We start from the raw sequence: 144,179 nt of genomic DNA, 5'->3' as shown, positions 1-144,179 counted from the left end.
TAAAATAGCAATGAAGGCAGCAAATACAAAATTTAGTTATCAAGAATTGCTGTCATTTATTCTATTGGGTTGACCAAAAAATTCATTCTGGATTTTCCGTACCATTTTCTGGAAAAACCCAAATGAGTGTTTTGGCTAACCCAATACTTCAGTGGTTTAGTACTGTGGCTTCATTTCTCCACGGATCTTCACAAATACTCTGCAAGATAATTATCCCAGCTTCCAAAACTATGACAAGCATCTATCCAAAAGCACACATGTACTGGGGGCATGGTAGTTGAAGGTTTTATGAATCCTGCAGGCTTCTATACATAGCCAACACAGCTAGGTGGGACACCAAGTGGCTGTTTGGGGCAGCAACGTGGTATGCACACTCTTTCCCCAACCTCTCACATTGGCAGCCGTGTTGAGAAAGAGTTAGCTATTTTGGCCTCGTCTGAGAACACTAGTGCTATCTGCTGCTGCTGCTGCTGCTAAGTCGCTTCAGTAGTGTCCGACTCTGTGCGACCCCATAGACACGCTCCTACCAGGCTCCTCCGTCCCTGGGATTCTCCAGGCAAGACTACTGGAGTGGGGTGAGTGCTACCTGGGTGCACCCTATATTCTGTCCTTAAAAAGGTGTCAGTGACAGTGGGTAAAAAAGTTGGAAAAAGACTGAGTGACTAACACACACACACACACGAAGTACCCCAAACAATACACATGCACTTTTCTACTTTACAATATATTTTGATATTTTTCATTCTTTTTCATTAAAAAAAATAACAACTATCTATCAAATTAATATCTTGTCCTGGTGAGTATGGGGTAATGATCAGCAATTTGAAAAAATCAGGTAACAAAAGAGAAAGTAATCTCTCTGTACTCAAAGAAAATGGGAAGATAAGAGATAGGAGTAAAGGAGGAAAGCATTCTCATTTCCCCCATCCAATCTAGGGGATAATCTCTTGTGGGCATGGCCAACTCCCACATGTACTCATAGGACTGAAAGTGAAAGTGACTCAGTCGTGTCTGACTCTTTGTGACCCCAGGGACTATACAGTTCATGGAATTCTCCAGACTAGCATACTGGAGTGGGTAGCCTTTCCCTTCTCCAGGGGATCTTCCCAACCCAGGGATCCAACCCAGGTCTCCCACGTTGCAGGCGGATTGTTTACCAGCTGAGCCACAAGGGAAGCCCAATCAAAGCCCTGGGGGTGGCATAACAGGTGAGCCATAACTCAACTTGACTATTTATATGTTGCCACTGGATAAAATCTATGAGGTGGCACTGAATTTTGTATCTGTACCCACACAGCAACTTTCCACCCATTTTCATGGAGCCTAGTGAAAAACAACAGATCAGTTGAAAGAAAAATAAATCCCAATTCCTCTTCACATACAAGTGTGAAGGAATTCCCAATCTTACCATAAGAGTCGCTGTGATTTTTTTTTTCATTGTTACATAGGCTCATTGACAAGTAAAAGAATTCTTAAGATCATTTCATATACAAATGTCAGAAATTGTTAATATAACAATGTTGTAAATGTCATTAAGTCTTTTTCCCCCCATTAAGTCATAGGATGTATTCTTCAAAACTGATGAACGAAGGAACTGTAGGTCTACAGGTAGGAGACACATCGCTGCATCTCTGTTGCCAGTGTATGCTGGGTATAGCATTTTCTCATTAAACTGTCATGATATTAATTGATGAAATTTTGGAACAGCAAAACATGTGAAGTTGAATGGTGCATTGAAACAATTTTTGATAATTCCAGTAAAGTGTTCATTTCTACGAATCATACCAACTAAGCATATTTTATCCAGGTTATCTTTGCTTTTTATGTAAAACTATCACTTAAACGTTTCCTAAGGGGAAAAATGCAGAACTGTTCTTTTTAAAAATGAATATGTTTATGTTTCATACAAATGTCAATTTCTTTAAATAAAGACTTTGAGAGTGTGTTTGCCATGACACCTTATCTTTTTGAAGAATTATAGTTACAAGTCTAAAGTAGTATTAAAGTAGTAAAGTATGTTACAAACAATAGTCTTTTTTCATCTTCCTGAAGAAACACCTGAGACTATCTGGTTGAATGCAACCATAAATACAATACTATAAGCTTTTCTTATCTAATAATCTTTTTCTAAAATGAGACAATGTATTTGAAATAAAGAGGGCTTTTTTTGGGGTGGAGGGAGCTTCTAGAAAAGATAAGGTATTGTTGTAAAGTTTTAATTTTACTCTTTTTACTAGAAAAAAATGATTGCGGTTTAATAGTTATTTTAATTTTGCTAAGCTTACTGTGTGCTCATAATGAAGTGAGCAACAAAAATTAGAGAGGAAAGGCACAATTTTAAAATACATTACTTACAGGAATTTCAGTAGAAGAAAAACAAGTGATTAAAAAATATCTATATCAGTTTTCAGAACTTGGAGAACACCGAGCAGCCAACTCACCACCAGGAACATGGAAATGAAAAACATGATCCTCTCTTTGTGATTCGACTGTAGGATAAACTCAAAGGTCTGGACATTACCTAAAATAACAGAACTTTCCAGATGGGAGGACTTGAGTGTTTCCCAATGAGATGCCTCCAAATGGTGTCTGGAGACCTGAAAGCCTGGAATTGGGGGCTAGAGGAACATTGTTAGTGCCTGCTGAAGCACTATCCACAAAAAACCCCTCAGCAGCCTGTAAGTTCCTTGGTCCCAGCCATTTGATTTGTAGGTTTGATCCCCTTTCTCGATTCTGTACTCCAAAAGCCCCCTTCTGATTCAGATTTGTTTTTCCACTTTAGGACTATCTCTAGAAAAAAGAGTACATTGGTTCTATAAGTACAACTGTTTCAGTGCATGTGAAAATTAAATTTCACTTAATAATTGAATAAGTAGCTCTCCTGTTGCTATGTCAGTCTTGAGTGTTCATTCATAGGAGCCTGACACTGAGAGAAAGAGAGCTCTAAATCTCTACAAAATTTCACCAAAGCCCAGTGGGTCTTTTGAGATCTTTCCAGACTGATTTCTTGCTCAGAGGCTGCATGAAATTTTGTTTTTTAATGGTTATACTATTCAGTATAACACATAGTAACTCTAAATTTCCCACTTCTAAAATGAAGATAATAATTCCTCAATGTCTGTATTGTCTTGCTAGTAGTTTGCTTAGCAAACACTATTAGACCACCCAGATCCTCTGCCCTCAAATGCTTGGCTAGAAGAGCCTGGAATATAACAGTGAATATTCTAGATAATTGCTTTCCTAACTTCCTTTGAAATTATACAAATAGAAAGGAAGTGATCCAAATAAATGTAAAGACGAATTAGCCTTAGCAGTTGTGGTAAGCAAAATTCTATATGCCCCACCTAGAATCCCTGCCCTGTGTATACACACCCACATAATCCCCTGGACTATAAATATGATGAATTTTACTCCTGTGATGAAGCTACATTAGATGACAGAGTTGACATGGAGAAAGAACTTGTCTTTGTGGGCCTTTTCTAAACGCAGGAGCACTTTAAGTCTAGAGCTAGCAGTCAGAGACCAGGAGAGTCAGAGATTTGAAATAGCAGAGGTACTCTCCCACTGCTCTTGAAGAAGTAACTGCCAAGTTTGGGAGAGAATGACATGGCAGGAATTGGTAGGCTGCCTCTAGAAGCTGAGAATGGCCCTTTGGTCAACATCAGCAAGAACTAGATTCTTGATTCTAGATTCTAGAACTAGCCAACAACCTGAATGAACTTGAAGTGGATTTTTCCCCAGAGAACTCCAGACAAGAACTCAGCCCAGCCAATATCTTGCTTTCAGCCAGATGGACCCAGATGCTGTTGCAAATATCTAACCCATTGAAATGATGAGATAACGAATTGGGGTTGTTTTTAGCTTCTAACTTTATAGTACCTTGTTATACAGCAATAAAGACTAATTCAGGGGACTTGCCTGGTGGTCCAGTGGTTAAGACTTCATGCTTCCATTACAGGGGGCACAAGTTCAATCCTTGGTCCTACATGCCCTGAGGTGTGGCCGAAAAACAAAAACAAAAAAACTAACAAGGGAGTCATGCCATATAATTACTAGATTCAAAACAACTAGAGTTTTCAAATAAGAAAAATCCAGGAAATACTTCAAGATTAGGACAAATTAAAACATTAAAGTATAGTTTTATTTCACTAACAAACATAGGTAAAAAGCTCTTAAATAAAATACGTAGCTGGTTCATCTTGCCTATATATATATTTTTTTCAAGTCATGATCAACTACAGTTATTTTTTAAGGCATAATAAATCACCTCCAAAATAACTAGTTAAAAAAAAAAAAACAAACTCATATTTTTCTTTGGACTTTGAGGATAAGAAATTTGGGGAGGACTAAGTAAAGCAACTCATGCCCTCAGCTTCCTTTGATTGCAATTTGATGTTGGCTAAGACTGCAGTCTTTTCCTTTGCCTAATAGTTCAAGGGGGTGAACTTTAACTTTGTCATGAGGAATTAAAAGAATTTAATTTTTTTTAAAATCTGACCAGTCTTTAAAGGCTGGTCAGAAATCCTATTTGATGTCAAAGTTGAGAAATGACTTTATTGTTCTGGTTTCTACTGCCTCTCCCTTGGAAAAAATGCCCACTGTTGTTTCAGTAGGTTGGAATCCACAGAGCATTGCAATCTATAATTTAACCTGATATGAAAATTTCACATCTACTTTTTATTACTACCATTACATGAAATATATGCCATGTACTTGTTACAATCTTAGCTATGAAGATTAATGAGATAATATTTCTGCCCTAGAGGAGTTCCTAGCCTCAAAGCAGAGAGCTGTATAAAGACCTAACCAGGATTTTACATAATTAGTTCTATAATAATGGTATGAGCAAGCATTATGGCATTATGAAGAAAGCCCAACTGTAAATACTGAGTAATAGTTATATCTTAGGCAACATGATTGTACTCCTGCTAAAATAGGGCTGTTTCATTGGTGAAAGATAATGTGATTGAGAGAAAGTACTGTGATTCATGTATATTGTAACCCAGGGACAGAAACTGTCAACATTCTTTATAAGAAAGGAAAATCATTTCTTGCCGATTCAAGACATTTGACTTAGGGCCACGGGAGGAAAACCAAACCATTTTTGGCCTTTCTTGTTTCTTGTTTGCTTGTTTGTTTGTTCCTTTTCTTGGTTATGTTTTGGTTTTGATAATGAAAGGTTGCTTCCTAAAGCTCCCTTTTCCATCTTTTCAAGATTAAAAATGCATGCAATTTTGTCTTCAAAAGTTAAATGCTTCTCCTTTTAAATTTTAAAGTTTTCTTCGACCTTTTATTTGTGATTACCTACTTGTTGTGAGACATTGATAACATGCTATGGGATCTATTAAGATGGAAAAAATTCATTTCTGGTCTCTTGAGGCTTATATTCTGGTAGAAGAGACTATGGTACAAAAATAATACAATACCTGGTAAAATAAATGCCACCAAAATGTTATGGAAAATGAGGGGAGTGTGCCTGGAGTCTTGATCTTCCTATTGACTGGTTTTGGGTGTGCTTTTAACCTCCAAAACAGGACAGTGAAATCAGGTTGAGGTGTTTCGTAAGGTTGTAGCTTCATTGTTAGGGTTTTACAGCTGGAAGTAACTCTCTCAAAGTCTAGTTCTTTGCCTCTGGTCACATGGTTCAGCCACAAGATTCTGACACAATGTTTCGTAATGTTTACTGCTAAACCTCAAAACCAGGGACTGCAAATCCACAGCCTGTTGCTAAATTTGGCTCACAGTATGTCTTCATGTTATTATTTTTAGCAATATCAGTATTTCAAAATAATTTCTTGGAATTACTTTTGGCAAGGGTATGCCTTCTTTAAACATATATGGATGTGTATTATATAATATTTATATATATATGTATAAAACACACTTGTATATGCGCCATATACTACATGAAATGCAGTACTTGAAGTTTTTAGATCCCATTAAGTTGTGTTTAGCTCCTGGGTCTTTGAACTTACAGCTCCCATTTCTTGGGACAAACATTCCCATCTTTTCTTTTTCTAAACCAAGTATTATTTATACCAAGATTTAGCTAAGGAACCACCCACCTAGAAAGTTCAACCAGTTTGATTTTGTCATAGCTTCTACTTGTAAGTTCTGCATCCTGAATTTATCTCTAACAAAAACACTTTATATTGTAATCATTCATTTACTTTCAAACAATTTGAGGGCAGGAATTGTCTGTTCATCTTGGACTCTCTAGTACTATGCAATATCTCTGGCATACAGAAAGATTTCAATAGATCTTTATTGACAAAATGTTTTGTTAAGTGGTATAGAGATGTCAGAAATGGCATGAGAATTCAATATTTATTTGTACTTTCTTAGAAACATACTCTAGCATAAGCACATTCTTTGGATATAATTTAACATTTTATGCTTTTTTTGTCTTTAATTCTATTTTATGATCTTCTAGGGAAAATAATTATACATCTTAAATTACAGAGTCAAAATGATATTGAAAAAGGGGGATTATATAAAGAAATTTTACTATCTTAAAAAAATAGTTTTGAAAGTAGGACTTAAGTAAAGTTGGATCTAGGCCAAAGGGCAGTAAAGTATATAAGAAAGCAGAATAAAGAAGTCAGTGAAATTTATAGTTAAACCTAAGTAACAGCTGACAGCATAGTTACAAAGTTTCAGGAAATTGTTAAGTAGTGATGCCCAGAAGAACAAAGGAGAGACACAGAGTTTTCCAATTTTCAGCAAACCTTGGGACTTGGCAATGATGAAGAGGGAGGGAAGAAGATAAATATTTTCAAAATCTTGTGTGTATTATGGTGGACCATTGATAGTGACTGATAGAAAATGTGATGATTAAAATGCATGAGTTAAATTTTAAGTGTAAGTTTTCTGCTTTTATATAGGATGTAGAAAGCTATAAGGGACCATCATTCCCACCACGAAGATGAGAAGAAGCTGGATAACCAACAAAAGTCGTAGCTTTGCTGTTTGAGCCCATCTGAGAGCTAAGATCACAAGGCAATCTAATGATGTGAAAGAAACTCACCTTCCTCCTAGGAAAGAAGAGGTATATGGTTAACTCACAACTTGGTGACTAAACAACAGCAACAACAATGATTAACTCCATCTTTTGCAGGGGAGAGAGAGGAGGAAGGAGCTCCCATAAACATAGGTAAGAAGAAAAGAAACTTTTAATGAATATTTAAAAGCCTCAATGTGGGCTGCGTGGCAATCTCAATGACTGGAACCCAGTCACAAAGGGAGTCTGTGTCAGCTCTTTTCCATGGGCCTTTGCTGAATGTTTGTGAAAAGATTAAAGCAAGCGCCCCCAACATCCAGGCCATGAGCCAGTACAGGTTTGTGGCCTGTTAACAACCAGGTCACATAGGAAGAGGTGAGTGGTGAGCTAATGAGCAAAGCTTCATCTATATTTACAGCTGTTCTCCATTGCTTTCCCATCACCCCGAGATGTAATCATCTAGTTGCAGGAAAACAAGCTCAGGGAGCTCACTGATTCTGCATTATGGTGAGTTGTATAATTATTTCATTATATATCACAATGTAATAATAATAGAAATAAAGTGTACAATAAATATAAGATGCTTGAATCATCCTGAAACCACCCTCCAGCTGTACCAGTCTGTGGAAGAGTTGTCTTCCACAAGATCAGTCCCTGGTGCTAAAAAGAAGGGGACCAGTGGATTAAAGACAGCAAGAGGGCTGAGGTAGGTCCTTTACAGGTATCCTGACCATTAGACATAGTAGGAGACAGAAGTTGTCTTCCCAGAGAGCTGGGACGGTGTTAGGGAACTTAAAATAGAGGAAGTCTTGTTCAGACTTCAGAAACAGGAGAGCAGGCCTCTGACCTGCCTGGATACTGCCTGAATTCCATGCCTGCTGGCAAGCACAGCAAGTCAGAAAGGGAGTAAGTCTTGGAATTTTTGAGCCCCCGGAGATCTGGCCTACCCTCCCAACCCACCCCACCCCCCCAACCCACCCCACCCCCCCACCCCACCCCACCCCCCCACCCCTAGGTTTAACAAAATCCTATGACTCAGGCGAAGCAAACAGCATTGTAGAAAGGTTAAAGGAAAACCAGAGCTGCATTTTTGCATATGAACTACTGATGATGATTTCAGTTTGTGGCCTGGGATGATAAACAGGAGCCCCCAAACCACAATTTGAAGTCGCACCTGTTGGGAAGACTCACCATCAGTGATCCTATCCCAGGTGGGACTCCAGATTGCTATTAATGAGGGAGTTCCTCGTGCTGTTTAAGTCTGGATGTTGATCAGCCCAATTTGGTTATGTATGTGCCGTTACTGTACTCTATTGTTTCTATTCCTTTTCTTTTAATGATTGTGTACTGAAATTGTCAAATAATATTCTATAAAAGTTGAAATTGTTTAAGTGTGTATAAGTAGTGATTTCTTTTGTTGTTGAATCATTTACACCTAAAACAAAAATAAACTTACAGCAAAACAAAGGGACATCCCTTACCTCTTCTTGAGGACCAAATATGTGGAGCCTGCTGAAGTCAGGTGCAAGACATGGGTACAGAAAGAAACCCTATAGTCACTCTATTGTTCAGTCTTGTCTGACTCTTTGCAACCGCATGGATAATAGCCTTCCAGGCTCCTCTGTCCATGGAATTTTTCAGGCAAGAATACTGAAGTGGGTTGCCATTCCCTTCTCCAGGGGATCTTCCCATCCCAGGGTTCAAACCCAGGTCTCTTGCACTGCATGCAGATCCTTTACTGTCTAAGACACCAGGGAAGTCCCATGCTAAATTCAAGGTAGTGGCTTCTATGAGTCTAAGGAGCTCTGGAAAGCTGATGGAGACCCATGTCTCTATCAGCTGGATAGAGACATGGGTTGTCTTATGTAGTTTTATGTAGTTTCAAAGGTAGAGAGTGGGATGTAGTTTTATGTAGTTTCAAGGGTAGAGAATGGGCACGAGAGAACTGAGATAAACCTTCCAGGGACTCAGATCCCCCATCTCTGCTAAAAAGAGGGCTCTGATCCAGCACAAATAATTTGAAACCTGTTGCAAATAGAGTCTAATGAAAACAACAGCAAAGCTTAGCAGCCTGAAAGAGATGAAGTCCCCTTTTCTAGGAATAAATATTGTTTACTCAGTCTCTACTGTTTATTTACTCACGATGTCCAGTGTTCTACTGAAGAAAAAGAATTGAGACATGCAAAAAAGCAAGAATTAATGACCAATTATCAAAAAGTATTTTTTGGGGGCTCCAAAATCACTGCAATGGTGACTGCAGCCATGAAATTAAAAGACGCTTACTCCTTGGAAGGAAAGTTATGACCAACCTAGACAGCATATTCAAAAGCAGAGACATTACTTTGCCAACAAAGGTCCATCTAGTCAAGGCAATGGTTTTTCCAGTGGTCATGTATGAATGTGAGAGTTGGACTGTGAAGAAAGCTGAGCGCCGAAGAATTGATGCTTTTGAACTGTGGTGTTGGAGAAGACTCTTGAGAGTCCCTTGGACTGCAAGGAGATCCAACCAGTCCATTCTGAAGGAGATCAGCCCTGGAATTTCTTTGGAAGGAATGATGCTAAAGCTGAAACTCCAGTACTTTGGCCATCTCATGCGAAGAGTTGACTCATTGGAAAAGACTGATGCTGGGAGGGATTGGGGGCAGGAGGAGAAGGGGACGACAGAGGATGAGATGGCTGGATGGCATCACTGACTCAATGGATGTGAGTCTGAGTGAACTCTGGGAGTTGGTGATGGACAGGGAGGCTTGGTGTGCTGCAATTCATGGGGTCGCAAAGAGTTGGACATGACTGAGTGACTGAATTGAACTGAACTGAATAGTCACTGGAACCAGGACCAGAGATGATCCAAATATTGAGGTTATCAGACAGGGATGTTAAAATGTAAGTGAAAAATAGTAGTAGAGAGAGATGGCTAACCTGTGGTGGACTGATGGTGTATTCATTTCCTATTTTTGCTGTAACAAATTACCACAAATTTAATGGCTTAAAAAACAGAAATTCATTATCTTCAAGTTCTGAAGGTCAGAACATTGAAATGGGGTTTATGGGTTAAAATTGGATATCAGCAGGGCTGCCTTTGATCTAGGGGAGAATAGGTTTCCTTACTTTTTCCAGCTGCTAAAGGCTGCCTGCATCCCTTGGCTTATGGCCCCTTCCCACATCATCAAACCAGAATGACAACATTTTAAAAGGCTCTCTTTAATTCCAACACGAATTCCCCTGCCTCCCTCTTTCACTTCTTAGAACTTTGTGATTACAGTGAGACTACCTGGATAACCCAGGATAATCTCATCATCTCAAAGTCAGATGTTTGGCAGTCTTAATCCTAAATGAAATGTTAATTCCCCTTTGTCATATCACATAGCATTCACAGGTATTAGGAATTAGGACTCAGACATCTTTGGGGAGACATTATTCTCCTGACTATAGATAGAGAATTTTATCAGAGAGAGAGATTACAAAAGTCAAGTGGAAATGCTGAAAAACTAGAATAAAAAGATGAAGATATCTTTGGATGAGCTTATTGGCAGACAAACAACAGATTATATGCTGAATCATAAAGCATATATCAATAAATTTTAAAGTATTAAAATGATACACAATATGTTCACTGATATAATATTAAATTAGGAATTAAAAGCAATAACATTTCTACAAGAAAAAGTGGCAGCTATCTCATTGGGAGAAACATTCTACCTACCCCTACTATATTGTCTGAAGCAAAGCCACTGAAGTGTCTTGATTCAAGGAGATTCACTTAAATGCCTGGGCCTTGTTCACTTATGACTTGTCCAAGCTGAAATATGATTGTCTACTGGATTACAGCCACAGTCCAGCCTCATCCCAGCTATACATGACAAAAATAGTTTGCTCAGCTGAGGACTCAAGGCATTTCACATATCTTTGTCCAGTATGCCGCTCAATAAACCTTATTGTATTTTATTGACTCTTTGACTTTTGTTAGTGATTAGCTGTTTGATCTGCCATTTAGAAAACCTCAGGCAGCCGATTAAAGACAGATCTCTTCAGAGCCATAAACTATAGGAATAAAATCATGGTTAATAATGATACTGAGTCACACATGTAGCTGCCCATAGTAAGGGCCTGTTTCCTGATGAGACTACATGAAATTAAGGTACCAGTTGGGACTTTACTTAGATGCCACCATTGCTGCTGAATTCACCATTGTACCAGACAGAACAACATATGTGCCATCAGAGACTTGGCACAAAGCAAAGGACTCTTGGGTTTTGATTCAGAGGGCACCACTACCAGACCTGTATCTCCTACCATAAGTTGATCTGTTTGTCTTGCAGTGGAGAAGACTGCATCACACAGGGCATTGCCTCTGCTTTTCCCAGAAGATGATATGACATCTTTGAACCCTTTTAGGGCTATTGGTAGTGCCTCACTGTTCTTGACACTTTTCAGATGCTAGTTTTGTTCTTCCAGTTGGATCAGTCAATTCTAGCCACATTATTTTGTCCTTTCAATCTAATCTATGTCATGTTTTTTTATTTCTGGATCATTTGCAGTTGGGAGATAACATCTTTTATCACAAGGGCCACTCAATAAGGGTAATGATCAAGATAGTCAATGAACTTTCCATACTTCCCACCGTCCAGAGACATCTAGTACATTCGAGTATTGGAATGGCACCTCAAAAATAGTCTCCAACATATTTCTAACTCTACCTTTATCATCTCTTCCTTGTTCACAAACCTTAGTGTGGCTAGTTTGGTCCCCAGAAAGAGGTAGTTCTCTCTCAGTCACCTTTTGATGTGAAATGGGAACCCTAAGCCCTACCCAGCCAACTAGAAGACCACCCAGGAGGCACTGTCAACCTTCTTGACTTGTATAGGTCCCACAAAAGAGGTGGGAGTTCATGGAAACTGATTTTGAATATTTGGGATTCTGTTCTGAACATCCCCAAATATGATACTTCTTTTTATTCCTTATAGTAAATCAAGTGACACACACACACACACACACACAGAGTATATCATTGTGATGTTAAACCAATGAAAAGGGAATCTAAGAGATTCAACTCGATTCTGCTTTAGACACCTGGATTCACTTACTGAATTGACAGTGTTTTCTATCCTAAAGATAATGACCACTTGGTTGAGAGTACCGCTCGTTAAGCCCCCACCATGGCCCATGCAGAACTCATGGGGCACATAATGGGTTTCTATAAGGTTTATTAAAATACCCTTGTTCCTCTAGCACCCAACCTTCTCTATGGAAAATACGGGTGAGAGTAAGAGATGATTGGGGAGGGGGAAAAAAAAGTGAAATTATAGCTACCAGAATGGGACGTACCAATTTTGTAATGACTGGGGGAGAGTAACAGTCTCAGCACCTGGAGAAGGAATATTAGATAGATGCAGGGTGGTATGGAGGAAGGCAGGATATTAATAATGCTTCTGTTTTAGAACTACTCTTGGAACTTTCTTTATGAAGGAAAATGCCCTGCTCCAGCTCTACCAAACTACTGCAAATGCCTTGAATTGAACCAACTGCAGAGTCTACCAACCATTACCAGATAGTTCTGGCCATAATTTGATTGCTATTTCCCTTAACTGTATTATAAAGTATATTAGAAATAGCAGGGAATGATCCCAAGCCCTCTACTTTCCAAGAAAAACACTTGTCATCACATCTAGATCTCTTTCCACTAACTTTCTCAGTCACTTCTGTGGAGCAGACAGATGTTTCCCAGAAGGTGGTGTGGACAAACGGCACAGATTGAGCTGTCTTGAGTCCTTTCAAAAAAAAAAAAAAATTAGGAAGTGAGTCAACTATTTAAGCTGAAGTGGGAACCCTGGGACCCACCAGTCAACCAGAAGACCACATTGGCGGCACTGTCAACCTTCTTGACTTGTATGGGTCCCATTTGGATGGCCCTCAAACTTGAAAACAACCTTGTCTTTCTAGGTAATATATGTGCCCCTGAGATGATATTTTGTGTGTGGAAGCCAGACGTTAACTTGCCTCCCTCTTAAAAACTTGAAAATTTGTACCTCAGGATGCATGTAATTAAGGAAACACTACAAGTAGATCACATGTCTCAGATGGCTGTAGAGACCTCTCCAAAATGAGCCTATCTTTGGTTATTTGGGAGAGTTTCTCTAAGGGAAAGCTGTCTAGTTATTTATCCCTATGCTGAGAGTCATTCAATTCCAACTTATGTGATATTTGTCCTTGATTTTAACTGAAGTAATCAATGGCACCACTTTGGATCTGGAAGGGATTCAAGTTTGCCTCAACTCACTGGCCAGGGTTATGATGGATGGGTAGAATTACTTTACACCTCTTCCTTGCAGGCTAAGACAGAAGCTATGTAGTTGCTTATACATCAAGCCATATATGTGCCAAGTAGAAATATCAATACAGAAATGTAAAAAAACACTGGATTTTCAAGGTATGCTCTGATGGTTTATGGTATTTGTTCAGTTGGCTCAAACCATGGGAGGGAGAGCATGGTGGAGGTCAGTACTGTAGGCTGACCTTATCCTGGGGTTTGGAGTTCTATTGACAGTAACCTTATTAAATGTTGTACAAGACAAATAAATATATTTTGTTCTAACCTTCTTCTAGTCAGATTAATCAGAGTAACAAACAGGGTGTCATGCTCATAGGAAAATTTACCAGAAATCAATATGGCATAAAAATCAGGGGGTCATATGGTTGTGGATAATTCCCTATAGGTTGAGTGTTCCTGTGCGCTGTGTGACCAGAGACACTAACAATCTTAGTTCCAAATCATCTTTTCAAGGGATGTGTTTATTTGTTCTCTTCTATTTTTTAAAAATTTATTTTATTGAAGAATAATTGATTTACAATGTTGCTTGTTTCTACTATACAGCAAAGTGATTCTCACACACACACACACACACACACATATGCATATATTTGTGTGGGTATATATATATATATATATATATACACACACACAGACATTCTTTTTCATATTCTTTTCCATTTAATTTTAATTTTTTTGCAGAACCTCCATGCTGTGGCTTCTCCATAGTGGCTGCACCAATTTCCATTCCCACCAACAGTGTAGGCAGGTTCCCTTTTCTCCACATCCTCTTCAGCATCTGTTACTTGTAGACATTTTAATGCCGGCCATCCTGATGGCTGTCAGGTGGTACCTCATTGTAGCTTTAATTTGCATTTCTCTCATAACTAGTGATGATGAGTATCTTTTTCATGTGCCTGTTGGCTATCTGTATGTCTTCTTGGAGAAATGTCTGTTAGGGTCTTCTGCCCATTTTTTGTTTGGGTTGTCTGGGTTTTTGTTATTGAGTTATATGAGCTCTTGATATATTTTGGAAATTAAGCTCTTGTCAGTCACATCATTCGCAAATATTTTCTCCCAGTTTGTAGGCTATCTTTTGTTCATGGTTTCCTTTGCTTTGCAAAAGTTCTAAGCTTGATTAGGTCCCACTTGTTTATTTTTGCTTTTATTTCCCTTGTCTGGGGAGACTGATCTAGGAAAATATTGGTACAATTTGCGCCAGAGAAATGTTTTGTCTATGTCCTCTTCTAGGAGTTTTATGGAGTCACGTCTTATATTTAGGTCTTTAAGCCATTTTGAGTTTAATTTTGTGTGTGCTTTGAGGGTGTGTTCCAACATCATTGATTTACATGTGGCTACCCACCCTTCCTAGCACACTTGATGAAGAGATTGTCTTTTCTCCATTTTATATTCTTGCCTCCTTTGGCATAGTAGGTGTGTGTATTTTGTTTTAAGTACACTTTATATTTTGAAGAGGTTTAGGGGTATGGAAAAATTACACAGCAAGTACAGAAAGTTCCATATATTGCCTACCATCCCCCATTACTAGCCTACCATACATAGCTTCCCCTTTATCGACATTTACATTAGTGTGGTTACATTTGTTACAAGTGATGAACCAATATTGATGAGTTACTATTAACTAATTAAAGCCCTTAGTCTACATTACAGTTCACTTTTTTTTTTAAGATTCTTTTATTGGGACTTTTTTTTTTTAAGTGTTTATTGAATTTGTTACGGTATTGCTTCTGTTTTATGTGTTTTTGGTTTTTTTGGCCCTGGGGCATGTGGGATCTTAGCTCGCTGGCCAGGGATTGAACCTGCACGCTCAGCATTGTAAAGCACAGTCTTAACCACTGGACTGCCAGGGAAGTCCCTGAGTTTGCTATATTATACAATTCTGTGGGTTTAGACAAATGTCTAATGCCACATATCCATCATTCCAGTATCATAGAGAATGACTTCACTGCCTTAAAAATGTCCTGTGCTCCACCTTTTTGTTCCTCTCCCCTGTCCACTAAACCTCTGGCAACCTCTCTTCCTTTTGCTTTCTGTGTCCTTTTGCCTTTTCCAGAAGGTCATATATCTGGATTCATACAGCATATAACCTTTTCAGATTGATTTCTTTAGCAGTACACATTTGATGTTCCACTATGTCTTACAAATCTCAGTAGCACATTTCTTTTCATCATTAAATAATATTCCATTGTATGAATGTCCTGTGACTTATTTAATCATTCACCTATTGCAGGACATCTTCAGTTCAGTTCAGTTCAGTTCAGTCACTCAGTCATGTCCGACTCTTTGTGACCCCATGAATCGCAGCACCCCAGGCCTCCCTGTCCATCAACAACTCCCGGAGTTCACTCAGACTCACATCCATCGAGTCAGTGATGCCATCCAGCCATCTCATCCTCTGGCGTCCCCTTCTCCTCCTGCCCCCAATCCCTCCCAGCATCAGAGTCTTTTCCAATGAGTCAACTCTTCGCATGAGGTGGCAAAAGTACCGAAGTTTCAGCTTTAGCATCATTCCTTCCAAAGAAATCCCAGGGCTGATCTCCTTCAGAATGGACTGGTTGGATCTCCTTGCAGTCCAAGGGACTCTCAAGAGTCTTCTCCAACACCACAGTTCAAAAGCATCAATTCTTCGGCGCTCAGCCTTCTTCACAGTCCAACTCTCACATCCATACATGACCACAGGAAAAACCATAGCCTTGACTAGACGAACCTTTGTTGGCAAAGTAATGTCTCTGCTTTTGAATATGCTATCTAGGTTGGTCATAACTTTCCTTCCAAGGAGTAAGTGTCTTTTAATTTCATGGCTGCAGTCACCATCTGCAGTGATTTTGGAGCCCCAAAAAATAAAGTCTGACACTGTTTCCACTGTTGCCCCATCTATTTCCCATGAAGTGATGGGACCGGATGCCATGATCTTCGTTTTCTGAATGTTGAGCTTTAAGCCAACTTTTTCACTCCCCACTTTCACTTTCATCAGGAGGCTTTTTAGTTCCTTTTCCCTTGGTTGCTTCCAAATATTGGCAATTTTGAATACAACTGACATAAATGTTCATGTGTTGGTTTTTGTGTGGACATAAAGCTTTGGCCACCTGATGCGAAGAGCCAACTCATTGGAAAAGACTGATGCTGGGAAAAACTGAAGGCAAAAGGAGAAGAGGGCGGCAGAGGGTGGGATGGTTAGAGAGCATCGCTGACTCAATGGACATGAGTTTGAGCAAACTCCGGGACATAGGGAAGGACAAAGAAGACTTATGACTCAGCTACTGAAAAAGAACAACAACAAATTTTCAGTTCATTTGGATAAATACCTAAGAGTGCAATTTCTGGATCATATGTTTAGTTTTGTAAGAAACAGTCAAGTTGTCTTGCAAAGTGGTTGGACCATTCAGCAGCCCCACCAGTAATGAGTCAGAGCTCATGTTACTCCATGTCTTTACCAGCATTTGGTGTTGTCAGCATTTGGTCCTGTCACAAACCTACTGCATGCATAATACCCACTTCAGTCCCACCATATCTTCTCACAAGACTTGGAGGCAAGGGGAACTGATGCAAATATACAGATACTCAAGCTGCTTATTGTGCCCCAAGATACAGGGTCATTTATCTTTGACTCAGTAGTCTCTTGATGTATGCCAGAGTTCATGCCAAGCAAAATTTTGAGGTTTCAAAAGGGTAAAATCCCAGACTCTTTATAGTTCTTTTGTTACATCCACAAAGAAAAACTTATACGAGAATGTTTATTGTCGTTTAGTTCATAATAACAGACATTTGGAAATGAACAAAACATCCAACAATAGATCAATGAATAAACAATTTCTGGTATTCCATATTGGAGTGGGTAGCCTATCCCTTCTCCAGCAGTTCTTCCTGACCCAGGTATTGAACTGAGGTCACCTGCATTGCAGGCAGATTCTTTACCAACTGAGCTATCAGGGGAGCACCATACAATGGAATACTACTTAGCAAGATAAAGAAATGAATTGCTGATGCTCACAATAACATGGACAAAAATTTTTGGCATATGCTGACGAAAATAAGGCAGACATGAAACAGCACAGTCTGTATGCTTCCATTTACATGACGTTCTGGATTAGCATAACTAACTAATGGTTAAAGAAATGAGAACCATGCCTGTTTCTGAAAGACTGAGATTGATTGGGATAATACAAGAGGGAGATTTCTTAGGGGATGGCCATCTTGACAGGAATGTATCTTCAACAGTCAAGGTTTATGGCATTCATACATTTCCTTGTCCTGAATTTGCCTTTTCTAATGTAATATTTTAAAAGGGACAAATTGTCATTTGCAAAAAAGTGCATTTTCAAAACTGGTCAACCTGTACATGCAAGGTCTTTGTACCTCATTTATATGTAAATTATACTTTAATATATAACAAAAATATAGACACTCGATGAATAAAAATGTGATATGGAATTCCAAAACCAAAGAAAACTAATTTATCAAGTCAACAACATAACAAAAAGGAGCAAATAAAAGTAGAAAGCAAAAAATAGATAAATCAAAATATATCAATAATTGCATCTAATTCCTTTCAAAAGATAGAAGTTTCCAGATAAGTGACATAAAATAAATTTTAAAAACAAGAATTCAAATTCTGGTTGTTAGGACTTTGCAAAAAGGCACCCATAAAACAATATGAAACCAATAGTCTCAAGGCTAAAGAATGGATACACCCAACTAACTGAAATAAATTTTTTATGATACTATCAGGAAGCAAATATTCCCAGTCAGATGAAAGAAATTTAACGTGACAGCCTTATATATTGTTATAAAGGTACAACCTACCAGTACATCTCATGAATCTTTTATGCACCTAACCTCATAACTTTAAAATAAAGAAAAAACTATTAGAAATTTAAGTACCTGACAAAGGTATAATCCTAGTTGGATCCTTTAACACATCACTCTGAAAAATTGGCTGTTGACTGAGGAAAAAAATGTATTAATATGTGTAATCTGGCTAATTCTGTTAATAATATTGGACATTAAATCTAAAAAATTGTTTTCTATTATTGATTGAACAGTCACAATGTTTGGACCACAAATAAAATTGTAAACATTTCTCCATAAATCTTTACAGGGAAAGTAGCATTCTGCTGTACCATTGATAATATTAAAACAAGTGGTTATAGCCACTTTGTAAGGCAATTTGGCTGTATCGATCAAGATTTAAAACATGCATATATTTTGTCTCAAAGAACTTTGCTTTTAGGAATATATTCAACAAAATCACTCACATATGTGCACAAAGATATATAAATGAAGATACTCTACAAGACATCATTGTAATATCAATAAAAATCACAGTTAGGAAATTGGCTAAATTATGGTAAATCCAACCACAGAAAACTGAATTCATTAAAAAGATGTGTGTGTGTGTATATACATACATATATATATATATATGTATTTATAGCTGTGAGGTGATGAATGTTAATTTATTACAGTGATCATTTAACAATACATGTCATAATATATCAAATAATTATATTGTGCATCTTCAATTACTACAATGTTTATGTCAATATAACTCAATAAAACTTGGGAAAATAAATAAGTTATATATATGTATGTATACATTCAGAAGTAATGAGCAGAAATAAGCAAATGACCATGTAGAGTAGAATTATATATATGTATATATGCACATGTGTGTGCTCAGTCGCTTCTCGTGTCGGACTCTTTGCGAACTTAGGGACAGTAGCCTGCCAGGCTCCTCTGTCTATGGAATTTTCCAGGCAAGAATACTGGAGTGGGTTGCCATGCCCTCCTGCAGAGGATCTTCCAACCTAGGAATCAAACCCTCATCTCCTACATTGCAGGCAGATTCTTTACTGCTGAGCCACCAGAGAAGCCCTATATATATGTATATATATGTATTATAATATGATCCCACTCTGTGTGTCTTTAAATGCCTAGAATAATGGAAAGATACACCCCACAGTGTAGGCAAGGGTGACTTCTGAGGCAGAAAATGGGATTTGGATGTTAAAAGGTGAGGAAGTTTACTAAATGGGACTTACACATTTTCTTCTATATTTACCACCATCCCTGGTGGCTCAGATGGTAAAGCCTCTGCCTACAATGCGGGAGACCAGGGTTCAATCCCTGGGTTGGGAAGATCTCCTGGAGAAGGAAATTGCAACCCACTCCAGTATTCTTGCCTGGAAAATCCCTTGGACAGAAGAACCTGGTAGGCTATAGTCCATGGGGTCTCAAAGAGTTGAACACAACTGAGCGACTTCACTTTCACCTCGAGTATTTTTACAGCCAAATATTCATTTATTAAATATTCAACAAAATATAATTCTTTTTTTAAATTTTATTTTATTTTTAAACTTTACAATATTGTATTAGTTTTGCCAAATATCGAAATGAATCCGCCACAGGTATACCTGTGTTCCCCATCCTGAACCCTCCTCCCTCCTCCCTCCCCATACCCTCCCTCTGGGTCGTCCCAGTGCACCAGCCCCAAGCATCCAGTATCGTGCATTGAACCTGAACTGGTGACTCGTTTCATACATGATATTATACATGTTTCAATGCCATTCTCCCAAATCTCCCCACCCTCTCCCTCTCCCACAGAGTCCATAAGACTGATCTATACATCAGTGTCTCTTTTGCTGTCTCGTACACAGGGTTATTGTTACCATCTTTCTAAATTCCAGTCATTTCATTTTGATATATGGCAAAACCAATACAATATTGTAAAGTTAAATAAAATTAAATAAAATAAAAAAAAAATAAAGACAGCTTGACCCATGAGTTAAATGAAGAAAAATAAAATTTTATTTTTTAATTCACTTAAAATATGCTTTTTTTAAAGAACAAGATTCAATATGATTAACATCTACGCTAAATAAAATGTCTGTCATTATGGAACATTTGACAATAGCTTAATATAATGATTATCTGGTGTGCACTCAAGAAAAACTTGTTGAATGAACGAATAAGCCCTTAGAGACTGCATGCACAACGAGAATGACAATAATGTATGCTGTTATTAACTTGCACATAAAAGGAAATCTACAAGAGTTTTTATATGTGTTTCTCATCTCCATGGACTTCCCAAAACTTGTTTGTTATGGACTTTGGAACAAAATAGGAGATCAAAACAAATGGGAGATATTTCTTGATGTGAGCAGAAAAGTAAAATGGCCTATTTCTGAATTGAGCAGATATCGGCAGGGTAAATTTAAGACGCCACGAAGTCTTTGATACATGCTGTGCTTGGTAGTTTTTAAACTAAAGCATATTTGGGAGTAGTTTAGTCACTACATCATTTTCTTTTTTATATGGTATAGTTTATTTCTGTCTTTGTTATAGGTATATCTCATCTGTAAGTCTGTTTATTTCTGTCTTTGTTATAGGTATATCTCATCTGTAAGTCTGTGAATATGCTGAGAATCTGCCGCATGTATTAGATGGAATATTGGGCTAGATCAGAGGTTCCCCAATTTTTTTCAGTCATGGTGGTCTTAGTGTTTCAGTAATTTTTCTGTGTCACCCCTGGACTGAAAGAAGTAACTTACAGATCCTTTTGTAAGTCACTAGGTCCAAAAAAATAAATAAATAGCTATAATCTCACAACTTAATATCCATTTAAAAAAAATAAAAATCATTAGAAAAACTGACTGTGTCCCACTTGCTTTGCAGCAATCCTAGACTCTTGTATGCCCACCGAGGTGTAGAAATGTCTTATGTAGCGATGAAGGTATGAAAAGAAATCTCTCCTCCTGACTGAGGTGGAACTAACTAAGCAGAACCAACTTGGCACTTCTCTTTCAGCCTGAGCAATGGAGAACACACTGACCATGTTAAGATCTTCTTATGAAGTCAGTGGTTTCCAGCAACTCTACAAGATCAAGGAAATTCTGAAAAAGTCTTGAAAACTAAGGCATTTTATAACAAAATTTTCTGCTTTCAGAAAAGCAGAGCAGAATGTGGAGAGGGAGGGCATGAGAGAGAGAGAAAATCAACCTACATCAACACTACAGATACACATTCAGGAGTCAGAGAGAAAACTGGTTATACTGGCTTTTCGCATTTTTATCAGTTTGCAAATCATTTGTGATAGTCGTGCTCTGGCTGAACAGTTGAGAGTTTAAGAGTTTCAGCCAAATCATAATTACTAGGTAAGTTTCAGATCTGACTGCAAGAGAAGGTTATTAATCATGTTTGACAGTCTTGGCAGCTGTGAGACATACATTTACCAAAAGAACTGTTCCTATAAACTCTGACTTCACAGACTCTAGAAGGTGACCACAAAGTGCTGGCCCAGAGCCGGTCAGCAGCTCAGTAGCAGCTTCTGTTGATCCTGGAGGGCAGGAACTGTGAGATTATAGTGACGGGATCACCCCAAACAGAAGACAGGAGACACTTGTAGGACCGTGTGAAAGCACGTAAGCACAGAAACCTGGAAAACAATAGCAATGGACCAGGATAAACACGTGTTCTTGGCGTGAAGTCACTGGCATGAGAGCCCGGAAAAAGAGAGCAACTAGGCACCCAAAGGAAAAACAACAGTATCCCAAGAGAAATCTAAGACACTCTAAGATCTTAAAGAATTTATCTATGTATTTTATGTGCATTTTCCTCTACCTCTGCTTTCTCATTGGTCTTCTAAAGGGAGATTTTTCCCTCCCCCTCTCCCCACATCTACCATGGGACAACACAGAAGCAAAAATAACGGTACAACTCTGCATCTATCAAAACCAGCAAGCATAGCTGAGAAAAAGCAAAATTGAACTTTTGGAAATGAAAAAATACAGTCAGTGAAATGAAAGCTAAGTTTACAGAATAATACCTTAAGAGAGAATTAATGAAGCCAGAAGATATTAATTAAGAAATCATATAATTGGTACCCACAAAATGATGGAAAAGTACAAAAGAGAAATTAAGAGACATGGAAGAGAGAATGAATGAGTCGAACAATGTATCTAATCAAAGCTCTGAAAAAATACTACATTAAACAGAAGGGATATTTAAATAGGTAATGAATAATAAGAATTTCATGAGTCCTAATGAATTCATTTGAGGAATACCAACAAATCCCAAATAGAATATATTATCACTTGTAGGTACAAAAGCAGGAAAAGTGCAGAGCAACAAATCATATAGCGATTTTTTAGAAAAACAGAGAGAAGAGATGGATTATGAACAAAGGAATGGTGACTAGATTAATATTTGACTTCTCAACAGGAGCCAGAAGGCATTGGAATAAAATTTTCAAGATGCTGGAAGTTTCTTTCAACCTGGGATTATATGCAACAAAAGACACCTTTCAAAGAAAGCCAAATTAGACAATTTAATGTACTAACCACTCAACCACAACAAATTCTCACTGAAAGAACATCTGAAGGATATACTTCAAGAAGGAAAAAGATGCTAGGTAAAAGGTCTGAGATGTATTAAAAACTGGGGCCCAAAGGGAGGTAACTGGAGAGGGTTTCCAGGACACTTCACCAGTCCTGGCAATATTACTGTTTTGTTATATTGTTACTTTATTATTGTGTTATGTTGCTAACTCTATTATTATGCTGCACATGTTATTTTATGTACCAAGTGTTCGATAGTGTTAAAAATTGATGAAAAGCATCATATGGTCCCTCTAGGGGAAAAAAAAAAAAACAGTAGCATAAAAGAAGAGGAATATATTATCCTGAAAATTCAGGAAAATTAAACTTCTGGGAAAAGTGATTTATGAGAGGAAGCAAAAGAAACTTTTAGACAACTGTTCAGCTTGTCTAAACAGGATTCAAGAAGTTGTCATTCCTAAGAAATATGAATACGTGCCATATATAAAGAACACGCTGAGGAGACAAGTGGATGCTGTGCAAAAATAAGCTGGGAATAAAAGGGAGGTGGATGGAAAGATGACTGATAATACAAAGGCAATAGAGAATGGCCCTGTTAAAACACTGATGCAGAAAATTTTCATCAGTGCACTGAAGGCAAATTTCAAAGTTGTCTTAGAATAAGGAATAAAAAAGGCGAAGGAGATGATGAATAGAAGTAGACAACTAAAGAAAGTATAGTGATGAGGAGGAGGAAAGCAGATGGTAGGAACATTGACACCAGGCTTGCTGGGCACCTCCTATACTAGGCCGCGGGATCACAGGCATGTCAGAACCTTTCCTGAATGCTAACATCTGAGCTTAGCGTGATCTCCCTCTTCACACAAGAGGAGTTTGTGCTTAGTCGCTCAGTCATGTCTGACTTTTTGCAACCCAATGGACTAGCCCTCCAGGCTCCTCTGACCATGGGGATTCTCTAGGCAAGAATACTAGAGTGGGTTGCCATGCCCTCCTCCAGGGGAATCTTCCCAACCCAGGTCTCCCACAATGCAGGCGGATTCTTGACTATCTGAGCCACCAGAGAAGCCCACAGAAGAGGAGATTGGGCTTCAAAGAAGCTCTGTGCTAAAAATCACAGACTTGGAATTTGAACCTGGGTTTTTCTCATTCACATGTTTGAACCTTAATTTTTTTTTCAATATTATCAAAACACTTAAAATTTAAGTTAACTTGCTTTGAGAAGAGTTATTTTTTTACTCATGACAGATAAAACATCAGTGAGGCTAAGACACAGAAAACAGACTTGTGGTTGCCAAGGGAGAGAGGGGATGTGGGTGGGATGGAGCAGAAGTTTGGGATTAGTAGATACAAACTATTTAAAATAGAATGGATAAACAACAAAGTCCTACTGTATAGCACAGGGAACTATACTAAATATCTTCTAATAACCTCTAATGGAAAAGCATATAAAAATGAATATATATATATATATGTATAAGTCAATCACTTTGCTATACAGCAAAAATTAATATACTTCAATGAAAAAATTTTTTAAATCAATGAGGGTAAAACAATATTAAAAATTAATATTCCAAATAATATAGTACAGAAAAATTAAATATACACATACATAAATATATCCTATAGATTAAAAGAGAAAATGAGCAAGAACACCAGTATAATCTATGAGTGTGAATGCATATCTCTAAAACCAATTGAATAACTATTGAACTCAGCAGAATTGCAAAGAAATAAAAGTTGCAAGTATAGTTTAATCTTGATACATTTTACATATCATTTAAATATGTCAAAGGAGTAAATGTAACTTATCATTCACATAAACCAAAGTTCAATTACGAGGTAATATCTGCTGCTGCTGCTAAGTCACTTCAGTCGTGTCTGACTCTGTGCGACCCCATAGACGGCAGCCCACCATGGTTCCCCGTCCCTGGGAATCTCCAGGCAAGAACCCTGGAGTGGGTTGCCATTTCCTTCTCCAATGCAGGAAAGTGAAAAGTGAAAGTGAAGTAGCTCAGTTGTGTCGGACCCTCAGCGACCCCATGGACTGCAGCCTTCCAGGCTCCTCCATCCATGGGATTTTCCAGGCAAGAGTACTGGAGTAGGGTGCCATTGCCTTCTCCACCACAAGATAATATCAGTTGTACCCTAAAAATATTTAATAACTTTAAAATGCCTCTATCTATAGTAAAAGTTTTCCCTGGTGGCTCAGATGGTAAAGAATCCACCAGCAATGTGGGAGACCTGGGTTCGAGCCCTGGGTTGTGAAGATCCTATGGAGGAGGGCATGGCAACCCACTCCACGATTCTGGCCTGGAGAATTCCATAGACTGTAAAGTCCATGGGGTCACAAAGAGTCAGACACAACAGCGACTTTCACTTCACTTTCATCTATAATAAAATTACTTATTAAATAAGAATATACTTACTTCATTTGTATAACAAAGACTTTTTAAAAATATCAGGAAAATTATACGTAATGTTAAGATACTAAAATTATTCCCATAAAATAATGAAGCAAGTCACCTGTATTTATTTAAAATGATTCTGGAATTGTCACCAATTCAATAAGTATTGATATAAGTGTTAAGAAATATAGTTTTGGAAAGGGTACAGATTTATGATTATATGAAGATTATTAATTGTAAAAAAACTTTCTGATTCAACTAATTAGAATGTTTTGTATTTCTGCATATACAAAAATATTTTGTAGTTTTGCATATCTGAATATCTGTGCAGAGAAACGGGTACCTCTGTGCTCATGATAGATAAATTTCTGAAAAAAAAAAATCAGTGTTTTAAAGTTAAAGGCTTTAACTTTAGAGTTAGAGCTAGGATTCTGTGCTAAACATAACCAGAAGCATGCAAAATATGTGTGTTTAAAGCTGATTACTAAAATGTTAGGGCTTCCCAGGTGGCACTAGTGGTAAAAAACCTGCCTGCCAATGCAGGAGACATAAAAGATGTAGGTTAAGTCCCTGGGTTGGGAAGATCCCCTGGAGGACTGCATGACAACCCATTCCAGTGTTCTTAACTGGAGAATCCCTAGGACAGAGGAGCCTGACAGGCTACAGTCTCGAGGGTTCCAAAGAGTCGGACACGACTGAAGCGATTTAGCACACACAAGTGCATTATAAGACTGAAGCGATTTAGCACACACAAGTGCATTATAATGTTAATTATTAACATTGCAAAATTGCGATGTTTCTATGTCCAACTAAAGAATGATTAAAGCATTGTACTACTTCATTAAACTTGGGTTTTGAAAGATGTCAAATGACATGGAATGTAAACACGTTAGGTGCAAAAGGTATACATTATTTTTATACTCTGAAGAATATAATTCGAAAATAAAATTTTAAAAGACCCTCTATATACAGTATGATCATGTTAAAGGGAAAGAGTGGTGCTTTGCTTAACATTTCTTAGCTTTTAATGGTAAGATTACAGGTGATTTTATGTCCTTCTTTAGGTATTATGTATGTATTATGTGTTTCTATATTCAAGTCAAATAGGAGGTAGGCTGTGGGTGGAGAGAGGAGAAGGGAGCAAAGAGTGGGGATGGGAGGAGAAGGGAGAAGAGGAGAGAAAAATGAATCACTTCCAGACCTGCCTATATTTGATTCCATCATACCATCAGAAAGGAATAAAGTGTTAATGAGGGAAGGTCTCTGGGTGGTAGAAGCAGAGAAAAGGGAGGACCTGTTGGTGCTGTCGGTTCAGGCCCTCTCTAGGGAGAAGTGTCTTGATAAGATAGCATGGTTATTTCACTGGGCTATTGAGAATCGGGGTGCGTGATATTATAAAATCCTAAGATCCGAAGGCTATTAAGCATCAAATTATGGAACGGAAGTCTGTGCCTAGTCACTTGGTGGTGTCTGACTCTTTGTGACCCCATGGACTGACTATAGCCCAGCAGGCTCCTCTGCCCATGGGGATTCTCCAGGCAAGAACACTGGAGTGAGTTGCTATGCCCTCCTCCTGAGGATCTTCCCAACCCAAGGATTGAACCCAGGTCTCCCTCATTGCAGGCGAATTCTTACCAACTAAGCCACAACAAGGAGAAGGCAATGGCACCCCACTCCAGTACTTTTGCCTGGAAAATCCCATGGACAGAGGAGCCTGGTAGGCTGCAGTCCATGGGGTCGCTAGAGTCGGACACGACTGAGCGACTTCACTTTCACTTTTCAGTTTCATGCATTGGAGAAGGAAATGGCAACCCACTCCAGTGTTCTTGCCTGGAGAATCCCAGGGACGGGGAACCCTGGTGGGCTGCCGTCTATGGGGTTGCACAGAGTTGGACACGATTGAAGTGACTTAGCAGCAGCAGCAGCAGCAGCAGCAAGCCACAACAAAAGTCTGGACCATATTAAATTTGCTGAATTTATTATGATGGGGCTCCTGACAACCCAACAGCTGGCCTCTCCTTGGGACAGCCTGACCTCAACTTGTTGATGCAAATGAAAACTTTATCATGTAAATTATCTGGAGTTAATTTTCATACAGCTTGGAAAGTATGATATGCTTGTTTTGTAAATGAAACTGTAGATAAAAATGGACTTGTCCAGGATCATACAGAAATGACATGGTGAATCTGGTATTTGAACCCAGGTAGGTCTCTCTCTCTCCCCCTCCCTCTGCCCATGCTCCCTAGTGTAAACTTACACTCTGGCATGTGGAAGACACTCATCTCTAATCCACAAACTAGCAGCACAAGGCAGGGATTATTAAACAAACAACACCTGTGTTCTCTTCAATCTGTCCCAACTCTAAGACATTTATTTATCTGATTTTTGAGAGGCTAATCATTATGAAGCTGACCACCAGTCATTATGAGAGCAAACGTGAAATCCACAAACAAGTTTGCTCAAGTGCAAAGGAATATTTAATGTGAATTGAAGTTAATATGGAAAGCTCCTTGATGGGGAGCGCTCTTGAGGCAGCCTGTGAGAAAAGGTTTGGCTTACTGTGTCAAGTATTAACCAGAAAAAGAGCTATAGAAGCACACACTTGAAGGGATAGGAGTAGGAGGCAACAAAACCGGTGTGTTCTTTAGTTTTGTAATTGTACAAAACTATAAAGAGAGATGGAACTCAGTAGATCAGTTAATGGGAGACTTTTAAAAATACTCGCCTGAGAAGTTAGTATCTGCTTTTTACAGGCAATTACCTTAAGGTTCAGCTCTGATCGCTGTCCTGTATTATAAAAATGGTGTTTGACCTTTTTTTTTTTAACTTTGCACATCAAAATAACACTTTATCATCTACTTCTCTCTCTGTTAACTCAAAAAGATACCCAATAAAAATGAATATCTTATTGCTTATTTTGAGACATTTTGTTGCAACTCTGTTGTAGATGTGATTTTTTTCCTCCACATATAGAAGACTATTGAATTCAGACTATACAACAAGATCAGATGGCTCAGTGACAAAGCTGAAAGCTCCATAGGTTCCCGGAAAATAATGCTGTTTTCACAATTAATTTGAAGTAATATCACAAGATCATTTTATTTACTTATTTATTTTAATTGGCTAGTTTTCTTTTGCCTATTGTGGTTTTGGATTCAATCTTCAAGTGTATGTAAATCTGTGTGTGTTTTATTGAAACATAGTTGGAATTAAGGAAATGGAACTTTATATATTTCTCCAGCTATATGACCTTTGGCACATTAATCTCTTTGAAACCCAGTTTTACCATATGTAAACTGGAGCTAATAATCTCTACCTTGTTGACTTTAGTTTTAGGATTACAGTACCTAAGACCCTGAGCTCCCACAGCAGGAGGCTGGGATTCAACCCCTGGTCAGAGGACTAGAGCCTACATGCCACAACTAAAGATTCTGAGTGCTTCAACTAAGATGTAGCATAGCCAAATGCATAAACAAGTATTTTTTTTAATGATGCATATTAAGCTGCAAGGGTGTAGCTAACATAGGGTAGGTAGTGAGTAACACAGCAATTGTTAATCATTTATGGGCCAATACTCAACTAGCTTGCAGTATGTTAGAGGTGGAAGTGGAAGTTGCTCAGTCATTTCCAACTCTTTGAGACCCCACGGACTATGCAGTTGCTGGACTTCTCCGGGCCAGAATACTGGAGTGGGTAGCCTTTCCCTTCTCCAGGGGATCTTCCCAACCCAGGGATCAAACCCAGGTCTCCTACATTGCAGGCAGATTCTTTACCACCTAAGCCACAAAGGAAGCCCACGAATACTGGAGTGGGTAGCCTATCCCTTCTCCAGAGAATCTTCCTGACTCAGGAATCAAACTCAGGTCTCCTGCATTGCAGGTGGATTCTTTACCAACTAAGCTATCAGGGAAGTCCCAGAAGGTGCTTCTTCTATCAGAGAAGGTGAAGCTTTGCTAATAGAGATTGGTTCAAATATTGGATTTACCACTTAAATTCTGTGAGATCCTAGACAACTTTATCTTAGATTTTCAGTTTCTAAATGAATAGTGTCTACTTTGGCCAGGCAGATTTAAAACTAGATTAAACAGATTTAAAACTCACATTATAGAGCTTAAAATTCAATATTCTCTATATGATATCATGCTGACATCACAACATCTAATCTCAGTGAATGGACATCTGGGAGATAAATTTGTGTGACTAATGACAGTTGCTTAAATAGATCAGACTTTAAGCCTTCAATTACAGGTTTGCTTTTCTCTCCTCTTTTGAGTGCATGAGAATTAGCATACACCTGACGTCAAAATTCTCAGTAAACTATCATGGGGGGATAAAAGCTAGTCAATTGAAATGACATTGTGATATTACTTCAATTGTGGTTATGCCAACATACAAAAATCAACCACAACATATTGTAAAATTCTCAGTGGTAGCAATTAGGTCATGTATTTTCCTTTTGGAAAGGAAGAACTATACCTTATATAACTTCTATATAATCTGTGGCATGTAGTAGATTCTGAGTGCAGAGTTAGCAATAAATAAATGCTCATGAAAGACTGGTTTGATAACATTAGTGTTAGGTCTATCAAAGCTGATTTTGAATATTCAGATCTTAGATTTCGCACAGTAAACTTAGGTATGTTAGTCTCTCAGCTATGTCCGACTTTCTGCGACCCCATGGACTGTAGCCTGCTAGGCTCTTTTGTCTATGGGATTCTCCAGGCAAGAATACTGGAGTGGGTTCCCATTTCCTTCTCCAGAGGATCTTCCCCACCCAGGGATAGAACCCAGGTTTCCTACATTGTAGGCAGATTCTTTACCACTGAGCCACCAGGGAAGCACTTAGGTATAAATGCAAACCAATGTGGATTTTAAAGGGAAGATTTGTATCTGAGGGGTAAGACCAGCAAATGTAGCAGCAAGACTTCTAACACAATTTACATACCATCATTATTTATTCATGTAGAGATGAAAGTACCTTCAAATACTATGCCTAATTATTCCCAACACTTCTGTGTTCACTATGTTTGAGCATAAAAGTTGATTTTACAAACATAAGATTTTACTTTGCCTGCACTAGAACCTCATTTCTTATTCATGTTTCAAAAAGAACAAAAAATACCAAACCTTCCTTTTTGAAAGCCATTTTTCAAAGAAATGCTCATTCAATGTTTTTGTAAGTTTCTGCAATCAAATAGTAAGCTATGACATGGTTTCTTGGAATACATCTTATTTTCTGTGTGCTGTATCAGACAAGAATTCAAATAGGTATTATATTGCTGCTGCTGCTTAGATGCTAAGTCATGTCTGACTCTGCGATCCCGTGGACAGTAACCCTCCAGGCTCCTCTGTCCATGGGATTTTCCAGGTAAGGATACTGGAGTGGGTTTCCATTTCATTCTCCAGAGGATCTTCCAGACCCGGTGATCAAACCTGCGTCTCTTTGTGTCTCCTGCATTGGTAGGCAGATTCTTTACCACTGAGACACCTGGGAAGCCCAGGTATTATATTACACCTACCTAAATTTTACTTTGCTGTTTCAACTACATAAGAGGGGTTACTTCCATGATTTAATTAACACAGTGTTTATCGACAACACTTTCTTACACTGAACCAGGGCTGGTTTTTGATGAGTTCTTCTTAGGGACATTATGGAATGTAATCATCATGATTGTCTCTTTTAATTGAAGATCTATAGGTGAGGAATTTTAGTGATAGCCTTGTTGCTTCTTAAGGCATGTAGGGGAGGAAAGATAATTTTCCCTCAACCCTCCAGGTTCTTGGCTGAGACCCATAAGCAGCAGTTTAATAAAATGTACACCTCCTGTATACATGGGAGATACCCAAGAAAACCAGTAACTCTCTGAAATTGCCCAGCCACCACCTTAAATATCATCTCCAGTTAAAGACAAAAGAATGATGGTGTGGTGTGGTGTGGTATGGGGGGGTGCAGTTATGGGAGGTTACCAGGAAAAGCACAGTAAACAAGGGTATGATGCTTATACAGATTTAAGTCCCTGCCTTCTCCAGTCATAAGTGTTTCCAGAGAATTCTTTCTCATCCGCTTCTTGGTACAGAGATGAAGACATCCTTAAAAATCAAGCTTTCTCTTATAAATGTACATTTCTCTTAGAAAAGGATAACTACTTGGTTTTCAGAGCTTTCCCTATGTATGCTGTTTCTTATAAATAACCAGCTCAAGATAATCCCTATGCCTGAGGCATATTTGGGGGTGACAAATTCTCATGACCTTCAGGGATCTGTTCTGAACTCTGCCATTACTTGCATATTTCACAAAGTGTGAATCATCTTTCTGGTTTCTTTCTGCTTTTTTCTTTTGGGGGGCAGTGGCAGCATCTGGGATCTTAGTTCCTGGTTTGGAGGTCAAATGCAGGCCCCCTTAGCTAAAACGCTGAGTCCTAACCACTGGACTTCCAGGGAATTCCCTTTTTAAGATTTTGTACAACTAAAGCCATTCCTGGCAATAACTTTTCTTAGACTTCTTTAACCAGAGTGAGTTAGACTTCAGTTTAAATTTTAGATTCTCCAGTCAAATTGTATATGAGGACTTTTAAATTTTAACAAAAATAAATCAAGTTGTAAATGGCTATTAGCAGGTGAATAGTCAATTAAGTTATACAATTATTACAAATACTGGATGTTTATTGCCATAGAGGCATGTATATAGCTCCTAAACATTTAGAGCATCACACTAAAGTGTAAGTGAATCAAATGCAGAGCCTATCTGGTGGTGAAAATAGTTATTTGGCTGTTATGGCTCCTCTCCCTCAATTAGAATTGATAATGGAGTTTATTCTAGGAGAAAGTGATGTCTCTTCAATAGCACTTTTCAAATGCGTTTTCTGGAAAGCAAGTTCTGCTCATTAACTGGGGTTCTACTGCAAAATGGTGTTTTTAACCAATAAATTTGAGAAATAAGCTATTTCAGACTATTGCAAGAGTCCCCAGAAGCTTTAGTATACTGGTAGTCATTGTGGACCTTAAAAGGAGAAAAACAGTTTATAATTTGATGACATCCAATTATTTCACTTTGTTTCATTCATAGTACTTTTTGTCTGCTAAGAAATCTTTACCTACATCTAGATTGTAAAGCATTTTCTTTTATGCTTTCTTCTGGAAAGTTTATATATTTTTATCTTTTCCATTTTGGGCTATGAACCATTTGTGTTAATTTTCACAAATGATGTTGTTATTGCTGTTGTTCAGTCACCCAGTTGTGTCTGATATTTGCAACTCCATGGACTGCAGCACGCCAGACTTCCCTGCCTTTCACTATCTCCTGGAGTTTGTTCAAACTCATGTCCATTAAGTCGATGATGTCATTCAAGCATCTCATCCTCTTTCACCCCCTTTTCCTGCCCTCAATCTTTCTTAGCATCAGGGTCTTTTCCAGTGAGTTGGCTCTTTGAATCGGGTGGCCAAAGTATTGGAGCTTCAGCTTTAGCAACAGTCCTTCCAATGAATATTCAGGGTTCATTTCCTGTAGGAATGACTGGATTGATCTCCTTGCTGTCCAAGGGACTCTCAAGAGTTTTCTCCAGCACCATAGTTCGAAAGCATCAATTCTTCGGCACTCAGCTTTCTTTATAGTCTAACTCTCATATCTGTACGTGACAACTGGAAAAACCCTGGCTTTGACTAGATGGACCTTTGTCAGCAAAGTGATGTCTCTGCTTTTTAATATGCTGTCTATCTTCCAAGGAGCAAACATCTTTTAATTTCATGACTCCAGTACTGTCTGCAGTGATTTTGGAGCCAAGAAAATAAAGTCTGTCACTGTTTCCATTTTTTCCCCTTCTATTTGCTATGAAGTGATGTGACTGGATGCCATGATCTTAGTTTTTTGAATGTTGAGTTTTAAGCCAACTTTTTCACTCTCCTTTTTCACCTTCATCGAGAGGCTGTTTAGTTCCTCTTCACTTTCTGCTATTTCTGAGGTTGTTGATACTTCGCCCAGTAATCTTGACTTCAGCTTGTGATTCATCCAGCCTGGCATTTCCTATGATATTCTCTGCATATAAGTTAAATAACCAAGGTGACAATATACAGCCTTGACGTAATCCTTTCCCAGTTTGAAACCAGTCCATTGTTCCATTTCTGGATCTAACCGTTGCATCTTGACCTGCATACAAGTTTCTCAGGAGGCATGTAAGCTGGTCTGGTATTCCCATCTCATTAAGAATTTTCCACAGTTTGTTGTGATCCACACAGTAAAAGTCTTTAGCGTAGTCAATGAAGCAGATGTTTTTTCTGGAATTCTCTTGCTTTCTCTATCATCCAATGAATGTTGGCAATTTGATCTCTGGTTCCTCTGCCTTTTCTAAATCCAGGTTGTACATCTGGAAGTTTTTGGTGCATGTACTGCTGAAGCCTAGCTTGAAGGATTTTGAGCATTACTTTGCTAGCATGTGAAGTGAGTGTAATCATACAGTAGTTTGAACATTCTTTGGCATTGTACTTCTTTGGTATTGGGATGAAAACTGACCTTTTCCATTTCTGTGGCCACTGCTGAGTTTCCCACATTTGTTGGCATATTGAGTGCAGCATTTTAACAGCATCATATTTTAGGATTTGAAATAGCTCAGCTGGAATTCCATCAGCTTCACTAGCTTTGTTCATAGTGATGCTCCCTAAGGTCCACTTGACTTCAAACTCCAGGATATTGGGCTCTCAGTGCGTGACCACACCATCATAGTTTTCTAGGTCATTTAAGACCCCCCCGCCTTTTGTTTTTAATAGTTCTTCTGGGTATTCTTGCCACCTCTTATTAATCTCTTCTGCTTCTGTTAGGTCTTTACTGTTTATGACCTTTATTGTGCCCATCCTTGCATGAAATGTTCCCTTGATCTCCAATTTTCTTGGAGAGATCTCTAGTTTTTCCCATTCTATTGTTTTCCTCTATTTCTTTACATTGTTCATTTAAGAAGATCTTCTTATCTCTCCTTGCTGTTCTCTGGAACTCTGCATTCAGTTGGGTATATTTGTTTTTTCCCTCTTGCTTTTAACTTCTCTTCTTTGTGTATGTATTAAATGCATACATACACATGTATATGTACAATACATATGTATATGTGTACATATGTATTTATATATGGAGAAGGCAATGGGAATCCACTCCAGTACTCTTGCCTGGAAAATCCTATGGACAGAGGAGCCTGGTAGGCTGCAGTCCATGGGGTTGCTCAGAGTCGGACACGACTGAGCAACTTCACTTTCACTTTTCACTTTCATGCATTGGAGAAGGAAATGGCAACTCCTCCAGTGTTCTTGCTTGGAGAATCCCAGGATGGCGAAGCATGGTGGGCTGCCATCTACGGGTTGCACAGAGTCAGACACGACTGAAGTGACTTAGCAGCAGCAGCAGTATTTATATACATTCGTACACACATATCTATATGTTCTCAAAGTTTTGATTTTAGCAAGAATTTAAAACCAATAAATGACAGATGAAACTATTTTTTAACAAAAATAAACTCAAATATTTATGTAGGGCCTATTTGCTAGCCATATGATCAAAATCAAAATCAATGTCAGTTTAACTTGCTGATGTAGATATTACTGGTGTTGACTTTGGTTCACATCCTTTCATTAAAATTGTGACATATTGTAAAAAGTGCTTATTTAAATTAGAGGACTAACTCAAGTAATGTGTCTTTTCCATCCTCAGCAAGTATATGTGATGAAAATGAAATCCCTTTTTATAATTAGTCATTGAAATAAATGCCAAAAAACCCAGTTATATTGTGTACATTTATAGTACACTCTCATAAATCTAAGTAAGGTAATTAATGTATTTTGAACTAGATTGTGATTGATAAGATCAATCTTCAAAGACTGTTCAGAGTAGTATTATTAGCACATTAAATTTCTCTTGGTTCTATTTAAACCCCTTCTTACTAAATAACAAACATTTAAGATACTATATACTTTTAATCATATTAAGTATTATGTCATTATTTAATTATTTTAAATTCATTTACAGCTTGACACTAGGGGCCCTTTCTCCTTCTATGCCACAGGCATGCTTTGACTCTGCAGTCCAAACAAAATCACTATCTTTAATGGGCATCTGCCAGAAGGTATCAGCCACTGGTTCTTCTGTTTATGACCTGCAGCAGAGCTCTGCCAGCCTGTTGTCAGTGATTTTATTCAAATAATCTTTTTCATAAAGTAGTTGCAAATTTCACGGCAGTTTCATTACAGAAACACAAGGAGATCAGGAAGCAGAAGGGAACTGATGAGTTTCCTCCCTGGTGGCAGCTAAAATTACTCTAGAGCAAATAAAATATAACCGTCAGATACTGCCTGAGAGCAAAGGCTTCTTTTCTCAGAAGCTGTGGAGGGTGGGTCAGTTTAGAGGTGGCAGGGGTTAGGGGTAGACCCAAGCTAGTCCACCCAAGATCAGATCCTTGTGGGGGACTACCCAACTGCATGTGAATTGCAGGCAAATTGTGAAATTTCATGTGGCCTTGGTTTCTCCATTAGTAAAACGGAGATAATAGTTGTTCATATTTCATAGCATTATCATGAGGATTTAATGAGCTAATATTTGTCTTAGTAGGTACACTTCTAGGAACTACAGAAATAGAAGCTAGTATTGCTCTACCTCTGACAAAGCAGTAATTTAAGAAACTCTTAAAAACTTTCTTTAAGAGGAAGAATGTTGCTCTTTGTTGTCAGGACCACCAAAAAGACTGGAAGCAATCTCGAGGTAAGGTTTTAATCAAAATGGCACCTTGAGGGGTCCCAGTCTATGTTTTACATAGACCAGAAGGTCAGCTTTTTCTTGTTCTGTCATCTGCTCCTTAGGAGAACCATAAATAAGGTCACAGTCGTGGACTTTGAACACGAAGTCAGATGAGCTAACTTTCAACTGCTTCGATGTAGTCACCAAAGCTACAGAAAACATTCGTTAGCCATTTATTTTAAAGAAGACTAGCCAATTAGGTAATATTGTATTTTGAATGAAAAATCAGATGTTAAAATTTATTCCATTATTATTTTATTATTATTTTAATTCAAAGGAAGATTATTATCGTCACTTCTGTGAGATTTAGTTAATTTTTACTTCTTTCTACATGGTACTTTTATTAGTTACCTTTAGGCAATTTCATCAATCTTGGCCTTTGCTTTTAATTTATACAGTGGGATTTACTTGTTCATTGGTGTGAGCAATTTTTAATACCCTGCCAAACAGCCTGTGGCAACTGAAAATACAAGTTGCATACTTTAGATTTCTCTTTTTGAGGCACTGCAACAAAAACATGCTGAAAACCCAACCTCATTGAATTGCATGCATTTATATAACCAGTTCAAATATACATTTTTGTGTGTAATTGAGAAAACAAATTTGACCTACATGCTCAGGAGGCAAGTATGTAGTTGAGCAAAGTCTCTCCCATGGCCATCATCAGTTTCAATTTCAATTTGTCAATTTAAAAAATATTCACAACCTAACAGCTGAGAGTTATGGCTTTTTTCAATGGGAATTTTTAAACCTTTGAGCCTGGGAGACAGCATCTCAAGTGACCCTGAGAGAACTGTGCTGAAGAGGCAAGGGAAGAAGCCAGATTATATACAAGTTTTGCAACAAAGGGCAGGTAGTCTGAACGTCATATGATTGCTGTTAATTAAAGAAAACCAGATATCCCAAGTTAAGGAACTTAGAGCTTTCTATGTATGGGAAGATGCAAGAGTCTAAGCTCATGGAAATCATTCCTTTCCTTTGCATCTCAGCTATCTGGGGCCAGTTTCCAGTGTTTTTCACATCCTGAGCTTCCTTTCCTCAGGGCTCACCATAGGGAGTGGCTGTAGTCCCATGGCTGCTAGCTCGAAGGTATTCTTCTCCTTCCTGAGTGCCCTTAGGGTTCACCAGCTCGCACTGGAGGGTTGCAATCGCTGATGATTGTGACATCTTTGTTCACTGATGACGTCACATGTGTGTGTGCTCAGTTGTGTCCGACTCTTTACAACCCCATTGACTGTAGATGCCAGGTTTCTCGGTCTCTGGAATTTTCCAGGCAAGAATACTGGAGTAGGTTGCCATTTCCTACTCCAGGGGTCCTTCCTGACCCAGGGATCAACCTGCTTACCATGTGTCTCCTGCATTGGCAGGCAGATTCTTTACCACTGAGCCATAGGGCAGGAAATATTCCGTTCCTCAACTTTCTTGTCATTTGTGTATTTTATCTCCTGACTAAATGCTTCATATTTCATTCAGTCCATCTTGTTCTAGAGTTTATACATGTATTAGAAGCTCAATCAACATCCAGAGACCATTTATACTGATTGTATTTTACAGTTTGGCTACATGAAGAAAATTCCCATCAGTTTCACAGCACCATGAAAACTTCTCCAGTAGCTCAGAAAATTCATGACAGCCACGTATTAAAAGTGTGTTGTCAGACACTGATGTCTCTCAGCCCTGGGGTCAGCCAGAGCCACCAGGCTAGTGAGCTCCAGGTAAGAGTAACTTTTTTAAAGTGCTCTTAGGCAGCCAAGTGCAGCATGTAATGACCTGACCTCTGGTGGCGGTGATATTTACTTCTGCTAGTTGTTGCTGAGTGAAGCCAAAGAGGGGCCTTACTATCTGGACAACTGCTTCAGCCATCAGCTACAGATCACACAACATTTGTAGGGGGGCTGAAGGAGGTATGGGAGTTCATCTTGCAGGAGCCAAGAAAGACTGAAGCAGTTCAAGTCGATGAGCAGACACAGATCCACTTCTCTGTCATTAATTTCCATATTCACATATACACATGCTTTGCCTTTAGGGCTGCCTATTGTAACAGAAACCAATCCTGTACACACCTGATCTCAGGATGCATGTTTGTTCTGCAAATCAGAGTTTCAGTGTATCGTTAGTCCCCTGCATACAAAAATCTCGGAGTTGAATTCCGAGAGCACATTCCTTAAGTCCAACAAAGTTAGCCTAGGTGCCCAACTAACACAGTCAGTTATATAGTACTGTACCATAATAGGTTTATAACACTTTTCACTCAAATAGTACATAACACATGCAAAAAATAAACATTTTAAATCTTATAGTACAGAACCTTGAAAAGTACAGTACCATGTATCAGTACCAACTACATCACTGTTACTTTTACCTTGCTTCCGGAGATTCTGAGCTTGAAATATACTGAGCTACTATACTCTATACAGTGCTGTACAGTAAAGTGCACAAAAGCAGTCACTTGTAGACAATGCACATACATGACAATGTATGCCAGACAAATGAACTAACTCTTATGATTGGATGTGTGAATGCACATTTGCATCTTTGAAAGTTTACAACTTGAAAGTTTGTATGTAGGGGACTTAGCTTTGCCATGGACAAGTCTGATTGGATTTTAAATCACTGGCATTATCATAGGAAAAATCAGTATTACATTGTCTTAAAACAGAAAAGAATAATTGCTTTATTTCTTTAAATATAATTTCCAACTATGGTAAAATTTTGAATGGTTGTAAAAGAGTATTTACATTTTCATCTCATTTTGTTGACAGTGACTACCTAGAGCTCAAACTTTTCATAAAAAGTGAAGTGATTTTATATGGAACTTTAGGTACATTTAATATTTAAATCACTTCTAATATGTTTCTATTTTATTTTTAACATGTTTATGTGAGGCAAAAGAAAGTTAGTTAAATGCTTTACCAAGCTCTGGGGAGCCTTATTTTTCCTATGACATAACTCTGAAAAATTTGGGGAAGCACCCTTCCCTTAGGGATTTTCAGTGATTCACAACGTGTGCAAGATTCTCCAAAGTGCCTCCAAAAAACTGAAACCTCTTCTGCAGGCTTTAAGGCATTAGAATACCTTAGCCTCAAGGAACTTGGTTCTTTCAGCAGTAACACCCTACAATAACAACATTTCACACGGTCCTATTGTAATATGTCACACTGGACTATGCACTAGACTGGGAAAGTGGCCGGCAGACAGGCTCCCTTCAAGTTCATTCACCCTCCGTGCCAACTGCCTTGGACAAAGTAGTCGCCTAGATGTCTTCCTTCCACGGTTTCTTTAGTAGAACTTCAGCTTCCAGTCTACCTACGGGGAGGGTCAAGGTCTGAAGCGGCCGCCCATCCCGACCCAACACGTTTTCCCTCTCCTGCAGACGCCTTGGACCTGCGCCGCACCCAGGTCTCAGTCGCAGCTCAGACAGCCTAGCGTCCCATGGGCCCGTGGATGCGGCAGATGGACTTCGGGTCACCTTCTCGCTCCTTCCCTGCATGTGTCCCAAGAGGGAGGGATAGGCCAAGGCCACGGCCAGCGTCCCAGGAGGCGGGGCAGGAGCGCCTAGCCTGCCTTCCTCCCCTCTGCCCTCCAGGTTCTGCGCCCCCGGGCTTGGCACTGGAGGACACCTCCCAGGGGGCGTGGAGCCAAGACACCTGGGGCACCCGGCAAAGAGCTGCTGCCACCCACCCCTCCCCCAGCCTGCGCTGGGGGTGTTTATCTTGGCCGTTCCTCCTCGCTCTCTTCTCTTTCACTTTTCTTTTCGTTGGGGGTTGGGACTCCTTGGGTTCCAGGCGCCCAGGGAAACCCCAGCTGATTTGTTTGTGGCCGCAGAGGCCCGACGCCCGGGAGGGGAGCCGGGTGACCGCGCCCGCCCCGCTGCACTGCCTGCCGCCCCTGACCCTGCAGCCCGGAGTCGATGGAGGTACAGAGCTTGGCTTCTCCGCTTCGGGAGGGGAGGTGCTGGTGGCTGGAAAGGGCAAGGGAATTTTCCCCGAAAGCCTTCGTCTCGGTCCCCTCCCAGCACTGGCCGGACCCACCCGTCTCCCCGCCGACTAGCTGCCAGCCGGGCCGCCCCGCCCTCTTACGGGGGAAACACTTGACCGCGACTTCGGTTTTCGGTGGCGCTAGGCGCAGAGGTTTTTCCCCTTCTGACCCTTTATTCCTGTCGCGGGCTCTCCACGCCATCCTCCGCTTCCAGCCGAGCACAGACTGCTAGTCCACTTGCGGCTCCCGCGCGGGTCCCCCGCGGCCCCGCGGTGCGCTCCGCTCTTTCTGCGTCGCGGGGTGCTGTGCGCTCCACCTACTCCGCGCCGGGAGGCGGAGAGCAAGGGAAGCGCGCCTGGCCGAGCTGCGGGGTTCGGAGAAAGGGAAGTCCTACCGCACAGAGCACTGAGTTCTGCACCTCATCCAGCTCAGAAAGTTCAAGTAAGGTACTGCAGTTCCCCGCTTCTTCCCTCCCTCCTCCCAAACCTCCCGCCGACCGTTGCCAACTCGCCAACCGGTGCCAACTCCTGTGTGAGCTTGCACGTCTGACTCTGTGTTTGTCAGTCAAATTGCCCTCCTCTTTTTTGATCAGGACACTTATCTGCCTTGGAAGAGGAATTTATAGAATGGCTACCTTTTGACAGTCAGGCCTGGCTTTATATTATTTCCGGAAAATCCGTGCTAGAAACTTCAAAGAAATGCAGGAGACTTGTACTGCTGTGAACTGCTTATTCAAAGGGGCTTTAAATGAAAATGCAGTTAATTTTTCCAAGTGTTGTTGAGATGTTGCAAGCATATACAATGTATTTGAACGTAGCTTATAATGTATTGAATTTAACTTGATTTTCTATGCGTTTAAAAGTTTCTTAACGTCGAAGTATACGTAAAGCAGGGTTAATTTTTAAATGATGCTTAAAATAGGTTCTTAAATAGGGTGAATCAGAAGTTTCAAAACTGGAAGTAAAGTGGTTGTCACTAGCGATTCCCATTATGTTTTTAAAAACTACCGTCTGATGTTATGACACTGGTGATGGCATCTCCTTGTAACTGATAGGCATTCTCATTTTGTCAGTGTGTTTAAAGCGGCTTAGTTGACTTGACTGAATAAACAGATGAGATCTAGGTGGTTACAGCATCCTACTCTGCAGAGGTGGATGTTCTATGATAATGCATCAAGGTACAAGATACATTAAACTCCTGTCATTTTATTGGAAAGCAGTGCAGAGGGCATGATAGCTAAAGAGGGAGCAGGTACAAAGAGACAAACATAAAGATATAGAAAGGAAAGGACTGATGACAAAGCAATAGCCATTTTAGAGTTAAAAAAGTGTGAAAAAAATTAAAATTTTGCTTAATAAAGTTAAGAAGTCTAGAAGACTGTGAAGGTTTGTTCTGGTAGGCAGAAAAGGCACATCCTTGTATTTCTTCCTCGGTTTTCTCCTCTCAGAATTTTGATCATACCCAGAATGGCCTTTCCAGCAGGATTGTCTGCTCTAGGACAGGGTGACAGAGGGGTTAGGTTGGGTGCTGGCCTGGACTTCTGGTAGGCAGAATGTTCACCGTTCTCTGCTGATTTGGAATGGAAACTCCAGAACCTGATTTAAAGCTACAGTTTCTGGAATTAGGAATTTTCCTACAGCTTACTAGGTGGGTTTAAGAAAAACAATTTGATGCTTTTTGTTTTAATCCATGAAATTAATATGTAAATGTCAACAGCTGTATCTCAGGACATAATGTTTGTCAGTGAAATACATGTTTATAAATTTCTTTGGAGGAAGGGGGAAAGCAGTGGTCTAAAGTTTGATAATTGAAAAATTTAAATCCTAGAAGGGTCTCCATCTCAGTTTTTATCAAACCTGGACTTTGGGAAGGCTGTGAATAAAGGGACTTTTTCTGAGGAAAATAGCCATAACTCTAACGATCTTTTTAAATGGATCTTGAACACAAAACAGTTTGAAAAACATTAAAAACTTACAAAACTGCCCTTTCTTCCTGTCTCCCATTGAGTATACTAAGTTCTATTCATTATGTAACAGTTCTTTTGCAGGTTAGTTAGTGATAGTGAAGAGAGTGATAATGCAGAGAGTCCTATTTCAGGTCCACAACTTGAACTATCGGAAATAATATGAATCATAGCTAACACTTGATGACTTCTTATTATGTCCCAGACATTGTTCTAAATATGTGTGTAGTTTTTTTTTTTAATATCATAATAAACTTTTGTGGTAGTAGGGACTGGATTTTATAACTGGGGAAATTGAACCATAGAGTAATTAAATAACTTTCCCCAAGTCACAGAGTGAGAAAGTGGTCGAGATTTAAGAACACCAGTATTTATGAAGGCTATTATTTCCATAGAAATATTTCTCACAATTTGATAGTGACAGCCATAATTTCATTGCAAGGTAGTGTGAGATAATGATGGAACACTGGTTTTATAGTAACACTTATATGGTACTTTCATTCTAACATTATTAATTATATATTTAAAGATTACATTTAGGAGCAAATAGTAGTCACATCACATGGATGTCTATATGAGTTTGGTCCTTGAAGAAAATCTTTTTATGGTTCCTGAATGAAAACATTTGTCCATTTCACCTAGTTTTTGCTGATAGAGCTTGACAAATGGTAGGCAAATGTGGATTGATGTATGTCTGTATCTTGCATTCATCCAAGTGAAAGGCTGGGATTGAGGGAGTCTTCAGAAGACACATAACACAGGGGAGGTGGGTGTGGTCAACTGTATGGGAAGTCTCCTTTTCAGAAGATATTTATGGTCTGAGGGTTGGCAAGAAGCCAGCTTCTTTCTTTAGCTCAATATTAGCTCTTATATTTCTTGATCCAGTGATTACAGATTATTGTGTGAGACTATTGAGTTGAACATTGTTTATATGCTGGCTGGTATCCTATTTTATGGATTGGGTAGAAACATCCCATAGGAAAGTTGAGAGAACATTTGTGAGTTTTGCTAGTAGTATTTACTCCTAATTAATGGTGAATTTTATTAAAATAACTGCAGTCAACTTTGTATGTGTTACTATTTACTAACTTGCTGCATGTTGGGGAATGTTACCCTTTTTTTAAGTTATTCAGTATTAGAATCAGAAATAGGAAATAAAATGCTCTGACCTCAGCTCAGTCCAATGGTAGTATTTGTACACATTCTATATCTGGAGGTAGAGTATGTATACACATATATTTTCCAGTGTTTTATCCCACTGAAAATCTAATGGTGCACGGCAGGTCATTTTTTGGAAGAGCAGAGAACTGTATATGGACCACATGAAAATGAATTAAAAAAAGTCAGAATGCCGATTAGGTGGCCATGTTCTAAGTCGTGTCTTTTCCAAATGCTGAAGGAGAGTGACAGAAAGTGTTTGGTTAAGTAAAGGAACTGAAACTGAAAATGATCCCAGAAGAGGAAAATATGATGACTGTAAGGTTGGGGGTGGGGATTCTAATGATCTTTGTGACATACCAGCCCAGTGACATAGGCAATGAAACCTGCACCACTGAAGTCTCCTTACCGGCTCTTCTGCTCATATGCCTTCTGACACAACTTTGGGAGAGGAAGTACATTGGCCCTTGAATGACAGCAGTTTAAACTGTGAGATCTACTTATATGAGACTTTTTTGGACAGTAAATACCACAGTGCTAGGGTATCCATGGCTGGTTGACTCTGTGATGCAGAACTATGGACACTAAGGAACCGCGGTACCCAGGGCTTGCTGTAGGTTACAGCAGACTCTCCATAGAGCGGAGTGTTGGAGCCCCAACCCTGCATTATTCAAGCGTCATCTGTATCATTTGCACACTTTTAGCACTGACTGCTAACATTTTCAAATTATTTTCTAATTGAACATTTTAGTTAGATATTTAGCCATATATTTTTCCAACTTGTTTGCTCTCCTTACCCCTCCGCGAGCTTCCCAGATGGCACAGTGGTAAAGAATTCGCCTGCCAATGCAGGAGACATAGTTTCCATGGAAAACTGCATGGACAGAGGAGCCTTGCACCCTGCAATTCATGGAGCTGCAGAGTCAGATGCAATTAAGCACACACAGAAATACACCTCAGCACCAAAAAGAAGCATATACTTCGAGATTTCATTTTAAAATAAATATTAATATTTATATTGTGAAAATTATTATTTATGTTATTTTAAGCATAGTTATTAGTACACAACTAACCAAAATAACCCATTCACTTTTGATAAGTAATTATTGCTGCTGCTGCTGCCACTAAGTCGCTTCAGTCGTGTCCTACCCCCTGCAACCCATAGACGGCAGCCCACCAGGCTCCGCCGTCCCTGGGATTCTCCAGTCAAGAACACTGGAGTGGGTTGCCATGTCCTTCTCCAACGCATGAAAGTGAAAAATGAAAGTGAAGGCGCTTAGTCGTGTCCAACTCTTAGCGATCCCATGGACTGCAGCCCTCCAGGCTCCACTGCTTTGACTTAAAAAAGTGTCTCTAATAGCAATTTTCCCCCTTTCCCCTATGTTTGACACCCTGGACAGGCAAGGCACGAAGTAGGATTCTGAGTGGGGGCGAGGTCCACCTTTCTTTTGTAAAATGGGAAAAGCATCGTTATGAAAGAGGAAGAGGGAAAAGAGAACTTGCTAGAAATCTGCTTGCTTCAGGGTCATTTCAGGCATACCATTCATAAAAAGGGGCTCCTATGGAAGTAGTGGATCTGGAAATTCATTTCTTTAGAACTCTCTGTGGTCGTTCAGACCTTGGAAAGTCATGGAGGTTCCCTGACGAGCTCTGATCTAGTTCAGCCTTTTCCCCAACAGCCCCTTCCCATGGTTTCCGGACTGCCAGGGCTCACTGTGCTTCAAAGCAAGTGTGTGTGTGTGTCCACACACATGCGTGAGTGCGCCTTGTGGGGCAGACAATAAAAGAGGGAATCTGGCTGCAATAGAGTCTTCCCAATGATAGGACTGAAGAGTAGGTTCTAGTCAGGCTTAGGCAGCCTTTGTAGCTTCATTTCCAGTCACCTCTTCTGTGCTCCAGACACATTTGCCATACATATGCCTCATCACTCCTTGTCAGCCAAGTGTCCTGCTCACAAAGCCCACCCTCTCTAACTTTGGCTGCCCCTTTCTACTGCCCAGGAAAAATTATTCTTTTCCTCCTATGAATGTATTTGGTGCTGTCTACATTCCTCTATGGGCTTCCCAGGTGGCACTGGTATAAAGAACCTGCCTGCCAGTGCAACAGACATAAGAGATGCAGATTTACTCCATGGGTCAGGAAGATCCCCTAAAGGAGGGCATGGCAACCTACTCCAGTGTTCTTGCCTGGAGAATTCCATGGAAAGCAGAGCCTGGCAGGCTACAGGCTGTAGGGTCGCAAAGAGTTTAACATAATTGAAGCAACTTAGCAGGCACACGAACATTCCCCTGTAATAGCGTTTCTTTCTGTGAATTCATCTTATTATGTGTCTCTACACTTATATTCTGAGTAAAGACAGGACAGTGTGTCCCATGTCCCCAGCCAGGGGTTGGACACGTAGGTGACTTCTATTGACCTCAGTGATCATTGAACAGTTTAACAGCTGGGCAGAGGCAATGCAAAACAGGTAGGAAACAAGCAACTCAGCAAAACACTTTGCTGGAACATTATCATATAGGCAGTATTTTAGGAAAATTAGTGTAGGATAGGCTTTACTGAAGAAAAGAAAGAATTGGAGCTAAGGAAACCAGCCAGAAGTCCATTCAGGGATATGCTCTTGTTCCTATCATCTTCTCAAGGACCTGCCTGTGTCATTCTGCCTGCTAAGTCGCTTCAGTCACGTCCAACTCTTTGGGATCCTTTAGACTGTAGCTCGCCAGGTTCCTCTGTCTGTGGGATTCTCCAGACAAGAATGCTGGAGTGAGTTGCCATGTTCTTCTCCATGGGGTCTTCCCAACCCAGGTCTCCTGCATCTCCTGCATTGGCAGGCAGGTTCATTGTTACTAGTACCACCTGGGAAGCTGAGCTAATGCTAGCAATTCTTCTTTTTTTAAAATTTGTCATCAGTTTTTCTTCTGTCTCTAGTGAGTCTTTCCTTCACCATGCAGCTTTGCTATAATTTTTCCCATTAAAAAGGGAAACCAGAAAGACTCTCTTGATCTCATGTTTCTCTCCAGCTACCACCTGGTTTTTCTGTCCCCGTTTTATAGGACAACCTTGATAGAACAACTCTGGTCCGTATCCAGTGTATCTTTCTCATCCTCTCTTGACCCAGCGAGATGGTCATCCCCACCATCCTGTGAAAAATGCACTTGTCAAAGGTACCAGGAACCCACGAGAAATCCAGTAACCAGAGCTTGGTCTGCTTCCTAGGTGCCACATTAGCAGAACCGGAAGGTTCTTTGTATGGCTTCCAGGGAATCCCCCCTCCTCATTGTCCTTTTTCCTCACCAGCATCAAATTTAGTCTCCTTTGCCACCTCACCTTCTTAACCTCTGAATAAAGGCATCTGAGGGCTCAGTTCATGGCCTTTTCTCTGTCTATGCTCACTCCCTTGGTGATCTTGGTCTCTTGGCTTTCAATACCTTCCTAAATGATGACTCATCAGTGTATGTGTTAGTCATGACCCCTCTCTGAATTCCAGTTATACACAAAAGTCCCTTCACCACCCCCAATCAGATATCTAGTGCTCATCGGATTCTTGTGAAGTGAAAGTCACCCAGTTGTGTCCAACTATTTGGGACCCCATGGACTGTAGCCCGCCAGGCTCCTCTGTCCATGGGATTTCCCAGGCAAGAATACTGGAATAGGCTGCCGTGCCCTTCTCCAGGGGATCTTCCCCACCCAGGGACTGAACCCGAATCTCCTGCATTGCAGGCGGGTTCTTTGCTGTTTGAGCCACCAGATGGTAAAGACCTGGATTCCTGAATTTACCCCCAAAATTGCTACACCCATGACAAGTCCATTCTTGTAATTGCACAGATCACCAATCAACCTATTAACCGTGGAGTATTCCTTTCTTCCCCTTCACACCCTGCCATTTATTCTGCTGAATCACTTAGCTGTGCCTTCAAAACAGATCCCATGTCTGCTGAGTCCAGGTCACTATTATCCTGTCTCGAGATACAGTGGCAAGAATGGGTCCCTCTTTTGCAACGCTTGTCCCTCCCTTCGGCCCTGCCAAAGTTTCAGTTATCTGTTTTTACTTACGTTTTTCTTATCTACAAACAGATGAAAACCACTGCAGTATGTCGTGGCTTAAAAAAGCAATATCATGTTATTTGTCATGATTCCGAGATTTGGGCTACATGCAGCTCCTCTAAGGCTGCCGGGAGTGACGCACCCAGGAAGATTTCCTCATCTTCCTGCCACACACCCAGGTGGATCTAGCACCTGGTGTCTACAGTCTAGCACTGGACTGGCTATGAAATTAAAGGCACCTCCTTTCTTTCTTCCTTTTCCATAAGAAATAGTTCTTATTAGCGGTTGAGCATGCCATTTCTTTAGAGATTTTAGGGATCTAGAGACTTTCTCTGTCCTTCTTTTTGTTTAGCCGGTGGTGCTTTTATGGGGGGTACATTTTTCTTATAAACCTTGGAGGCTTCCCATTTGTCTATTAAGGATCGGTCCATTGGAAAAGACATACCCAGAAAACTCTTGAGACAGGCTGCAGCTGACCTTGACTGTGAGTCAGAATGCTGTAGGGAAAACCTTCAAGGTCTTAGGAAACTGCTTTTCCTCCTGGACAGGGTCTATGAGGTGCCACCTTAAATCTCTTCTAGGTCTTAATGAGACATCTTCCAGCCACATGCTTGATTTAATATTTAACCTCAGGGGACACTGTACTAATAGACCCTGGATTTGATCTTTGTCCTAAGACTGCTTCTTTGAGAATCTTGTGTTGCCTCGAGAGGCAAGAAGGACAGTAATTTTTGTTTTCCAACCTAACAAGTCCTAGTTTGAATGATTTCCTCTAAATACAACTTGAACATTTTAGTTCCTCTTTCTCTTCCTGTAATTAATCCTAGGTCACAGAGTAAAGCCGATTATCACATTCAGAAATTTTCTTAGCCAGGTCCACAAGTTTTTATTAGACACATTTTCTTTTGTTCATACTATTGCAGGCGGTTATGCAGCATGGAATCACCTTCTCTCCAGCTTCTAATAATGATTTCATCATACCCTTTTAGGCTCTAACAGTGAGTATCCTTGCTACATACTCCTCAGGTGTCTACTCCTCACCTGAGCTCATATCAATTTCAGTCAGTTATTAATTACTATGTATTTAACTACCCCCAAATTTAGTAGGGTAAGATAAGAATTATTTTATATGTTTGAAGCTCCAAGTGTAGAAATTTGGACAGGACCCCACGGCAATGGCTTGTCTCTATGTCAGAATGTCTGTGATCTCAGTTGTTATGACTCCAAAGGTCCAGGATTTTCTGAGATTGTACAAGAAATTGGGTCATGTGTGGGGCCTCGGTTCTGCCTGTTGCCTGGTTTCCTTTGTTCTTCTCCACTTCACTTTTTCTACGTGACTAGATTGGACTCATTCACAACATAGCGGTCTCAGGGTTGTCAGACTCCTCACGCAGTACCCAGCTTCTATAAAAGAGGAAGTGGAAACTGCCAAGGCTCGGAAAGCCTAGGTCTGAAATTCCCAGACTGTCCAGTTTGTCTCATTTTATCAGGAAAAGCAAGTCTGGAGGCCATCTCGATTCAAGAGGAGAGGGCATAGACTCAGCCTCCTGCTGGGCTGTATGTTATGCTTGTTCCTAGAAGGAAGATGTTGCTTAGTGGCCACTGTCTTGGAGATCATCTGCCACACGTTGTGATCCTGTTAAAGCCTTGCTCCGGTCATGCCACTCCTCTATTCAGAACTCTCCGTTGCCTTCTCATTTTACTTCAGTAAAAGCCAAATTCTATTATAGTAGTCAGTAAGGCCCTCAGTGATTTGTCCCTCTGTTACCTCATCTTCTCCTCCTCTTTTAGCTCAAGGCTTTGGTAACTCTGACAACCTTTCTTTTTAAAAATCATGTCTTTTCAATGGGAGGATAATTGCTTTACAACATTGTCTTGGTTTCTGCCATCTATCAACATGAATCAGCCATAAGTATGCATATGTCCCCTCCCTCTTGAACCTCATTCCCATCTCTCACCCCATCCCACCCCTCTAGTTTGTCACAGAGCCCCAGTTTGAGCTTCCTGAGTCTTACAGCAAGTGTGGTAATGTGTATGTTTCCACGCTACGCTCTCCATTCGTCCCACCCTCTCCTTCCCCTCCCGTGTCAACAAGTCCGTTTTCTATGCCTGTGTCTCCATTGCTGCCTTGCAAATAGGTTCATCGGTCCCATCTTTCTAGATTCCATATATATGCATTGATATATGGTATTTGTTTCCATTCATTGTGTGTACTGCGCTGTTCTTGTCTCCGGGTCTTTGAACTTGCTATTCTTCTGCCTAGAATGCTTCCTTTCAGGTGTGGCCCACTCCCTTACCTCATGCGGGGCTTGGCTCAAATACCCGCCTTGCTGGGAGGCTTTCCCTGACTGGTGTACTTCCTGTTGCATTTCCACATACACTCTCTCTCAGCTCAAACATTTCTCCAGACACCCATAACTACCCGACATACCACCAGGTTTCTGCTACCTTATCCAAAACACTTAGGGTCAGATGTCTTTGGAATTCAGATTTTTTTCAGCTTTTGGAAAGGTAATTGTGATAGACTGAGTTGTGTCTCTCCCTCTCCCCACCAAATCCACATATAGAAGTTCAGCCTCCAGTGTGACGACATTTGGAGACAGTGCTTTCAGGAGTAATTCAGGGTAAGTGAGGTCAAAAGAGCGGGGCCCTAATGGACTAGAACTGCTGTCTTTATAAGATGAGGAAGAGACCCTAGGAGTCCACATGTATAGAGGAAAGGGTGTGTTCAGACCTAGTGAGAAGGGGGCTGCCTACAAGCCAGGAAGCAAGACCTCACCAGAAACCAACCATTCCGGCACCTTGATCTTGTACTTCCAGCCTCCAGAACTATGAGAAAATAAATTTCTGTTGTGTGACCCACCCCATCTATGGTATTCTGCAATGGCAATCCTAGAAGAACAGACTAATATAGTGACATAATGCCTTTGCTATATATCATGTGACAACTATGGTACATAGTAAGCTTATTCAGGAAAGCTACTCAAAAGTGAAACAGATACAGATCTAAGTAGTTTTATGCCAGCCCATGTTTTGTTAACCAACAAATTAAGCAAAACTTTCAGTTCTTAGAGTCTTTTCAATGTAAGATTTTCAGATAAGGGATGATGTTTTATTCAGTCATGTTTGTTAATTCCCACCTTTCCCCATTTGTACATGAGCTACAGGAGAGCATTTTTATTATTTTGTTCATTGGCATATCCCCATCATCTGTTAGTGCCTGGCAAATGGTTGTGCCTCATAAATATTTGCTGAATGAATGCCAAAGAATACGATATGTTCAAAGTAATGGGGAATAAAACAAGAGCTATGTCAAGGAAGGTCTAATTTATTCATATGTTTTATTTGTTCATAGAATTTATTTGTAATAATTTTGAGTGCCTACTATGGGCCAGACACTCTTCGAAGCCCTTGACTGGCTTTGATTCAGTTGGAGGTTCAAAGTGCAGGGAGGATCCTGACGACTTTCAGATTTTAATCTTGGGAGTCAGGAAAAGTAAACCCTGTAGGAACCGATATGGATTGTGGCTAAAATGTGAGGGGAAGTCAGGGAAATGGATGAGTTTCATTTTGGAAACCTCAAGATTGAGGAAAAAGTGGAAAAGAAAGCCAAAAATGTCCGGTGACTCATTAGAAGTACTGCACTAAAGACTGGGTGGGCTATTAGTCCAAGAGATGTTGATTTATTAGTTCACTGTCAGGAATTACTGATTGAAGCCAATTGTGTGAGTATTTCTCCAGGAGGCAAATGTAAGTAGAGAAGACCAGAGGCCCATTACTGAGCTGGCCACTCCAGAAAAGGAAATGCTCAGAAAGGATTTTCAAGAAAGGGTTGGCCAATTTCCAGGTCTTCAAAAAAGAATGTTAGGCTTTTCACATCTTCTAACCCTTGCTTGCATATCATATCCACACTGTCTGCTTCTGTTGTGATGGATTCCATATCCCCCCATAGGCCTATTCTTACACACAAATCTTTTCTTTTTCTAATTGAAGTATAATTGACATGTAAATTCTATGAGTTTCAGGTGTCTGACATAATGATTTGACTTTTGTTTATATGGCAAAATGATCACCACCATAAGTTCAGTTAATGTCTGTCACCACAGAGAGTTATCATTTTTTCTTCTTATCATGAGAACTTTTAAGATTTATTCTCTTATCAACTTTCAGTTATGCACTATAATATTGTTACCCAGAGATTTCCCCAGTGGCTCAGTGATAAAGAATCTGCCTGCAGTGCAGGAGACACAGGAGACATGAGTTCTATCCCTGGGTAAGGAAGATCTCTTGGAGACGGACATGGCAAACCCACTCCAGTATTCCTGCCTGGAGAATGCCATGGACAGAGGAGCCTGGCGGGCTACAGTCTCATAGAGTTGCAAAAAGTTGGACACGATTGAAACAGACGAGCAGGGCACAATTGTCTTATAGTCACCATTCTGCACATTACAACCCCGTGACTTATATTCTAACTAAAAATTTATGCCTTTTGACACCCTGCACACATTTTGTCTCTACCTCTGGAAACCACCCATGTGTTCTATGAGTTACTTCTTCTAATGTAGTTCTCTTGACAAAACCTCAAGTTTACCTGCTCTCTGTACATGGATTCTAAGTCGCCTCAGTCATGTCCAACTCTTTGTGACTCTGTGAACTGCAGCTCGTCAGGCTCCTCTGTCTATAAAATTCTCCAGGCAAGAATGGGTTGCTTCAGGGGATCTTCCGGACGCAGGGATTAAGCCTGAGTCTTTTATGTCTCCTACATTGGCTTACCTCCTCTCTAGCCAACTGGAAACATTGATCACATCCTGTTTTGTGCTCTCTCCACTGATGGATGCTTCTCTAAGTATCTGCAGTATTTTCTATATTGACTCATGTTCTTATTACCCATCTCCTCAGATAAATGATACCGGTGGTGCAAAGGATGACAAGAATCATGATGGAGTTGGAAGGGCTAAAGTTTGGAAAACACTGTGTCCTCATGTGCCAGGCACTTGCCTGGTACATGGTAAAACTCGAATAATGTTATTATTGTTGTCAGTAATCTTTCACATATTGCTGAGGGGTCAGGTAATAATACTAGGTTCTGAGAAAAGGAGTTTGACTGGAAATAAATCATGAGTGATCACATAGCTCTTAGAATGTCCCAGCACATACTTTTATTGTCAGGATCAAGAAGGGAGATAGAATTTTCTGAGAGTCTAATTTGGGCCAAACTACAGATAGAATCTTTACGTTCATTTTTAGATAATACAGGTGAGCTTCTTAGATTAGTGTGATGGTTTTTAGAATTGACTGAAAAAAATAGGGTTGTTTAATATTTCTTTTTCCTGTTTTATTATCTGAGAGGATAATTTTAATCAATTACAAAGTAAATGCTTCACTAAGTGAAAGGAAGTAGAAGCAAGCCACACCCTATTTTCTAAATTCCTTCAAATAGAAATTCTTTGGTTTTCTTAATTCAACAATATTTGCTAAGTATTTTGGAAAAAAAAATTCAATAGTACAAAAAAGATGAGAAAGCTTTTGTAAAAATAGTAGTAGCATTAATACTTAATTTATTTGATGCTTCTTTCCCTGGGAGGCCAAGAGAACAAATGTGCAGTCATAGCAATACTATTTGTCACTTTAAAATTTGCAGTAATTCTAAAGTGACTTTTTTAAAATCTATATTTCATATTTTAAACTTTACTTCTAGAAATAAAGATTCTCGTTTTGTTTTGTGAAGGACCTCTAAAACTTCAGACATGTGGTTTTATGTTGGCATATTACATTTAATATTGATATAGTTCTCTTCTATACTTTGACCTCTCAATTTAAGACACATTCCTCAGCCTCTGTAGTTCATAAAGCATTGGCTTGTAGGGATGGTTTTGAATCAGGTAGGATAACAACAGACCAGAAACTCTCCCAAACAATAGCAGATATTTATGATTTATTGAATACCTTCTCTGTGCTTGGGTGTCTATCAAGTGCTGTGAGAAATAAACACATGAACCAAACATGATGACTTTTAGGAACTTGTTATCTAGTGGAGCAATGAATATTTGTATATGAAGAGCCAAGTTACCCAGGACACACTGTCCATTCTCTGAACAATCCATATTTTCTTTCATTGCTAAATGCACAGACATGCACATCCCTCATTGAGAATACTTCAACCAACATCTCTTCCTCACCTCTTTGTCCTGACTCACTTACCTGGTCCAGGTGTCTCATTTTGATTTTGTTTTCTCTGGGACTATTTCCCCTAAGACTCCAAGATTGGGTTAGGTATCTCCCATTCTTAATTTCATGTAATAAATATTTCAGAACAGTTGGCCTGCTCTATTTGTTGGGTGCCATAACCTCAGGATCAACCAACTGCAGATCGAAAATACTAAAAAAAAAAATCTAGAAGGTTCCATAAAGCAACTTGAATTTTTGGCTCATTGGCAACTATTTACATAACATTCATATTTAGTTAGGTATTACAAGTAATTTATAGATGGTTCAAAGGAGAAGGAAATGGCAACCCACTCTGGTGTCCTGGCCTGGAGAATCCCATGGACAGAGGAGCCTGGTGGTCTGCAGTCCATGGGCTTGCCAAGAGTCAGGCACACCTGAGCAACTAACACACTTCAAAGTATACAAGAAGATGTGTATAGGTTATAGGCCAATATGCCATCACTTTATATAAGACTAGTATCCATGGGGTTCCTTGGACTAGTCCCTGGTGTATACAGAAACAGGGCTGTGGTTAGCGTTTATTGTCAGCCACATGCGAAGCACTTCACTTGTGTAACCCTCCCAAGCTCCTTAAGGTGTTTACATCTTCACCACTTTTCCAGTGATGCAACTGAAGCCGCAAGAATTTAGGTGACTGGGCCAGGCTCCACAGTGAGATGGAATTAGACTTTTAACCCAGATCTCTCTCCAGAGCATGCACTGTTCACCTAGTTGGTGCTGCCTCAGTGTAAAAACTAATATGAGATATAAAGATTAAATGGGAGGAGATAAAATTATCATTGTTTATAAATGAAAGTTCTGAATATTAAGAAACTACTACAAGTAGTTGGCAAGTTCAGTAAGATTGCCAGGCAGAACAATGGAAAATCAATAGCATTTTTCAACACTAAATAGAATGTTAGCTAACATAACAAACAATAATCACAGAGCAGACTGACTGAAAACCACAGGCACAGGAAACTAATCAATCTGATCACATGGACCACAGCCTGTCTAACTCAGTGAAACCATGAGCCATGATGTGTAGGGCCACCCAAGATGGACTGGTCATTCTGGAGAGTTCTGACAAAACGTGGTCCACTGGAAAAGGGAATGGCAAACCACCTCAGTATTCTTGCCTTGAGAACCCCATGAACCATATGAAAAGGCAAAAAAGATAGGACATTGAAAGATGAACTCGCCAGGTCTGTAGGTGCCCAATATGCTACTGCAGATCAGTGGAGAAATAACTCCAGAAAGAATAAAGAGATGGATCCAAAGCAAAAACAACACTCAGTTGTGGATGTGACTGGTGATGGAAGTAAAGTCCAATGCTGTAAAGAACAACATTGCATAGGAACCTGGAATGTTAGGTTCATGAAGCAAGGCACATTGGAAGTGGTCAAACAGGAGATGGCAAGAGTGAACATCAACATTTTAGGAAATCAGCGAACTAAAATGGACTGGAATGGGTGAATTTAACTCAGATGACCATTATATCTACTACTGTGGGCAAGAATCCCTTAGAAGAAATGGAGTAGCCATCATAGTCAACAAAAGTCTGAAATGCAGTACTTGATGCAATCTCAAAAATGACAGATTGATCTCTGTTCATTTTCAAGGCAAACCATTCAATATCACAGTAATCCAAGTCTATGCCCCAACCAGTAATGCTGAAGAAGCTGAAGTTGAATGGCTCTATGAAGACCTACAAGATATTCTAGAACTAACACCAAAAAAAGGTGTCCTTTTCATTTTAGGGGACTGGAATGCAAAAGGAGGAAATCAAGAAATACCTGGCATAACAGGCAAATTTGGCCTTGGAGTACAGAATGAAGCAGGACAAAGGCTAATAGAGTTTTGCCAAGAGAATGCACTAGTCATAGCAAACACACTCTTCCAACAAAACAAGAGAAGACTCAACACATGGGCATCACCAGATGGTCAATACCAAAATTGGATTGATTATATTCTTTGCAGCCAAAGATGGAGAAGCTCTATACAGTCAGCAAAAACAAGACTGGGAGCTGACTGTGGCTCAGATCATGAACTCCTTATTGCTAAATTCAGACTTAAATTGAAGAAAGTAGGTAAAACCACTTGACCATACAGATATGACCTAAATAAGTCCCTTACGATTATAAGTGGAAGTGAGAAATAGATTCAAGGGATTAGATATGAGAGACGGAGTGCCTGAACAACTATGGGGGGAGGTTCATGACATTGTACAGGAGGCAGGGATCAAGACCATCCCCAAGAAAAAGAAATGCAAAAAGGCGAAATGGTTGTCTGAGGAGGCTTTACAAATAGCTATGAAAAGAAGAGAAGCAAAAGGCAAAGGAGAAAAGGAAAGATATACCCATTTGAATGCAGAGTTCAGTTCCAAAGAATAGCAAGGAGAAATAAGAAAGCCTTCCTCAGTGATCAATTCAATGCAAAGAAATAGAGGAAAACAATGGAATGGGAAAGTCTAGAGATCTCTTCAAGAAAATTAGAGATACCAAGGGAACATTTCATGCAAAGGTGGCCACCATAAAGGATAGAAATGGTAGGGACCTAACAGAAGCAGAAGATACTAAGATGAGGTGGCAAGAATACACAGAACTGTACAAAAAAGATCTTCATGACCCAGATAATCACGACGGTGTGATCACGAACCTAGAACCAGACATCCTGGAATGTGAAGTCAAGTGGGCCTTAGAAAGCATCTCTACGAACAAAGCTAGTGGAGGTGATGGAATTCCAGTTGAGCTATTCCAAATCCTGAAAGATGATGCTGTGAAAGTGCTGCACTTAATATGCCAGCAAATTTGGAAAACTCAGCAGTGGCCACAGGACTGGAAAAGGTCAGTTTTCATTCCAATCCCAAAGAAAGGCAATGCCAAAGAATGCTCAAACTACCACACAATTGCACTCGTCTCACACCCTAGCAAAGTAATGCTCAAAATTCTCCAAGCCAGACTTCAACAGTATGTAAACTGTGAACTTCCAGATGTTCAAGCTGTATTTAGAAAAAGCAGAGGAACCAGAGATGAAATTGCCAACATCTGTTGGATCATGGAAAAAGCAAGAGAGTTCTAGAAAAACATCTACTTCTGCTTTATTGACTATCCAAAAGCCTTTGACTGTGTGGATCACAACAAACTGTGAAAAATTCTGAAGGAGATAGAAATACCTGCCCACCTTACCTGCCTCCTGAGAAATCTGTATGCAGGTCAGGAAGCACCAGTTAGAATTGGACATGGAACAACAGATTGGTTCCAAATCTTGAAAGAGTATGTTAAGGCTATATATTGTCACCCTGCTTATTTAACTTATCTCCAGAGTACATCATGAGAAATGCTGGGCTGGATGAAGCACAAGCTGGAATCAAGATTGCCGGGAGAAATATCAATAACCTCAGATATGCAGATGACACCACTCTTATGGCAGAAAGTGAAGAATTAAAAGAGTCTCAAAAGTGAAAGAGGAGAGTGAAAAAGCTGGCTTAAGGCTCAACATTCAGAAAACTAAGGTCATGTCATCTGGTCCCATCCCTTCCTGGCAGCTAGATGGGGAAACAGTGGAAACAATGACAGACTTATTTTGGGCTCCAGAATCACCACAGAAGGTGACTGCAGCCATGAAATTAAAAGACTCTTGCTCCTCGGAAGAAAAACTGACCAAGCTAGCCAGCATATTAAAAAGCAGAGACATTACTTTGCCCACAAAGGTCCATCTAGTCAAAGCTATTGTTTTTCCAGTGGTCATATATGTATATGAGAGTTGGACTATAAAGAAAGCTGAGTGCTGAAGCATTGACGCTTTTGAACTGTGATGTTGAACTCTTGCAAGGAGATCCAACCAGTCCATCCTAAAGGTAATCGGTCCTGAATATTCATTGGAAGGACTGATGCTGAAGCTGAAACTCTAATACTTTGGCCACCTGATGCAAAGAACTGACTCATTGGTAAAGACCCTGATACGGGGAAACATTGAAGGCGGGAGGAGAAGGGGGACAGGATGAGATGGTTGGATGGCATCACTGACTCAATGGACTAGAGTTTGAGTAAACTCCGGGAGTTGGTGACAGACAGGGAGGCCTGGTGTGCTACCGTCCACGGGGTCACAAAGAGTTGGACATGATTGAGTGACTGAACTGAACTGAACTGAAATAAGCTATACAGTAGGTTCTCATTAGTTATCTATTTTATCTTAAATAGAGCTTGATAATATTCGATGGGGTCATCCAAATAAATACATGAATGGATTAATGATATCCACTAAAAAATCTCTAGTAAACATCACACATATAGAACTTTAAAAAGCATTTTCTTTACTTTTTAGAGATTTCAACGCAACTATTTTAATCAGCAACTGAAGACCAAAATAATAGTAACAACGCATTTTCATGGAGTACTCACTATGTGCTAAGTAGTATTTTAAGTGCTTTCTATGTTTTGCTTATTTAAATATTAATAGACTCTTAAGGGGCTTCCCAGGTGGTGCTTGTGGTAAAGAACCCACCTGCCAATGCAGGAGACATAAAAGATACAGGCTTGATCCCTGGGTCGGGATGATCCCCTGGAGAAGGACATGGCAACCAACTTGAGTCTTCTCTCCTGGGGAGTCCCAAGGACAGAGGAGCCTGGAGGGCTATACCGTCTGAGTCGGACACAGCTGAGACACTTTGGATGCACACACACACAGACTCTTCTTTACTTATCTTTGTTTCCTCTATCTTCTTGCTTCCTCCCAAAATTATTTCACAAACGATAAATGAAGGGTGAATTTTTCAGAGGTCTCATATGCCTGTGGATATAGTCATTTTGTCTGCACATTTAAATAATGGTTTCCCTGGATATTTGATTTTAGGTGCAAGGCTATTTTTCTTCAACAATGTGGGGACTCTATTATCTTCTTGCATCTGGTGTTTCTTTCAAGAAGCCTGATGTCTGTCTGACTTTTGTCTGCTTTCGCTGTAATGAATATTTCCAAGGTTTCTCCTTGGCCTGAATATTCTTGAATGCACTAAAATATTCCTGACTCCGAGTTTTTAATTTAACTTCTTTGCTACTCTATTATCGTCTTTATTTTGAGGTCTTATATTTGCAATTTTAGCAACATCTTGATTATTGTATTCTCATTTCTGTCCTTTTTTTTGGTTTGCAGACCACAAGTGGACAGAAGTTGAAATTTCTGCTTTCATCTTCCATGTCATTTGACTCTTCCTTCCTTTTCCTTATGTAATTGTTAGCCCCAAATGCCTCTGAGGACAATGCCTGATGTAACTGTGTAGCTCATTCTTCCACTCTACCGTGGTTTTCATCCTACATTCAAGCTATTTGGCTAATTCCTTACTTTATCACTTATTTTAAAAATATTTATTATACCCATTTATTTCTTCACAATTTCTTCCTCTTGACTCATGTTTCCAAAATCCTTCTTACTGCTCCAGTATTTATTATTTTAAAAAAATTGTTGCAGTATAGTTGATTTATAATGTTGTGTTAGTTTCAGCTGTACAGCCAAATGAATCAGTTATACATATATACATATATTCAATCTTTTTATATTATTTTCCCATTTGGGTCATTATAGAGTATTACCTAGAGTTCCTTGTACAAAACAGTGGGTTCTAATAGTTATTTATTTTATATATAGTAGTGTGTACAAAGCAACTATACCCCAATTAAAAAAAAAAGATGCATTCTGGGGGCAGGTGAGGGATAAATTGGGAGATTGAGATTGACAGGTACACGCTGCATGGTGCTTATTATTTTTTAAAATTCTTGTTTAAATTCTTGGTTCTTCCATTAGGCTTTCCCCATCTGGCATACATTTTTCTTTTCTTTTTTTTTTGGCATACATTTTTCCAGTTTTTGTCACTCTTTTATGGAATTCCTACTAATATTGTTCCATGCAAGATTATATTTCTTAAATTGATATCTTTGTTAGCTTAGTATTATCAGCTGAAAGACAAAGCCCTTGGCTCTTGATATGGTTCTCCAAATGCATTGGGTGGGGCACCCTTCAGGTTGAAGATACTCTGTTGCCGTTGTTGCTCAGTTGCTAAGTTATGTCCAACTCTTTGCGACACCCTGGACTGCAGCATGCCAGGCTTCCCTGTCCTTCACTGTCTCCTGGAGTTTACTCAGTTTCATGCCCATTGAATCAGTGATGCTATCTAACCATCTCATCCTCTGCTGCCCCTTTCTCCTTTTGCCTTCAATCTTTCCTAGCATCAGGGTCTTTTCTAATGAGTCGTCTCTTTGCATCAGGTGGCAAAGGTATTGGAGCTTCAGCTTCAGTATCAGTCCTTCCAATGAATATTCAGGGTTGATTTCCTTTTGGATGAACTGGTTGGATCTCCTTGCTGCCCAAGGAACTCTCAAGAGTTATCTCCAGCACCACAGTTCAGAAGCATCAATTCTTCTGAAGACTTTTTACTGGATTTAACAATTCCATGGCTCTGTGCTCTTCCGATGCCTTGTTTCCCAAGTATCCTTCGCAGTCTTTTGCTGTTGGTGCCCTGCTCTCTGGCAGTTATGATGGAAAGATCCGTGTTCTAATGATAAGAGCAACGTTCATAATGTTCTAATGATGAAAAGAATAGAAGGATGCTAATCTGCATGGAGTCCAGTAAGAGAAAAGATAGTGACCATCACCATTGTTTACATAAGTCCAAAGAGAGAGGTTTTATTTCTACAAAGATGGATGTTTGTGATCCAAGCACATGGTTGTGATACTTTTAATGCTGTTTGCTTAGAAGGCTATGTCCTATAGCTGAATGAAGATAATTTTCCATCCCGTAGCTATATTCTATAAAACTGTATTCTATAAAACTTTTTAGTTTCCTTTGCTCACTGAAGTTAATAGTGCAGCCTCTGTTATTTAGGGATAGCTGTGCTGCAAGAAGCAGCCTCCTACATTTACCTTTTTATAATCCTCTGTGATAACAAACAAAAAAGCTCTAAAAAAAAAAAAATCTAACATTTTAAACTACAAAAATGCAGCCATCTTGGGCATCTTGTACAAGTACACCCAGTAGAAAGGGTCAAACTCTTAAAGACTCTAACAAATATGTAATCCCATAGAAGGACTTGAGTATTTCAGTCCCATGGAGGCACACTGAATATTTGATGATGTCTATAGCTCCAGGAGTTGATGATGGACAGGGAAGCCTGGCATGCTGCAGTCCATGGGGTCACAAAGAGTTGGACACAACTGAACTGATAGCCTATTTTCTTGGAAGAAAAGCTGAGGAGCTTGGAAGAAGTAAAAAGCAGAGAAAAATGGAAAGCAAAGTTTAGAAAGAATAAAGGAATAGCAGTCTATTCATAGTAGTAGTTTTAGTAGCTATTAAATAAGAATATTTAATGATCTCATGTCTGTGTCTCTAATAAAATCATCTGTAACATTTTCTAGAGTTCATATATAAGTATTAATAATACTTATTAATAAATAATACTTTATTGTACTTAATAAATACAATATTTATTTTTCTCTTTCTGACTTACTTCACTCTGTATGATAGTCTCTAGGTCCGTCCACATCCCTGCAAATGATCCAGTTTTGTTCTTTTTCATGGCCGAGTAATATTCCATTGTATATATGTATCAAGGGGAAAAGGGGAGGGTAGGATGAATTGGGAGGTTGAGAATGATGTATATACACTACTTATACCATGTATAAGATAGATAACTAATAAGAACCTACTGTATAGCTCAGGAGACTCTACTCAATCCTTTGTGGTGACCTACATGGGCAGGAAATCCAAAAAAGAGAATATACATGTATATGTATGGCTGATTTGCTCTGTTTACAGTAGAAACTAATACAGCATTGTAAAGGAACTGTACTCCAATAAAAATTCATTCAAAAAAAGAACATTTAATGAGGCCAATGAAAGAAGAGGTAGAGAGTTAAAACTGCTTTAAGTCTCCTAACTGAGGGGCAGCCATTCTGTTGGCTGTTCCCAGATAAGGACACACAGCTCTAGTGGAGAAGAAGGAACCCACCAGTGCTGAAAAGGTCGGGAAGTTCCACCATCCAGTCCAGGGAAGAGAAGGCCAGCAGCCCCACAGACCACATGGAACTTAGGAATGTAAGCATGCTGCCAGTTAAATAAACTTAACTGATAGAAACATCCAGCCACCTAGTTTTGTAAGCACTACTGACTTGAGAAGTTGAATCTACTTGTCAGGAAGGAACCTACAAGCAATACCTTAGAAATAAGACCTTTGGGATCACTACACCAAATCTGTGGCCATGATGTTGATTCAGAGATTCAATGCTTAGGATAAATCATTTGACCCATTTCATAAAAAGCCCAGTATTTGGAATGGGAAATATAAGAGGCCTAATCAGCAAGAAATATAAAACCATAGGAGAATGGTAACCAGCTCTTGTGAACTGGAAACAGTTGCCGAGGAATTATTGGGCTAAAGTACATATGTGGTTAATAAAAGATCAAGTTTGACTTAGATTTTTATTTTCTTAATTTTAAGTGTTGTTTATGAGGATTGCGGTGATTCTCCTTTCTGCTTCTGTTAGGGATTGGTGAGAAGCAAGAGAAATGTTTGAATCCAGTTATTTGCCAGCGGGAGACGTGCTGTATAATTAAGCTGTCGTTTTCACTGATAGGTTATTATCAGCAGGTAATAAGAAATGCGCATCAGTATAAATTGTCACACAGCATTTCATGCCACAACAGATGAGGTATGTCTTCCACGGCAGCACCAAGCAATCATGTAGAGATTGGTGCCATTATGGCAGTTATAAATCACACCATACACTTTAATAGTTAAACAATTATCTGTAGTGGCAGTACTGGAAAATTGTTTAGTAATGATTGGCTGACTTTTATGATGAAGAATAATTTTGATATGGATCTTTTTCTATAAATACCTGAAGAAGGAAAAAGAACACTCATTTGAAACACGTACTTGAGAGCTTTTTGGTTTGGAGCTCATTTATCTTTAACTGCAAATATTTGAAGGATCAGAAAGTCGCCAAAATAGCTTTCCATATATAACTTTAGAGAGTTTAAAATTATTATGTATTTCATATTTTTATTCTAGGTAGATAAATACTGCATAATAGGACTAAGGATGCCCAAAATCAAGTCTATCTGATTTTCTCTTTGGAAAGCCATGAGTTAACAAGGGAATGTCTGGGCTTAAGGGATAAGAGGAAAATACTGCTTTGTTCTTGAAGGGCTAACGCTAAAGTCTTCTCTCCCATCTTTCTGTTTCCTTTTTCTTGATATTATTCCTTTGTTATTTTTCTTACTTATCTCTCTTCCCTCATCACAACTCTTATGTTCTTCAAAATTGAGCTCAGGGCTACCCACTATAAAAACTTCATTTGGCCTGACCCAGCTTTCTTTTGTCCTTTAATTCTATTGTCTTAGACTTTGCTCTCCTCATGGAAAAGTTTAATAGACTTCTTTGTGAGAATTTTTTTTTTCAAGAAGTATTATTATTTTTTAAATAAATTTATTCATTTTGATTGGAGGCTAATTACAATATTGTAGTGGCTTTGCCATACATTGACATGAATCAGCCACAGATCTACATGTGTTCCCCATCCTGAACCCCCCTCCTAGCTCCCTCCCTATCCCATCGCTCTGGGTCATCCCAGTGCACCAGCCCCGAGCACCCTGTCTCATGCATCGAACTTGGACTGGCGATCCGTTTCTTTGTGAGAAATTTAAAATCATATCAAGGGGTTTATGTGTTTCTAACTAGACCATTGCAGGCCAAAGTATCAAAATGTTTGTTCCCAGAATTTGGCCCCATGAAGAGCTTGCACCAGAATGTAAATGCACCACACCACTAACACATATTTAGTTCAACTGAATTTTTTTTTTTTTTAGCAAGACTTTTTTGAAGAAAGATTTAGTGCATGCTTCAGTTCAGTTCAGTTCAGTAGCTCAGTCGTGTCTGACTCTTTGTGACCCTATGAATCACAGCACTCCAGGCCTCCCTGTCCATCACCGACTCCCGGAGTTCACATAGACTCAGGTCCATCGAGTCGGTGATGCCATCCAGCCATCTCATCCTCTGTCGTCCCCTTCTTCTCCTGCCCCCAATCCCTCCCAGCATCAGAGTCTTTTCCAATGAGTCAACTCTTCGCATGAGGTGGCCAAAGTATTGGAGTTTCAGCTTTAGCATCAGTCCTTCCAATGAACACTCAGGACTGATCTCCTTTAGGATGGACTGGTTGGATCTCCTTGCAGTCCAAGGGACTCTCAAGCGTCTTCTCCAACACCACAATTCAAAAGCATCAAGTCTTCGGTGCTCAGCTTTCTTCACAGTCCAACTCTCACATCCATACATGACCACTGGAAAACCATAGCCTTGATTAGATGGACTTTTGTTGGCAAAGTAATATCTCTGTTTTTCAATATACTATCTAGGTTGGTCATAACTTTTCTTCCAAGGAGTAAGCATCTTTTAATTTTATGACTGCAATCACCATCTGCAGTGAATTTGGAGCCTCTCAAAAATAAAGTCTGACACTGTTTCCACTGTTTGCCCATCTATTTCCCATGAAGTGATGGGACCAGATGCCATGATCTTTGTTTTCTGAATGTTGAGCTTTAAGCCAACTTTTTCACTCTCTTCTTTCACTTTCATCAAGAGGCTTTTTAGTTCCTCTTCACTTTCTCCCATAGGGTGGTATCATCTGCATATCTGAGGTTATTGATATTTCTCCCGGCAATCTTGATTCCATCTTGTGCTTCTTCCAGCCCAGCGTTTCTCATGATGTACTCTGCATAGAAGTTAAATAAGCAGGGTGACAATATACAGCCTTGACGTACTCCTTTTCCTATTTGGAACCAGTCTGTTGTTCCATGTCCAGTTCTAACTGTTGCTTCCTCACCTGCATATAGGTTTCTCAAGAGGCAGGTCAGGTGGTCTGGTAAAACTGGTATTTGAATAGCACTGAGCTAGACTGTGAGAATGTTAAAGGCTACTCTGTGGGAGGGGTGGAAGAGCCTGTTTGGGAGGGACAAGATGACTGGCTCATGGTGAGGTGTAACATTCACAGTAGTGCTAGTCACTGAGAGGTAACACTTTACGTGTTCACTGTGTCCTGTGAAATCTGCATGAAAGAGCTCGTTTGAGCCTCACAATGACCCAATGACATAAGTTTTCTCATTTTCCCTATTCTCCAGATGAGGAAACTGAGGCTTTGAGAGATCAACTTTCCCTAAACTGTACTTCTAGTAAGTGCCTAAGTTGGAATTCAATCCATTAATGTCCAAAATCAATTTCTGTACTATACCTCAAACAGTGCTATCCAGAAGTTTCTGCAGTGATGAAAATGTTCTCTGTCTGCTGTGTCCAGTATGGTACCCACTAACCATGTGTGACTTTTTGAGCACTTGAAATGTGGCTGGCTCAACTATGGACGTGAATTTCTAGTTGCATTTCATTTTAATTAATTTACATTTATATGTAAATAGCCACATGTGGCTAGTGGTCATTGTATTGGACAGCGCTGCTTCAGATACTTTTAAGTGTTGCTGACTGTAGGCTTATAAGGGGAAAACCAAACCAGGAAAATACATTAAGAGAATGTGCTGGTCTTTCTCCATTTTTAGAATTTCCCTAGATCTCAAATTAAAAAAAAAAATTTTTTCAGGAAGGAAGGACTGCTTTAAATCTATTGCTATATAGATGCAGTAGGATTCAATTAAAAAACAAACAAATGATCTACCATCTCCTCTGGTCCAGGCACTCCATTGGGCTTTGGAAATTATGAATAAATAAATTAAATATGATTCATGTCTTCAAGGAGCTCCCAGTATAAGTAACTTTGTAGAGGATGTTATACATTTTCCAGAGTTTCTTCATATATGATTAGACAAAGTATTTAAATATCTGCTATCTAATATTTTGCAGTGTTTTGCTTTTAATTTGTAATAGTTTAATTGTTTGAAGAGGTCATCTATTTCCATGGTTTAAAATGAAAAGGTCAAAGTGCTTTTAATTTTCTTCTACAGAAACAGCTAGTGCTGTCATTTTCCAGAGTTTCTTCATATATGATTAGACAAAGTATTTAAATATCTGCTATCTAATATTTTGCAGTGTTTTGCTTTTAATTTGTAATAGTTTAATTGTTTGAAGAGGTCATCTATTTCCATGGTTTAAAATGAAAAGGTCAAAGTGCTTTTAATTTTCTTCTACAGAAACAACTAGTGCTATCATTTTCTAATGTATGCCTTTCCAAATATTTAATGCATGCAGAAGAAAATGTACACATATATTTAATCCTTCCCTTTTTTAAGAACAAGTACACACAGTCAGCTAACCTTGCTGTTTGGACTAAAAATATGTACTTCAGATACTTTTTCATTCTAGAACTTAAAGAATTTCTTATTTCTTTCTATAGATTCGTAATATTTCATCAAATATCATAATTTATATAAACATTCCTCTATTGTTTTCTTTATTGTTCCCCCATTGTTATTTCCCTTCTTTTGCCATTACAGGAGGGATTGACATGAGGAACTTTACCAATTATATTCTCATGTGAGCTAGAGTGAACTGCGTTCATGTTTCCCAGAGCATATTCCATAGAGTATGGATCTCAGAAGATGTTTGATGTAAGAAGAGCGTTCTGTGGTTAAATAACTTCTGGATATTCATTGAAGATTCACAGTGCACATTGTCAAATTAAAGGAGATTCTCCTCAATCTAAGCAGGGTTGATCCAAGTGTTTCTCAACCATACATTTTCTCAGCTAAGAGAGTATAATGTTTTTGTAGATTGGCTTCCCTGGGAAGCAGACTCTGAGACAGGAATGTACATGCAGGAGTCTCATGGGGTGTGTCTTCAGGAACACCCGATGGAAATGAGGGGGATGGAAGTAAGTGGGTAGAAGGACAAGTTGAACTGGGGTGCAGTTGGAGCAAAGACAGCCAGTCAATCCCATAAGGAGTTCTCTGAAGCTTGACGACCCTTTAGGAGTGCTCCAACTCCAGGGAAGGAGGCCAGGTCCCCAGAGAGGGGTCCATGGAGGGCATCTCTGCAGAGACTCAGTTCTGAGCTCTCAGCTAGTGTGACGACTGTCTCCATGTTCACGACAGTTCTGCTGAGCTTCTTTACATCTTTTATGGAAGGGCATAACAATCCTTAGATGGCTTTGCTGGTCAGAGGAAGACATTTCCTTTGGGAACCATTTATCCTCTTTGAAACACGGATGCCTGGATGGAAGTTGTTTGGAGTATCAAACACTCTTTGATTCTATTCCATTTCAGTGTGTACAAATTGAAGTCCAAAGTAAGAGACAAAAATGTTTCCCAAACATGCATTTGGCCACAGAGAGGCCAGTGATCTGGATCAGTCAGCCTTAACTGCAGTGTGGAGATGGAGGACATGCACTGTTAGGGCATTTTCAAGAGTGTGTTGCATTAGTTGAGGCAGGTTATTGGGGCAAATGGCAGCAGAACTGAGTTGAATTTGGTTTTTAAATATTTTGATTACCTCTTCTTAGGTATTTCCTGAAGAAGCTTGCCTCCTATTTTCTAGAAACATTATCCCTTGTTGCTAATAATTGGAACATTAGCCAACAGAGGACATGAAAGGCAGGGATCTATCTAGCTTTAAATCAGAGATGTAGGTGCTTTTATTCATCCTCTATTTTGAAGCTTAAAAGGGTGAACGTGCATGCGTGTGAAGTTGCTTCAGTTGTATCCAACTCTTTGCAACCCTGTGAACTGTAGCCTGCCAGGCTCCTCTGTCCATGGGATTCTCCAGGCAACAATACTAGAGTGGATTGCCATTTACTTCTTTAGGGGAATCTTCCCAACCCAGGGACCGAACCCACATCTCTTATGTCTCCTGCATTAGTAGGTGGGTCCTTTATCACTAGAGTTACCTGGGAAGCCCAGGAGGTAGCCAAAAGTCATAGCAGCTCTCAGGGTCCTTCCTTTTGAGGATCAGATGGGTCTGCGTGCTCATCCTGTGCCTTTCAGCATATTTGCTGATTTCATTCTCACACATTCTGTGGAATTCTCAGTTGTGGTGCCTATCCAGGAAGCTTATTTCTTGGTTGCAGAGGGAAAATGCCCAAGGAAGTGATCTCTCTTAGGTGTTCCTGATCAAGTTGATGCATGTTTATAGAGTGGATGGGAAAATATCCAAGAAAAATCTCAAAGAATAAATTCTGAGATAATAGAGTTCAGTTCAGTTCAGTTTAGTCACTCAGTCGTTTCCGACTCTCTGCGACCCCATGGACTGCAGCACACCAGGCCTCCCTGCCCATCGCCAACTCCTGGAGTCTACCCAAACTCATGTCCACTGAATTGGTGATGCCATCCCCTCTCATCCTCTGTCATCCCCTTCTCTGCCTGCCGTCAATCTTTCCCAGCATCAGGGTCTTTTCAAATGAGTCAGTTCTTTGCATCAGGTGGACAAAGTATTGGAGTTTCAGCTTCAGCATCAGTCCTTCTAATAAATACCCAGGACTGATCTCCTTTAGGATGGACTGGTTGGATCTCCTTGCAGTCCAAGGGACTCTCAAGAGTCTTCTCCAGCACCACAGTTCAAAAGCATCAACTCAGCCTTTTTTATAGTCCAACTCTCACATCCATACATGACCACTGGCAAAACCATAGCCTTGACTAGATGGACCTCTGTTGGCAAAGTAATGTCTCTGCTTTTGAATATGCTATCTAGGTTGGTCATAACTTTCCTTCCAAGTAGTAAGTGTCCTTTAATTTCATGGCTGCAATCACCATCTGCAGTGATTTTGGAGCCCCCCAAAATAAAGTCAGCCACTGTTTCCACTGTTTCCCCATCTATTTGCCATCAAGTGATGGGACCAGATGCCATGACCTTAGTTTTCTGAATGTTGAGCTTTAAGCCACATTTTTCACTCTCCTCTTTTACTTTCATCAAGAGGCTCTTTAGTTCTTCTTCATTTTCTGCCATAAGGGTGGTGTCATCTGCATATCTGAGGTTATTGATATTTCTCCTGGCAATTTTGATTCCAGCTTGTGCTTCATCCATCTCATGATGTAGTCTGCATAGAAGTTAAATAAGCAGGGTGACAATATACAGCCTTGACGTACTCCTTTTCCTATTTGGAACCAGTCTGTTGTTCCATGTCCAGTTCTAACTGTTGCTTCCTGACCTGCATACAGATAATACAAGTAGGAAGAAAAACCAGAACTAAGGAGTTGGCTGTTGTATGAACATGATGTAGAGGAGAAAGCAAAAAAAAAAAAAAAAAAAGAGAGAGAGAGAGACAGAGAAAGAGAGAGAAAGGTTTGTTAATGGCTGTGTCTTAAGATCAACTTTCAAGTTGAATAAACATTTTTCTCAAAAATCTTTTTTTCTTTCAACAAAAAGCTTCATAAGAATTCTTGTTATTCTTATTGTTATATAATAGTAATGGATTAGGTGAAAGATTGTTAAAAAGGGAATTTGAAAGGGAATAAACTTGAAAAGTGAATTCTAGAAAGTGGGAGAAATGATAGAATAGGAATTTGCCTTAAAGTGATCCAAAATGAGTTACTCTTTGTTGAACAGTCATTGCCTCTTCCTTTTTCCTTCATAACACGTGGTATCAAAGACCTAGGTATGCTGACTCTTCCGTGTTTCAGGTACAGCTTCTCTCATAATCCATTTGTAAGTATCCATTCACAAAATTGTCAGATCAGGTGGCATCTTGATCACTTCCAATTATTGAATTGTCTAATCCATTTAAAATTCCAGTCTCATCTCCAGATGATGTTCACTCAGCTCAAGTTAGGCCTCTGGAACCAGTTGAGGGAAGAGGGTGTGGTCAACATTTTCATGCCTTCTAACCTCCTTCTGGTTTTAACCACTGGAAGTTGAGGGCCAAAAGGGTGGTGAAGGACAGACATACCAGATGGCTCCTGATTTAACTAGGCTATACCCTGTTAGCTGTCGCTTCCCTTCCGAGCTAACAGGGACAGGTTATTGTTACGTTCTCTATGGAAGGTTCCAGAATTGGGCTTTTCCTGCCCTTTCAGATCCCTCCCCTGGGGGTACAGCACAAGATGAAGATGCCAGCTGATTGAGTTCCCTGGGGGAGGCCTCCCTTCCTGGCTTGCAGATGGCTGCCTTCTTGCTGTGTCCTCATGAGGTGTAGAGACAGAAGGAAACAAGTGCTCTAATACCACTTCTCATAACTCCATATTAATCCCATCATGAGGGTCCCACCCTTATAACCTCATTTAACCCTAGTCACCTTCCAAACCCCATCTTCAAATGCCGTTACAATGGGGGCTAGGGCCTCAACACAAGAATTTTGGTGAGACACAGCTCAGTTTATAACGCAGTGTCTCTTGTTGTGTATAGTCCCATAGAACTTCCTGTCATGTTGCTGACTGGTGATTCCAATCATTGCCTCTCACTTCCCATGCTAGTATTTTAGTCTTCTGTATATGGACCAGTCGTGGGATCTTGGAGCTGATGGTGTTGAAGTAGAAGTAGAGTAAGGGTTTGCCTGCCTCTGAATTCTCCCTGAAGTAGGTGTCTAGACATAGCTACAAAACTCTCTTTAGAATGCAGGGCAGCTTAATGCTTCTTTATCCCCAATATTTGGTTCTCATCACCAGTTCCAGGGCAAGAGTAAAAAAATCTTCCTTTTAAATAATGTCTGATTATTTCTTTTCCCAAATGAAGCAGCTATATTCAACATGGATGTGAGTTAAATTATGAGGAAGACTGAAGATTTCAGGGACAATTAATTTTAAAAACTTCCTATTGACTTCTGAAGCTTTCTCCATATGAGTCTTCCTGTCTTTTCCAGCATCATGAGATGCAGAAGTAATTATAAATTCAAGGAAGGGAAGATTATTCAGTACATAATTTTTAATCTCTTTATCCTGCCTTTGACTCCTACAGAATCCATTCCTACATATGGTCACATGGCTCTTCAAAATAATGTCTCATCATGTGCCATGTTGGTGATGTCACAGGAAGTCAAGAAGTCAATGTTAGCAGATAGCCAGCATATAGGAGGTCATGTAAGTAAGGTTTCAAGAATTACATCATGCAGTATAGACCCATTTATGTAATAATGTAATTAACAATAATGAAGATGTGGCAAACTAGCGGATATTATATATGTACCTGAGATTTTTAAGAAGTGAGCATCTTAGTAAAAACTAAAATGCCATTTGTCATAGAAGGTTGAAAGCATTTTCTGAGGACAGAGAACATTGCACATAACAGGTGGGCAAATTTTCTTCCGAAAAAAGCCAGACAGTAAATATTTTAGGCTTTTCAAGCCAAATTATGTCTCTTGCAACTACTCAACTCTTCCTCTATATACTGAAAGTATTGGGAAAGTATAGACATAGATGGGCATGGCTTTATCCTAACAAAACTTAACAAATGGCAAGTGAGATTTGGCCTGTGGGTCAGTTTGCCAACCCTTGGCATATTAGTTGAAGAAATTCTGCCTCTCACGTTTTGCTATTATTAAGTCAATTTTAAAGAAACTAGTGTTCTTAGAATTAGATAATAAAGGTAATACAGCGATCCAATCTCTGAATGATTTTACAAAGGTAAGGAGATCAGAGAATAATATAGATTAGAGTTCTAGAATGACTATTTGAAACTTTTGAAAAGTGAGAGCGATGTAAAATCAAGTAGTCTCAAGAACTAAACAAAATAAAGTCACAGAAATGGAAATCCAAGGAACTAGCTTCTTTTTGATAAAGTGAACACATGATTTAATTTTACTTTCAGTTATAACTCTGTTAGAAAAATTTCTGTATCATGTGTTTAGATCAGAATATGCAGTAGAGTAAATACAGGGGTTTATGAAAAGTGAAACCCTTTACAAGAATCCTAAGAGGGAAAAAAGTAATTCCTTTCTTATGCAATCATTTCTGGCATAATAAAATAATAAAGTAAATATAAATTGAAAGAAAAAGAATGAAGAAAATGTCATTTGTAATTACCTAAAAAGTAAGACATATCTTCTAACTTCATGTGTTTCTTTGAAACTGCTCTGTTTCCTAGAATCTTTATTAAGAATTCCCTAAACTTGAGAAACAACTTACTGATAATCTTAGAGATAAACACATTTTATGTGTTTATTTTATGTGTTGCTATCACTGAAGGCTCAAAGAAGACGTTGGAGAGTCCTTTGGATGTTGAGGAATAGAACTTGGGACATTGTTGTCACAGCAACATAGCTCTAAATTGTCACTGATTATGAAAATGAATAAACATGTTATTTTAAAAATTCTATTATGATCAATTCTGGGGCAAAAACCAGGGGAATTTCATTAAGTGAAATCATACTTGAAATATGCAAGAAATTAAGCAGGATATTCCCCTCAGTTGTTTTGAAGTCATAACAGAAGTACTTTCTGTTTATTGGAATTTTTTATTCCTAGTTTTTGAGCAGGTGGTTTCTTGAGTTTAGGGATTCTTAATAAAAATGCAGAGCAGCGTCCTTTGGGGTCCTTAAAAACAACCCTTTTGATGGTTTGTGGAGGCCTGCAATAGCTGTTCTTATCTGTGGAAGAGTGTCTCAAGATTTTTGTTTTGTTATCTTTCTGATTATCAAAGTAACATGTGCTCACTATCATAAGAGTGAAGAGTACAGAAAAGTATAAAGTGAGAGAAACATTGCCAGTAATGCAGTAACTAAGAGGCAGATTATTACATGATTCTTTCCAGGGCTATTTTTTTCTACATGGTTGATATAAAAAATATTGAAAATTTACCTTGTTTGTTTAACAGCAAACTGTGACATTTCCTTGTGATATTACATAAGTTGATATTATTTTTCATGTGTATATAATACTTCAATTTAAATATACCGTAACCTATTATAATGTCATTAACTTGTGGTTATTAAAAGAAAACTTCAGTAAGTATATTTTTTAATAAATCTGTGACCAGATTTTTGAAATTTTTATTAGGAAAATTCAAATGTTTAAAGTTATAAATGGTACTTCAGACATATTCCAAAAAATATGTACAGATTTATGTCTTCATCATCCCATTGTGAGTTTTGGTGACACTACATTCTCTTCAGTGCTGACATTTAACAATTTTAAAGCAATCTTTCCCGCTTCCATGATGAGCAGTGGATTGGACCAAATGTAATTCTCATCTTGGAAATCATGTATTAATAGAATGGGACTGGGGAAAGACTCACAAACTAAGTGTAAACAAAACACAGATAGTGAAAAAGCTGTAAAATCTAAAATGAAAAGCTGTAAAATCCAAACCTGTGGGCTGTAGACTAAAGCACCTGAGGCTGGTAGCATTTGCCAGGAAGTTTCCTTGAGGGACTGAGAGAAATGGAAGTACGGAGGGGGTCCTGTGATGACATTTGTCAGCAATCACCAATGGGAAAGAAAGAGCCCAGTTCTGTGTGGGTACTGAGCCTGAGCAAGGAGTCGTTGCCAGGGGAAACGGGGAAAGGTTCTTTGTCTCCGTGAGCGGACAGATCTCAGAAAGCACATTTTTCAAAAAGGAAGGAAATGCATTTGTACGAAGTGGCTGTGTCCTTCAGTGACAGGTGGGGTGGGTTACCAGCTCACATCCTGGATTTCCTGCATGGGGTTTCCTCCTGATGGAAATGTCGGCAAGTTAACAGGCTGTCTGGCTAATCTTTGCCCGTGGGTTGTAGGAGTTAGTAACACATTCTTGCAAATCTTGCCCCTTCCTCTGCCTGGGGGTGACTGCAAAGGTGCCCTTTGTGTAGCTCCGTGCACTTAAGAATGGCCAGCCTGCCTGGGCACTTCCTTCTAGGGGCTCGCCCCTGCCCTGCGGCTGCCCATTTTTACCTTCTCTTGCTTTCTTGGAAGTGCACCATTTACTAGAATCCTTTTTCTGTGCCTAATGATGACGTCATATCTTTTTTATTTGCTTGAATTCGTGAGTTCTTTAAGAAGTCTATTGTTTATTTTTCACACAGTTGAGAATTGAGGAAATAAACTAAGAGTTTATTATTGATTTCACAGCCAGAATTATATCCCATAATAAACACTGAATAATTTTAGTTCTTTAAATATAATGACTTGCTTTGTGGTCCAGCACATGGTCACCTTTGGCAAATATTCCAGAAGTAGAAGAGTGAATTTTTCCATTTTGAGGTATAATGCATCATACATGTCAGGTAGATCAAGCTTTTTTTTTTTCAAGCCTACTCTATCCTTGAATTTTGTTTCTCTGTTGTTCTGTTAGCTTTTGAGAGAGATATTTTAAAGTCACCCAGATGATGGTGAATTTGCCTTTTTCTCTTTTCTCTAGTTCTACTTAGCTTTGCTTTATAAACTTTAAAGCTATAATTTTTAGGAGGCTGCATTTTTTATCATGATATCCCCCTGGTGGATGGACCTTTTACAGGGTATGAAATGCCCGCCTATCTTTCTAGTAAGTGACTAGCCTTCAAGTCTGCTTTATCCAACATTAGTAGAGCTGCCCCAGCTTATTTTTTTCAGTCTTTGCATGATACATATTTTCCCCTCCATTTCACCCTGACATTGTCCTTATATTACAGGTGTGTGTCCTGTAACAAGAGGTAGCTGTTTTACATTTTTGTTTTTAACTTAATCTGGCAATCCTAGTCTTTTACATATTTAGTCCATTTTCATTTAATATAATTACTGATATAGTTGGATTCATATCTACCAGCCTACTATTTGTTTCCACTTGACTCATCTCTTTATGTAGTTTTATCCTTCCTTTCTTGACTTTATATAGATTAATGAATTTTTTGCTATCCTTATTTCCTCTACTAATTTATTAATTAATATTATTTCACTCTTTATTTTTCCCTTAAATATTAAATGTATCTTTAAAAATTGTACCTCAACATATTAATTGTTACCTAGATATTACAGTATGCATCATTTGTATATTACACCCTATCTAATGATTTTTTAAAAGAAGAGAGTACTTCAGTGTGATTTAAACCCTTCCAGAGGAATATAAACTCAGCTTGTTTTAGTGAAGGGAGATTATCATTGACACCTAAATATGCTCAAAATTTCACAAGAAGAAAACTATTTTCAATTTTATTTATGAATATCAATGAAAAACTTTTCAGAAAATTATTTGCAGCTCATTAAAGGAATTATGTATTCATGATGAAGTAAAGTTCATTCCAGGATGAAAGATTATGAAGTCGATTAAAATATTTCATCGTAATAGTTGATCTAAGGGAAAAATTATATGTTAATTTCAACTCATTTGATAAAATTTAGCAACCATTCTGGATGTTTTAAAAAAGAGAGCTATCTCAATAAAGAAAGAGTCAAACATTTTATTACCATGACAAAACAACAAACTGTATGTTCACACATATGTATACACAAACATAATGGCTAAATGCTAGAGGTACTTCTGTTATTTACGCTCAAAGAACAAACAAGATAATTGTGTTTACCTCTCTCCCTTGCTAGTGATGTTGTACCAGAGATATTAGTTAACACAACCAAAAAAGGCAAAGGAATTTGAGGTATGAAATTTTAAAAAGTGTAAGTAAAGCTGTTATTTGTAAATGACTTAATACTTAAAAAGAAAAATGGAATCTAGCTGAACATTTTCTATTGCTCAATTCCAGCATCTAAAAGAGAGAGAGCAAAAAGGTAAATACTTAAAAAGAAAAATGGAATCTAGCTGAACATTTTCTATTGCTCAATTCCAGCATCTAAAAGAGAGAGAGAAAAAAGGTAACTCTGACTCATTAAAAGAAATCCTTTGGTTCGCCAAAATACAAGCCAAAACAAAAGAAAAACTCTGGAGAAATTCTAAAGGAGAATGGTAAGCAGGGAAAAAATATTTGCCTCTCAAATGACCAGGAGTTTTCTCTCTTAAATATATTTTAGGAATTGTGGGAGTGTAAAGAAATACAAAGCACAGAACAGCATGTTAGTCCCTAACTTGTGTCCAACTCTTTGTGATCCCATGGACTGTAGCCCGCAAGGCTCCTCTGTCCATGGGATTCTCCAGGCAAGAATACTGGAGTGGGTTGCCATGCCCTCCTCCAGGGGATCTTCCTGACCTAGGGATCAAACCCAGGTCTCCCACACTGCAGGCAGATTCTTTACCAACTGAGCCAAGTAAGCAAAGATAAATGAACATTAAAAAATACAAATAGTGGGCTTCCCTGGTGGCTCCATGGTAAAGAATCTGCCTGCCAGTACAAGAGACACAGGTTCGATTCCTGGTTCAAGAAGATCCCACATACCACAGGACAGCTAAGCCCATGTGCCACAAATACTGAGCCTGTGCTCTAAAACCTACGTGCCGCAGCTACTGAAGCCTGAACACTGTAGAGACTGTGCTCTGCAACAAGAGAAGCTGCTGCAATGAGAGCCCCATTAACCAACTAGAGTAGACCCCACTCTCTGCAACTAGAGAAAAGCCCGTTCAACAACAAAGACCCATTACAGTCAAATAAATAATACAAATAGTGTTTTGATTCATAAAAAATATGTTCAACCTCATGTGAAGTGCTGCTTGTTATTTAAGTTTATTTGAGGAATGTGGAAATATAAGTATATATTACTAAATTTGCTTGCATTTCATAAGGAAACTTTTAAGTATTTGCAAGAACTAAAAATGTTTGCCTAAATCAAGGCAGGAAGGTGGAGGGAAAACAGGTGACCAGGGACAGGAATCAAGGTACAGTTTCTAAAATGAATATCTTTTCTTTTTGTTTTGTTTTTCAACTATGTACATTACTTTTATAAAAAATATAACAAACTGTAATTTTTTAATTACATAAGTTTCAGCTGTACAACGTTATAATTTGACATATGCATACATAGTGATCATTTCCTAATGTCAATAAAATGTAACTTTTTTCCCAGATTTGAAAAGTAAGAAATGCATTTGAGTCTAATTTGCTTTCTTGATTACTGTAGATACTGGATTCCATAAAGTGTTCATTTGTTGTTTGTATTTTTACTGCAATGATCTTTGTTATTTATATTTAGAGATATTTTTGTTTTTCTTACCAAATTTTATAATCCTTTAAAAATATAAGGAACAAGTACATTTTAGTATTTTTTTTCACTTTTCTTAACTGTTTACCCTTTCATTTGGTTTATTGCACGTTAACTTATAGAAATATTATTTTTATTTTGTCAACTCTATCAATTTTATTTTGTTGAATTTTTAAAAAATTGCTTTAAATCCTATCCCCAAATTAGGCTTTTATATATTTGTTTCACACCTATTAGGTCTGGTTCCTCTTTATTACTTTTCTACTTCAAAATTATTCTCACTGCTTTCACTAGTAGGTTTTTCTGAGATGAATGTAAAGATTGTAATGTCAATTTCATTTCCTACGAAATAATTTGGAAAAATATCTCTGTAACACATAGTGTTTCTATCCAGGAATAAAGTATACTTCTCAAATTATTTGTCTTTTTTGCTTTTTGGTTTAGCTTTATTGATTTTTATGTAGTTCTAATATAGTTTTTATCATATTTATCCTAATTGTACACTTCTGTCAATAATGTGAGTTATATAATTTCCTCTACATATTGCTAATGTATAGAATGATGAATATGAAAATTATGGTTATTCAGTTTTTATTTATCGTTTGTTTTGCTCCAAACCATCTTAAAGAACTTGCCGTTTCAGTCTGTGATACCTCAAGTACTGTATTTAGCTTTGTTGTATTAAATACTTGTTGAATTTATAAAAGTGATGGTCTTATTTTTTTGAGTAGTTGTAACTAGAATTTCTTATTTTTTATACTTTATTAATCAGAAATTCCAAAAAAAGTTCCAAAGAATAGCCACCAGGGTATCTTATTCTTAGTCCTGAATACAGTGGGGACACAGTGATTTGTTTGTAGGTTAGAAGTTGGTATTAGTTTAAAAAAGACTTGATTAGGTTAAGAAGTAACTATTCTATTCCTTTTATTAAGAATTACTTTTTTTTAGGAGAATGGATGCTGAATTTTGTGAACTGCATTGTGGGACACTATTAGAATTTGAAGCCCAGCTCTAGCACTTAGGAGCACTGTATCAAACGCAGGCTAGCTAATGCTACTCACAGCTTTATCATTTGTAAAATGGACACAGCAGTTGTTGTATGGTTTAATTCATACCCTATTTTCTCAGAACACCACTCTTACTAAGTCACTCACCTTCAAAAAAAAATGTATTTGCTTCTTCTAGTCAGCAAGATTAAGAAATAAGTTTGTCTTCTGCTTTTCAAGGCTCTGTTTATTCAGGAAGGAAGGGTGGAGTTGAGTTAGATACTAATTCTTGAGATGTTTAAGTTCTCATAAGGTGGAGCATGTTTATTTTTGTCTTGGTGTCCTAATGTGCATAATATTCAAGAAGTTGTCAAAATACTCTGACTAGTTAGTCATCTGCCCATGTGTATGGAGGGCTAGTCACAATGTATATAAGCATGAACCTCACTGCCAGTCTATTGCTATCTATTTTACTATTAGTAAGCTTACTTATTCATCTTCTGCATGTGTGCTTCAGTCCTGCCTGACTCTTTACTACCCTATGGACTGTAGCCCGCCAGGCTCTTCTATCCATGGGTTTCTTCAGACAAGAATACTGGAGTGGGTTGCAATCCCCTCCTCAGGGAATCTTCCTGACCCAGGGATGGAACTTGCGTCTCTTATGTCTCCTGCATTGGCAGTTGGGTTCTTTACCACTAACTATTGCCACCTGGGAAGCCCCATTTTATCTTTACCTTATCTTAATTCTAATTTTCTTATACAGGTGATTATTTTAATATTCTGTGGAAACCTCACCTGAAATCTTAACATTTTTTATGAGGCAGTGGAGATTTGTCTACTGTGAGTAGTAGTAAACTTATGTTACAGAACTATAATTTGTGCATTAAAATGTGCAGAAAGGAGGTATACCTTTTATTAATACATATTGTATAATTGTGGTTAAAACACTTTGTGGTTTTATTAAAACTTGTTAAATTATTGATTTTGTGATAGAGGTAATACTTAGTACTACATATGCCAGGAAATGTAGGCACATCCTTGTTAAGAAATATTTTCTTCGGAATGAAGGATCCTTTTTTTAAATTTAAACCATTTAAAAAATTTTGTTTGTTTGTTCATTTACTTTTGGCTACCCTGGGTCTCGGTTACTGCCCACAGGCTCTCTCTAGTTGCAGCGAGCAGGGGCTGCTCTCTAGTCGTGGTGGCCTCTCTTGCTGCGGGGCACCAGCTCTAGAGTGCTGGCTCAGTACTTGTGGCTCAGGGGCTTAGTTGCTCCATAGCATGTGGGTTCCCGGTCCAGCAGTTGAACCCATGTCCCCTGCATTGACCAGTGGATTCTTTACCACTCGACACCAGGGAAGTCCAATGGAGGACCTTTTGCAAGATAGCTCCTGCAGATCCTCTGAGCCTCGGTCTACCTATTCAGGCAATGCTTTTAAACTGTCTCTGCTTTAATTGGCTTATCTTCCTTTATGTCACCTCACCACTGCCTCTCCCATACAAGTATGGCTGTCTCCTTAGCTATCCTCACCATTCTTTTGTGGGTTTTGGCAGAAACTTCTGGATCTCTTCCAGTGAGGAGGCTTGGGTGTGTTAAATTCAGTCCTCTCTGCCTAGTTAACCCCCACCTTTATTTTTCTATCACATTTGGCTGCCTGTTTAGTGGGGGTACCCTTTTTGTTGATATCCATCAGGAATTCCAAAGCATGAGCCAGGACTAAGCCTTGTCACCAAATGTACTGTCAACCCACTCCACCAAGGGTACTGATCCCTCAGTGGAGAGTTTATCTCGCATCTGTCGTCTCCTACCTGTTTTCGCTTTCTCTCCGTCCTGGCTGAAGCATTCACTTGGATCACATCTTTCTGATCTTGAGAATTTTCTACCCGTCTCTTTCTACTTCTACTGTAAAAGAAACTCTATTTATACCCACTTTCATTTTCAAGGAGCCTCAGGAGAGCCAAGTGGTAGGAATTTTCCAAACAGGAGGTGACATTAGTTTAATTCTGAGAGGAGCAGGTGCAAGGAAGCAAGCCAGCCTTCCTGCTTTCCTGCCCTGGTGCTGACACTTACTAGCTGTGTAACTTTGGACCAGGAATCCCTGTTCCTCAGATTTCTTAACTTTAGAATGATGATTGTAACAATCCTTTCCTTACAAAGTTGTTGTAACAAAAAAATTGGTTCATACTATGTAACTGTAATAGCTTAGAACAGTAACTAAGTAGTCAGTACTTGATATTTGTTAGTAATTATTCTTTTATTATGATTTTAAATAATAGTTTAAAAATCCTTCTTTTATATATTCAAAGATGGAGAGCATAAGTAGAATACAATAAAGTGAGGAGTCTAACTGAAGGTAGGTAAGTGACTTCTTATTTGTGTGTGCTAAGTTGCTCAGTCTTGTCCGTCTCTTTGTGACCCATTGTACTGCAGCCCACCAAGCTCCTCTGTCCATGGGATTTTTCAGACAAGAATACTGGAGTGGGTTGCCATTTCCTCCTCCAGGGGATCTTCCCAACCAGTGACTGAACCTCATCTCCTGTGCCTCCTGCATTACAGGCATATTCTTTACCACTGAACCATCAGAGAAGCCCAAAGTACACAGATGGAGGAGGTGGGGGTTGAACCTGGGGCCTCGTACATGTAAAGCATGCAATATACCACTGAGCTACACCCCCTGCAACTTTTTATTGGCCGCCATTTAATTGGAAAATAAAGTTTAAAATGCAGGTGTCTGATTATGTAGGACTTTGAAAATGCTATATAATTTATTTATTATCTTTAAAGAAACTTTTCCTTTTATTAAAGAAACTCTTTAAGTCATTCAGACTTCTTTGTAAACTCCTCTTATGGCTGTACCTCTGTCCTATAAGATCTCAACTCCTGAATAGGTACTTTTACCTGGGGTTTATTTTCCTTTTTCTTTTTTCAGTTTTTTGTTTTTTATCAGTGGATAGCCAGTTAACAATGTTGATAGTTCAAGTGAACAGTAAAGGGACTCGGCCATACATATACATGTATCCACTCTCCCCACAAACCCCTCTCCCATCCAGGCTGCCACGGAACATTCAGCAGAGATCCATGTGCTATATAATAGGTCCTTCGTTGGTTATCTATTTTAAATATAGCAGTGTGTACATGACCATCCCAAGCTCCCTACCTATCTCTGCCCCTCAGCAACCATAAACTCGAATAATGCTGTATAATTTATACAGACAATAGTAAGCAATGGAAAACTTGATACAGTTTAAGTGATCTATGATGATAATAAAGTTGTTGTTTTAAATTAACCCATTAGAGGCACAGACAGCAGAATTAAAGAGTGAAACAGAGATTATAGTTGTGGGAATTCAGCCTTAAGGTGATGCAAGTTTCGACTAAGTTGTTGAAAATAGCAGTGGTGAAGCTCAAAAGCATAGAAATGGTTATTGGGGCTCAGAGGGAGGCTCTGGCAATAGGTGCTTCTGAGCCAGGGGTCATGGTTGAAGCAAGTTGAATGAAAAGTTAGCAGAAGGTGTTGTCTCAGCAGAAGTTTGAGAAAGTGATACCCTATTTGGGTGGAAATACCATTGATGGCGATCAAACTTTTTGTGTAAAGGGTCAAATATTTTAATTGTTGTGGGACAACTATTGTCTCTGTTATATAGTCTTCTTTTTTAAATTTTTTTTTTTTTTTACTAATTTTAAAATGTAGAACAGAAGCTTCAACCTGATTTTCCCCATCAAGCCATATTTCCCAAAACCCCTGCTATAATTTATTGTCAGAGAACAGAATGATGGCAGACATCATTCTGGGCTAGAAATCTAGATTTCCTAATCTTTAGCATATATATGTTTTGAAAAGTCATTACTGAAGTGGGTTGCCATGCCCTCCTCCAGGACATCTTCCCAACCCAGAGATCAAACCCACATCTCTTACATCTCCTGCATTGGCAGGCTGGTTCTTTACCCTTAGTGCCACCCGGGAACCCCAAAATTAATATAGACTTTTAAAAAAATTTTTAGAATTAACATAATAGTTTCTGAAAATTCTTAAGTTCATAATTCTAAAGAAATTAATTTAAAGTTTGGCTTACGTTTGGTTTATGAGACCATGATGGTAAATGATAGAACAAAACAGCACATAATTGTAGCTAGCTGCACTTGGCATCAAGGATTGGGGATTATTTATGTTTTAACCATGGGATTAAAGAGTGTTATGATCTTTTAAAACTGACCAAAATAAATGCATTATAAAAAGCATTTAATAAAACAACTTGAGTTCTTTAATTCTATCTAAATTAACCAAAATCAATGGCACAGCTTAAAGAAGCCTCTTAAACTAGCTAAAATTAATGAGTCCATTTATTCCCTCAATTCAAGTAGATCACAAGAGAATAATTATATTTTCCTGACTGAGTTTTATTGATCTTAAGTTTAACTAAGGAATTTTGCTTCTTACAACAGATTTCTAGAGAGATTCAATCTCATCCCATTAGAACCAAGACATTATTTTATTTGTTTTCTTTAGCGTGATACCTTATTTCAGATAAACTTTTGAAATTTACAAAGCATTGCTTTCTTATAGATGCAGAATTCGGATTATAGAAAGGAGTTTTAGATAAATTCAATATTGTGTTTAGTTTTAGGTACTAAGTTTTGAGAAAAACATTGATATATTAGGTTTTACTTACAAGGAGACAATCAGGAATAGAAGCTATCTATTACTAACTCAAGTGAAAAATAGCCAAAACACCTAACAAAGAAAGACTTTGGATGGGCTGTGCATTTAAAAATATTTATAAGAGCAGAGGAAGTAACGGGTTGATTTATTCATCCATTTATCCATCCATCCACCCAACCATCCATCCATCCAACCTTTTAAAAATTTCCTTCTTTATGTTTGTCATCTTGCATGTGCTTGAGATTCAAAGATGAGTAAGACATCCCCTACCTAAAGAAGATCACAGATTAGTGAGGATATTTAGTTTTGTGGGCACAGTTTTAGCTAAGTAAACTAGTCAGCCTTTGTTTTCTCTTCTTTACGTCTGGATATTAATAATAACTAGCTCATACGGTTATGGTTAGGGGAAAAATTAGGTTGTGAAAAGTACTGCAAAGTGCTGTAGAAAGTTAGATGGTTTAACATTATAGGCTGAGATTTATTGACTAGAGATTACTAACTCATATTTTCTAAATCTTACAATTTATAAATATGTATATGGTGAATCAGTTATCTATTGCTAGGTAACAAATTATCCAAAATTAGTGGACTTAAAGCCACAGTACTTTATTATTTCTTACAATTCTGCTTGTTGACTGGTCAGTTTCTCTGTTGGTCTTGTCTGGACTTACTCAAGATTCCTCACTCACATGTCTGGGTCCATGGGCTGGCTGTGATCTGAGTTTTTCTGTATATATGTTCATTTCATTTAGCAGTCTAGCTGGATTTTCTTTCATGACAGTGGAAGCATTCAAAGATAGAGAAAACAGAGAGGCATGGTTTCCTACAACCTAGCCCTGGAAATTCCTTTTTATTTTTGCCAATCTTCTCAAGCTCAGCAAGTTATAGAGATAGGTCCAGCCCAGGTTAATGGGACAGAAAAGAGATTCCATCCCTCCATGGAAGGAGAAGTGACATTACATTGCACAAAGGCACAGGGATGAAGGGATTGTTGTGGCCATCTTTGCAATATGATGAGTTTTCATTTCACCTTTGATAAAATCTTTCTATATACAGAGACTGACAGTTGTATTTTTTTATTTTGGTAATCATTACTAGTAAATAATTATATGAAATAAGATAAAGGAAGTATTGCAGCTTCTTCTGACTTATGCATTCATTATGAGTAAAGGTTATATCTGTATATGAGTAAAATCTACTAATTTGAATTTTACATCCCATTAGTTGATCTTCAGTGGTTTAACAATAGAAATAAGTCCTACCTTTTACTAGCTGTCATTTTTATTCCTTCATAACAAAAAGAGAAATATATTTTAATTCAATTTTCCTTTTATTTCAGTGTATAGTCAAGGCTTAGAGATAATAGAGTGGAGATGGGGAGCAATTTTGTTTTATTTTTTAATCTAATAGTTTTAATGGCTTCCCCCAATGACTCAGTGGGTAAAAGAATCTTCCTGCAATGGATGAGACTGGGTTTGATCCCTGGGTTGGGAAGGTCACCTGGAGATGGGAATGGTAACCCACTCCTGTATTCTAGCCTGAAAAATCCCGCTGGATAGAGGAATCTAGTGGGCTATAGCCTGAAGGGTCACAAAGAGTCAGACATGACTGAGCAACTGAGCAGAGCTGAGTAGTTTTCATGTCATTTCTGTTTTAATGTCATTTCCAGCTGTTTAGTCTCCTTGCTTTTTAAAATTTTTAATTGAGGGATAATTGCTTTGCAATGCTGTGTTGGTTTCTGCCATATATCAACATGCATCAGCTGTAGGTATGCATATTTCCCTCTCTGTTGAACCTCCCTCCCACCTCCCATCCCATCCTACCCCTCTTATGATCCTGTGTATTTTTGCATTGTCTTTTGTAATCTTTCCTTTTTCATTCCTAATTTTGTTGATTAGAGTCTTCTCCCTTTGTTGTTGTTGTTTTTTTTTTTTTGAGTTTGTCAATTTTGTTTATCTTCTTAAGGAACCAACTTTTAGCTTTATTGATCTTTGCTATTGTTTCTTTCATTTCTTTTTCAGTTATTTCTGCTCTTAACTTTATGATTTCTTTCCTTCTGGAGTTCTTTTGTTCTTCTTTTTTCCAGTTGCTTTAGGTGTAAGGTTAGGTTATCTATCTGATGTTTTTCTTGTTTCTTGAGGTTGGATTGTATTTTTATAAACTTCCTTCATAGAACTGATTTTGCTGCATCCCATAGGTTTTGAATCATTGTGTTTTCATTATCATTTGTTTCTAGAAATTTGTTTTATTTCCCATTTTATTTTTTCAGTAACCTGTTGGCTATTTAGAAATGCATTGGTTAATCTCAATATGTTTGTATTTTACATATATACATATATATATATATATATATATATATATATATTTCCCTATAATTGATATCTAGTCTCATAGTGTTGTGGTCAGAAAAGATGCTTGATTTGACTTCAGTTTTTCTTAAATTTACCAAGGCTTGATTTGTGACCCAAGATGTGATCTATCCTAGAGAATGTTCTGTGTGCACCTGAAAAGAAAATGTGTTCTTCTGCGTTTGGATGGAATGTCCTGAAGATATCAGTTAGATCTAATTAGGTGTAATATGTCATTTAAGGCTTGTGTTTCTTTATTTTCTGTTTTGATGATCTGTCCATTGGTGTAAGTGGGTGTTAAAGTTCCCTACTATTATTGTGTTACTGTCTCTTCCCCCTTTTGTGTCTGTTAGAGTTTGCCTTGTGTACTGAGGTGCTTGTATGTTTGGTTCATAAATGTTTACAATTGTTATGTCTTCTTCTTGTACTGATCCCTTGATCATTATGTAATATCCTTCCTTATCTCTTATAATATTCTTTATTTTAAGGTATATTTTGTCTAATATGAGAATTGCTACTTCGGCTTTCTTTTGATTTTCATTTGCATGGAATGTCTCTTTTCATCATCTCACTTTCAGTTTGTATGTGTCTCTAGGTCTGAAGTGGGTCTCTTGCAGACAGCATATATATAAGTCTTATTTTTGTATCCATTCGGGTAGTGTGTGTCTTTTGGTTAGAGCATTTAATCCATTTACACTTAAAGTAATTATTGATATATATGTTCATATTGGCAGGGAAAACAAATTATATTTATTGATTATAGTCTCTCATGATAGGGAATGTCTTTTATTTATCTTAAAGATGAACACAATTTCTTATCTTTTGACTTTTATATATTCTGCTACTTTTGGATAGAATGTTTTGTATATGTCTGTTAGGTCGGATGACTGACCTAACATGTAGTTTAAATCAAGGGTTTCCTTATTGATTTTTTGTCTGGATGATCTACCCATTGATATCATTGGGATGTTAAGTCCTTTGCTATTATTGTATTTTTTTTTTTTCCTTTTCTCCCCTTGGGTACATTAATATTTGCTTTATACATTTAGGTGCTCCTATGTTGGTGGATAAATATTTACAAATGTTTTATCATCTTGTCGAATTGCCCCTTGGTCACCGTGTAATGTCTTTTCCTTAACTCATGGCCATTTGTGTCATATATATGTAATATTTTGCTGTCATCCTGACAGTAGTCTCATAGATTCACTTTATTTTTAATCTTACTATATGGTTTATCGTCTTTCAAAGTATTCTAGTTTCTTTCTAACTTTATTACATGGTTTATCTTCCTTCAGAGTACTCTCATTTCTTATCCTATTCCTAATATTCCAACATAATTAATTTTCTGCTCTTTTCTCTGAAGCCACATTTCCACTTTCATAACTATGCGTTATTTTGACTAGTCAAACCATGTAAGCAAATTGAGCATTCACAAGGCGCTTAATCTTTCCTGTTTGGGTCCTAAAATTGAGAGAGTTTTGCTAAAGTTGACATTAGCCTTGCACAGGTTTCAGGTAATTCTTCAGTTGTTCTTTATTGTAATAGTGAACCAGAACCTAGAGCACTTGTGACTTTATTTATCAGGATTCTAATCTTGTTTAAATATATCTTTTTAAAAAAATTATTGTTATTTTCTATGCTCTAATGAATTGGAGCATGTATAGGATGAAAATACAAATGAGCCAAAATGATTTTCAAATGTACTTTGTGAATCATCTGATTAATTTAATGTGTTATCTCACATGACATTTCATTTTAATTACACCTGTTAAGTCTGTTTAAGGTATTGATGGTCTTGGCAGAAATAATAGCCAAAGAATTTTGCAGGGGATTTCAGAATGGTTGACTTCAAAAATGTGACAGTTATCTTTGAAATGTCATAAAATAAAATATTTAAAAGTACATTAATTGCTTCTTAATTTCTTATTGCATGCTAATTACTTTGCTAGGTTTATTGTGTGCATCATCTCTTTACTCCTCATTACAACTTCTTATGATTTATATTGTCATCTTTGGTAGTTTTCTATGCTGTGTAACAAATCATTACAAACTTATGGGCTTAAAATAACATCCATTAATTATATCACAGTTATGTCGAACAGAAGTCCATACAAGCTTGACTGGGTATTTTACTCAGGGTCTCACAAGATAGAAATCAAGGTGTTTTCCAGGCTGGGCTTTTATGTGGAGGCTTTGAAACTCCAAAAACATCCATTGCCAAGCATGTAAGTTAAATTTAATTATTCAGCATAATTCGTTGTGAGCATAATTCAATTCCCGTGGTTGTACGAGTGAGGTCCTTGTCTCCTTGCTGGCTGTCAGCAGGGTCTACATACTAGTCCTAAAAACCACCCGTATTCCTTCTTACATGACTCCCTTCATCATGAGACCAGCAAAGGCACTGTGTAGTCCTTCTCATGACTTGAATCTCTCTGGCATCCCTCTGTGCCACCATCCAGAAAAAGTTCTGAGCTCATGTGATTAAATTAGTTGTCCTCCTTGCCCACTTCCCCTCATATAATCTCCCTATTAAGGTCAACTGTGCTATATAACATCTCCATATAACAGGGGTAATACCTCATCATATGCACATTTTAAGGTAGGATTTGGTAGGGGGCCGGGGTGAGGTATGTAATTTTGCTTGTCATGCCCTGTTCCTCAAAATAGTAATTGACTGAGTTGGGCAAGCCTGGATTTGGTTGAACTACAGAACTTGGTCCCCATAGCACATTCATCAGAGGGCCCGATTTTATACACGGGGATTATGGGAACCAACATTATTGCTACATAGCCAGACTGTGTTGGTTCCACATACTGCTGTGAAAAACACTGCATTAGAGGGTGCCAGCACAAGCATTGCATGAGCACTGGTCCTATAGAGTAGGATATCCAGATGGTCAGGAGTAACATAAATTGGGTTTTGTTATGCTCTGGATATTTCTGTGATTTGCACTGAGCGTCTGTTTAATCCACCCTATTGTATTTCAAGCTGTGGTTTCTGCTTGCACCCTGTCTCCTCTCTGCTTATCTTATAAATGCACTTTAAAGACTTGATTAACTGAGTCAAACTCATTTCAGTTTCTTTTGGAAACAGAGTGCAATTGTAGTTTTTCTTTTTTATTCATATTCTTTTCAGAGGTAATTGAATTGAATGACTATAATTCCTTTAAGAGTGTGCTAAGGGAACTGCAAAAAATATAAAGTCAATGAAGAAAATTCCCACTCTTGAGGATACCAAGCTACCATTAACTAGAGACCACATGGAGTAGAATGTTTGATCTGGTGCACACACACACACATATACAGCACATAGTGTTATATTGAATATGTGATATATACTACTTAGGCTATTGAGTATAACTTTTTCTGAGAGTACTACTGATTTCTTTGTTGACTGCTTTTGAATCTTGTTTTTTCTCCCCATTAAGACAATGAGAGAATCTATTTTTCCCCCCATGATTTAGAGGTTGGATCCAGCTTCACAGTTGTGGGAACCAGCTCAGTTGTATTAGGAGCAGTATAGTTTATATGTGAAACAGTGTGCATTCTGGATTTCCATAATAATAATTATTTTAATAATTATTATTTACTCAGTAATTAAGTAATTTGGGACAAATCAGTAGACATGTCTGGACCTCATTGTCCCAACTATAAAATGAATAACCTACTTTGGCTAGTTTCCAAATTGCTAGAGATTTTTAATTTATTTTGGTTTGACTACCTAGACTTTGTTGGATCTCAGCAAAACATATGAAGAAAATTTACAGATGAATGTTTGTGACTATTTTGTAAAATTTATTTGGTCCCATTTGTTTATTTTTATTTCCATTTCTGTAGGAGTTGGGTGTGTGACTACTATAATAGTAAAATTGATTGGAAAGTGCATGGCGCCCGACATACTTAATCAAGTTATAGGATTGTTTTTCTTTCTTCACACAATGAAACTCTTTCTTAGCTTCCAGTTGTGCATGCTCTGCTCTTCTCAAGTGTTTCATTTTCTCTTTCTTTTATTTATTTATTTTTTGCCTTTTCTGCATTTCACCAGACATATCTTTTATACTGATTATTTGATTATTTGGTTACAAGCTATGCATAATTATTCTCACTTTAAAGAGACATTCATATTCCTGCTATCTAGGATAAATTACCAAAATATTGAGACACAGGCATCATAATAGCAGACCAGAGCCAGAATAGTTATCACATATTGTCTTAGCAAAATTGTTTTTGCCTTTCTTTGTGAAATATGTTGTATGAAATACTAATGTCATTCTGACAGGCTCTCTCCCAAATTGATGGCCCAAGTCATAGCATCCACAGGACATTTTAAACTGTTAAAGAAAATTAAGTGAACGGTTAAATTAGAAATGGGGTCTGAGCTATAACTTCCCTCCCTAGAGGGGAGAATATTATGAGCAACATGCATCTAGGGAATGATTTTTCTGGTAATAAAGTTTGGAAAATAGCAACCCAAACAGAGCAAAACCATTCATGCTGCCGTTCAGTATGTAGGGAACAAAAAGACTTCTCACAATGCAAGAACCTTTACTATGATATGTTTGCAGTGATGCCTTCGTGCAAGGGGAAACAGCTGTTTATCTGTTTTTCTTTTGGTTTTATTTTCTTTTTACTCTGCCATTCTGTCAGCGCATGTCTTCATAAAGCTGTAGGATTCTGATAGGAAAACTAGTGAGTCCATGTGCTTTGGAAGCCAATGTGTTGATTTTCTAGCTGGATAACAACATTTTATTATAGCTAGAGGGAGCGTGTGACTACAATCGCTAGAGGCAGGAAGCCTAACGCCACCCATATCATGTCCAGAGTGAGCTATCTCCTGTGTTTTATGTGCTTCTCTCTACTGAATGAATATTGTAGCACTGCTTTTGTTTTTTTTGTTCTTTGAGTATCAGAGACTTGTCAGATGGTTCTGTTTCTGTCAAATACTTGATGGAAAGTAAAGCTTCCTGCATGGAGATGGCTTTACAACTTGGCTATAAAGGAAATCTCATAAAAGTTGATTGGCAATTGTCTTTATGAATTCTTCCCTCTGTGTTATTAAAAAGTTCATAGCACAGCATTGTGTTTGCCCAGTGTATTTGGACACATCTTTCGTCTGACCACCTTCTTCTGACAGAACATCTGTCCCACCAGCCTTTCTTTGAGGGCTCAATCAGTTCAGTTCAGTTCATTTCAGTTCAGTTGCTCAGTTGTGTCCGACTCTTTGCAACCCCATGAATCGCAGCACGCCAGGCCTCCCTGTCCATCACCAACTCCCAGAGTTTACTCAAACTCACGTCCATTGAGTTGGTGATGCCATCCAGCCATCTCATCCCCTGCCGTCCCCTTCTCCTCCTGTCCCCAATCCCTCCTAGCATCAGAGTCTTTTCCAATGAGTCAATTTTTCGCATCAGGTGGCCAAAGTATTGGAGTTTCAGCTTTAGCATCATTCCTTCCAATGAACACTCAGCACTGATCTCCTTTAGAATGGACTGGTTTATCTCCTTGCAGTCCAAGGGACTGTCAAGAGTCTTCTCCAACACCACAGTTGAAAAGCATCAATTCTTCGGCGCTCAGCCTTCTTCACAGTCCAACTCTCACATCCATACATAACCACAGGAAAAGCCATAGCCTTGACTAGACGGACCTTTGTTGGCAAAGTAATGTCTCTGCTTTTCAATATTCTATCTAGGTTCGTCATAACTTTCCTTCCAAGGAGTAAGTGTCTTTTAATTTCATGGCTGCAGTCACCATCTGCAGGGATTTGGGAGCCCAAAATTATAAAGTCTGGCACTGTTTCTACTGTTTCCCATGAAGTGATGGGACCAGATGCCATGATCTTTGTTTTCTGAATGTTGAGCTTTAAGCCAACTTATTTACTCTCTTCTTTCACTTTCATCAAGAGGCTTTTTAGTTCCTCTTCACTTTCTGCCATAAGGGTGGTGTCATCTGCATATCTGAGGTTATTGATATTTCTCCCGGCAATCTTGATTCCAGCTTGTGCTTCTTCCAGCCCAGTGTTTCTCATGATGTACTCTGCATAGAAGTTAAATAAGTAGGGTGACAATATACAGCCTTGACATATTCCTTTTCCTATTTGGAACCAGTCTGTTTTTCCATGTCTACTTCTAACTGTTGCTTCCTGACCTGCATACAGATTTCTCAAGAGACAGATCAGGTGGTCTGGTATTCCCATCTCTTGAAGAATTTTCCACAGTTGATTGTGATCCACACAGTCAAAGGCTTTGGCATAGTCAATAAAGCAGAAATAGATGTTTTTTTGGAACTCTCTTGCTTTTTCTATGATCCAGCGGATGTTGGCAGTTTGATCTCTGGTTCCTCTGCCTTTTCTAAAACCAGCTTTAACATCTGGAAGTTCACGGTTCAATATTGCTGAAGCCTGGCTTGGAGAATTTTGAGTGTTGCTTTACTAGTGTGTGAGATGAGTGCAATTGTATGGTAGTTTGAACAGTCTTTGGCATTTCCTTTCTTTGGGATTGGAATGAAAACTGACCTTTTCCAGTCCTGTGGCCACTGCTGAGTTTTCCAAGTTTGCTGGTGTATTGAGTGTAGCACTTTCACAGCGTCATCTTCCAGGATTTGCAATAGCTCAACTGGAATTCCATCACCTCCACTAGCTTTGTTCATAGGGATGCTTTCTAAGGCCTACTTCACATTCCAGGATGTCTGGCTCTAGGTGAGTGATTACACCATCGTGATTATCTGGGTCGTGAAGATCTTTTTTGTACAGTTCTTCTGTGGATTCCTGCCACCTCTTCTTAATATCTTCTGCTTCTGTTAGGTCCATACCATTTCTGTCCTTTATCGAGCCCATCTTTGCATGAAATGTTCCCTTGGTATCTCTAATTTTCTTGAAGAGATCTCTAGTCTTTCCCATCCCGTTGTTTTCCTCTATTTCTTTGCATTGATTGCTGAGGAAATCTTTCTTATCTCTTCTTGCTATTCTTTGGAACTCTGCATTCAGATGCTTATATCTTTCCTTTTCTCCTTTGCTTTTTGCTTTTCTTCTTTTCACAGCTATTTGTAAGGCCTCCCCAGACAGCCATTTTACTTTTTTGCATTTCTTTTCCATGGAGATGGTCCTGACCCCTGTCTCCTATTCAATGTCACGAATCTATGTCCATAGTTCATCAGACACTCTATCCATCAGATCTAGTCCCTTAAATCTATTTCTCACTTCCACTGTATAATCATAAGGGATTTGATTTAGGTCATACCTGAAATAGTCTAGTGGTTTTCCCTACTTTCTTCAATTTAAGTCTGAATTTGGCAATAAGGAGTTCATGATCTGAGCCACAGTCAGCTCCCAGTCTTGTTTTTGCTGACTGAATAGAGGTTCTCCATCTTTGGCTGCAAAAAATGTAATCACTCTGATTTCACTGTTGACCATCTAGTGATATCCATGTGTAGAGTCTTCTCCTGTGTTGTTGGAAGAGGGTATTTGCTATGACCAGTGCGTTCTCTTGGCAAAACTCTATTAGCCTTTGCCCTGCTTCATTCCCTATTCCAAGGCCAAAATGCCTGTTACCACGGGTGTTTCTTGACTTCCTACTTTTGCATTCCAGTCCCCTATAATGAAAAGGACATATGTTTTGGGTATTAGTTCTAAAAGGTCTTGTAGGTCTTTATAGAACCATTCAACTTCAGCTGCTTCAGCAGTACTGGTTGGGGCATAGACTTGGATTACTGTGGTATTGAATGGTTTGCCTTGGAAATGAACAGAGATCATCCTGTCATTTTTGAGATTGCATCCAAGTACTGCATTTCGGACTCTTTTGTTGACCATGATGGCTACTCCATTTCTTCTAAGGGATTCCTGCCCACAGTAATACATATAATGGTCATCTGAGTTAAATTCACCCATTCCAGTCCATTTTAGTTTGCTGATTCCTAGAATGTCGACATTCACTCTTGCCATCTCCTGTTCGACCAGTTCCAATTTGCCTTGATTCATGGACCAGGTTCCTATGCAATATTACTCTTTACAGCATCGGACCTTGCTTCTATCACCAGCCACATCCACAACTGGGTATTGTTTTTGCTTTGGCTCCATCCCTTCATTCTTTCTGGAGTTATTTCTCCACTGATCTCCAGTACCATATTGGGCACCTACTGACCTGGGGAGTTCCTCTTTCAGTATCCTATTATTTTGCCTTTTCATACTGTTCATGGGGTTCTCAAGGCAAGAATACTGAAGTGGTTTGCCATTCCCTTCTCCAGTGGATCACATTCTGTCAGACCTCTCCACCATGACCCGCCTGTCTTGGGTGGCCCTACAGGGCATGGCTTAGTTTCATGGAGTTATATAAGGCTGTGGTCCGTGTGATCAGATTGGCTAGTTTTCTGTGATTATGGTTTCAGTGTGTCTGCCCTCTGATGCCCTCTCGCAATACCTACCGTCTTAACTTGGGTTTCTCTTACCTTGAACGTGGGGTATCTCGTCACGGCTGCTCCAGCAAAGCACAGCCACTGCTCCTTACCTTGGTTGAGGAGTATCTCCTCACAGCTGCCCCTCCTGACCTTGATGGTGGAGTAGCTCCTCTTGGCCCTCCTGCGCCCGCGCAGCCGCCGCTCCTTGGACGTGGGGTTGCCCCTCTGAGCCGTCGCCCCTGACCTCGGGCATGGGGTGGCTCCTCTTGGCCGCTGCCCCGACCTTGTGTGAGGGGTGGCTCCTCTCGGCCGCTGCCCCCGACCTTGTGTGAGGGGTGGCTCCTCTTGGCCGCCGCCCCCGACCTTGTGTGAGGGGTGGCTCCTCTCGGCCATGCTTCTGCGTGGTCCGTCATTGCCAGCTCGCTTCTAGTCTTGTTCAACTCACCCTTGCTGTGCATTAGAATCAAGCTTTTGGAGTGCTTTCCTTGGCTATTTGCACTGTCAAGGATCTAACATCATTTATGTTCAGTAATTCACCTCTTTTATTACTCTAGGCATAACTCCTAAGAAGTGCCTCAGACCAGGGAATCCTCGCTGAGCATTAATTAAACATCTTGGAGAGGTTTTTTTTTTTTTTTTTTTTTCCCATTGAAATGAGCATACTTTAATGCCAGTTTTTCCTTATGAAAATTTCTGATTCTCCGCTTACCCTTTGTGGTTACATCACCTGGCTACGTATCCTTACTGGCTGACATTTCTGGTACTCAGCTCAGCCTTAACACCCTCCCAATAATTCTGTGACTCTAAGTGGTCCACTTAGAGTTTTACCTTAATTAAGCCAAGCCTGAGAGAATGCCTGTTTCTCTCACTGTACATTTTCCTTCTTTCCCCAGAACACTGCTTGATTCTTGCTCAGAACTCTTACATGAGATGCACTGTGAAACACGGTGCCTTTCCTTCTTCTGTTTTCTTAAGAGTTGCCATGTCTAATTAACCCGAGTTAAAAGAAGACATTTTTTTAAAGGGTTACTAGAAGTCATAGTAATCTTTTCTTTGCCTGGAAACAGGTTGTCCAGCATCCCAATGGAATCTAACAATACAGATATTTCTTCAAATTCTCCTTTAAAAAAAAATCAAAGGGTAGGTGGCAGTCTAGAGGGTCTATTTCCTTGTACCTTAATGACCCGTGGTAGCCCAGATGTTGAAATGCTGTAAGTGGGGAAAGAATTTTCTTTCATCATCTTTTCTGCTAATGGTGTTTATTTGATGTAAATATTCAGTTCAAGCATGATAATGGGTGCCCGAAGGAATCGAAGTGAAAAAACAAGATCTTTAACATATTTTTCATTCCAGTATAATTTATGTTTTATGTGTTTCTGTTGGAAACTGAGAAAGCTCTTTTTTTTTTTTTTTTTTTCTGAAGGCAATTACTCTGCATGGCCTTTTACTCTATTATGGGGCTTTCTTTCCTTTCAGATAATAATCCACAGACTCTTCAGGAGCTCAAGTTAAGTCATTAGTTGCTTGATAAGCGATCATTAGTTCAGAGCTTAATCTCCATTGGTTGTACAAAACTCCCTGACATCAAGTGATCCATTTTGTTGCTTCTGAGGCCAAGAATTACTATTTTCTCTTGGCATCATGCAGATTGTGTATTTCAATAGAATTCACAAATTTACAGCTCATATTGAAGTAATTTATGCTGAAGACTAATTTCTCTATACAGTTGTTCAGTTTTTTTAAAACAATTTTTTCCACTGCTGCTTTCTGAATTTTTGTTCTTAACTCTTCTTAATTTTTTTTGGACATGCATCCAGAATGCAGAATCTTTGTTCCCCCAATGGGGATAGAACCCATGCACCCTGCCGTTGAAACACAGAATCTGAACCACCAGACCACCAGGAAAGTCCCCAATTTTTTTTTATTAAGAAAGAAAGAATGAAAGAGAAGTCACTCAGTCATGTCCGACTCTTTGCGACCCTGTGGACTGTACCCACCAGGCTCCTCCATCCATGGGCTTCTCCAGGCAAGAATACTGGAGTGGGTTGCCATTTCCTTCTCCAGGGGATCTTCCTGACCCAGGGATCAAACCTGGGTCTCCCACACTGCGGGCAAATGCTTTAACCTCTGAGCCACCAGGGAAGCCAACATTAGATATGTTAGATATATTTGAATGGTATGTTCTGCTACAGAGATGATTAATGTTAATATTTTGTTCTTTTAATGTATTTTTTCCTTCAGGGATAGTTTGTGACATACTGTGAGTGTTTTCTTTTTTCTGTATTTATTTCTTTAGTTTTATTTTTGGGCTGTACGGGGTCTTCGTTGCTCTCTGTGGGCTCTCTCTAGTGGTGGTGATCAGAGGCTACTCTCGTTTGTGTGTGTGGGCTTTTCATCACCGTGGCTTCTCTTGCTGTGGAACCCAGTCTCTGGGCACTTGGGCTCGGTAGTTGCGGCATGCAGGTTCTAGGACACAGGGTCAGTGGTTGTGGCACAGGGGCTTATTTGCTCCGTGGCATATAGAATCCTCCGGAACCAGGGATTGAACCCATGTACCCTGCATTGGCAGGGGGTTTCTTATCCACTGGGCTACCAGCGAAGTCCATTGTGAGTTTTTTTCTGAACACTTATTAATGTTAACAATAAAGACAGGTTCAACTATTATCTTTCTATGTAGGTGACTACAACCATAATATCCAGCTTTGTTCTCCTTCTCTATACTTTCTTCTTAAATTCAGATCCATAAGAAATGTTAACAACTAGGTGAACTTGACTTAGTGAAATATGAGTTTTCTGTCAAGTCTAACCTTGGAAAATATTGATAATTGAATTCCACAAAAATTTTGATTTTATCTAATTACAAGCTTTTCCCCATCAAACTTTTGATCCAAACCATTTAAGGTATAAGGTACTCGCTAGGATTTTCCATCAGAAGGTCAGTGTTATATAGCTCCCCATAGCTACAGCACCCTTACAGAATAAATAGTCACATCCAAAAATATATAAGGTTTATAGAAGCGGAGACTTTTATCAGATTCTATGAAATGGGAAATTTGTGTGTATGTGCACATGCTGTGCACACACACACACACACGCACATGGATAGACATACAATGGCAAGCCCACACTGGGAAGTTTCCCGGACAGTACATGGATAGACATACGATGGCAAGCCAACACTGGGACGTTCCCCGGACAGTTAAGGAATAGTGAGAGACACCGTGATGTCATAGATAAAAGGTAGGAACCTGGTATAAATTACTTAACAACTTATGGCTCACTTTTATCCTATCTATATATTAGGACAGCATTCTCAAGTTTGGGGCTTCCCTGGTCGCTCAGAGGTTAAAGCGTCTGCCTGCAATGTGGGAGACCTGGGTTCGATCCCTAGGTCGGGAAGATCCCCTGGAGAAGGAAATGGCAACCCACTCCAGTATTCTTGCCTGGAGAATCCCATGGACGGAGGAGCCTGGTGGGCTACAGCCCACAAGGTCGCAAAGAGTCGGACACGACTAAGCGACTTCACTTTCTCAAATTTACTTCCACTTTCAGTCATTGAAATAATATTTGTTTGCCAGTGGAAAAGATGGTGCTTAAGGGGAAGAATAAAGTTTTTGGCTGGAGAGCAGGTGGTACAAATTTTCTGGGAAAGAAAAAACATTGTTTACTTTTTACTTTTGTCAATAGTTAGAGTTCTAAAGAGGGCTATAACCAAATGTACTCTGAAGGGATTTATAAAGAGAGTGAATGAAGGCTGGCTTTAGTAGGCCAGTCAAAATGCAGAAACACCATGAATACTTGATAAATTGAATGATGTATATGTAATACATTATGTATATTACAAGAGACAACAGTCACAACCCAGATGGAAGTTCCTATTGGGCATATGTGCTGGAGAGGCTGGAGAATTTCATGTTGGGAGGATTTTATGCTAGTTATGACCCAGTCCTCTATTTACCCATCTAATAATTAACATGTGGGTTCAGCATGCCATCAACTACAAATTTCACTCTTAAATAATCAACAGTCTCTATTTTCCTGGAACAAAAGGATGATTGTTGATGACCAGGAAACAAAAGCTAATTTTTTAAAGTAGAAGAGCTATCACTCAGATTAAGGTTATAGTTTGTTTAATAAGTAAACACTTGGTTGAGTATCATACTAGTTGATGTTAAAAAATGATGAATGATTTTTTTCTCTTCAGTTATGGGTTTAATTACTGACTAAGTCTTGTAAAGTATAATTGTTAGGTAACTTCACTGTCTAAGAATCTGAAGTTGTATTCTGTTGTCCAGAACAAATATCTGATTCTTCACCTTGACTTGGAAGGTCATATGGAGTCTCACTCCAATTCACCTATTCAAATGTATTTCCTTTGACTTCCTTCATTACTTTCCAGTTGGTGACTCCTCTTAGGCTTTCTCATCCTTGGATGGAATAATTTATGCTGGGTCTATATTAGCTGGAATAGCCTCCTTCTTCCTATTCAAATCATATTCACTCTTCAATAATAACCTCAATTGCCGCCCCCCGCCCCGCGATCCAAAAATCTCCATTTGCGGCAGCCTTTATCCTGTCTTATTTATTATTCATTTATTCATGTATTCACAATCCACAAATACTTGAGTACTGCCTATGTTACAGGTACTCTCCTCACCTAAACATGAATTTTTATTGCATGTGTAGTTATATCCAAGTAGTTATACTGAGTTTGTAGTTTAATGTTTATTTTACTTCTGCTCTAAACCTGAACCCACAGTAACAATAATTATGTCTTTTTTTAAAAAAGGAAATCATGAAATAGTGTAAGATACAACCAGGCAAAGAATTACAAGGATGGTTCTGTGTCTTCTGTTGGCTACTTAGTTCTTGGGTAATTGAAATCAGTGGACATTTATTAAACTTCCATCATGTTAACTGCAATGTTAGGCACTGTAGGAGATAAACGAATGTATTTTATGTATGTGTTATGTATATGCATTAAAAAAATCACTTTGCAGGGCCAACAATCTAGAAAAAAGGTATTCTGAAACCTCTAGAGGATTTAATGTTTTAGCCTCACATGATTTCATCCAAATTTTTGGATATGTGTTTATATGCATTTTTCTGAGGAGAGAGTGCATAGCTTTTAGATGTTAAAGGTGTCATTGATCATTTAAAAAAAAAAAGATTAAAGAGCTCATGTTTTCAATTTGTATAAAACAAGCACCCAACTAAAGAAGAGAAGCCTTGGAAAAACAACAATACTCTAAGCTGGGTTTTGTCTGCATACACTCAGATTTCCTCTTTCGTGTGATAATGATTCTTAATATTTTCTATAGGGAGAATAGAAGGAAAAGTTATTATTTCCTGTGGCAGAGTAGATTGAAAAAAAAATTTTTTTTTGGTCGATGGTTTAGGAAGTATTCTTTACCATCAGAATGCATTACCAGAAGCAGTGCATTTTTAACCTTCTCCGGGGCTTCTTACTCAGGCAGTCCCTCTTGTTTGGAGCTAAGGCTCAGTGAAGTTCAGTTTTTGGGTTTCACTTGGCCTGATCTCAGACAGCCAGTGCCTCTCCAGTGGGTCCAGCCTGGCTACGTCCTCACTGCTCCTCTTGACTCATCATCCCCACCCTTGTGGGCAGGTTCAACTGTGAGAAGAGGGGGAAAACTCATTAGTTCAGTTCAGTCGCTCAGTCTTGTCTGACTCTTTGCTACCCCATGGACTACAGCACGCCAGGCCCCCCTGTCCATCACCAACTCCCAGAGTTTGTCCATTGAGTCGGTGATGCCATCCAACCATCTCATCCTCTGTCGTCTCCTTCTCCTCCTGCCTTCAATCTTTCCCAGCATCAGGGTCTTTTCCAATGAGTCGGTTCTTCCCATCAGGTGGCCAAAGTATTGGAGTTTCAGTTTCAGCATCAGTCCTTCCAATGAATATTCAGGACCGATTTCTTTAGGATGGACTGGTTGGATCTCCTTGCTGTCCAAGGGATTCTCAAGAGTCATCTCCAACACCACAGTTCAAAAGCATCAATTCTTCAGCGCTCAGCTTTCTTTATAGTCCAACTCTCACATCCACACATGACTCTGGAAAAACCATCGCTTTGACTAGATGGACTTTTGTTGGTAAAGTAATGTCTCTGCTTTTTAATATGCTGTCTAGGTTGTTCACAACTTTTCTTCCAAGGAGTAAGTTTCTTTGAATTTCATGGCTTCAGTCACCATCTGCAGTGATTTTGGAGCCCCCCAAAATAATAGAGTCTGTCACTACTTCCACTGTTTCCCCATCTATTTGCCATGAAGTGATGGGACCAGATGCCATAATCTTAGTTTTCTGAATGTTGAGTTTTAAGCCAGCCTTTTCACTTTCCTATTTCACTTTCATCAAGAGACTCTTTAGTTCCTCTTCACTTTCTGCCATAAGGGTGGTGTCATCTGCATATCTGAGGTTATAGATATTTCTCCCAGCAATCTTGATTCCAGCTTATGCTTCATCCAGCCCAGTGTTTCTCATGACATACTCTGTATATGATTAAATAAGCAGGGTGACAATACAGCCTTGATGTACTCCTTTCCTGGTTTGGAACCAGTCTGTTGTTCCATGTCCAGTTCTGACTGTTGCTTCATTAGCACATATCTAAATAGAGCATCTGGGTTTCCTAGGTGGTACTAGTGGTAAAGAACTCATCTACCAGTGCAGAAGACATAAGAGACATGGGTTTGATCCCTGGGTCTGGAAGATCCCCTGGAGGAGGGCATAGCAATGCACTTCAATATTCTTACCTGGAGAATCCCAAGAACAGAGGAGCCTGGCGGACTACGGTCTTTAGGGAGGCAAAGAGTCAGACATGACTGAAGGAACTTAGCACGCAATATACAAAAATAGAATATCTATATAAAGTAGCTGAAAGCCCTGAGGAATCAAGGCACCAGGCTTGGTATTCAGGTCCTTGAGAGTCATGGATAAGGTTTGGATTCCCCATGAGGTCTGCTGGGGTTAGGTTGTCATTGGAGTAAATGTAGATTGAGGGGCATGCTGGCAGCCTGCCTGCTGATAGGACCTGCTGTTAACCTGAGATGCCAACTAGGAGGTAGAATGTGACACAAGACTGGGGTCACCCTCCATGCCTCCACTACAGGCCTGGGGCTGTTGCTTCCTTGCCGTGTAAGATAGGAGCATTGGAACTTCAGAGCTACTAATTACATGATAAACCTACCTCATTCTAAGTGCTCAGAGAGTTAGAACTTAACCATTATTATTTAGTCTTTTGTCCCAAATAATGTTTCTGTCAGTCTCTGGGAATTTTGCAATGAGTGTCTTTTAAAAATCTTGTATATTACTTTAAATGTTCCAGAGTAATTCTCTTTCTCCACTTTGTGCCAAACAGGGTGGGATTCCAGATGATCTAACCTTTTACTAAAACAGATTTTTAAATGGCTTGTTCCAAGAAATATTTATGTTTGAAACTTCATGATCATATTAAGATCAAATCACATGGAGATAGAAGTGCTGGATTTCCTTCAGTCTTGAGAATCATCTGCAGTGGATGGCATGCTATGGCTGTATTTTCCTTAAGGAATGATGATTTTGCTCTCCCGATGGTTGGGAGTGCCACTTGCTGGAAACTCCTCTCTGGGAGAACCTCTTGTTGCCCAGGTCACGGCCACTCCTGGGGCATCATACATGCAGTGTTCTTTGCAGAGAGGGGAGTGTTACAAAAGCCCTGTTTTCTCCAAGATCGACAATGTCAAGGGCCATCCCAGCTTCAGTGCTCCACAGAGCCGAGAGAGACTGGGCCTTACTGGGCTTTCTCCTTCCCTATCCCATAGAGAGTGATCCCAAAGACCCTTCTCAATATACATCCTGCACAGAAATCTGTTTCAGAGTCTCCTTCCCAGAGAACTTGCCTTGAGATGCCGTCATTGTCTTTAAGAAGCACCTATCTTTTTACTATCAGCTTTTCTAGAGATGAGATTAGAGATCATTTATTAGATGGGACCCTACTTCAGAAATGTTTGAATTGAAAAAATGTGCTTTGTACATTCAAACAAATTGTGCTGAGTCCACAGGAGAGCTATAATTGCTGGCTGCGTGATCTTGTTTTTGATGCTCATTTGCTAAGTTGCGTCCAACTCTATTGTGACCCCATGGACTAGCCTGCAAGCCTCCTCTGTCCATGGAATTTCTCAGGTAAGAACACTGGAGTGGGTTGCCATTTCCTCCTCCAGGGAATCTTCTCTACCCAGAGACTGGACCTGCATCTCCTGCATTAGCAGGTGAGTTCTTTACCACTGAGCCACCAGGGAAGCCCAGGATCATGTTGTGGTTGTTCTTCAGTCGCTCAGTCATGTCCGATTTGTGACATGGGGTCTTTGTGACCCCATGGACTGCAGCATGCCAGGCTTCCCTGTCCATCACCGTCTCCCGGAGCTCGCTCAAACTCATGTCCATTGAGCCGGTGATGCTATCCAACCATTTTATCCTCTGTCATCCCCTTCTCCTCCTGCCTTAAATCTTTCCCAGCATCAGGGTCTTTTCTAATGAGTCAGCTCTACACATCAGGTGGCCAAAGTATTAGAGCTTCAGCTTCAGCATTAGTCCTTCCAATGAATATTCAAGATTGATTTCCTGTAAGATTGAGTTGTTGAATGTCCTTCCAGTCCAAGGGACTCTCAAGAGTCATCAGTTCTTTGGCACTCAACCTTATTTATGGTCCAACTCTCACATTCATACATGACTACTGGAAAAACCATAGCTTTGACTATATGGATCTTTGTTTGCAAAGTAATGTCTCTGCTTTTTTTTTTTTTTAATATTCTGTCTAGGTTGGTCATAGCTTTTCTTCCAAGGAGAAAGTGTCTTTTAATTTCACAGCTGCAGTCACCATCTGCAGTGATTTTGGAACCCAAATAAATAAAGTCTGTCACTGTTTCCATTGTCCCATGATCATGTTAGCTGTGACTAACCCCAAGCAATTAGAAGCCTTTCACCAAAGCTATCATCTGAAGAAAGTTTAAAGATTATTCCTCCCATTTTTCACTGCAGTTTTCTCTTTATATGCTCTCCTAGCTTGCTCTGAACTCATGGTCTTAAGCCCCTGCCTTATATCGTCAGCCCTGCCATGTCTTAAGATTCTAATTTGCATATTCATCTGTCTGCCAAACCATTATCTTTGCTATCCCACCGCCCTCCCAAACTTCAACACTGAGTGAATCATCTTCCCTTCCAGCCAACCCTGTCTTATGTCCAGTCTCAATTAGTAGCTCCACTACTCTGACATTCCAAACCCAAAACCTGTGAGTCATTCAAGCCTCTTCCTGCTTTTTCCCTCTACATATCAGACAGTCAATGCGACCTGCCAATTTTTTCTGGGAAATGTTACTCCAATAAGTAACACTGTTACTACTTTGGGATTTCTATTACTACTTCTCCAAACGTGAACTATGTACTGTAGCACATGAACTATCTATTATAATAATGTTTGATTTGTTTTGCTACCTTCAGTCTTGTTTCCTTTAAATATATTCTCTTCAGGGTGGTCAAGATATCTAAATCAAATGCAAGTTTTGATTGTGCCTTGCACTTCTGAGCCAGTGAGCAGTAAGTTCTATCAAGCAAGGTTTTCCATGACAACTCATTGATCATTGATCATACCATTTTCATAACACCATTGGGCTTCCCTGGTGGCTCAGCTGGTTAAGAATCCGCCTGCAATAGGGAGACCTGGGTTTGATCCCTGGGTTGGGAAGATCCCCTGGAGAAGGGAAAGGCTGCCCACTCCAGTATTCTGACCTGGAGAATTCCATGGGCTGTATAGTCCATGGGATCTCAAAGAGTTGCCTGAGCGACTTTCAATTATACCACTTTTATCCCCTTTCTCCAACTTGATGTGCTGGTAAAATTGAAGTGCTTGGAGTTTACCTGAATGCTTCATAGTATTTCTTGCCTCCATGCCTTCCCCCACTATTTCCCTCTGCTTGAAAGGCCCTTTTCCCCTTTCTAAGGTTGGCTAACTTTAATCACCCTTTAAGGTAATCAATTTTTGTCATCTCCTCTAGAATGCTTTCTCTACCTACAGACCTGGATATCCAAACTGGTTTAGCATTTACAGTATTGGGCTTCCCTAGTGGCTCAGTGCTAAAGAATCTGCTTGCCAATGCAAAAGACATGATTTTGACCCCTGGGTGGGGAAGATCCCCTGGAGAAGGAAATGGTAACCCACTTCAGTATTCTTGGTCTGGAGAATCCCATGGACAGAGGAGCCTGGTGGGCTACGGTTCATGGAGTTGCCAAAGAGTCAGACATGACTTAGTGACTAAACAACAGCAAGGAAAGTATGTTTGCTTTCTGTAATTTCTTCACAGACAGGGACTCTGGTTATTCACCTTTGTAATCCTAATGCCAAGCACACAGGGAATGCTCAGTAAATGTCTGGTGAACAGAACTGGAGAGTGAAGACAGCAGCTCTCTGTTTCCCTTTATATTTACTTATTTAAAGAGTCTGCTTGCAATACAGGAGGCCTGGGTTCTATCCCTGGGTTGGGAAGATCCCCTGAAGAGGGGAATGGCAACCCACTCCAGTATTCTTGCCCAGGAGATCCCATGGGCAGAGAATCCAGGCAGGCTACAGTCCTTGGAGTCACAAAGAGTCAGACACGACTGAGTGACTAACACACATTTTATTGCTTATTTAGTATATTATCAACATTCCCAGTATTCTTTTTGTGGTCTTTGTCTGGAATCCAGTTCTCGCTCTCTTCCTAACATCTTGAGAAAATCGGATACTTAACAGTTGTGGAATTTAATCTTTTCAAAACTGAACTCCTGACTTTTCTCTTACATCATCTCTCCCTGTCTCCCTCAGTTGAATAAACAGTAAACTGGCTCTTGCGATTTCAGGCCCAAATCTTTGACGTCATCCTTGACACTTCTCTTTCTTTTATAACTAACATCCAATTCAGCAGAAAATCCTGTATCTTCAAAATATGCATCCCCTCTCTCTCCATTACTGTCATCTTGGATTACTGTAGCAATATTCAAATCGTTTCCCCAAGCCCGTGCTTACCCAACCAAAGTCTTTCTCAGTATGGTAGCCAGAGTGTAGCTTTAACAATCTAAACCAGAACAGAATGGACAGTACTGCAACCTCAGCAGTTAGGAACAAAAAGAAATGAGGTGGATATTAAAGAAGACTTAAAAGACAAAGAAATATGAGAGTGAAAAAGGAAAGAACTTATTCCCATTAAAAATGGAATAGTGTTTACATTTAGCAGAAGGGAGGAGATTGTGTTTGAGTAGAGAAATGTAAAAGATTCCTTTCTCTGTTTGGAAAAACTGGCTTAAATGTACACAAGAATCTTTTGTTATTATTACAACCATTCTGTGACTCTAAAATTATTTCAAAATAAAAAACATTTTAATTGTAAAAAAAATAAATAAAATAAAAATCTAAACCAGTTTACCTGCTTCTTGTGCTCGATATGTTTCAAATAGATTTTCCGATGAAAGCTCAAGTACTTGCTCAGTCTTGCCACTGTCCCCTACTCTCATGTCCCCTCACTTCCTGAATTTCTGGCTGAATTAGAGTCTCTTTGGGTCCAATGGTTAAGACTCTGTGCTCCCACTGCAGGGGGGTAGGGGGACAGGTTCGATCCCTGGTCTGGGAATTAAAATCCCACATGCCATGCAGCAAGGTCAAAAGGATTAAAAATAGAGCCTCCTTGCCTTTCCCAGCAAGCTTTCCCCATACAAGGGTCTTTGTATTCCTTGTTGCCTCTGCCTGGAAAACTGTTTCCTCAAACACTGTCTCACTCTCTTCCTTTAGGACTTTGCTTCAATTTCAGTTCAGTTCAGTTCAGTCGTTCAGTCATGTCTGACACTTTGTGACCCATGAATCGCAGCATGCCAGGCCTCCCTGTCCATCACCAACTCCCGGAGTTCACTCAGACTCATGTCCATCGAGTCAGTGATGCCATCCAGCCATCTCATCCTCTGTCGTCCCCTTTTCCTCCTGCCCCCAATCCCTCCCAGCATCAGAGTCTTTTCCAATGAGTCAGCTCTTTGCATGAGGTGGCCAAAGTGCTGGCGTTTCAGCTTTAGCATCATTCCTTCCAAAGAAATCCCAGGGCTGATCTCCTTCAGAATGGACTGGTTGGATCTCCTTGCAGTCCAAGGGACTCTCAAGAGTCTTCTCCAACACCACAGTTCAAAAGCATCAATTCTTCGGCGCTCAGCCTTCTTCACAGTCCAACTCTCACATCCATAATGACCACTGGAAAAACCATAGCCTTGACTAGACTGACAAATGTCACCTTATTAGTGAGGTCTTTCTTGCCCATCTCTTGTAAAATAGAGGTTAACTTCGCAAGTACTGTCTTCATTGTTTTCCATGGTAGTTTGTTTTGTCAGTCATACATTTTTTTTTCGCTCCTTTAGTTGTGTCCCGACTTCTTGGGTTGTTTCTTTTTTCCCTTTTTTCCATGCTGCGTCCTTAGAATAATGACTGACACTTAGTAGGGGCTTAATATATTTTTGATGAATGTGTGAGTGAATGAAGGAACCAGGAATAAACTCCAGTTATGTTTCTGCTTACCATGTGTAATGTTGGGCAGATGATTTCACTTCTCTGAGTTTTACTCTCTTTCTTTGTGAACAGAGGCTGATAATAATGGTGCCTGCCATATTTTTCTCAAAGGTTGTTGATGAGATGCCAGTGTAATATTCATAGATGATGTTGTGAGTCCTTACTATGCCTTGTGCACAATATAAATTGTAATCTTCACAGTAATCTTCACAATGATCGTAAGAGGTATGTTCTATGATCATTTCCATTTTGATGATTTGGAGGGGAAAAAAAAAAAGAAGAACTAAGGCATATGCATGTCTTGAAGTCACCTAGAGAGTAAATGAGAGGATTCAAACCTGTATAGCTGTGACCACGTCAGTGTTGACCGGCAGCCCTGAGTATGTGTCTCCTCATTCAGGGCCTGTACTTTGTGAAAATGACCCTAGATAGGAATCTTACAGGTTTGTATTAGACATTGTTTTTCAGTTGGATCTTATTTTGATATTTTAAAAATCTTGTGCTGAATTTTCTCAAATTATTTTTTCCATCTACAAAGGCTACCGTATGACTTTTCTCTTTTTATCTGTTAATGTAGTGAATATACAACTAAGGGCTTCCCAGGTGGCGCCCTGGGAAAGAACCCGTGGTCAAGAACCAGTCTGCCAATGCAGGAGACATAAGAGACGCAGGTACACTGGAGAAGGGCATGGCAATCCATTCAAGTATTCTTTCCTGGAGAATCCCACAGAGAGGAGCCAGGCTGGCAACAGTCCACAGGGTTGCAAAAAGTCAGACATGACTGAAGCAACTTAGCACGCATGCATGCACACAAGTAAACTTCCTGATGCTGACCATCTTTTCAAGGACAAATTTAATTTTATTCTGTTAACACTCTACTTAGTAAAATTTAATATTTTGGAAATTAGTATTCATGTTCCTATAAGAGATTGCTACATGATTTTCTTTCCTAGGTTATCATTACATAGTTTTGATGTTAGATTTTGGTGCCCATGAATTAGAATAATACTGTAATTACCATAAGGATTTGTAAATTTCCTGAATTTTTGGTAAAAACCTTCATAAAGAATTCAGTCTTTTAATGCATGTCTGTGTTAGTCGCTCAGTAGTGTCCAACTCTGCAATCCCATTGACTGTGGCCCGCCAGGCTCCTCTGTCAATTGGATTCTGCAGGCAAGAACACCAGAGTGGGTTGCCATTTCCTTCTCAAGGGGATCTTCCCAACCCGGAGATTGAACCCGGGTTTCCTGCATTGCAGGTAGATTCCTTAGTAATCTGAGCCATCAGGAAGCCCCTTTTATTACATATATTTTGATTAATCTTTAATTAAGTTTTCCTTATTTTCATGAGTCCATTTTGATAACTTTCTTAGAAAATCAGTGTTCAAATAGATTTGCATGAACACATAATTTACAGAAATTATACTCTAATGACCTTTTTGTATTTTAATACATATATATGTAATCTGACATTTTGCTTTTTAGTTTTGATCAGGTTTATTTTTCAAAGCTATATCTCTTAGTTATACTAATTACCTTTTTCTACTTTATTACTCTTTTTATCTTTAGTAATACTTAATTCTCCTTTTAAAATGATTTTATAGATTCTTGAGATTAATAAATAGTAAAGTATTTCAATCTAGTTATTTTCTGTGAGAGTCTATAGAATTCTATATGTTATGCTTTTGCTATAATGTTTTTTTAATGACATGTAATTTTCAAATTGATTTTCTTTTATACCAGCTCTATTTAAAAGGGTAATTTACATTTTCAAGTGCATAATTCTTTTTATTTTCTATTTTTTATTGCTTTTTAATTCAACAGAATTGATCATATTTTAATTCAATATTATTCAATTCAGTCATCCAATATTATTGATATTATTGATTTGTAGTTATAGCATGTGGCATATAGAATCTGATTTCAGATTTTTGTGTAATTTTTTTTGAGACATTAGGTTTAGCACATTGATGCTTTAGGCGTATGTCATAAGCCACCTCTTAGGAATGTCCTATGTATTTATTTTCTATGTGCTATGTCTATGAGGTAGAATGTTTCATCTATCTATAGTTAATCTAATATACATACACACTACCTAAAACATTGTTCATTGTGTTTTAAAATTTACCACAGGCAGTGGTGTGCTAGAGCCAGCTCTAATTGGCTTGTGAGAGCCAATGGTTAAATATGCAGAAATTTTGTGAGCCAGATGTTAAGACACTGTGACTTGAAATCAGTATGGTGAGGAACTTACAACACAGAAATTGGCAGATGCTACAGGATGATGGTGGTGGTGGTGTTTTGAGAACTAGTTAACTCACATACCCAAACCACAGCCCTACTCATTTTTATGGTTAAATTTCTGAGCACAGTTCAAGATTTTTAAACGACTCCTTGTTTTTCTATTAGATTTTCCGTTATATAATTTGAAGCTATATTGTTATATATTTGAAACTATATTCTTAGAAGCATAAAGCTTCATATCCTCTTATAGATTGTAACTTTCATCCATATCCATTATCTTTGTATTGCTTAGAATTCTAATTGTATTTTTGTCTTGAATTCTAATTTTATGGTATTATTATTACTATACTCATATTTGCTTAGCATATCTTTTCTTGTACTTTCATTTTCAAGCTTTTGGTAACATTTTATTTTTGTTTCACTTTTTACAAATACCATATTAAAAAAACATTATCTGTTATCTTTCTGCCTCTCTATTTTTAAAACTCAATCCAAGTGTCTTTTAGTAATCAAATGTAGTTTTTAATCACATCTTTTCATGTATGGGTAATTGTGCTTGTATATTTAGATTTACTACTGCTACGTTACTTTTTATGTGTGAACTTATTGTGATTTCTTTGTTTAATTTTCTCCTTTTATGCTTACCATTACCTTCTGTTAGTTTGCTTAAGTTTTCTTTGCCTCATTTTACTTTATTTTATTTTTAAGCTTGAAAATTACGATATATCCAGGATTTTTTTTTTCTGTATTGAACTTTTGATTTCTGCAATTAATCATCATGAATGTGCTGCCTGTTCACCAAATAAAGTAATAATCTTAGCATGAGTTTTCCTCTTCTTTTCTCACAATATTTACCACATGGAATTTATCTGTGATTTTCCTTCCACACTGCTATCTGGAAAAGTACATATTAGGTCAGGAGTTGCCTGGTGTTAAGGTTGGGACTGGTATGACTGTAAAGGGGCATGGGAGAAATTTTGATGATTATAGCTGTTTTCTGTTGTTGTTGGAGCAATTTCATGGGTGTATACAGTTATCAAGACTCTGCATATCATATACCTAAAATGGGTATGTTTTATCACTTTGAAATTATATCAATAAAATTGATTTTAAAAGTATAGTGGGGGAATGTCAGAAAGAACCAGAAATCATTAGCAAGATGTAGAGAAGGCCCAATTAAAAATTGCATCTCAAAAAATTATAAGGGAACATTTTTTCCAACAATACTATGTAGCTTGGAATTGGACACTGGTAAAATAAAAGTATCAGAAAGGTGAACTGTGGAGAAAACTCAGTGGAGGAAGATTTCGATTCTCTTTAGGATAGTATTACGGTGGCCGACTGGGACACCTGCTGGATAGGGAAGCAAGTGCGGCTAAGAGTCTGATAGTTCTGAGTGTGTGTATGTGTGTTATGGGGGCAGTGTAATTGTAAAGAAGTGAAAAATAAAATCCAACAAACATGTGGTATGTGCTCGTTATGACCTAGTATGCTTTTTTGTTTTGGATTTCGGTAATGAACAAGATAAATAAGCTTTCTACCACAAGAATCTCACATTTTTGCAAAATTAAATGAATGAATGAGATTTATTAAAAAAACTTTAAAAAAAATGTGGTGGTTATTTATACCCAAGTGTGAATATGACATGTGTTGGGCTCCATGATTTCTTATATCCCATATTTTTCTTTTTCTTGGATAACTTTTTTTTTATTTTCCTAGAAAGTATTTTCACATTATTATTTCACAGACATTCAGTGGATTTTAAATTTTCTGAGGTCTGGTAGGAAGAATGTTCTTTATCCTCTTTCTCAAATACTAATGTCCTTCTGTACTATGGTTTCATCCTCACCACTTTTTGGAACAAAGTGCTTTTGGAAACTAAGCTAGAGGAATAGATCTTATTGACCATTTCTGGACAGTAGGTTAAGTATTAAAGTTGGGCTGCTCTGCAGAAGCTGTCTACTTATACCTGCCCTAGAGTTAGCCTTTCTCAAAAACATTTACCCAAAACATTTTTCAACAGCACTTACACCAAATGATAAAAAACGCGCATGAACATACTGCTGTGTAGAACTGTTATCAAAGAGTGGTAAGAGCATCGTTTGTATATGCCCTTTAGCTACATATATGCGTCATTGTCTGGAGAAGGAGATGGCTATCCATTCCAGTATTCTTGCCTGGAGACTTCCATGGGCAGTGGAGCCTGGCGGGCTACAGCCCATGGGGTCGCAGAGAGTCAGACACGACTGAACAACTACCATGTATACACACACACATGCATCATTGTTGTCTTTGATGATAAACTACCTTAGGTGTTTCTATATTCATTTTCTGTAATAGCGTCTGTCTAGTTAAGGCCTTTTGAGTTGTCATGGCAACTAAGGGGTCCAAAATTTATAACTACCATTGTCCTTGACAGTGTGATATTTAAATGGCTGTGATGTGTTTGGAAGCATTTCAGGACAGTTAAGCAATTTAAGTACTCCAAGAACTTCATGTTGTTTTATTTAAAATATATATGTATATTATTTTACAGGTCTTATATGAAATAGCATTTTTTAAATACTAAAAACATCTTACTTAATCATTTATTTTTGTTGTTTTGATAAACTGTTGTGATTCATAGGCCTTAAAAACATATTGTGTGGAGTCATGAAAATTAAATGCCAACTTCAAATCTTGTTTTAATTTTTATTTATTTATTTTATTTTAATTGGAGGCTAATTACTTTACAATATTGTGGTGGTTTTTGCCATATATTCACATGAATCAGCCGTGGGTGTACATGTGTTCCCCATCCTGACCCTCCCACCCACCTCCCTCCCCATCCCACCCCTCAGGGTCATCCCAGGGCACCAAATCTTGTTTTTAAATGGAAGTAATTTTTAAAAGTCACCGTAGTAACTCATGGTAAGATAGTTCACATTGGATTATTTTAGCCTTAATATTGAACACAGATTGTGTGTTTAAGAAATTTCTTATTTGAAAGTTTCATAATATTGGTGTCAGTTGAAATCAGCTTGAAAGAAGTTACTGAAAAAATGCCAGTACACTTAATGACAGGACAATTTAAGATGTTACAGATATCACTTCCTCAACTCTACTGAAATTGGGACTGCTTATGGAATCCATACGTGTCAGAGGCTGGCCTGTGGGTCAAATCCATCAACAGTCTATTTTGATAAGTAAAGTTGTACTGGATACACGCATTCATTCATGCATTGTATATGGCTGTTTTCACATTGTGTCAGCCTTATTAGATAGTTGAACAGAGACTACAAGATTTATAAAGCATGACGTTTACTATCTGACCCCTTACAGAGAATGTTTACTGACTCCTGCTATATACAATAGGGACAGTTTTGTTTACAATTTCCTCCCATTACTTTCACACCGTTATCAAATGACTCACTTTTCTCTGAGTACACAAGTCCTTGTCAGGCTCTTTTCTCCACCTAAAGTGTTGTTTTTCCTTTTGCTCATATCTAAAATCTATCTTCTCTTCAAGATATGATTCAATTGAAGTATTTAGTTCCAAAGTCTTGTCCAACTCTTTGTGACCCTATGGACTGTAACCCACTAGGCTCCTCTGTCCGTGGGACTTCCCAGGCAAGAATATTGGAGTGGGTTGCCATTTTCTTCTCCAGGGGATATTCCCCACCCAGGGATCAAACCCACATCTCCTGCTTGGCAAGCAGATTCTTTACCACTGAGCCATCAGGAAAGCCCCATGATTCCATTAACCCTTCCTTTATGAAGCTCCACAATTACAAAAAAAAAAAAAAAAAAGCAATATTACCTAGATACATGTCTCTTATACTCCCGTACTGCTGCTGCTGCTGCTAAGTCACTTCAGTCGTGTCCGACTCTGTGCGACCCCATAAACGGCAGCCCACCAGGCTCCCCCGTCCCTGGGATTCTCCAGGCAAGAACACTGGAGTGGGTTGCCATTTCCTTCTCCAATGCATGAAAGTGAAAAGTGAAAGTGAAGTTGCTCAGTCATGTCCGACTCTTAGCGACACCATGGACTGCGGCCCACCAGGCTCCTCCGTCCATGGGATTTGCCAGGCAAGAGTGCTGGAGTGGGGGTGCCATGGCCTTCTCTGATCACATAGTTGGTTCTCCCTGAAACCAGCCCACATTCTTGGGTGGAGTCCAAAAGTCACCTCATTATCATAATAAAAGATCTCATCACTCTCAAAGACTCCTTATCGCCCTCATCACTAGAAATTCCTAAGGTTTTAGGAGCTGTGGGCCAGAAATGAGAATGAAGACCAAATATATATTACAAATCACAATATCCCAGATATCATCCTCACTTGCCTATTCAAGAATATCACTCTGACAATCATTTCCCTCTCTTGTGTGTGTTAATTGCTCAGCTGTATCCAAGTCTTTGGGACTCTATATACTATAGCCTGCCAGGCTCCTCTGTTCATGGACTTCTCCAGGCAAGAATACTGGAGTGGATAGCCATTCCCTCCTCAGGGGATCTTCCTGACCCAGGGATTGAACGCGGGTCTCCTCCCTTGCAGGGAAATTCTTTACCATCTGAGCCACCAGGGAAGCCCTATTTAAGAATGTCCCTCTGACAACTGTCCCCCTCTCTTCCATAATCAGTTTCTACGGCAGCATACAAATGTGCTGTTATTTCCCTCACTTTCTACCATCTATTATCACCTTTTGGAGCAATATTCTTCAAAACATTGTCTGCACCAGCAATTTAGAATCCTTTCCCTTTCCCTGATGCCCATTTCATGTAGGCTTCTGCCTCTATTACTCCCTTTAAGTGCTCTTTTCAGTGTCACCCATGACCTTCATGTTGCTAAGCACACTGGTAAGCACTCAGTCTGTGTTTTCCTTGACCTGTCAGCACATCTGACAGGCTCTTCATTTCCTTTTCCTGAATGTACTTTTCTCACTTGACTTCTGGAACATCACCCTTCTTAAAGTTGCAACCTTGTCCTTCTTACCTGTTTTCTTTTTCCTGTATCATTTAGCCACTCTTTAATGAAATATATAATCCATTTACTTATATGTACTATATATAGTCCATCTTTCTTCCTGAAACCAAGGTGCTTCTGTGTTCACTGATTTGCTTTGTGAACAGGAATGCCTTGGTCATACCGAAACGTCCAGCAAGTAGTAAGTACTCAATAAATGCATACTAAATGGTTAAGGACAGCCATGTAATCTTACATTTTTTATATTCCACGTAAGCATTCAACCTTGGTCTGCCCTCGGTTTTAGTTTTTTTTGAGTGATTAGCTGAATATGTGTACCAAATAAACCAATACTTATAGCCCTTCTTTTCTTGCAGAGTCTATTTAAGTTTATTTTAAATGTGTGACTAGGCAGGTAAATAATTAAACAGAATAAAGCAAAAGAAAACAGCAGTACGCTAGATTGTTTTTCCTCACTGGGAAAAACTACTACTGGTATAGAATAGGGGCTTCCAAGGTGGTGGTGCTGCTGCTGCTGCTGCTAAGTCGCTCAGTCGTGTCTGACTCTGTGCAGCCCAGAGATGGCAGCCCACCAGGCTCCGCCGTCCCTGGGATCCTCCAGGCAAGAACACTGGAGTGGGTTGCTATTTCCTTCTCCAATCTAGCTGGTGCTAGTGGTAGAGAAACCACTTGCCAATGCAGGAGACTTAAGAAACATGGGTTCAGTCCCTGGGTTGGGAAGACCCCCTGGAGGGATGGCAACCCACTCTAGTATTCTTGCCTAGAGAATCCCACGGACAGAGGAGCCTGGCAGGCTATAGCCCGTAGGGTCACTAAGAGTCAGACACAACTGAAGCAACTTAGCACGCAGAATATTTACAATTGTTTTCACAAGTCACTCCAGAATTAAAGCTACTGGAGCCACCCCGTTGTGCGGATTGTCCACTTTTCACGATGTCTATCTCTTAGGCAGTGACATAGACAGTATTGCTGCCATAAGTTCAGGGAGTGCCCCGCAGTAAGACCCTGTCTCAGGAGTCCAAAAAAAATCAGCTTAAACTCTGATAGCTCTTTGAGAGTAGGGCTTGGATTTAGTCTTTTTTATTCTTGGATCTAAGTATACAGGTGAATGGACACTTCAAAGATGCTGATTGTTAGGGCCTTTCATGACCATATGCAAAGTGTGTGCCAGGATTAAACACTGCTGCCATAGTTCTCCACAAATATAACTTTATAAGGAAGTGGACAGTTTATTTCATCACTACGCTTCTAGTCTCAGAAAGTAATTAACTGATTTCAGCCTCTTTTATCTAACAGGTACTTTGTAGGGGTCAATGAGATGATGTTTGTGAAAGGACTTGAGTTCTGTTTCACATCACAACAGTTTCGAACATGTTTGTTTTTTTATTGAAGTACAGTTAATTTACAACATCTTGTTAATTTCTGCTTAGAGCAAAGTGATTCAGTTACACACACACACACACACGTATATAAATAAACATATGTGTTCTTTTTTATATTCTTTTGCATTATGGTTTATCTGAAGATATTGAATATAGTTCCCTGTGCTCTACAGTAGGACCTTGATGTTTACCCATTCTGTGTATACTATTTTGCATCTATTAATTCCAAACTCCCAGTCCATCCCTCTCTCACCTCCCTCTCCCTTGGCAACCACAAATGAAAGACCTGTTTGTACACTATCAGAGAGCAGTGACTTTTTATGATTCACATGGGATGGATCAGCTGCTTTCCATAGTAAGGACCTCCACTTCTCAACCAGAGTTTATTATTTCTTGCATCTCTCTTCTACCTGTGCAACCTGGATTGTGAGGTAGAATTTTGATAGCCACATGTATGACATTTATCTGAAGCAAGTCACTTAACCTCTCAGAACCTCAACTTCTTCACTGCAAAAGAAGAGTTATATCTCTCATATAAAGATATTGCCAGGATTGAATATGATAATGTATATGAAATAATTTTGTAGACTTAAAAGCACTTGGTAAACAATTCCTACTCTAATTAGTATTGCCATCATGAGTGTTAATTATATTAAATGTTAACACTGAGTCTTACTCAAAGAGAAAGTTACAGAGTATTTTACCTTTTTGGATCTTTACTCTCCTGGATTACACACACTCACATTCTTAGTAAAGTTATTGATCCACAGAAGTATGGAATGTCAAAACTTCCAAAGCTGTTATGAAAATCTGTCTGTCAGCCAGAAAACCAGGTCAGTTCTTTTACCAAATTAACAAAGCTGTAGAAATATCCTCAGTTAACACTGGTTTTTATTATCATTATTTGTTAGAAGTCTTTGAGGTCATTTCCTACTTATTCTACCATACTTGGCATGGAGCATTCTGACTAAAGCTGTTAGTTGTCCTTGACTTACACCAGCTGCTGGTAGGTGGGCAGGACAGTGAAAGTCTGACTGGTAAGATTTTAACATCCTGCATGTGTGGAGACTCACTGATGCAAAAGCCCAGGATTGAAATACTCAGTGCTTACTCAAGCAGCTTCATGAGGCCTCATTAACAATTGTATCACCCTTTGTACTGCTTGGTCCCAGCTCAGGAAATCCTGTTTCTTGAACAATGTGGAGTGGGGGGATCCTACAACTAAAAAGGAAGTAGGGAATTTAAAAGAGTTTGAATGAAATGGTGAAGATAATTTTAAAGTTTTGCAAATAATTTGGAGCAGTGAGATAACATAGACAAAGAGAATGATTAAGATGAGAGTAACAGGTTGCTTTAATTAAACTGATTAATGGGTGGCTTAGATTACGTGTAATAGGAAGATTAGACTTAATATTTTGTTGTGGAATAGATGGCATTTTTATTGGAAATATACTTACACTCTCTTTTTTAATACTTAGTTAAATTCTGGTTTTTCTTTTAAAGAGTTATACATCATATATTATAAGGTAATCATTTTTACATTTCAAAAACATATGAAAATAAAATAATTATTTCAGTCTACAAAACTTAATTGCAGTGAATACTTACGTTGAGAGACATGGCAGATTTTGGTTTTTGAAGGGGAAGTCAACAAATACACACTATTTTAGAATGATGGCCAAAATAGTTGTTTAAATTTTATATATTTTGGTTTTAATTTTTTTTAATAAAGTGGAATTGGATATGGGAATGTGTAATCTTCATATACTTAATCACTTTGAATTAAAGAAAACAGGGTTTTGTTACTTATGAAATTCTCAAATGATGTTTCAGTTAACAGTGATATAAAGACTGAAGACATCTATTCAATGTCTATAGAAGTAGCTACTTCTGTTGTAAATTATATTAATAGTCAGTAGTTTATATGCATTAAGGTATTTGGCTGTCAGCTTTTCATTAATATGTCTTTGGAATTCAGTCAATTCAAGAACCTAATATAGTGGAAAGGACTTGGGCTTTGTAATCAGACAAACCTGGTCTCAAATCATGGCTGTCTTGTACTTCCTGTGGGGCCTGGGCGGCTCACCCAAAAGTTGCTAATCCTCCGTCATAGGATTGTTCTGATGATTAAATGAGATACACATTTCTAAGTAACAGAGTGACTGAAAAAGTTGGTGCTCAATAACTGTTAATTCTCTTCCCTTTCTTTCCCCCTACTAGTCCACTTGTGTTTTTATTTTTTTATTTTTTTATTTTTTTTTCTTCTCCCACCCCATGTTACTCCTGCCCGGTGTCTCCACTTGTGTTTTTAATGGATCCTCTTTACTCTGGGTTGTATTGTAGGAAGTATTCTGGATGGATGGCTGCTGGAAACCCATTGCCATAGCCAGCTCTTCTTCGATACTGAAAGATTTACTCTGGCATTGAGTAATGAGAATTTTGGTAAGAAAAACTAGATGAAGATAGTATATGGACTTTTCTTAAAAGGTCATTTGTGTCTCAGATACTTCATAATAATTTATATGGTTCTTCTCTGGAGATTTTGGGATGTCACAGATGTCTGTTGACATATGGGTTATTCTTATTTTGAAAATAAATAAACTAGGTTTTTAAAGTCTATTAACACCGTGATGTGCTCTTCATGTTGTTTTTCACTTATCTCACTCTATTTTGTTCCTTAAATGTCTAATCAATAAGCTGTGTAGTCTTTGAAAACAAGGTCTAGCTGTTATTCATTCTTTCAGTGTGAATAACATGGAGCACAGATTCTTAGAAGTTAAGTCAACAGTGCTCTTTGGGGACTTCCCTGGTGGTTCAGTGGTTAAGACTCTGCCTTTCAATGCAGGGGGCTGTGGGTTTGATCCTTGGTTAGGGGGCTGAGATCCCATGGCCAAAAAATAGAAAAAGCATTGCTCTCTGAAACTATAAAGATTTTGATCACATGAAAGAGGCAGGCGGAAATATCAAAACTCCAGGAAGTTCTGAGATAAGTAATCTTCCTAAATCACCCAGAAAATGTATTATATATCAAGTCTTAAGATAGCATAGAGTATCTTTGGTTGGTTCCATTTCTATTCAGTTTGTCTCCAAATGATATTAATATGTAATTAATTTTCATATTGTTATGTGAAATTATGATATAACTAGCGTACCTATATTAGTAATTCATATAACTAACATGAAGTATGTTGGACAATTAAAAAGGAAGAAAGAAAAAAAGAAGAAAAAAGGAAATAAGGATGAGAAGGAAGTTAAGGATTATAGAAACAAATTATATTACCATATAGGTAAATTAGTAAATAACCATATTTTCTATGCATCATTATTATTGAAATGCATCTGGAGAAATATGTATTAAAAGAACTTTGCATGTAGGAGACAAAGTTGAAAGTAGGGGAGAAAGCAAAAAAGATACATTCTAATTTCATTAATTCCAATAAGGAATTCTGAAAGTTTGATATATTTATATTTTGGAACCTAAAAATATGATAAGGTATCATTTTGAATCTCATTTTTTCACTGAGAAGTTTAACCACTTTGTCTATGATTTTATTTTTCAGAAACCATATTTGAGAAGTACTTCCATCCAGTGCTACTTGTGTTTACTTCTGAACAGTCATTTTTTAACAGAGGCTGGCATTCATGTCTTCATTTTGGGGTAATTTTATTTTTCAGCATAGAATCATCATGTTAATAACCAGGATCATTGTTCTTCAATATCTTCTCTATTAAATTGGTTCATGTTCATTGCTTAAATCTTTAGGTTCTCAGTATGTGGGGTGTGATAGCAGATTATGGAGATTCAGAGGAGGTTTGGTAAACATCCTACAGAGAATTTCTATATTCTTATAAAATTCCAAATGAGTATTACATCCTGCAAATAAATTGGACTTCTTGGTATCTGACTAAACTTGGAAGGAAACTCTTTATTAACATCCTGTGTGATTTTGACACCAGTAAGAAAATAGATATTGAGGGCTTACCCATGTTACTTTTTTGTTTTATCTGCTGCTGCTGCTAAGTCACTTCAGTCGTGTCCGACTCTGTGCGACCCCATACATGGCAGCCCACCAGGCTCCCCTGTCCCTGGGATTCTCCAGGCAAGAACACTAGAGTGGGTTGCCATTTCCTTCTCCAATGCATGAAAGTGAAAAGTGAAAGTGAAGTTGCTCAGGCCTGTCTGACTCTCAGCGACCCCATGGACTGAAGCCTACCAGGCTCCTCCATCCATGGGATTTTCCAGGCAAGAGTACTGGAGTGGGGTGCCATCACCTTCTCTGTTTTATCTACCCCTGGCATTGACTCTTCCTATCCTTTGAGCCCTATCTTAGTTCAGTTTGAAACACTTGTTTCTTCATTTAGGCCTTTTGATTTTCCTCCTAATAAACATTTATATTTTGCCATGCCTATTAATTTTTTCCTTCTCTGTTAGAAGCAACTGCACTCACCCAACTTGTAGTTTTGCGATCTGACTTGCAGTTCAGTTTTATTCTGCCAATGCCTTCATGTTATGGGGAACCATAGGTTTGTGCAGGTAACTCCTCCTCTCAAAAACAGAATAGTTTTGGCTTGCATGCTTCTGTCCTGGATCCGTCAGGGAGCAACTATTTTTCCAGAAGCTCTAAGAATTATTCTTCAGTTACTTGGTCAGTGTGTGTATCTTTTGTCCTGATATTAAATTTCCATTTTACAAAACTAAGTAAGTTGTATGATCTAGTTTTGTGACTAGGCCCGAGTCCATAATGTTTATGGAGAAAGCTGCTATAAGGTGCATGTAAGGGGCATATATTTACTGTCAAAATCCTTACATGAAAAAAGTGATTGCTTATTTAATGATTTTACCCTCTTAGACTTAAAAATCTGGTGGGACTTCTACTTAAAGGAAAGTAAAATTTATTCAAAAACATATTCTGGGCACTGCCACATATCAAGCGATGTTTTCTTTCAATGTGATAAATTGCACCAGCTTATCTATAAATTTGGAGAAGGCGATGGCAACCCACTCCAGCACTCTTGCCTGGAAAATCCCATGGACGGAGGAGTCTGGTAGGCTGCAGTCCATGGGGTCTCGAAGAGTCGGACACGACTGAGCGGCTTCACTTTCACTTTTCACTTTCATGCATTGGAGAAGGAAATGGCAACCCACTCCAGTGTTCTTGCCTGGAGAATCCCAGGGACAGGGGAGCCTGGTGGGCTGCCGTCTATGGGGTCGCACAGAGTCGGACACGACTGAAGTGACTTAGTAGTAGTAGTAGTATATATAAGTTATCCCTCTGAATTAGATTTTTCTGTAATCCAGGTTGGTCATCAAGCTAGCGTAAAGCACCAAAATTGTACTATATGTTCAGTGTTTATATTCATCTACGAGGCACAAAGGCAAAGATAGCAGTCATTTTTTCACTTGTTGGAATAAAAAGGTCTTGATTGCTCTTTTGCCAGTAGTATTCATCAAGACAGTATTATGTTCATTCAAAATGCTTTGCTCTTTGGTTTTGCTTTCAGCTGTATCAGTGCAAGTCTTCCCAAAACAGAAGCAAACTGGCAGTATGTAATAAATGATTTGAAAACAATTGAGCATCTTATTCAAGTAAGTACTCATTTTTCCATAAACTATTTTGTATAATTGCTATGGAGTCTGTTACACCCGTGTTTTGCTGTCAGTCCTAATGAAATATCACATAAAACAATAATGTTTCGGTAGAATTGTATGCCTCATAGAACCTCCAATGAAATCTTTTATTTAGAATTTTCAGATAGAATTACCTTTAAACCTCAATTTATGAGTGGCCTAGCATGAAGAGTTCTTTGTGACCACAGGCCAGAGAGACTCCCTTTTCCTGTCAGATATATACCTGATATATCCTCCAGATAGAAAACAGACTGGAGAGGCTTGTTAGCAGAAAAGCCAGGTGGCTTGGTGACCCTTGTAGGGGAAATAGGCTGACCCAGGGAAGGACTCTCTGTGCCATGGCTAGAAAACCCCCTCTGGAGACCCTGGTTGTTCTGGCAGAACTTGTAGAGGAGAGAAATAGGGGCTGTATTGTTGTGCAGGCAACACAAGAGGACCAGTGAGCGTCTCAGGGGCAACAGGTGTACCAAACCTTCCAAATTTGCCCCACAAAGCTTCTGAAAACTAAACCATCATTGGAATCACAGCATACAAACTTAGGGCAGCACCTCTGTGCTGAGCCTACACAGAGTGGCTGCACGCTAAACTCCAAGACTTACGTAGGACCAGGGTCTCCTTACATAATATCCTAAATACCAGGATATATGGAAAACTCAGTTTTCAAACCAAAAAGCAGGAAAATCACAACTTGAATGAGAAGAGCGTCTGAAACAGACTCTGAAACTGAGATGGATTAGATGTTGGAATTATTTGACAAGAATTTCAAAGCAGCCATCGGGAAGATATACCAGCAAGCAACTGTGGATATCCTTGGAACAACTGAAAATAAAACGGAAAACAACTCAGAAAGTCTTAGCGAAGAAATACAATATGTAAAAACACAGCAAATGGAAATTACAGAACTAAAAAATACAATAGCTGAGATATAAAACAGACTGAAGAGGCTCATTAGCAGAATGAATATGACAGAGGAAAGACAGTCAACTCGAGGGTGGAATAGAGAGAAAACAGATTAGAAAAAAGTAAATAAAGCCTCAGGGATTTTGGGGACAATAAAAGAGCCAGCTTTCCTGGCATTATCATCCTAGAAGGAGAGGAGAAAAAGAATACTAACAAAAAGACATAGATCAGCCAAATCGTTGACAAAATACAAACTTATTTTGTGCTGTCTACAAGGAAATGGGTAGGTTGAAATTAAGACAGGGAAAAGAATATGTCATGCTGTAGTAGACTGAATAGTGTCCACCCCTAAATTCACATTCACCTAGACCTCACAAGTCTTTGCAAGTATACTCAGTTAGGGTGAGATTACAGTGAGGCGAGGTGGGCCCTAAATCCTTGACTATTGTCCTTATAAGAAGAGAACAGGATACACAGACACAGGGAAGAAGGCCCTGTGAGAACAGGCAGCCACAAGCCAAAGAAGATTGGAATGACTGGCACGATGTGGCAAGGGCTGGGGAGCCAGGAGTGACAGTTCTCTAGTACCTGCAGAGGGAACAGGCTCAGTGGAATCCCTGGCTTTGAACTGGAGGAGAATGAATTGGTAGTTGAAGGCCCTCACTTTGTGGTACCTTGCTACAGCAGCTCTAGGAAACTGAGGCACACACACACAGTCATACACACAATAATTTTAAAAATCAGAAATGGCTATATTCATATCAGAGAATGCAAACTTAACAGCAGATAAAATTACTAGAGTCAGGAGAGACAGTATACCTTGGTAAAAAAGATTAATCACCAGAAAAACATAATGATCTTAAATGTGTACCCACCAAACAGCAGAGCCTCAAAATGGAAGAAGCAAAAACAAATAATAGATCCAAAAGGAGAAGCAGATGAGTCCGTAAATATAGTTGATTTTAGCACTTCCTCAGTGACAAACAGAACTACTAGACAGAAAATCAGAAAGGATATAGAAGAACTGGATAGCACAGTCTACCAAGAGTATCCAATGTCATGGATAGAACACTTCACAGAACAGCAGCTAATAAACATTCTTCTCAGGCACCACTCACCAAGACTGGACGTATCCTGAGCCATAAAATAAACCTGAACACATTTATCAGGACTGAAATCATGCAGTATATGTTGTCCAACCACAGTGAACTCAAGTAGAAGTTGATTACATAAATACAACAGGAAAATCTCTTGGAAATTAAATTATACACTTAGAAATATTGCATGGGTCAAAGAGCAAGTCTCAAAGGATATAAAGTATAGAACTGAATGAAGACAAAAATGCACCATAGGAAGATCTGTGGGATTTAGCTAAAGCATTACTGAATGGAAAACTGATAAAATTAAATGATTACGTTAGAAAAGAGGAAAGATCTCAGATCACCAATCTAAATTAGTGCCTCAAGAAACTGGGGAAAGAAGAGCAAAATCAATCTAATCCATGCAGAAGGAAGGAAGTAATAAAGACAAAAACAAAAAGTAATGAAATTCAAGTTAGGAAAGCAATAGAGAAAAATCAACTAAATATAAAGCTCATTACTTGTGGAAAAAATCAATAAAATTGATAAACCTTTAGAAATCCTGACAAAGATAAGAGATGATAGATACCATTAGTATCAGGACTGAAACTGGGGTCTTACTACAGAACCTACAAACATTAAAAGGATGCCAAAGAAAAACCATGAGCAACTTGATTCTCATAAATTTGATAATTTAGAGGAAATGGACAATTTTCTCACAAACCACAACCTATCGAAATGTAGCCAAGATGAAATAGATAATGTGAACTCTCCTATAACTACTAAATACTTTGAATTCACCATATACAAGCTCCCCAAATAGAATCTCCAGATCAGCTGGTTTCAGTGGAGATCCACACACAACTGTGTAAAAATAGCGAATGGGGTAAACAAACTGTAGTTCATCCATACATGCAACATTACTCAGTAGATAAAAAGAAATGAGCCACTTAGCCATGAAAAGGTAAAGAGGATCCCTAAAACCCATTTGCTAAGTGTAAGAAGCCAATCAAAATAGGCCATATACTGTGTATGATTCCACCTATGTGACATTCTGGAAAAGGTTGGATACGATAAAATCATCAATGATTACCAGTGGTTAGGAAAAAGGGACAGATGAGAGACTGGAGAACAGGTGATTTTTAGGGCACTGGAACTAGTTTGTATGTAACAATAATGATCAATGCATGTCATTACACATTTTCAATAACTATAGGTGTACAATACCAACAGTGAACCCTATGTAATCTCTGGACTTTAGCTGAAAATGTATCAATATTGAATCACCAGGTGTAATAGATGTACCATCCTAATATAAGGTATTAATAATAGGGGGAACTTGGGAAGGGGCCTGGGGCCATATGGGAACTTTTCTGGTCATGTCCTGCAAACCTACAACTGCTTAAAAAATAAAGTCTATTAACTTTTTCAGTAAGCCAGTTTCAAAAGGTTACTTACTGTATGATTCCATTTATATAATATTCTTGAAATGATATCATAGGAATGAAGAGCAGAGAAATGGTTGACGGTATATAGAAGGATGGTGGGCGGAATATGAATGTTTTGGGAGAAAGGTGATTTTAGCTATAAAAGAGTAACGGAATCTTTCCTATGGTAATGGATTGTTCTGTATCTTAAATATGGTAGTGGTTACATGAATTTACACATCTGATAAAATTGTAAAGAACTATACACATACACACAAAAACTGGTGAAATCTGAACAAAGTGGGTAGACTGTATCCATGCCAATCTCCTCATTACGATATTGTGCCATGTTATGCAGGGCAAAATGTGGTCTACAGGAAAAGGAAATGGCAAACCACTTCACTATTCTTGCTTTGAGAACCCCATGAATGGTACAAAAAGGCAAAAAGATAGTACACTGAAAGATGAATTCCCCAGGTCAGTAGGTGCCCAATTAGCTACTGGAAATCAGTGGAGAAATAACTCCAGAAAGAATGAAGAGATGGATCCAAAGAGAAAACAGCACCCAGTTGTGAATGTGACTGGTGATGGAAGTAAAGTCTGATGCTTTAGTAAAGAACAGTATTGCACAGGAACCTGAAATGTTAGGTCCATGAATCAAGGCAAATTGGAAGTGGTCAAACAAGGAGATGGCAAGAGAGAACATCTATATTTTAGGAACCAATGGACTAAAATGGATGGGAATGGGTGAATTTAACTCAGATGACCATTATATCTACTACTATGGGCAAGAATCCCTTAGAAGAAATGGAGTAGCCATCATAGTCAACAAAAGAGTCTGAAATGCAGTGCTTGGATGCAATCTCAAAAACAGAATGATCTCTGTTCATTTCCAAGGCAAACCATTCAGTATCATAGTAATCCAAGTCTATACCCCCACCAGTAATGCTGAAGAAGCTGAAGTTGAACAGTTCTATGAAGACCTACAAGACCTTCTAGAGCTAACACTCAAAAAAGATGTCCTTTTCTTTATAGGGGACTGAAATGCAAAAGTAGGAAGTCAACAGATTCCTGGGGTAACAGGCAATTTGGCCTTAGAATACAAAATGAAGCAGGTCAGAGGCTAACAGAGTTTTGCCAAGAGAATGCACTGGTCATAGCAAACACCCTCTTCCAAGAACACAAGACTACACATGGACATCTACATATGGTCAATATCAAAATCAGATTGATTATATTCTTTACAGCCAAAGATGGAGAAGCTCTATACAGTCAGCAAAAGCAAGACCAGGAGGTGACTGTGGCTAAGATCATGAACTCCTTATTGCCAAATTCAGACTCAAATTGAAGAAAGTAGGGGAAACCACTAGACCATTCAGGTATGACCTAAATCAAATCCCTTACAATTTTACAGTGGAAGTGAGAAATAGATTTAAGGGCCTAGATCTGATAGATAGAGTGCCTGATGAACTATGGAATGAGGTTCATGACATTGTACAGGAGACAGGGATCAAGACCATCCCCAAGAAAAAGAAATGCAAAAAGCAAAATGGTTGTCTGAAGAGGTCTTACAAATAGCTGAGAAAGGAAGAGAAGGTAAAGGCAAAGGAGAAAAGGAAAGATAGAAGCATCTGAATGCAGAGTTCCAAAGAATAACAAGGAGAGATAAGAAAGCCTTCCTCAGTGGTCATTGAAAAGAAATAGAGGAAAACAATAGAATGGGAAAGACTAGAGATCTCTTCAAGAAAATTAGGATACCAAGGGAACATTTTATGCAGAGATGAGCACAATAAAGGACAGAAATGATCTGGACCTAGCAGAAGCAGAAGATATTAAGAAGAGGGGGCAAGAATATACAGAAGAACTATACAAAAAAGATCTTCATGACCCAGATAATCACAATGGTGTGATCACTCACCTAGAGCCAGACATCCGGGAATGTGAAATCAAGTGGGCCTTAGGAAGCATCACTAGAAACAAAGCTAGTGGAGGTGATGGAATTCCAGTTGAGCTATTCCAAATCCTAAAAGATGATGCTGTGAAAATGCTACACTCAATATGCCAGCAAATTTGGAAAACTCAGCAGTGGTCACAGGACTGAAAAAGGTCAGTTTTCATTCCAATCCCAAAGAAAGGCAATGCCAAAGAATGCTCAAACTACTTCACAATTGTACTCATCTCACATGCTAGCAAAGCAATGCTCAAAATTCTCCAAGCCAGGCTTCAGCAGTATGTGTACTGTGAACTTCCAGAAGTTCAAGCTGGATTTAGAAAAGGCAGAGGAACTAGCGATCAAATTGCCAACATCTATTGGATGATTGAAGAAGCACTAGAGTTCCAGAAAAACATCTACTTCTGCTTTATTGACTACGCCAAAGCCTTTGACTGTGTGGATCACAACAAACTATGGGAAATTCTGAAAGAGATGGGAATACCAGACCACCTGACCTGCCTCCTGAGAAATCTGTATGCAGGCTTAAAGCACCAGTTAGAACTGGGCAAGAAACAACAGACTGGTTCCAAATTGGGAAAGGAGTATGTCAAGGCTGTATATTGTCACCCTGCTTATTTAATTTATATCTAGAGTACATCATGTGAAATTCTGGGCTGGATGAAGCACAGGCTGGAGTCAAGATTGCCGGAAGAAATATCAATAACCTCAGATATGCGGATGACACCACCCTTATGGCAGAAAGCGAAGAACTGAAGAGCCTCTTGATGAAAGTAAAAGAGGAGAGTGAAAAAGTTGGCTTAAAAATCGAAGTTCAGAAAACTAAGATCATGGCATCTGGTCCCATCACTTCATGGCAAATAGGTGGGAAAATTAGGGAAACAGTGACAGACACTATTTTGGGGGGCTCCAAAATCACTGCAGATGGTGACTGCAGTCATGGAATCAAAAGACGGTTGCTCCTTGGAATAAAAACTATGACCAACCTAGACAGCATATTAAAAAGCAGAGACATTACTTTGCCAACAAAAGTCCATCTAGTCAAAGTATGGTTTTTCCAATAGTCACGTATGGACGTGAGAATTGGACTATAAAGAAAACTGAGCACTAAAGAATTGATGCTTTTGAACTGTGGTGTTGGACAAGTCTCTTGAGAGTCCCTTGGACTGCAAGGAGATCCAACCAGTTCATCCTAAAGGAAATTAGACCTGAATTTTCATTGTAAGGACTGATGTTGAAGCTGGAACTCCAATACTTTGGCCACCTGATGTGAAGAACTGACTCATTTAAAAAGACCTGATGCTGGGAAAGATTGAAGGTGGGAGGAGAAGGGGACGACAGAGGATGAGATGGTTAGATGGCATCACTGACTTGATGGACATGAGTTTGAGTAAGCTCTGGGAGTTGGTGATGGACAGGGAGGCCTGGCGTGCTCCAGTCCATGGGGTCTCAAAGAGTCGGACGTGACTGAGCGACTGCAGTGAACTGCTGATGCACGACATTGTCACTGGGGGAAGTAGTGAAGGGGCACACAGGATCTTGCTGTATTTTTCTTATAACTTCACATGAATAAAATTATCTCAAAATAAAGACTTTAATTTAGAAAGTTTAATTTAATGTTTTCAGTAGGTTGTTCCCATTATATCTAAAGCAGGGAATAGTTTCTCATATTGCTTCTGTTTCTTTTCAGTCTATACATATGGATGCCACTTTATATACTGAAAGTGATGCTCATGTGAGTATATTTTGTTTTCAACATTGCTGTCTTTTCCAATGTTCAAAGGCTTGGAAATATATTTTTATAAATTTACTGAAACATGTATAGTTTTAAAATCTAATGTTCGGATGTTCATATGATCAATGAATTTTATATGCAATTGTTGAAATTATAGCATGGTAGGGAGAAAGAGCTACATAGATACTATTTACATTGTAGCATCCTTGTCAAATCAAGACATAAAAAAGCCTTTTTCTATCAATGTCAAACAAAACATAGTACATATTTCTATGATGCAAGTAAAACACAATGCAATTGATTCAAGAATCAAGTTAGTCAATTTAACAATATCCAACATATCAATTTTATCCAGTGCTATCACTTTTAATCATATTTTTTACAAATTGTTTAAGTATATTCCTGTTCTACATTTTGCCTGAATCACTACAGTTGTCAGAAAAGGATTCTGACTGGTTATTCTTTATGTGAGAAAAGAAACTAACACAACCCATAAAATCTATCAGAATTCAAAAATGATCTTAAATCGCTTCATTAATATGCTGACATTGCTTAAGGCATATAGAATTTCTGTTGAGTTGCAGGTCCATTCTCTCTTAATTGGTTACTAAAACCAAGACACAAATCCCTGACATCTTCTCTTCATGGAAAACAAACTCTGTGTTGTGTGTATTCACAACAGTGAGTCTTCTATTATTCCTTAATTAGAACTCCTCCGAAATAGAAGGTTTACCCTACCGAGACTTCTTAAGCATTAGAAAGAAGCCACAGCCAGAAATTAGGTGGGGAGGGGAAACAGGTATCTATCAATCACTTGGATATAGTACTGCTGCACTAGAATAGTCTCCTTTTTTGGCTTCAACATGTTTTCCATTTTTCTTTGCATTTTCTTCAAAGTAGAAAGCAGTCAATTAACCGCCAACACTCAGAATCCTGAGATTGCTGTTTTTGTAAGAAGATAACCTTGCTGCTCCTGGGATTGTAGCTCGCAAGAAGCTGAGACCGAAATTTAGATTTAAACCCTGACTCAGCCACTTTCTAGCTTTGTTGCCTTGGAAGACACTAAATACTTCTGAACCTCAGTTTTATTATTTATATTTTAGTTGTTATTTATTTTATTGACATGCTGACAGTATTTACCCTTTCAATCCAGAGCAGCGGCTGTGGGAGGATAAGGAGTATTTCCAGGGCCAGCTAGGTGGCTGTGTCCTTTCCTTCCTTCCTTCCTTCCTTCCTTCCTTCCTTCCTTCCTTCCCTCCTTCATTCATTCAGTAAGCACTTGCCAAGTGCCTGCAGAGCTCCAGGCACTATGCATGGCATTGAGAACAAGAAATCAGACAGTCTCTATCAAATTCCCCACACGCTGGTTAAATACTTCGGTTTGAAGTTTAGGTTTTTGTTAAAGTAATCATCTTGGGAAATGTATTTTTATGGGACCTGAAAAGTACCTTTCTGATTTGGCCAGCCTGTACATAGGCCATACTCCTGCTTTGATTTTTCTAAGAAATTTCTTGGAATCATGTGTGCCACTGGAACTTGCAGGAATAGGATGATTAGCAGCTACCAATATTTAAAATGTTAACAATGCAGTCTGATTCTAAAAAATTCTTCCATATGCACCATCTATATTCATGTTTTGAGAGTTCCAGGTCAATATTATCACCCCTTTAGACAGAGGAAATGTGCTTAGTGGGGAAAAGTGGCGTATTATTTCTACATTTTCTAGTTTTATGTTCTTTCTTCTGCACAGCATCCCCATCTTTCCTGACTGTTTTTTGTTCTCAGTTTGTTTTGGTTTTGATTTCAAAGCCAAAAGAGAAAAATAAGTGAAGCTGTTTCCTATGTAAAACGTCTTAGGAGTATTGTGTTTTTTTATAAAATAGTTGGATTGACTTTTTACAAAATCAGAATTGCATCTGTGTGAAACTGAAATAATGGGAAAATAATTGTTTTCAAAAATGATTCTTTGTAATTCTGTTTTAGCCCAATTGCAAAGTAACAGCGATGCAGTGCTTTCTCCTGGAGTTACGAGTTATTTTACACGAGTCCAAAAATGCCACCATTTATGAAATAATAGAAAATCTTACCATGCTAGCAAACAGCAATTTATCTTCTATTGAGGTGAGTTATCCAGTAGTTGTCCAGAGTTGCATCAGATGCTCTTGGATTGACTGGGGGAAATCATTAGCTGGATGGGAATGGACAAGGAGACCCTTGGAGGGAGCACTTGGGAAAAGGAGTTAATTCCAGCAGAATGGCTGCCAGAAGCTGCACCATCACTCCTGTGCACACAATCCTAAGCATTTTATTGATTTATTCATTCAACACACATTTCCTACAGCTCCACAGTGTGCCTCAGTGCACACAGGGCTGTGTGTGTGTGTGTGTCCGTGTGTGTGTCCATGTGTGTGTGTTAGTTACTCTGTCCTGTACAACTGTTTGCGACCCTGTGGACTATAACCCACCAGGCTCCTCTGTCCATGGAGTTCTGCAGGCAAGAATACTGGAGTGGATTGCCATTTCCTTCTCCAGGGGATCTTCCCAACCCAGGGATCAAACCTGGATGTCCTGCATGCAGGCAGATTCTTTATGTCTGAGCCAACAGGGAAGATTCTTCATGTCTGATGCCCAATTGTTGAGCACCCATAGAGTAATATTTGGGTTATTACTCTGTGCCAGATACTGTTCTTCCAAGGTCAGATGGTAACTCGTTGAATTCCTGCAGTCAATCTGTGAGATATGGTTATCATTGTTTCTATTTGAGGTTTAAGAAATTGGGGCTCTGGGAGCTTGCATCTCTTTCTCCAATTCATGCAGTTAATAAAACGAGGAGCCAGGAATCCCCGAGCAATTTCTCTCCAGAGTCTACCTTCTTATCTACTCAAAGGATAAATGTTGCAGAAAGATAATAATAAAAATCTGAATACTTGGAGTATAAGGTATACTCCTAGGTAGCAAGAGCAGTATAGGGCTCCTGGAGAGCAAATGCCAGGGACCCCTATGCTAGGCTGGAGCATCAGCTCTGCAAGGCCCTGAAGTACAGACGATCATGGATTGTATGGCAAAACACTAGTGGCCAAAGGAAAGTGGACTGAAGAAGTTTCATAAACAAACAAAGCCATCATCATAATTTGTTCACTTAACAAATACGCTTTGGGACCCATTGTAGGCCCTCAAGATAGCAGAAGTTAAAACAAACATACTCTTCCTGCTCTTACAGAAGGAGGAAACACGTAGTAATCAATAAGCAAATAAATAGTAGGTCAAGTGTTTATTAATAACTGTAGTGGCCACAAAAGAGGCGGGTCAGGGGAAAGTTATGATCAACCTAGGTAGCATATTCAAAAGCAAAGACATTACTTTGCCAACAAAGTTTCATCTAGTCAAGGCTGTGGCTTTTCCTGTGGTCATGTATGGATGTGAGATTTGGACTGTGAAGAAGGCTGAGCACCGAAGAATTGATGCTTTTCAACTGTAGTGTTGGAGAAGACTCTTGAGAGTCCCTTGGACTGCAAGGAGATCCAACCAGTCCATTCTGAAGGAGATCAGCCCTGGGATTCCTTTGGAAGGAATGATGCTAAAGCTGAAACTCCAGTACTTTGGCCACCTCATGCGAAGAGTTGACTCATTGGAAAAGACTCTGATGCTGGGAGGGATTGGGGGCAGGAGGAGAAGGGGATGACAGAGGATGAGATGGCTGGATGGCATCACCGACTCGATGGATGTGGGTTTGGGTGAACTCCGGGAGTTGGTGATGGACAGGGAGGCCTGGCATGCTGCGATTCATGGGGTCGCAAAGAGTCAGACATGACTGAGCGACTGAACTGAACTGAAGGGGACTGAGGCTCTAGAGAAGGTTTGCTTACATAACTGACAATTGGCAAAAACATGAGAGAGAATGAGCTTCAAGGATGCCATGGGGAAGTATGTTCAGTCAGAGGCAACTGAAAGAGCAGAGACCCTGAGCTAGTGTGGCTGGACACCATTGATTTTCCCTAAAGTATCAAGCTACTTTAGGTCTTTATTTCAATGTCACCATCTCATAGCAATGTCACTTCTTCACAACTGCAATCCCGTCCCTACCTCAACATGCCTTACCCACTTCTCTATATGTCCCACCATCTTAAATACTATATATTTTGCTTGCTGGATATTGTCTGATTTTTCCGTAGAATTTCAGCTTCAGAGGGGCAGGTGTTTGTTTCCATTTTTTTGCTGTTTGTTTTTAGTGCTGTATCCCAACTCCTAGAACAATGCTTGACATGTACTAGGATTCTCATCTATTTCTGAAATGAATATATTAATGTTTAAAATACTCTTGTGATATGTTATCTCTCTGTTATTGGTGGAAATGCTGGGCCATGCAACAGATAATTCATAGCAAATGTCAATGGGGAACTCTTTAATGTGCATTTTTATAGTCCCCCTCATCATGACAGAGTGTGGCCTGAATGCACAGTCAGAAGACCTGGACGTGGAGAATTTCACTGATTATATCAACTAAATGAGTCATTTACTATCTCTGCCTTCCTATCTGACATGATTACTTTCAGAATCAAATAGGACAGCATTATATGGAATATGACAGCACCTGGCAGAGGGTATGTGCTTGATAAACGTTGGTGAATTTGAATTTTAAATGCCTAATGGATGGAAAAATCTCATTTTGATTTTTCCTGAAACAGCTTTCACAGTTCAGATGATCCCTGGAAAGTTCATTTTGTAGATTGCTACACTTGTAGAAACTGTGTTTACAGTACAATAATTTATGGTATTCATCAAAATAGTTCAAATTAGCCAATAATAATTGGGCGAATATCATGTGCCAGACCATTTGCGAAGCAACAATACATAGCCTTGACTTCCTGGAAGAGCCTAGAGCAAACAGTGGTCTGAGAAGCATAAAGCTCCTTAATATCAGCCTAACACATGATGTGATATGAGAGCGAGCCTAAATACGGAGTTCTTAGAATGAAGAGATGGGACGTTTAGTCCAGCCTCGGGAGTTCCCGAGTTCAGAAAAGCCTTCCCAGTGGAGACAGCACCTGAGTGATCTTAAGTGTGAGTGGTTGTAGCTAAAATAGAAGTGTGGAAGGAAGAGAGAAAAGCAGACAGCGAAACACCTAATAGGTTCATGTATGTATGGGACCAAAAGGCATGAGGCCAGTGTTCCTAGGGCTGAATCTTTGAGCCGTGGAAAAAGTGAAAGAAATAGGTAAGGAACAGCTCAAGGAGAGGCGGCATGCCATGCAGGGGGCCAGGGACTTCATGCTGCGGTAGATGACCAGAAACTACTGAAGGCCTCTAAGCAAGACGTTTGTGGTTCAGTAGATCTTTTTTCTTTTTCAATTATATTTTTCACTGTCCTTAATTCACTCTAGGAAAAAATCAGTCCTTATCAAATCTCTCCAGTTCTCTTTTGCCTTAATTCTTCCTAATATGGTAATTAATCTGCCAAGTATTTTGTCTGGACACCTCACCATGTGGTTCAAAGGATATGCTATTCACAGGAAAGGCATATTTTAGATTTTCCAATCTAATCCTTTCTTTTTATTTGCAGAATAAAACAGAATTGGGATGCAAAGAATGTGAGGAACTGGAGGAAAAAAGTATCAAAGAATTTTTGAAGAGTTTTGTACATATTGTGCAAATGTTCATCAACACTTCTTGATTGCAGCTGATCCTTTTCCGCATTTCTATTATTAACAAACATCTTTCCGCGGCTTAGAGGCAACAAAGCACTCAGCATTTCAAATGTGCTGCCAAAAGAAATTCTCCTGGCAAGACGATGCTCAGGATCTTGGTTGGGATGGATTCATAAAGATAAAAGTCAAAACATGTCACCGAGACCACGTTGTCTGCCAAGGAAGGACTTATTTTGTTCATTTATTTTTAATTTATTATTGAAATTGTACATATCTGTAGCATAATGTAAAATGTTGAATAAAATTATGTACATATTTTATCCTTTGAAATTGCACTGATATTTTACATCTTATAAGAAAACAGAGGGTGTTTGGTTCAAGGGTGAGAGTCAAATTATTAAACAATCTGTACCACTTGATACTATGGCTATAGACATAGAGGATGCCCCAACCAATTGGAAATTGACTACCAACCTTCATTTACTTCTTCTTCAGCTGTGGCACTTGGAAGGAGAATTGACTACCAACAAGAAAGGAGGAACTAGGTAGAAACCAATCATTTCATTATTGATATATAAAGCCCTTCTTCTTGCTATTGTTGTTGTTTAGTCACAAAGTCATGTCCAGCATTTTGTGACCCCATAGTCTTTAGCCCTAGAACATGGCATCCAGTCCCATCACTTCATGGTAAATAGAAGGGGAAAAAGTATAAGTAGTGACAGATTTTATATTCTTGGACTCCAAAATCACTCCAGACAGTGACTGCAGCCATGAAATTAGAAGACGCTTGCTCCTTGGAAGAAAAACTATGACAAACCTAGACAGTGTATTAAAAAGCAGAGACATTACTTTGCCAACAAAGGTCCATAGAGTCAAAGCTATGGTTTTTCCAGTAGTCATGTATGGATGTGAGAGTTGGACCATAAAGAAGTCTAATTGGCAAAGAATTGATGCTTTCAAACTGTTGTGATAGAGAAAACTCTTGAGAGTGCTTTCAACAGCAAGGAGATCAAACCAGTTAATCCTACAGGAAATGAACCCTGAATATTCATTGGAAGGACTGATGCTGAAGCTGAAGCTCCAATACTTTTGGCCACCTGATGCAAAGAGCTAACTCATTGGAAAAGACCTTGATGCTGGGAAGGATTGAAGGCAAGAGAAGAAGAGGGCAGCAGGGGACGAGATGGTCAGATAGCATCACCAACTAAATGGACATGAATTTGAGCAAACTTCAGGAGATGGTGATGGACAAGGAAGCCTAGCATGCTGCAATTCATGGGGTTGCAAAGAGTCAGAGACATGACTTAGCGACTGAACAACAACAGACTGTAGCCTGCCAGTTTCCTCTGTCCAGGGGATTTTCCTGGCAAGAATACTGGAGTGGGCTGCCAATTCCTTCTCTAGGGGATCTTCCTGACCCAGGGGTTGAACCTGCATCTGCTGCACTGCAGGTGGATTCTTTACCACTGCTGCTGCTGCTAAGTTGCTTCAGTCGTGTCTGACTCTGTGGGACCCCATAGACGGCAGCCCACCAGACTCCCCCGTCCCTGGGATTCTCCAGGCAAGAACACTGGAGTGGGTTGCCATTTCCTTCTCCAATGCATGAAAGTGAAAAGTGAAAGTGAATTCACTCAGTCATGTCCGACTCTTAGCGACCCCATAGACTGCAGCCTACCAGGCTCCTCTGTCCATGGGATTTTCCAGGCAGGAGTACTGGAGTGGGGTGCCATTGCCTTCTCCGCTTTACCACTGAGCCACCAGTAAAGCTCTTATTATGAGAGAGAGTTTGCAAGTGCCTGGCATGGAATATGCACCAGTCCATCTATAATAAACCTTTCCTGTGTCTACAATAAACCTTTACTGATAGGTGAAATTGTGTATCAAAGCTAATGGTTGCAACAATGTTTATATTTCATTCTTCCCTCATGTACAAGTATTTTACTTTCCTACATTGTTTTTGTCATGTTTGTATAATAAAAAGCTGCTGATGAGAGCTAACATGATGTGGCATGAAATAATTGTTTCTATTATTTTTAGTATACTGTCTAAAATTTTCAAACTCTCTTGAAGCTGAACTGACTGAAATGAAATATGCTCATCGCATCACGGATGTCTTGCCCCTAGTTCACTTCTGGCAGACTTTACTGAGAGATCAAAGAGTAGGAATTTATCTCAAGAATTTGATTTCTTTTCATGTCATAGTGCAAACCATTTCTCTATTGAATCATTCTTTAGTAGTCCAGTGCCCCATCCCTGCTCATGTATCTCATTCTTTCAGTCAATGTATGCTTAATATTTTCTTTCAAGATAGTTTTGGAGAAATCTGTATTCCATTTGACCTTCAAAGAGTCATGTATTGGCTCTTAGTCTGTCCCTTGACCTCAATCCAGACAAATAATATTTGGCAGCCATTGAGCTTGTGGCTTTTTTTTTTTTTTAGTTTCATCTGAAAAGGAATTTTTTTTGGACAGGAAAATTGTTTTATTTATTGTATCAAAGGTATTAAGCAGACATTTTAAAAGTTTAAATACAGATGTTTGGATATTCATTAAAGATCAAATTATTTAATATGTTAAGAAAATTTTACCATGTTCATTAAACCCAATTGAAAGAAAGAAAGTTGAAAGTGAAGTCGCTCAGTCGTGTCCCACTCTTTGCGACCCCGTGGACTATAGCCCACCAGACACCTCCGTCCATGGGATTCTCCAGGCAAGAGTACTGAAGTGGGTTACCATTTCCTTCTCCAGAGGATCTTCCTCACCCAGGGATTGAATCAGGTTTCCTGCATTAGAGGCAGATGCTTTAACCTCTGAGCCACCAGGGAAGCTGGGTATTAAACCCAATACATTATAGGAATTCTGTTTTTAGTTGAGTCTCTGTAGAAGTGTCTAAAACATGATAGTATATTTCTCTGAGATGAAACTATTCTAGATGGAATGATGGCATTTGTAAAACAGAGCCGTGATCATGCCTTCACCTTTTTATTTTGGGTCTTTTGTGTCTCCATACAGGTTTTAAGATTTTTATTTTGGGTCTTGTGGTACATTTTGGTCTGTGACTTGGATAAAGATAGAAGGTACGTGTTTATCAAATCTGTGGAATATGCAATGAAGATTTACAGTTCCCTCAGGCTAGAAGGGAGTGCCAGTGTAACAAGATGAAAATGAATAAGGATATACAAAGAGTTCTGTACTTGGGCCACAATAATGAACAGCAGGAGTAAAGAATAAGGAGGATGCAGCTGGAGTCAGCAAAAAAGATTTTAGGGTTTTTATGCACTAATAACTCGGTGTAAGTTGACAGTTTGATATGACTATCAAAAAGGTAATTGCAATTGTTAGCTACTTTAATATAAATATATTACCTAGGGAAGTATTTTTGAAGTGTACCCGATGACATCAAAATCACCTGGAAGGTTTTTGTTTGTGTGTTTTTTTTTTTTTAACAGTTTTATTGAGAAATAAATTGGCATACATCACTATAGAAGTTCAATCATGAATTTTGATTTACATATATTGTAAAATGATTAACATGATAGGTTTAGCTGACATAACCTTCTCCTATAGATACAATAAAGAGAAAAGAAAGGAAAAAACAGGGAAAAACTTTTCTCCTTGAGATGAAAACTTACAGGATTTACTCTCAACAACTCTCCTGTATAACATACAGCAATGTCAGCTATTGTAATTATATTGTCCATTACATTCCTAGTAATTATTCATCTTGTGACCGGACGTTTGTATCTTTTGACCACTTTCCTCCTATTTCCCGTCCTTGCACTCTGCCTCTGGTAACCATGAGTCTGATCTCTCTCTCGCTCTTTTTGTTTGTTTGTTTTGCTTTAAGATTTCACAAATAAGTGAGATTACACAGTATTTGTCTTTCCCTGTGTGACTTATTTCACTAAGCATAATGTCTTCAGGTTCTACTCATGTTGTCACAAATGGTGGAATTTCCTCATTTTTATGGCTAAATAATATTCCTCGCTCTCTCTCTTTCTCTCTCTTCATCCACATCTTACGTCGTTTCCGTATCTCGGTTATTGTAAATAATGCTAGTATGAACATAGGGGCACATATATATTTTCAAGTTAGTCTTTTTGTTTCCTTTGGATGTGTTTCTAGAAGTAGAATTGCTGGATCATATGGCAGTTCTTCTATTTCTAACGTTTTGAGAAACCTCCATACTTTTCTCCATAGGGGTTGCACCAGCTTAGAATCCCACTAACAATGCATAGGTTTCCCTTTTCTCTACATCCTTGCCAGCACTTGATATTTGTTGTCTTTTTATAGAACTCATTCCTATAGATGTGGATATAATTTCTTATGGTTTTAATTGGTGTCCCTGATGGTTAGTGATTTGAGCATCTCTGTTGGTTTTGTTCAACATCTCTGTTGGTTTTGTACATTTTCTTTGGAGAAATGTTTATTCAGGTCCTTTTCCCATCTATAATTGTGTTTGTTTTTTATTGAGTTGGATGAGTTCTTTATGTATTTTGGATATGAAGCCTCTATCAAACATATAGTTTGCAAATATTTTCCCCAATTCTATAGGTCGCTTTTTCAGTTTGTTGATAGTTTCTTTTGGTGTGCAGATGCTTTTTACTTTGACATAGTCCCAACTTTTTTTTATTTTTTTGTTGTTCACCCATTAGGTGTCATAGCCAAAGAATCATTACCAGAACCCATGTAAAGTAGCTTATGTTCATATGTTTCCTTCTGAAAGTTTTATTATTTCATATCTTACATAGAAGTTTTAAATTCATTCTATTTCATTTTTGTGAGTGGTGTAAGATAGGGGTCCAGTTTTGTTCTTTTACATGTGAATATCCAGCTATCCCAACACCATTTACTGAAAAGACCTTCTTTTCTCCATTGAGTATTCTTGGCTCCCTTATCAAATATTAGTTGACTATATATGCCTGGTTTTATTTCTGGGTTCTCAATTCTGTTTCTTTGGCCTATTGTTTTTATCCCAGTATTCTTTTATTTTTTATTTTTTTCTCTCTTTTTTTAAATTTTTTTTAAAATTTTATTTTTTAACTTTACAATATGGTATTGGTTTTTGCCATATATCAACATGAATCCACCACAGGTATACACATGTTCCCCATCCTGAACACTCCTCCCTCCTCCCTCCCCGTACCATCCCTCTGGGTCGTCCCAGTGCACCAGCCCCAAGCATCCAGTATCGTGCATCGAACCTGGACTGGCAACTCGTTTCATATATGGTATTATACATATTTCAATGCCATTCTCCCAAATCATCCCACCCTCTCCCTCTCCCACAGAGTCCAAAAGACTGTTCTATACATCAGTGTCTCTTTTGCTGTCTCATATAAAGGGTTATTGTTACCATCTTTCTAAATTCCATATATATGCATTAGTATATTGTATTGGTGTTTTCTTCCTGGCTTACTTCACTCTGTAAAATAGGCTCCAGTTTCATCCACCTCATTAGAACTGATTCAAATGTATTCTTTTTAATGGCTGAGTAATACTCCATTGTGTATATGTACCACTGCTTTCTTATCCATCCATCTGCTGATGGACATCTAGGTTGCTTCCATGTCCTAGCTATTATAAACAGTGCTGCGATGAACATTGGGGTACACGTGTCTCTTTTAATTCTGGTTTCCTCAGTGTGTATGCCCAGCATTGGGATTGCTGGGTCATAAGGCAGTTCTATTTCCAGTTTTTTAAGGAATCTCCACACTGTTCTCCATAGTGGCTGTACTAGTTTGCATTCCCACCAACAGTGTAAGAGGGTTCCCTTTTCTCCACACCCTCTCCAGCATTTATTGCTTGTAGACTTTTGGATCGCAGCCATTCTGACTGGCGTGAAAAGGTACCTCATAGTGGTTTTGATTTGCATTCCTCTGATAATGAGTGATGTTGAGCATCTTTTCATGTGTTTGTTAGCCATCTGTATGTCTTCTTTGGAGAAATGTCTATTTAGTTCTTTGGCCCATTTTTTGATTGGGTCATTTATTTTTCTGGAGTTGAGATGTAGGAGTTTCTTGTATATTTTTGAGATTAGTTGTTTGTCAGTTGCTTCGTTTGCTATCATTTTCTCCCATTCTGAAGGCTGTCTTTTCACCTTGCAATCTCTTTAACAAGTGGTGCTGGGAAAACTGGTCAACCACTTGTAAAAGAATGAAACTAGAACACTTTCTAACACCATACACAAAAATAAACTCAAAATGGATTAAAGATCTAAGCGTAAGACCAGAAACTATACAACTCCTAGAGGAGAACATAGGCAAAACACTCTCCGACATACGTCACAGCAGGATCCTCTATGACCCACCTCCCAGAATATTGGAAATAAAAGCAAAAATAAACAAATGGGACCTAATTAAACTTACAAGTTTCTGCACAACAAAGGAAACCAGTATTCTTTTATTTTGATGGCTATTGTTTTATAGGACAACTTGAAATCAGGAAGTGTGATGCCTTTTGCTTTGTTTTTCTTTCTCTGAATTTCTTTGATTATTTGGGAAATTCTGTGATTCCATATAAATTTTTGGAGTGCTTTTTCTATTTGTATTAACAACAAAGGCCATTGGAATCTTGAGAGGGATTGTATTGAGTCTATAGATAGCTTTTGGTAGTATCGCTATTTTAAAAATATTCTTCTAGTTCCTGAATATAGGATACCTTTCCATGAATTTGTTTCTTCTTCAGTTTCTTTCAGCAGTGTCATATAGTTTACAGAGTACTTTCACCTCTTCAGTTGAACATTACTAAGTATTTTGCATCTATTGTGAATGAGATTGATTTCTTTATTTTTCAGAAAATCTGTTGTTAGTGTGCAGAATACTACTGATTTTTTTTCACAGTCTATCATTCTGTCATTTTTGAGACTGCACCCAAGAACTGCATTTCAGAATCTTTTATTGACTAGAAGGGCTACTCCATTTCTTCTAAGGGATTCTTCCCCATAGTAGTAGGTATATAGATATACAGTCATCTGAATTAAATTTGCCCATTCCCGTCCATTTGAGTTCACTGATACCTAAAATGTCGATGTTCACTCTTGCCACTTCCTGCTTGACCATGTCCAATTTACCTTGATTCATGGACCTAACATTCCAGGTTCCTACGCAATATTGTTCTTTACAACATAGTGAAGGTGATGGAATTCCAGTTGAACTATTAAAAATTCTAAAATGCCAGCAAATTTGGAAATCTTAGCAACGGCCTGAGGACTGAAAAAGGTGTTTTCATTCCAATCTCAAAGAAGAGCACTGCCAAAGAATGTTCAAACTACCTTACAATTACACTCATTTCACATCCTTGCAAGGTAATACTCAAAATCCCTCAAGCTAGGCTTCAGCAGTACATGGACTGAAAACTTCTAGATGTACAACCTGGATTTAGAAAAGGCAGAGGAAATTGCCAACGTCAGTTTGATCATAGGAAAAACAAGGGATGGTATGGGGAGGGAGGAGGGTGGAGGGTTCGGGATGGGGAACACATGTATACCTGTGGCGGATTCATTTTGATATTTGGCAAAACTAATACAATTATGTAATGTTTAAAAATAAAATGAAATTAGAAAAAAAAAAAAAACAAGGGAATTCCAGAAAGAAAAAAAAAAATCTGCTTTATTGACCATGGTAAAACCTTTCACTGTGTGGATCACAACCAACTGTGGAAGATTCCTAAAGAGATGGGAATACAAGACCACCGTACCTGCATTCTGAGAAATCTGTATGCTGGTCAAGAAGCAACTGTTAGAACTAGACATGGAATGACAAACTGGTTCAAAATTGGGAAGGGACTATGTCAAGGCTATGTATTGTCACTCTGCTTATGTAACTTACTTGCAGTGTACATAATGCAAAATTCTGGGTTGGATGAATCACAAGCTGGAATAAAGATTGCTAGGAGACTGATATGGTTGATTCATGGTGATATTTGGCAAACAAAACAATTCTGTAAAGCAATTATCCCTCAATTAAAAAATTAATTTAAAATTAAAAAAAGATTGTAAGAAATATCAACAACCTCAGATATGCAGATAATAACAATCTAATTGTAGAAAGTGAAGAGGGACTGAAGACCCTCTTGGTGAGGGTGAAAGAGGAGAGTGAAAAAGCTGGCTTAAAATTCAGCATTCAAAAAACTAAGATCATGGCGTCTAGTCCAATCACTTCATGGCAAATAGATGGGGAAAAAGTGGAAACACTTTTTTATTTTTATTTCCTTGGGCTCCAAAATCACTGTAGACAGTGACTGCAGCCATGAAATTAAAGGACACTTGGTCCTTGGAAGAAAAGCTATGACAAACCTAGACAGTGTATTAAAAAACAGAGACATCACTTTGTCAACAAAGATCCATATAGTCAAAGCTATGATTTTTCCAGTGGTTGTGTACAAATGTGAGAGCTGGGCCATAAAGAAAGCTGAGTGCCAAAGAATTGGTGCTTTCAAACTCTGGCTCTGTAAAAGACTCTTGAGAGTCCCTTGGATAGCAAGATCAAACCAGTCAATTCTATAGGAAATGAACCTGGAATGTTCACTGAAAGGAATGATGCTGAAGCTGAAGCTCCAATACTTTGGCCACCTCATGCAAAGAGCCAACTCATTGCAAAGACCCTAATGCCAGGAAAGATTGAGGGCAGGAGGAAAAGGGGGCAACAGAGGATGAGACAGTTGGATGGCATCACCAACTCAGTGGACATGAGTTTGAGCAAACTCCAGGAGACAGTGAAGGACAGGGAAGCCTGGCATGCTGCAGTTCATGGGGTCTCAAAGAGTCGGACACGATTTAGTCACTGAACTATAAAAACAAATCCTTTATTGACATATTAAAATTTCAGTGGATGTAGTATAGCTTATTTAACTGGAGTTGTTCTAGTCCCCTAAACAGTTTAATAAAAATTTTCTACATGCATAAAAGGAAAATTTTATAATGCAGATGTAAACTGCTATGCTAAAATTAAAATTAAGTTGAATTTAGATGTGAATATTATGAGAAGTGGGCTTCCTAGGGGGCTCAGTGGTAAATAATCTGCTTACCAAGCAGGAGGCACACATTTGATCCCTGGGTTGGAAAGATCCCCTGGAGAAGGAAATGGCTACCCACTCCAATAGTCTTGTCTGGAAAATCCCATAGACAGAGGAGCCTGGCAAGGCTACAGTTCACAGGGTCTCAAAAGAGTTGAACATGACTTAGTAAATCAACAACAACACAGGATCATGAGAAGTGTTACCAATGGTATGGGAATACATTTTTGTGACATTAAACTAATGTTTTCTCTTCAAAAAATTTCCATTAAAAATAAGGATGAATGAGCTTGTGTCCTTTGTAGAAATTTATTATATGATTTACTAAGTTTATATTAAGGTCCTACCAAAAAAATGAAACATATGGGATGATTTTTTATTTGAATTTTTGTTTCTTATATCAGACTTCATCAAGATGAAGTCGTATTTATTTCTCTGATTAATGATAAGTCAGACTTCTAATTTGAGTATCAATTTATGCTCAAGCTGGCAACTGAAGAATGAAACAGCTATCCAGACAACAGGCAAAATTGATTTTTATCCATCCTCTTTGTATTCCAGTAAATGTTTTCCAAATGTGCTTTTCTGTTTCCAGCAAACTAAAGATTATAATTTTATTTCTCTCAGCCATTAATTAATTACTTCTGAGAGTGAAGAACTTCTTAAAGCACAAGAGTCCTTTTTTTTGTATTTTAATTTTGTATCCTGGAACTTTACTGAATTCATTGATTAGATCTAACAGCTTTTTTGGTTGAGTTTTTGGGATTTTTCTGTATATAAAATCATGTCATCTGCAAACATAGACAGTTTTACTTCTTCCTTTACAATTCCGAGGGGTTTCCCCATGGCTCAGATGGTAAAGTCTTCCAGCAATGTGGGAGACCCGAATTCAATCCCTTGGTCAAGAAGATCCCCTGGAGAACGAAATGACAACCCACTCCAGTATTCTTGCCTGGAAAAATCTGTGGACAGAAGAGCCTGGCAGGCTACAGTCCATAGGTCACAAAGATTGGACACAACTGAGCAACTTCACTTTTACAATGCTGATAACTTTTTCTTTCTTGTCTGATTGCTCTAGTTAGGGCTTCTAGTACTTTGTCGAATAGGAGAGGCAATGTGGGCATCCTGTCTTATTCCTGATTTTAGAGGAAAAGCTTTCAACCTTTTACCATTGAGTATGATGTTAACTGGAGAAGGCAATGGCACCCCACTCCAGTACTGTTGCCCAGAAAATCCCATGGATGGAGGAGCCTGGTAGGCTGCAGTCCATGGGGTCGCTAAGAGTCGGATACGACTGAGCGACTTCACTTTCACTTTCCACTTTCATGCATTGGAGAAGGAAATGGCAACCCACCCCAGTGTTCTTGCCTGGAGAATCCCATGGACGGAGAAGCCTGGTAGGCTGCAGTCTATGGGGTCGCATAGAGTCGGACACGACTGAAGTGACTTAGTAGTAGTAGTATGATGTTAACTGGAGACTTGTCACATATAGCCTTTATTATGTTGAGATATGTTCCTTCCATGCCTAATTTGTTAAGAGTTTTTTTTTTTTTTTTTTTATCATGAATGAATGGATGTTACATTTCTAAATCAATTTCCTACATTTATTAAAAGTGCCATATGGGGAGAGGAGGAGCTAAGATGGCGGAGGAATAGGACGGGGAGACCACTTTCTCCCCCACAAATTCATCAAAAGAACATTTAAACGCTGAGTAAATTCCACAAAACAACTTCTGAATGCCGACAGAGGACATATGGCACCCAGAAAAGCAGCCCATTGTCTTGGAAAGGAGGTAGGAAAAAATATAAAAGGCCAAAAAAAGAGACAAAAGAGGGAGGGATGGAGCTCCATCGCGGAAAGGGAGTCTTAAAAAGAGAGAAGTTTCCAAACACCAGGAAACACTCTCACTGCTGAGTCTGTGGAGAGCCTTGGAAGCACAGAGGGCAACATAACAGGGAGGAAAAATAAATAAATAATTAAAACCCACAGATTACGAGCCCAATGGTAACTCCCCCAGCAGAGAAGCAGCACAGACATCTGCACCCACCACTAGCAAGCGGGGGCTGGGCAGGGAGGCGTGGGCTGCATCGCTTAGAGTAAGGATCTGGCCTGAATACCCTGAGTGCTATCTGAGCGAACTAACTTGGGCTAGCAAACCAGATTGTGGGATAACTACCACGCGAAAAGCCAGCCCTAACCTGACACCGCCAGGCCTGCGCACAGAACAAAGGACTGAACAGAGATAGCCGGCTGCAGACCATCCCCCTCCAGTGACAGGCAGCCAGAGCCAGAAGGGGGCAATCACAGCCCCAGAGAGACATTATCTACCAAACTGCAAGCAGGCTTCTTTACTAACCAAGACCCTTTGGGGTTCTGGACGGTCAACATCTGCCTGAGAAGGTGCATCGGTTGTACACCCAGAAAACCGAGCAGCAGGGACCAGGGAGGCGATAAGTTGCAGCAACCGTGCTCGCCAAACACCTCATCACCTAAGCTGCTCGGACCTGGGAAGGGCCCAAAACGCAGGCCCAACCGAGTCTGCACCTCTGAGGACTACCCGAGTGCCTGAACCTGAACGGCTTGGACCTGGGAGGTGCGTGCAGCCCAGGGCCGGCCTCGGATGGTTCCCAGCGGAGCAACCTAGAGCCTGAGCAGTGTGGGCAGGGAGGGTACATGTGCCGTGAGCGGGGGCAGGCCCAGTGTGGCTGAAGCATTGTGAGCACACGCCAGTGTTATTTGTTTGCAGCATCGCTCCCTCCCCACAGCACGACTGAACAAGTGAGCCTAAAAAAAAAGTGTCCACCACTGACCCCTTTGTGTCAGGGCGGAAATCAGACGCTGAAGAGACCAGCAAACAGAAGAAGCTAAAACAGAGGGAACCGCCTTGGAAGCAACAGGTGCAATAGATTAAAACCCTGTGTTAGTACCGACTACATAGGAAGGGGCCTATAGATCTTGAGAAATATAAGCCGGACCAAGGAACTAGCCGAAAATGAACTGACCCCACAATACCCACAACAGCAGAGAAAGTCCTAGATATATTTTTACTATTTTTACAATCATTCTTTTTTTTTAATTTTTTTAAAAAATTTAAGTCCTCTATTACTGCTTTAATTTTCACTTTTAT

General features: G+C 39.0%; 1 protein-coding gene across 6 annotated transcripts; it reads left to right on the top strand.

Annotated features, from left to right (window-relative positions):
- Nucleotides 1-38,716: 38,716 nt before the first annotated feature.
- On the top strand, nucleotides 38,717-134,035 carry IL15 (interleukin 15). 6 transcript variants are annotated; one of them, XM_015475376.3, is made up of 8 exons: nucleotides 39,658-39,752; nucleotides 70,055-70,176; nucleotides 116,015-116,113; nucleotides 117,232-117,329; nucleotides 119,174-119,258; nucleotides 126,348-126,392; nucleotides 128,376-128,513; nucleotides 131,953-134,035. In XM_015475376.3, the coding sequence occupies exons 3-8, from the start codon at nucleotides 116,102-116,104 to the stop codon at nucleotides 132,061-132,063; spliced, it is 489 nt and encodes a 162-aa protein (XP_015330862.1). In that variant the 5' UTR covers nucleotides 39,658-39,752; nucleotides 70,055-70,176; nucleotides 116,015-116,101; the 3' UTR covers nucleotides 132,064-134,035. The 6 variants fall into 6 exon arrangements, 4 of the variants coding, with proteins under 4 accessions (XP_015330862.1, XP_015330861.1, XP_005217586.1 ...); XM_015475375.3 differs by lacking the exon at nucleotides 70,055-70,176; XM_005217529.5 differs by lacking the exon at nucleotides 70,055-70,176 and having other exon boundaries at nucleotides 39,658-40,260.
- Nucleotides 134,036-144,179: the final 10,144 nt, after the last annotated feature.

Source organism: Bos taurus, chromosome 17, assembly GCF_002263795.3.
Source record: "Bos taurus isolate L1 Dominette 01449 registration number 42190680 breed Hereford chromosome 17, ARS-UCD2.0, whole genome shotgun sequence".
NCBI classification, from domain to species: Eukaryota; Metazoa; Chordata; class Mammalia; order Artiodactyla; family Bovidae; genus Bos; species Bos taurus.
The sequence above is the reverse complement of the archived record's forward strand: the minus strand, read 5'-3'. Positions and strand labels throughout refer to the sequence as shown.

Bases quoted from the DNA above. Each gene is read 5' to 3' on its own strand.
- IL15 (XM_015475375.3), top strand. The intron at 117,330-119,173 runs GTAATTTTATTT...TTTTGCTTTCAG, and splicing joins ATTCATGTCTTCATTTTGGG to CTGTATCAGTGCAAGTCTTC. The intron at 119,259-126,347 runs GTAAGTACTCAT...GTTTCTTTTCAG, and splicing joins CAATTGAGCATCTTATTCAA to TCTATACATATGGATGCCAC.